This window comes from Rhineura floridana, chromosome 18 (genome assembly GCF_030035675.1).
Source record: "Rhineura floridana isolate rRhiFlo1 chromosome 18, rRhiFlo1.hap2, whole genome shotgun sequence".
In the NCBI taxonomy this organism is placed as follows: Eukaryota; Metazoa; Chordata; class Lepidosauria; order Squamata; family Rhineuridae; genus Rhineura; species Rhineura floridana.
The window spans coordinates 21173123-21310101 of NC_084497.1; the positions used below are offsets into that span (position 1 = coordinate 21173123).

At 46.1% G+C, this 136979-nt stretch overlaps 3 protein-coding genes and 1 long non-coding RNA gene across 6 annotated transcripts; 1 reads left to right on the plus strand and 3 right to left on the minus strand.

Moving 5' to 3' along the window:
* Positions 1-598: 598 nt before the first annotated feature.
* On the minus strand, positions 599-1541 carry LOC133372462 (forkhead box protein L2-like). Its single transcript, XM_061601112.1, has 2 exons — positions 1523-1541; positions 599-1382 (listed from the first exon to the last, which is right to left on the minus strand). Exon 2 carries the CDS (start codon positions 1367-1369, stop codon positions 623-625), a length of 747 nt encoding a protein of 248 aa, XP_061457096.1. The 5' UTR covers positions 1370-1382; positions 1523-1541; the 3' UTR covers positions 599-622.
* An 8858-nt stretch (positions 1542-10399) lies between these two features.
* Positions 10400-58498, minus strand: TMEM201 (transmembrane protein 201). 3 transcript variants are annotated; one of them, XM_061601727.1, is made up of 12 exons: positions 57503-57592; positions 53057-53253; positions 46432-46552; positions 42896-43090; positions 41164-41340; positions 40061-40437; positions 39171-39374; positions 24420-24643; positions 22215-22286; positions 16400-16678; positions 14477-14608; positions 10400-13703 (listed from the first exon to the last, which is right to left on the minus strand). In XM_061601727.1, the coding sequence occupies exons 2-12, from the start codon at positions 53146-53148 to the stop codon at positions 13606-13608; spliced, it is 1971 nt and encodes a 656-aa protein (XP_061457711.1). In that variant the 5' UTR covers positions 53149-53253; positions 57503-57592; the 3' UTR covers positions 10400-13605. The 3 variants fall into 3 exon arrangements, with proteins under 3 accessions (XP_061457711.1, XP_061457710.1, XP_061457708.1); XM_061601726.1 differs by lacking the exon at positions 53057-53253 and having other exon boundaries at positions 57503-58498; XM_061601724.1 differs by lacking the exons at positions 53057-53253; positions 57503-57592 and adding an exon at positions 57060-57379.
* Positions 57359-73538, plus strand: LOC133372723 (uncharacterized). Its single transcript, XR_009759532.1, has 3 exons — positions 57359-58751; positions 62706-62870; positions 72000-73538. It is a non-coding gene; the product is annotated as an uncharacterized LOC133372723 (long non-coding RNA).
* SLC25A33 (solute carrier family 25 member 33) lies at positions 62480-87039 on the minus strand. The gene is made up of 7 exons (XM_061601728.1): positions 86781-87039; positions 72437-72616; positions 71303-71380; positions 69836-69936; positions 65593-65659; positions 64406-64689; positions 62480-62865 (listed from the first exon to the last, which is right to left on the minus strand). Exons 1-7 carry the CDS (start codon positions 86831-86833, stop codon positions 62663-62665), a joined length of 966 nt encoding a protein of 321 aa, XP_061457712.1. The 5' UTR covers positions 86834-87039; the 3' UTR covers positions 62480-62662.
* Between the last annotated feature and the right edge of the window lie 49940 nt (positions 87040-136979).

Here is a 136979-nt window from a genome sequence, read left to right on the forward strand (position 1 = left end):
GTAGGGCTGTGCAAAGAGTAGATATAAAACATCAGCCACCTGCTAATTCCTGCAGATCAGGCCACGCTTTGAACCACAGCAGCAGGGATGGGTTGAAAAGTTGGCAACAGTATGCCTTTAGTAATCCCTCCCACTCTCCCTCAGAATCCAACGAATAACCTATTGGCTGGGGCAAACAGGAGGAAAAGTTGCCAGCTGACCACAGATACCTAGTCCTTTGCTTTCAACAAAAGATTCACCTGCAGAAATCATTAGGTATTTCCCCCCCCCGCTACATAGACCGAAGTTTGATCACACCACCTAAATGATGCCTGCCGGAAAAGCTGTGGTTAGAAGGCACAAGAGCAGACCTAGTATAGATACGTTGGCACCTAGGACTTGGCATAATCAAGCCACATCGCTTTCGATAGCCTGCACACCAACCCCAGCAACGTCCTTCCCCCTCCTCCCCGAACACCGAGAATAACAAGTAGCGGCTACTTTTCTCACGCAGGACTAGAACGTTGAGACACAACAAAACCGAGGTTGCCCGCGAGTCGCCACTCCGGTTTGTCTCTCTTTTCTGTTTTAAAGGCGAGGCGAGTGGAGAGCATCAAAGGTCCATCCGGACACAGGATCTTTCCTACCAATTCCAGCAGTGGAAACGGGGCAGGTCCGGCGGCGGCTGGAAAGAACCGACGGATCCTCCGGCAACGGAACTCAAAGGCTGCTGCGCCGCCCCGCCGGGAAGCAGGAATTTGGGGTAGGGTCCGTAGCCGGTGACCGGCCCCACACCTGGAGGACTGCCGTTGCTCATCGTGTAAGGGTGGGGGGGCTGCCCCACACCGGAGCCGGCCAAAAGACAGGCAGGAGGCGGCGGCGGCCTCTCACTGTAAGGATGGTAAGGGAAGAAATAAGGCGCAGGTGTCTCAGGGCAGGTGAAACAAGCTAAAGCCGGCGGGGCAGACACAAGGGAAAGATCCGGCGAGCGCCTCCGGATGAGCCTCCGTCGCCTGTAGTTGCCCCCCTCGAACATGCCCTCAAAGGCCGGATCCAGGACCCAGTCGTTGCCCCTGCGCTCGGCTCCCTGGCGGGGCACCTTGACGAAACACTCGTTGAGGCTGAGGTTGTGGCGGATGCTGTTCTGCCAGCCCTTTTGGCTCAGCTGGTAGTAAGGGAAGCGCTGGGAGATGTAGTGGTAAATGCCGCTGAGGGGCAAGCGCTGCTCGGGGCTGTCTCGGAGAGCCAGGGTGATGAGGGCGACGTAGGAGTAGGGGGGCTTTTGGAGGAGAGGGGGCGCGGCGGCCGGGTCGCCCTTGCCGTCGGCGCTCTGGTCCTTCGCTACCTCCAAGGTGGCCTTGACGGCTCCGCCGCTCTCACCTTCCTCCATGGGGCTTGTCCACCTACAGAAGAGGAGGAATAGGAGGGGTGGTGGTGGTGGATCGGGGTCTTTTACCTCAACTTTCCCGGTTGGCCTCGATCCGCCAGCCCTAGGTGGGCCCCCGCTCCTCCCCTTCCCTAGACCCCCGCGCGCCTCTCTTACCTCACCAAAGCGACCTCCGTGTGCGCAATTCTTTTTTCCAAAATTTCCCCTCAAGTTTCAGGGGGTGTGAAACAAACCAACCCCGGAGTTTCGAAAACGCTTTTGGGTGTGTTGAGGTAGTAGTGGAACAGATCTTTAAAACTTTCCCACAAAGGAATGTCAAAATGAATCGACAAAGAACTAGAATGGATTAAAAAGAAAAATCCTTTTTGGACGCAGAGTCAGGATGTTGGCGCTTTTTCCTTAAACTGACGTTAAAAAAAAAAGGATCTATTTTTAATCGTCCTGGGATTTAATGGATCCTTGTAGAGGTCCTCGCTTCTCCACAACTTCTTATCATCGGATAAATTCCTGGGAGATTTGGTTGATTTTTTCCTCTCTTCTTTTTAGCTTCCAGATTTTGGCTATGCGCAGGAAAACTTCTCCCGGCTGCGTTCCGCCAAAACTGGCACGACGACCTCGCGCGTCCAGCTCCGGACCAGCGCCTTTTATGCTCTCCCGCCGCCTCGATGACCTCCCGATGTCTGGGGTTCAAAGGAAGGTCACCAAAATATGTACCATGCTTAAAGTAATCAAATATCGCGGCCAGTCAAAACAAACAAAGCAAAGGAATGTGTACCCCTTCTCCCCCCCCTTTAGATATCAAGAACAGAACTTAGTTGGATAGAACCTAACCTTCGGGTTCAAATTAACTTCTTGTCACAGTAGACTCTTCGAAATGAATGGCCCTAAGTTACTCGTACCCATAAACCACACTTTCTGTCCCAGGGTCTCCTTCCATCCTGAGGCATGCCAAAAAAAAAAAAAAAAAGAACCAAGAGGGCCCTAGAGCACATGCAGAGTGCTTTTTCTTCCTCTACTTTTTAACCAGCTCCCATTTACTGGGCATTCATGAAACATGCAAAATGCCACAAACCGGCTGCACAGCGTATGCAGACTTTGGTCCCTTTGTTATTACTGCTGTGGAAGGATTTACAAGGAGAGTTCCTGGGAGTTTGAGTCTGACGGGCCTCACTTAGCTTCAGCTATGCTGCATGGAAAGCCTCATAATAAAGTAATTATTTCAGCTTGCCTAAAAATGAAACTTAAGAATGCAGTCAAGAGGTAGAGAAAAAGGTAAGTTGCGAAAGATTTCGCAACATAGGAAGCCTGCTCTTTAAAGATGCTTGGTTAAAATGAGGACATCAGATCATGCTTGTGATAGGTATTTTTCCTTGTTGGCACATGGGTAGGCAGGAACTAAAATGTGATGAGGGACTGCTCTGAAGGTGTATGATTTTACCATGTATGGAAATTAATGTATGCTTTTGACTATGACATATGTGTGATGTGTAATCCCTTTATAAAGCTCTGCTTGGCATATTTTGGGCAGAGAAAGTTCTTGATAACCTCTCTCCCAATGATCATTGGTCTATGTCTCTCTCAATAAACTCTGTCCTTTGGAGCACAATAAATTGACTGGAAAATTTTCCTTCCACGCTGCTGTTATAATTGTATTTGTTTACTAATTCATACAAAAAATAAAGAAGTCTCAAAGTGACTTAACAGGGTCAAATACAGCCATAAAATTAATTAAAAGCCAAATTTAACAAAAGTAAAGAAAAACAATGTACAAGACCAAGCTTTCTTAAAGTGCTCCTCAAATTTCCTAAACACCAGATAGGGCAACGGTGGGGAGCTTGTGGTCCACCAGATCTTGCTGGACTACAGCTCCCATAATTCCCGACTATTGGCTGAGCCAGCTGGCAGTGGGAGTGCAACATCCAGAGGGCTACCGCTGACCTAACTTGGTAGGGAGCAGGGATCTCCACCCTGCAAACTCCACCAAAGCATTCTGCAGAAAGATAGCTTTAATATTGCAATGTACTTATCCATTTGGAGTCCATTAACACGTGGGCAAGCTGCATAGTACCAAGGAGCCCAGTTGCCCCCCAGCTGGCAGTTGCGGACAAGGAAGGGGGTTGGACTTGATGGCCTTATAGGCCCCTTCCAACTCTACTATTCTATGATTCTATGAAGGGGCTGGCTTGTGCAGCTGCGGCAAGCTGAGCAGGCCCTGGCCAGCTGGGGAGGACTAGCCTCAGAGGGAGGCAATGGCAAACCCCCTCTGAATACTGCTTACCGTTAAAACCCTATTCATAAGGTCGCCGTAAGTCGGGATCAACTTGAAGGCAGCCCATTTCCAACACTGATAGACAAAGCCCTAAACTTTGGGAAGGACAGTAGGTCAGTGGCAGAGCATTGGCTTTGCATGCATAAGGCCCCAGGTTCTATCTCCAGGTGGGACTGGGAGACCATTATCTGAAGCCCCTGGAGAGCTGCTGCCAGTCAGGGCTGACGGTATTACGCTAGGTAGACCCACCTTGGTATAAAGCAACTTCCTGTGTTCCTGTCTGAAGGAACGCCTCCTCTCACATCAGCCCGCCTGGATGTTAAGATCAGCAGGGAAAGCGTTGTCAACCAGTGTGGTTCTAGGGGTAGCATGAGAAGGCCTTCTCGGTGGTGGCTTCATTTGTGTAATGATCTCCCCTTTGCCATCAGTGGCCTTTGACATGAGATGTGTATTTTCCAGACCCACCCTATTTTGTGATTTTGTTGTTTTTCATCGTTCTTCATGGTGTATTTTTAAATTGTTGTAACCCGCCTTGGGACCTTTGGGTGAAAGGCAGGTAATAAATGTTAATAATAGAGTCAGATATTTTTCTTTGTTTTTACACCAGACCTTTGTTTGAGTAGATTAACTTCCCTCTGGCTACAAGCCTGTGCACTGCTGTTCAGCTCCTTTATCATTGTTGCTTTATGGTTTATTATTATTTTAATGTAACCTGTATTTTGTTTTTCTCTCTGTGTGTGCGTGATAGTTTTCTAACCTGTCTTGGGACCATTTAGCGGGCTGTAAGTCATAAATAAATAAATAAAAATCAAGGCTGAAATCTTTACCTAGAAGCCCCACTGAATTCAGTGGGATTTCCAGTTTGTGAGTAGACTTGCATAGGGTTGCACTGTAAGGCTCCTTTCTGGCCTTAAACTATTTAAAGCAGGGACGGGGACCCTCAGCCTTACAGATATGGTTGGACCCCAACTTCCATCATTCCCAGCCAGCATGGCCAATAGAGATCACCAGGAATTGCTCTCTCTGCCTCCCTAAATAATGTGGTACTGCAGAAGGGAGCTCTGAGAACCTCTGCTTTTAAATTTGGGTATTACAAATGACAACAGAAACAACCATCCCAAGTTTCTAGCCCTTATGGTTTCCACATTATGACTTATATCTGAGCAAATGCCCACTGAATCTCCAATCAGAAGGCTGTACAAGTCCCTCGCCCCCAATGCCGAGCAAAGTTAGGAGGTTTAAAAAGTTATAGGCTAAATTATGCAAAACAAACAACGCATGATGCACACTTAAGCTGAATAATGTACATTGGTCACACTACAGCTTTATTGTTGGCAAAGGATCTGGAGAGGTTGTATACAAAGCCTGGAGAGGTTGCACACAAAAGCCTCTCTCCAACCATCGGCAAGATTTGGTTACTAGCAAAGTGGTGTTAAGTAAGAGGGTAATTAGAGCCACGGAGAGGTGGGAGGAAGCTCTACTACAGGTTTGCCCATCCTGAGTATGGGGTTAAGGAGAGCTGAACAGAACAGTTTTCTCCTAGGCACATTTCTGGAGGAGCTTTACAAAGATAGGAATGCTGTGAGCTGTTGCTGAGATTGTACCCCCCCGAATAGGGAAGCTGTAGCCCTCCAGGGGTTGATTAACAGACTGATTTTATTTATATGCTGCCTTTCCACAGGCTGCTGTGTCCAAAGCGTCTTACAACAAACATTCAAAACATCAAAATACAAAATCACTGGGGTTGGGGAGAGAAATAGGACAAACAACAATTTAACAAACAAAATAAATTCCTTATTACAAAATATATCTTTATTTACAGTCAACAGATACATGAAATTCTAAGAAAAGGCAGCATACCCAGATTGTAAAAATACATCTCAATGAGTCTGATTATTGATTTTAATCATAAGTGGTCTGGTCAGAATAGCCAGGTTCAGACATTTCGCCACTGGTTCGGTGATTAACTTATCTGAGCCCTCAAGTAAAATAGTCAAAAGGGAGTCAGAGGAGAGGGCTGGGTATCTGGTCTTTTCTAGCCCCTTGGTAATAACTACATGTAGAATAGACTCAAATTCTGTCATAATTACAGGGGCAGCATCTGATATCAAATGGCTTTTTTTGTTTGTTATCTGCCATCAAAAAGTTTGGATGGGAAGAGACATTAAACTGGGTCAAAGAAAATGCCCTCCTATGTTTGGGAATAAATAACCATCTTAGGTAGGGCATCACAACTTTTGAAGAAAGACCTAACAGACCCAGTGACTGGGGGGAACAAGGACTCTACGTAGCTGCATTGAGCTCTTGGTTCTCAATACGTAAAATTTTTTTCTAGAGTTAAATACTCAAGTACAAAGTTTAAGAAAAGCAAACAGACACTAGAGCGCCAGGTGCTGATCTTGCTGATCACCGGGGAGCCTCAGCAGCCTGACAGTTCAGGGGACTTCTCTCACGAGGCTGACTCACAGCTGGCTCCCTTCTCCTCTCCTCCAAAGGATACCAACAGCTGGACTGTTGCTGGACTCCAACTCCCATCATCATCCCTGACCGCTGGCTGGGGCTGATGGGAGTTGGGGTCCAGCAACATCAGGAGGGCCATAGCTTCCCTGTCCGTTTTAATCAATAAAAGCCAGAGATGCTGCAGGGAACCTCCTTTCTGAACGGTGCTCCCAGGGGCCTTTAAATCCAAGGATGTGGAACTGGTGGCACTCCAGATGTTGCTGAACTCCATTTCCCATCATCCCTGACCAGCCATGCTGGTTGGGGCTGATGGGAGTTGAAGCCCAGGCACAGGTTGCTCCATCCACTCTAGCAGTTCTGTGCACTTGCTTTTCTATGAATAATAGTTAATGCTGCTGTCCTGGATTTTCTACAGCTTGGGGAAGCCTGAATACAAGGGCTGTAGCTCAGTACAAGGTCCTAGGTTCAATCCCCAGCTTCTCCAGGTACACCTGGGAAGGACCCCGGTCTGAAACCCTGCCAGTCAGTGTGGGCATTATTGAGCCAGATGGACCAATGGTCTGGCCTGACATAAGACCTTTTCCTATGTTTCTATGCTCTGTTCATGCACAGTGTCCCAATTCATCTCCAGTTAAAAAGATATCTCAGATCACAGGTGAAGACTTTGGTGCCTAAGACCCTGGAAAGCTGCTGCCAGTCCGAGCAGACAGTACTGGCCTAGAGGGACAGCCTGACCTAAGGTAGGTTCCTGTGTTCCAACTCCTCAGATTCCCTTTTACCCTTTCAACCACTTAAGAAAAAACCTACGCAATGGGAGAGGCGAGTGCAACAACAATAAAATGACATCAGCTTACCTGCCAAGGATGATCAAAAGAGCTTGGGCAATCGAACCCCCAACACACCTTACGAAACAAGGAAGAAATTCTCACTAGTGGCAGCCAGCAAGACAAAGTAGGCTTGACACAACCAGACCACCCAAGAAGCAGAAGAACTTGTACACTTGCGCAAATGGAGGTTGAAGCTGGATCCTGCAAAGCTTGCTTGCTTTCGTCACCCCGACAGATACCCAGTAAGACCAATGTGCTGCTTGGCAGAAGGATTACGTCTATACCAAGAACAGAGCTGGAAGTGGTAAACCTGTGCCTGGACTATACCATTTCAGGCTGCAGGTGGGGGTCCCATAACTGAATGCCCCTCTATTAAAAAAAAAAGGCACCCCCCCCAACACAGAAAAAATATAGCATGTCAGGAAGAAGGCTCCTTGCTCAGAGGTTAGTATTCTATGGTCTGGTTTGATATAATGCTAAACCATGGTTTAGTGTTAACAAGTGAATCCAGCCCACAGCTTAATTGTGGTTTATTAACTATGGTTAAAGATCGCTCATTAACCACAGTTTGTAAGTTGGTTTATAAACCTTTGTTAATAATAACCAAAGCTTAGCATTATGTGTGAACCAAGACCTCTTCCTTAACAGTGGTTAAGGAGATATCATGGCCCAAAAATTGCAGAGCGAGGAGTGAAGAGTTCCAAAAAATTTAAGCCTTGACTGCTCTCATTGGGGCTTTTAATTATTCTGACATAAGAAAAGCCAGCTAGATCAGGCCAGTGGCCCATCCAGTCCAGAAGCCTGTTCTCACAGTGGCCAACCAGATGCCGCTATAGGAAGCCAGCAAACAGGACCTGAGTGCAAGAGCACTCTCCCCTCCTGCAATTTCCAGCAACTGGTATTTGGAAGCATGCTGCCTCCAGCTAAGGAGGCAGAGCATAGCCATCGTGGCTAGTAGCCACTGAGAGCCCTATTCTCTGTTCTGTGACATAACACAGCTAGGTTTAAGTGATAGTCTGCTAGACATCTCAGCTGTAAATATGGTTAAAGTTAACGGCGGTTTAGCTTTATGTGAAGAGAGGGTTGTTGTGTGGACAAAATGGCAACCATAAGCTACTTGAAAGAGGGGACAAAAAGTCTATCCCTCTGCCTACACATCTAAGCTAGGAAATGTACGTGAACTGTCGCTTTGATCTGTGCATAAACATTTGTCAAGGAAGCCCCCAGCTGCTGCCATCTTGGTGGCACAGTCTGGACACAGTTTAACACCCCCAAGTAGGCCTTGAAAAGCTCCTTGCACGTAGAAAACAAGGTTCACATAACTTTCCTAGCTTAAACATGTAGACAGCTGCTCCTTGACATGCTATTTATCTATGGGCAAGGATTTTTTTTAATGTGCAAGCAACCTTTCATGTGAACTGCCCTTAAAGTTTGAAGTTATATAGCTTCTAGGTCCAAGCACTAGGCTAGAATAAAGAAAAGGGTCTCCGTAAAGTAACTTACTGATCTTTGTAGCTCGTTCCTCGCTCACTACCATCCTTCCTTTTGCTTACCTCAAACCTGCAAGGCAGTGCATCAGGCGTTAGTCTTGGACAAGAGAGGCCTGGTTTCAAATCCCCCCCTTATTCTAACCTGCCTCACAGGGGTTCTTGTGAGCCCAAAATGTCAGCCATGAGACACTTGAAGGGATAGAATAACGTTCCCCTGCAAAGAACTCAAATGTGAAATTGCTGATCTGCTAACTAAAATATGTAACTTGTCCCTCGGGTCCTCCTCCATGCCTGAGGACTGGAAAGTGGCAAATGTAACGCCAATATTCAAAAAGGGATCCAGAGGGGATCCCGGAAATTACAGGCCAGTTAGCTTAACTTCTGTCCCTGGAAAACTGGTAGAAAGTATGATTAAAGCTAGATTAACTAAGCACATAGAAGAACAAGCCTTGCTGAAGCAGAGCCAGCATGGCTTCTGCAAGGGAAAGTCCTGTCTCAGTAACCTATTAGAATTCTTTGAGAGTGTCAACAAGCATATAGATAGAGGTGATCCAGTGGACATAGTGTACTTAGACTTTCACAAAGCGTTTGACAAGGTACCTCACCAAAGACTTCTGAGGAAGCTTAGCAGTCATGGAATAAGAGGAGAGGTCCTCTTGTGGATAAGGAATTGGTTAAGAAGCAGAAAGCAGAGAGTAGGAATAAATGGACAGTTCTCCCAATGGAGGGCTGTAGAAAGTGGAGTCCCTCAAGGATCGGTATTGGGACCTGTACTTTTCAACTTGTTCATTAATGACCTAGAATTAGGAGTGAGCAGTGAAGTGGCCAAGTTTGCTGATGACACTAAATTGTTCAGGGTTGTTAAAACAAAAAGGGATTGCGAAGAGCTCCAAAAAGACCTCTCCAAACTGAGTGAATGGGCGGAAAAATGGCAAATGCAATTCAATATAAACAAGTGTAAAATTATGCATATTGGAGCAAACAATCTGAATTTCACATATACGCTCATGGGGTCTGAACTGGCGGTGACCGACCAGGAGAGAGACCTCGGGGTTGTAGTGGACAGCACGATGAAAATGTCGACCCAGTGTGCGGCAGCTGTGAAAAAGGCAAATTCCATGCTAGCGATAATTAGGAAAGGTATTGAAAATAAAACAGCCGATATCATCATGCTGTTGTATAAATCTATGGTGCGGCCACATTTGGAATACTGTGTACATTTCTGGTCGCCTCATCTCAAAAAAGATATTATAGAGTTGGAAAAGGTTCAGAAGAGGGCAACCAGAATGATCAAGGGGATGGAGCGACTCCCTTAGGAGGAAAGGTTGCAGCATTTGGGGCTTTTTAGTTTAGAGAAAAGACGGGTCAGAGGAGACATGATAGAAGTGTATAAAATTATGCATGGCATTGAGAAAGTGGATAGAGAAAAGTTCTTCTCCCTCTCTCATAATACTAGAACTCGTGGGCATTCAAAGAAGCTGAATGTTGGAAGATTCAGGACAGACAAAAGGAAGTACTTCTTTACTCAGCGCATAGTTAAACTATGGAATTTGCTCCCACAAGATGCAGTAATGGCCACCAGCTTGGACGGCTTTAAAAGAAGATTAGACAAATTCATGGAGGACAGGGCTATCAATGGCTACTAGCCGTGATGGCTGTGCTCTGCCACCCTAGTCAGAAAACCAGTTGCCAGAAGCCTCAGGAGGGGAGAGTGTTCTTGCACTCGGGTCCTGCTTGTGGGCTTCCCCCAGGCACCTGGTTGGCCACTGTGAGAACAGGATGCTGGACTAGATGGGCCACTGGCCTGATCCAGCAGGCTCTTCTTATGTTCTTACATGTGCAAGCTAGGAAAAGCAGGGGGAAGCCCGCTTTGATCTGTGCTATTTGCAAGCTGATCAGGGGTTAAATGGGTTTGAAACTGGATGGATTTTGTGGTTTTTTTGCACAACTGCTTCTCCCCAGTTAAGAAGGCGATGGAACAAGACACTCAAGATTAAATTTTGCTTTTATTCTTATTTTTATAATGAAAAATAATCTCTCAAACACCTCCTGGAGGATAGAGAGGAAGAAAAGGAAAAAAAAACACCTTTGCATCCAAACCCCCAAACTAAAAACACAAATTTCTAACCAAACTGTACAGGGTTACTCCCCTCTCCCCACCCCCAGCCCAAAAGCCCACAGTCGTAAGTACAAAATGTACAACTTTTCTCAGTGAAGGGAAAAAAACAAACCCAGGACTCTGCCATTTTTCTTCTGTCATAGGCTCCCACCCACCAAATCCCCACCCAACCCCCCAAAATTCAAGCCTGTCAGGAACACAGTGTATTTCATAATAAGAGTTAACTCCTGAAGGCAGTTGCTTGTACATTCGCCAGGGAACTAGTCCTCATGAGGCTCTTGACAACTGCTCCTAGGATGTGTTCTATTGTATAGACCCATCACCACGTGCCTGTAACCACCTCAGAATAGTGTTAATGGCCAATCCCCTCACCCTTGGGCCATCTATACTGAATACCATACATGCGTTTTAGAATGTATTCTTGGCCATGGAAAAGGATTATTCTCCCCCCTTTGCTCCCATGGAAAACTGGCCGTTTATGCACAGATTTTCAGTTTACTAACCATGTTTCGAAACTCAGGTGGCTTTGCTGTATTCAAGTGAGGAAATCAGCCCTCATAGCAGATACAATGAAGGGTTTAAGGCGGGGGTTGCCCCCAACAGGGAAAAAAAAATTGGCATCATCAAGTATTTCTTCCACACCCCAGTATTTCTTTTGTTAAGAGTGAGAAAAAAAACCAGGAATAGAAAGACATGAAGCACTTCATCAACCGCATTAAGGCGGAAATTAATTAAGCGTGGCACTTTCAAGACACCTTTGCCACATTTTATGTGGGTGCACTGTGACTTAAAGGGAAAGAATGAAAGGAATTTAAAAGACTGGGGCCGTGTACTTAGTGCAGCCTTCCCTGATATTTTGGACTACAACTCCCATCAGCCTCAGCTTGCATGGCCAGTGGTCAGAGATTATGGGAGTTGTAGTCCAAAACATCTGGAAGGCACCAGGTTTGGGGAAGGTTGTCCTAGTGGATGTAAGTGACGGGCTAGCGGGGGGGGGGAGGGAGAGAGGATTTTTGAGCTATGTTGAAGCACACCATGATTAAGACATGTTAGAATTCTGTCACTGCACTTCTCTACCTGAGCAGACAAAATGGCAGGTCGTTAATGGTTCTGAGAACACATGACGGTTGCCTAGCAACCACAGCAGGCTAGCTGGCCAATCTCAGGATAGCAAACACGTTAAAAAGATGGCCGCCCTCTCATCATCTCAATCTGAAGAACTTCCTTCCCCTGCTGCGTGGCTGGCTTAGGCTTGAGGCCTTGTGGGCATAGTGCGGGCCTACATGGCTCTCTCTTGTCACTATTGGCAAGGAAGGAGAAAGACTTAAGTCTAAAATCATCAGCCGTAATTTCACTCACAGCACCTAACCAGGCCCAGCACAGAAAGTACACCTCGGGCCTGAAACACTTTATTTGAATCCCTCCCCCCCCCCCCAAAAAAAATATTTAGGTGGGTTATTGAGGAAGAAAAAAAATAGTGAACTGTTTAGCAATGGGCACTCTCCTCTGCAACAGCGGAGTTTAACTTTTGGAGACAGCCTGAGAAAGGAAGAGCAATTTCTTGGCAGAAATTAAGACTCAAGTTTCTCTCAAAGTTAACTGGTGATGCTGGATGCCCCCCCCCAATGCATGGTTTCAAGCCACTCTCAGGTAGAACTGGACACCTGTTAATATTGAGATACTTTGGAATTACTTTTTAGGAGAGCTGTAATTTTTTTGGACATAGCACCTATGATCTGGTTCTCAGAAACAGACTGAAGGTGGTAGTGTACATGAATGAGCTCAATTAATTTTCATTAAAAAAAAACTGCACATAGAAAACTAAAGTGTCAGCAAGGAAGTGCCTTCTCCCTGATGTGCTAGCTTTCTATGTGCAGGGATTTATTTATTAGTGCCCCATAAGTACAGTCATGTAAGCCCTTCCACCTACAGTCTGTATTGATACAGTCTAAATATAGGTTGGTTGCTTTAGCAAGCACCATTTATTTTTTTTAGCTTTGCAACACATGGCAGGATTTCTTTAGCTGACCTAGTTCAGATTTTGGCTAGCTAAGATGAGTTTTGCACTAAGATATTCCCATGCCACAGATGTTCCAGATGCAGAGAGACCTCTGAAGCAGTATACAATAACCAGTTTCTGCACAGTGAAGCCACTGACCCCCCGCCCCCCAGTTCAACATTTCTAGTACAGCATATTGAGAGCAAATTTCTCAAAAATAATTTAAAAAAAAAGTACCCGGATCAAGCCAACACACTGGCTATCAAGAGCCACAGTGCATCTCAGTGACATCAGAATGTCTTGTTACAGTAGTAGTGGTGCCTCTTGGCGAAGCAAAAATGGAACTGCGATACTGGATGATGATGATTTTTCTAAAAAGAGATCACAATCCATCAATCCACAAAACATCGCAAAGAGGTGCAACAGATATTATGCCAGCACTGAAAAGTGGAGCCCGCTGGTAAGTGGAAATCCAGGGTGAAAGGGAACACCACGGAGCAACCAAGTTAATGTGGCCACCCTTCCTCTCTCTCACTTGAGAGAGGGACACTGGGAGAAAGTTTCGTTAGGGCAAACGAGGCTGGCAAAGCAACAAAACACAGTGGAACTACCGGAAACAAAGGCCGCATGTCTGCCGGTCCTTTTGTGAACAAGAATTCAGCAACGTTAACACTTTGTCATCAGTAAGGGGAGGACAAGAGCTGGTGGCCACGGGCACCTCATCAAACCAGTCCCCTGCAAAAACGGCAGTCAATATTTTGAGTTCTCCCCAATAAACCAGTTCTGTACAGAGAAAGGGGCAAAGTAGTTGGAGAAATCCGACGTTGACTGAAATATCCAGATCGTCGCCCACAACTGGTCACGGACATTCCCTTTTAGAAAAAAGTGTTTTGCTTACAAGATGGTAAGCAAGAGGTTGGAGGCCTCTTACAGGACACAGTGGCAGCCGGTTGAAAGGGAAGAAATGGTAACTAAAAAGCCTGTGTCAGACAAGACAGAGTTGAAGTTGGTTGGGTCCCCTTCATGCCAGGATCACGCCAACACTCTCGAGAAAGTCCCAAAGGGGCAGCATGGCTCAGCGCAAATTTTGGTAGAGGTAGGCCGACGTGAAGATGGCGTTGACAGTCAGGCTAATGGCAAGGAGGCCTCGGATTGTGGAGTTACCAAAACGGCCTTTATGGACAACCAAGAAAGAAAGAAAGAATAAGAGACAGAAGAGGGGGAAAGGTAAGAATATAGAATGAGCAGCATGAACCAGTTTGCGTTCCCCAGCCTGGTGCCCTCCAGATGTTTTGGACTACAACTCCCATCAGCACTGAATAGCACAGCTGCCTTATTGTGACTCAGACCATTGGTCCATCTAGCTCAATACTATCTACACTGACTGGCAGCGGCTGTCCAGGGTTTCAGACAGACTGAACATTCCCAGCCCTACCTGGAGATGCTGGGTATTGAACCTTGGACCTTCTGCAGGCAAGGCAGATGCTCTACCACTGAGCTATGGCCCAAACCTTAAGACAGAAGCTGCTTTTTATATTGAGTCAGACAATTCAGTGCATCTAAGCTCAGTATAATCTATAATCAATTATTATTAAATTTCATTTATGAATTGTTTCTTATGAAGTATCTCAAAGCGATTTTGCAATACAATGAAAACATGATAAAACAATTGCACTGTCTGTGGGTTTGTGTGTATATATATATATATATATAAAACTGAAAACCATTACATACAGAAAAACAATTTTGCACAACACTGACTTGCAGTAGCTCTCTGTACTTTTAAAATGGGAGTCTTTCCCAGCCCTACCTCAAAACGCTGGGATTGAACCTGTTGGCTTTCCACTTGCAAAGCAGGTGCTCGACGACTGAGTGACGGCCACTCCACAACATCCTCACAAGCACCCTCACACTATGCCTGCGCATGTGGGCGGACACGCACTCACCCCTCCATCCCGTTGGCTCCTCCCCTTTTGTCGTGGTGTCCACCACACAGCTCGAGGAGTGTGAAGAGTTGTCTACTTTCTTGACGGAGCCAGCACTGCAGATGCTTCCTGCTTCGGCAACAGCTCTCATATCTTAATGGGCATAAGGGCAAAAGAGACAAAGGTTTGCACAAAACATGCTTTTTCCAGCACCTAGGCCTTTTGCTATGCTTTCTTTTTAAAAAATTATCTGCCTGCCTTATCAAAACCACCTCCCAGGAGGAAATATCATAGAATAGTAGAGTTGGAAGGGGCCTATAAGGCCATCGAGTCCAACCCCCTGCTCAATGCAGGAATCCAAATCAAAGCATTCCTGACAGATGGCTGTCCAGCTGCCTCTTGAATGCCTCAAGTGTCGGAGAGCCCACTACCTCTCTAGGTAATTGATTCCATTGTTGTATGGCTCTAACAGTTAGGAAGTTTTTCCTGGCTTCCTGCAACTTGAGCCCATTATTCCATGTCATGCACTCTGGGACAATCGAGAAGAGATCCCGGCCCTCCTCTATGTGACAACCTTTCATGTACTTGAAGAGTGCTATCATATCTCCCCTCAGTCTTCTCTTCGGGCCAAACATGCCCAGTTCTTTCATTCTCTCCTCATAAGAAGAGCCTGCTGGATCAGGCCCAAGGGGTCACTCTAGTCCAGCATCCTCTTCTCACAGTGGACAACCCAAAGCCCCAGCGGGAAACCCACAAGCAGGAACTGAGCACAAGAGCAACTCTCTTCATTTGCAATTCCCAGTAACCGGCATTCAAAGGTATACTGCCTCCAACAATGGAGGTACAACATAGACCTATCCTCCAAGCAAGGGGGAAGGGGAAGAACTGTGGCTCTCCAGACTCTGCTGGACTCCAGCTCCCCATCGGTCCCAGCCAGTGTGGCCAACAGTCATGAACGATGGCAGCTGTCCTCCAGCAACATCTGGAGGGCTACTTCTGCTGTTGCCTTTCTCCTATGGGATGGGGAAAGGTGCAGGGGTGTGGATCTTGGCCCTCCTTTCCCTGTCTGCTGATACCAAGACAGTTTTACACATGACCTGCATAGGAACATAATATTTGTTGCTTGAACTGTGTGGCACAATGTGGTTGAGATCAAGGGCGACTAACCCACAGCCCTCCAAATGTTGTTGGCACTCCCATCATCCCTGACCATTGGCCATGCTGGCTAGGGCTCATGGGAGTTAGACTCCAACAACATCTGGAGGGTCACAGATGTTCCCCATCCCGGCGCTACAGCACACAAGCCGGGACCATCAGAGGCAGGTAAAAAAAGGGTTGTGGCTAGCAATATTTGAATCCAGGCCTAGGAGCAGTTTTTTCAGACACATGTTCTTGGGTCACAGGAAGCTGCCTTCTACTGAGTCAGACCCCTTGGGCCCTCCGTTGTTGTTGGACTACAACTCCCATCATCCTTGGCCACTGGCTAAATTGGCTTGGATTGGTGGGAGTTGTAGTCGAAGGACCCACGTTAAAGAACAGTGATCTACACCGACTGGCAGCAGCTTTCCAGAGTTTCAGATGGGGAGTCTTTGGCAGCCCTACCTAGAGATGCCGGGGATTGAATCTGGGACCTTCTGCATGCAAGGCAGGTGCTCTGCCCCTGAGCTACAACCCTTCCCAAAGGCCTTCAACTGGAAGCCGATGTGTGACAGGCCCATGGCTGAGATAGAAGGCCAATTTCCTCAAATGTATAATCAGTCCCAGCCAGTCCAGAAGCTTCACGCTGCCAGCCAACATTGCACACTTTTGATCCTATCCATGCCTGATGGGATCACTCAGGTCTACAATACAGACACAGTCCCTGGAGCCTCCACTCGGATAAAACCAAAGCTTGGAACAGGAGATTCAAGCCCCGCCACCACCACCACCCCAACAGGAACGTACCATGCAGCCCCCGCTCACTGAGGTTCCTTTTCGAGAAGGCAGGCAGGTCCGAGGCAAAAATGTTGTTTTCCGAGTGGGCGAGATCTTCACCCTGCTGGGCCTTGCTCTGGGCCGAGAAGAGCATCAGCCGCTGGCCTTTCAGGTTGAGCCGTGCGGGGCTGATCAGGGGCCGGCGGTAACGCAGGGAGCCAGAACTGGATGCCACTGAGCCGGCCACAGATGGTGCCGTTGATGGCACAGGGGAGGAGACGCAGCTCCCTGAGAGGAGGGAGAAATATTCTGGGGGGAAATGGAGGCAGGCAACGGGGAAAGAGAGGAAGAGCAATTCAGTGCTTTCAAAAAGTCAGGAAATGGGATTTTGTTTATCATGGGTTGGATCCAGTGGCAGTCCCACTCAGAGTAGATCCACTTAAATTAACATACATGATCAATTTAGTTGAATGCAACTCCTAGAAATTACGTCCTACTCAGAGAAGGCCCAGTGAAATTTATGGACCCGAGTTAGCCATGGCTAGAGATGTGAAGGCCCAGAGAAAAACTGGAAAAATTCAGAAAAAAACATTTTTTCCTGCTTTTTCCCAAAGCTGTTTTTGGGGTTTTTCTGAAAAATTGGGAAAAAAATGAAGAAAAACTGGATTATGGAATGTTTTATTTTAGCATGATGAATAAAATGTTTCATTGAATCTTGTTCTCCCCTCCACCCCCGTTTTTTCTCAGTTCTTTTAATGGGAATGGATGCTTTGTGTCTGCTTGACACTGTGGAGGACTAGCGGAGACATAATTTTTGTTGTTGTTAATGTTGATGGTTTCTTCTGTCTTTCTTTTTAATTGTTTTTCGCCTGCTCCTCATAAGCTGGCAAAACGAAAGAGGTTCCTTACAGTTCAGGATCTTGTACACCTATTTGTTATCAAAAGAGAGCTTCGGCTACGGGGCGGTATATAAGTACAATAAATAAATAAAAAGTCAACATTTAAAAAAGTAAATTCAATCTGTAATAATTGTTTGAATAAAATGTACTTCTAATATACCAAATGTGATAATTTTATGCCAAATCAACTTGTACATAATTACATTTTATGTTCCTGAAGTAACAAAGTGACTTTCAATCGGTAAAAAGTGCTAATATTGCATTTTTTCAATTTTTCTGAAAATTTCCATTTTTTTCTGGAAAAAAATTGAAAAAAAACCCAGGTTTTTTCCATGGCTTCAACATTTCCGGAAATTTTACATCTCTAGCCACGGCCATTAACTTCAATGGGCCTGTTCTGAGTAGGACTGCCATTGGATAAAACCCAATATTTTTAAAAATTACACATATATAAAAAATAATTCTAGATAGCCGCTCGTTAATAATTACTCCCTGAGCAGTTACAACGAAAGTATTAAGAATAAAATAATCTATAATAATTTAAAATCAAGGTATAAAAGACAGCAGAAAGCAATTATTTGCAAGAGAGCGGAAAACAACTTATAAACTATTTTAGTAACATAAGCCTTTAATAACAGAGAGGATTCCCTTAAGTCTGAACCTTGTATAATATTGAGTATCTAAATGTTATGGTTAATATTATAAAACCACCGTATCTTTTCATTTTGTTATAAAAACTCTAACACCTCTTTCCCAACATTCTGGTATTGGGGTTGCCTCCAACTAAATCCTACTAAGAGAAGACCCAGTGAAATTGATAAACCTATGTTAGTCAAGTGCATTCATTTCAATGGGTCTACTCATAGTGAGACTAACACTGGATACAACCATTAGATTTTCTGGTTCCAATACCCAATGAATTTACACAGATATTCCAATATTTTTTTGTTGAGTAGGGGGTTACATGTCCTGCTAAAATAAGAAATCTTACGCATTCATATTAATATTCCTAGTGATGGGAGTTGTGATTTATTCACAGTCTTTGCTGCTTTCCTTCCTTCCAAGGCACTCAGAGGGATCCAAACCTGTGATGTCTTATCAAAACCAGTATTTGCCAAAATGGTGCCCTCCAGATATTTTGGACCATGTGGCAATTTTTCATGTATCACATTAGCATCCTGCTCTTCCTCTGAGATCTCAGTAGCTGGTGTTTTACAGAGCGAAAATATAATGCGTAAGAAATAAAAGCGGCAATAAAAATGCGAAGCAAAAATCATACGGCATCTAGGCAGAGCACATTGCCGCAACGGCTACAAAAGGCAGGAAAATAATTAAGCGGCCCGCCAAGACCTTCTGCAATTTCCCAGTGATCCACGGGGGAAAACAGTTTGGGAACCCCTGGTCTACACACTGACTGGTTGCGGCTCTCCAGGGTTTCAGGCAGGAGCCCCTCCCAGCTCCGCCTGGAGACCCCAGAGATTGAACCAGGGACATTCTGCATACAAAGCAGATACTCTGCAATTAAGCCAGGGTCTTTCCCTATGGAACTCTTCACACTTAAACTGCAACGCTCAGAATCTTGGGGGTGCACATGTGAGCTAAAAGTGAGCTAGCAAAAGAGATACAGAGCCAGTGCAGGTTTGCAGTGCAGATCTGTGCTTTGGGCCCTTTGGCAGTTAGATACAAAGCAATATTCCTGGGGAGTAGTCTTAGTGCAGAGGTCACGGGCATCCAGACAGTGTCAGACGTGCCACAGACAGGTCACAAGTGCAAGCAAGCAATTATGGCCTGCCTTTCTTGGAAATATTGATACAGTTCAGGATTATTGTATCTTTCTTTTGTACCATCTGTTCAAAAGGTATCAATATTACCACTCTAGAAATTCCTTCAAAGCACTCAAAACTTTCCCCCCACCTTTCTCAACTTGGCATTGTTATATTTGCATCTTTGCACCTCTGCAAGCTGCATTTATGTTTTTTAAAGAAGTATTTAATGATTTAATGTTACATTTTTATTTACATTGCGCACCACTTTTTTTTAATGTTAAGTGGTTTAGGCTGACTTGGAGATTGCCAACGGCAAGTAATTAAAAGAGTGTTTGACTCTCACAGAATCCAGGCAAATACTTCCCCCACTCTCCAACCTTTTCAGATGCACTTTCCTCTTTTTGCATTTACTTTTCTTTTAAAAAAAAATGCAAAACATAATCTTTACTAAAGAAATAAAATATTTCATCTATACTGTATCCAACTTTACAATATCATGCATCCATACAGACAAGGTCAATTTATTTATTTATTTATTATACTTGTATACCACCCCATAGCCGAAGCTCTCTGGGCAGTTTACAGTAACTAAAAACAAATACAATTTGTTTAAAAAACTATTTAAAACACAATTTAAAAATTTAAAACAATATAAAACACATGCTAAAATGCCTGGGAGAAGAGGAAAGTCTTGACCTGGCACCGAAAAGATAACAGTGTTGGCGCCAGGCACACCTCGTCAAAGAAATCTTTCCATAATTTGGGGGCCACCACTGAGAAGGCCCTCTCCCTTGTTGCCATTCTCCAAGCTTCCCTTGGAGTAGGCACCCAGAGGAGGGACTTCGATCTTGAACGTAGTGTACGGGTGGGTTCGTATCAGGAGAGGCGTTCCATCAGGTATTGTGGGTCCCAAGCCGTGTAAGGCTCTATAGATCAAAACCAGCACCTTGAATCGAGCTCGGAAACATACAGGCAGCCAGTGCAAGTGGGCCAGAATTGGTTTTATATGTTCGGATCATCTGGTCCCTGTTACCAATCTGGCCGCTGCATTTTGCACAAGCTGCAGTTTCCGAACCGTCTTCAAAGGCAGCCCCACGTAGAGTGCATTGCAGTAATCTAATTTAGAGGTTACCTGAGCATGGACAACTGAAGCCAGGTTATCCCTGTCCAGATAGGGACGTAGTTGGGCCACCAACCAAAGTTGGTAGAAGGCACTCCGTGCCACTGAGGCTACCTGAGCCTCAAGTGACAGAGATTATTCTAGGAGAACCCCCAAGCTACGAACCTGCTCCTTCAGGGGGAGTGCAACCCCATCCAGGACAGGTTGGACATCCACCATCCGGTCAGAAGAACCACCCTCTAGCAGCATCTCAGTCTTGTCTGGATTGAGCCTCAGTTTATTGGCCCTCATCCAGTCCATTGTCGCAGCCAGGCACCGGTTCAGCATATTGACAGCCTCACCTGAAGAAGATGAAAAGGAGAAATAGAGCTGCGTGTCATCGGCATACTGATGGCAACGCACTCCAAAGCTCCGGATGACTGCACCCAACGGTTTCATGTAGATGTTGAACAGCATGGGGGACAGAACTGACCCCTGCTGAACTCCATACAGGAGAGTCCAGGGTGCCGAGCAATGTTCCCCAAGCACCACCTTCTGGAGGCGACCTGCCAAGTAGGAGTGGAACCACCGCAATGCAGTACCTCCCACTCCCAACTCAGCCAGTCTCCCCAGAAGGATACCATGGCACCTAATAAGTTACATTATGCTCTTTAAACCATACATTGTCTTGGAATTTTACATGCCAATAATTAGCAAACACCATTTTCCAATGCATTTGTTTGGTGAGCATCCTTCAATATATTTTTTTATAAATATGTAAATTTGGTCGGCAATCTAATTTTTTTAATTCCTTTTTTCTTTTTCAACAGGCAGGATTTAAGAAATTATGTAAAGCATGTACAATACTAAATATACAAAACATACAAAATGTAAACTTTACAAAAGTATAAGAGTAAAAAAAATTAAAAGACAAAAGAACAATAAATAAACCGTGAACTATAATATAAAGAAAGTTTGTACTTATGCTTAATTATTAGATGAACCAAACTTCTTCTATATTCCCCTCTCTCTTACACACAGACACACACACACGGCTCATAATACTCCCAGTATGAAATGTGGTAGTGTGCTGTTCTTGAACTTTGTCAATTCTGATGCCCTGATGCCATCAATGGCCAGCCAGATTCCCCTGGGAAGCCAGTCCCTCGTTTCCAAGGTAAGATGCGTTTGAATATGGATGTCTGCCTTTGGCTATCATGGGCTAGAGCAATCTGTACTGACACTGTATTCCACAGCCGTTTCTGAAGCAACATGATATGTTGGGACCCAGCGAAAGGTCTGGGAACTCCCGAAGCTGCGGCATTAATTAAAACAGGTGAAAGAGATCGAATTGATCAGCCACCCAACAGGATGTGAAAGTGTAACAAATCCCTTTTTACGTATTTGTCCAAATAGATACCGATCCCAAAGAGTACTCTAGGCAATTCACACACACAAAAACAAGTAATCACAATGCAAATTCACAAATACATCCTAGCAACACAAACAGGAAACAAATGCACACACACATACGTGTACATACAATTTTGTAAAATAAAATAAAAGTAAATAAAAGTGCAGTCCCCCCCAAAAAATAGCTGTTTAAAGCAGAGGTAGCCAATATGGTGCCATCCAAATATTGGAATGATGGGAGTTGCAGTCCTACAAGATAGAATGACCAAACAAACAGGGATTATGGGAGTGCAGTCCCACTGCATCTGAATTGCACCATGTTGAGCACCCCTGGTTTATAAAGAGTCAAGCTATACATTTTCACAGTCACATGATACAGTCTTCTCTGAATCGCACCAGTACCGCGGGAAGGGATGTCTGTGGACTGCATTTTTGAATGTCACTCCATCTTTATTCAAAACAAAAGAAACACACAGAAAAAGAGAGAGCAAGCAAGGAAAGCATACACTCCCTGCATTATAAAACTAGCACATCAAGGGAAAAGCTATGTTAGGACATTTGTCTCACTGATGTTGATGAAGAAATGACTTGCTCGATTGCTCCCCCCCGCAAGGTCATTTTTGAACCTCCCTGTGGTCAGAAGTACTCGAATGTTTGCGCTCTCTCACCTGGTGTAGGAGACTCCTTGCAATGAGAGGTCTGGGACAGGGGACGGCTTCCGCTGAACAGATAACCAGAATCTCAAAATAATAAAATAAAATAAAATTAGATAAACCTTCAACAATGACAACTATGTAAGAGAGTGCTAAGCAAAAGATACATCACCAAATAATACATTTCTAAGAAGTCATGGTGCTTCAGGCTGTCTTGTGAATTATATCGTCCACTAAAAAAACCCAAAAACTTTATCTTGATCTCAGGAACACTGTTATATCCTTTCAAGTCAATTATGACTTATGGCGACCTTAGAAATCAGCGACCTCCAATAGCATCTGTCATGAACCACCCTGTTCAGATCTTGTAAGTTCAGGTCTGTGGCTTCCTTTATGGAATCGATCCATCTTGTTTGGCCTTCCTCTTTTTCTACTCCCTTCTGTTTTTCCCAGCATTATTGTCTTTTCTAGTGAATCAGGTCTTCTCATGATGTGTCCAAAGTATGATGACCTCAGTTTCATCATTTTAGCTTCTAGTGATAGTTCTGGTTTAATTTGTTCTAACACCCAATTATTTGTCTTTTTCACAGTCCATGGTATGCTCAAAGCTCTCCTCCAAAACCACATTTCAAAGGAATTGATTTTTCTCTTATCTGCTTTTTTCACTGTCCAACTTTCACATCCATACATAGAGATCGGGAATACCATGGTCTGAATGATCCTGACTTTGGTGTTCAGTTATACATCTTTGCATTTGAGGACCTTTACTAGTTCTCTCATAGCTGCCCTCCCCAGTCCTAACCTTCTTCTAATTTCTTGACTATTGTCTCCATTTTGGTTAATGAATGTGCCAAGGTATTGATAATCCTTCACAAGTTCAGTGTGTTATACAGAGCCAGTTCAATGGTCTACCTTGCTCAGTATTGTCGGTACTGATTGGCAGCAGTTCTCTGGGATTTCACACTGGGTCCTTCCCAGCCTTACCTTGGGATGCTGGGGAATGGCTTTCTGCATGCAAATTGGACCCCGCTTCCCCCACTTTCACCTTTACAAATATAAGAGCCGTCCGTGACAGACAGGATCAAGAGCCCATCTAAATCTAGAATCCCATTTCCTACATGGCCAGAAAGCCCAAAATCAGGGTATGAAGGCAAATCATCATCTCCTTGCTGTTCTGTCTCCCTATTTTCTGGTACTGAGGTAGATTGCATCTGAAAATGAAGGTTCCATTTAGCTGTCCTAACTTTCCACAGAGTTTTCACCCCTCCATGAATTTGGGTGCTTCCAGATGGGGGCTTTATATTGCAAATGGGGAACTGGCAACCCTTGTTTTCTTTTTAAAAAAAACCCTGTCTTATTTTCTCCAAGGAGGCCTACCTCACAGGGCAGTAGTGAATAAAAAATTTTTTTGAGAGAATATAGATTGTGAGAATATAGATGGTGCCAAACTGGGAGTTAAGAGAGTTCAATACAACAGCCACAAAAAGGAACCCATTAAGTCACCAGTTCTGAAAAGTTTGGCTCATCTCCTGTTTCGTAGCCTCTGACATTCCCTGTTCAGCCTCTACTTATCAATCCCCTTAAGGAGGGTGCAATACAGAGTCCATGAGGGTGGATGGCATGGGGAGAACCAGATCCAAAGACTCAGAAGGCCACATTTGGGGCCTATGGTTCCTCGCCCCTGCCTTTCTCAACTCAGTGAATTTTTTTTTACCAGATGTGCATGTCATGTTTTGTCGCACCAAGCATTAAAACGACATCTTTTGCCACACTTCTGCATCTGGAACTTGGGCAGGGATATACAGATATAGCTGCCTTAACAGGTGTCAACATGACCCCCTTAGTAGGTTATCACTTGGCAAGCGGTCCCTTTCAGCCATCCTTCTTATGCACAATCTGCTGACTAACCCCACTTCACATTAATCAGCACAGTGACACCAGCCGATAGCTAAACGGAACCTCCATGTTCAGAGGCAGTATACCTCTAAAGAGCAGTCGCTGGGTGGAGACAGCAGCGGCAGAGACGGGCTGATGTTCCCGGGGCCTGCTTGCGCCATCTAGGGCTGATGGGACTTGTAGTCCAAAAGGTCTGGAGGGCGTCAGGTTGGGGGATTCTGTTCACCACACGTGGCAAACAGAGAACGAATCAGCAGCCTCTTCTAAGCGAAGCCCCGTCGCAAATGTTTTGACGGCGGCTATCGCCATCGTCAGCGGTCTTACCGGTTCTGGCCAGAGAAGGAATGGTGCCCAACGAGAGAGCCCGGTTTAGCCGTCCAGGGAGAGAGGAGGAAGAGGTTCGGCGAGGGGAGCGGAAGAACGTCTGGCTGGTCAGCTGGAGCATGCTGGGAGGGGTCGGAATGAAGACGGATGGAGAGACAGGGGGCAACGGGAAGCCAATCTCAGCACTGTACGGGAACACAGAGAAAGAATCCCCAGAGAGGTACCTGTAGACGAGAGACCCAAGACGGTTCATAAGAATGTGAGAAGAGCCTGGCTGTTGGATCAGGCCAGTGGCCCACCTAGTCCAGCATCCTGTTCTCACAGTGGCCAACCAGATGCCTCAATGGGAAACCCACAAGCAGGACCTGACCACAAGAGCACTCTCCCCTCCTGAGGTTTCCAACCACTGATATTCAGAAGCATCCTTACTCTGACAGTGAAGGTAGAACATAGTTATCAGGGTTGATAGCCTTTTCCTGCATGAATTTGTCTGATCGTCTTTTAAAGCCATCCAAGTTGGTGGTCATCACTGCTTCTTGTGGGAGGGAATTCCATAGTTTACCTATGCCCTGTGTGAGGAAGTCCTTTCTTTTGCCTGTCCCGAATCTTCCAAGATTGAGCTTCATTGGATATCCATGAGTTCTAGTCTACATCTAAGTTAATTCACTTGGGGGCAAAATTCTCCAATGTAGGCTCTGCCCCCTCCAAACCATTTTCATGGAGCAGTTTAGCACACCGGAGGGGTATCACAAAATGGAATTCCATCACCATTTCAGTGTATAATTAGCCTTGTGGTTCCCAAACTTTTTTCCCCCCATGGCCCACTTGAAAATTGCTGATGGCCTTGGCAGACCGCTTAACCATTTTTGTGCCTGTTGTAGCGATTTTACTGCACTGTGCTAGATGCTGTATGATTTTGAATCGTACTTTTATTCCTTCTGTATTGTTTCAGTTTGAATACCTTAGAATTCACAATTCAAATTACAGTACAATGCAGTCGGAAGAAATAAAAGCAGGAATGAAAATGTAATTAAAAATCAATATGAATATTTAACATGATGGGTGTGCTGTCTCCTCTCTTCAACCACAAACAAGCCATGGACCACCTTGGGAACCCCAGAGACAGCATTTTAAAGAACTTGGATTGTATTTAATGAAGGTATACTCAGCGTAGACTCACTAAAATTGATGAACCCAAGTTAATTGCATACATTAACCTCAGTGGATGTACTCTGAGTGGGAGCAGCACTGGCAACAACCCCTACACTGGAGACTCCATGATATGGACCCTAATTACAATGAAAGCTCATTATAACGCAGGGCTCAGGAGACAAAGGATGCACCCGCTTTATAGGAGTTCTATATTATAATAGAAAGTTGTTTAATGTATACAGAATGAGAGGCAGTGTGGTGTAGTGGTTAGAGTGTTGGACTACAACCTGGGAGACCATGAATCCCCACACAGCCATGAAGCTCACTGGGTGACCTCGGGCCAGTGACTGCCTCTCAGCCTCAGAGGAAGGCAATGGTAAACCCCCTCTGAATACCACTTACCATGAAAACCCTATTCATAAGTCGGGATCGACTTGAAGGCAGTCCATTTGAAAGATTTTGTATACAGAATTTTAGTTGGGATATCGTTATACCGGCAGTGTATCTGAATCTGCGCTACAGTGAGCAGCGTTATAACAAGCTTTCACTGCACTGTAGTTCTTTAAAGCAATTAAAGCCAGAAGGGCAGCTCAGGCAGAGACATAGCTGGGAGCCTCCTTTCTGTGTGGTGCTTCCACTTCAAGGCGGCTTTAGTCCAAGGATGGGGAAACTGTGGCCCCTCCATATGTTGCCAGACTACAACTCCCATCATTCTCCTCACCATTGGCTGGGGCGAGCTGGCAGTCCAACTGGAGGGGTGCAGTTTACCCCTCCCCCGCTTTAGAGGGTTTTCAAAAAGTCATTAGAGAACTCGCATAAAAGATAACGACAACCCTGGAAGGTAGGTTGGCAATGTATCCATTTACAGATGGTGAACTGATTAATGGCTTGCCCAAGATCACCTCTTTAATTCTAACTGGAGATCTCCCGGTTCGCAGCTCAGGCCTTTAGCTGCATCAGATCATATACACTTACAAAAATGGTTGTTAAAGATCCCAATGCTGGTATTGAGGAATTCTCTTTAAACAAGCAAACGAAAAACCAAACCCTAGGGATATTTACCTGAGCCAGATAAATGGAGGTTGCACCATGAACACTCTGTGCCCCCGTTAAGACCCGTCCCCCGTTCACTGTAAGATCTGGTAACAGCCGGAGATTAGGAAAATAAGAAGTCTAAAAGTCAGCGCTGTCCACCCACCAAAAACGCCTATACAAAAGCTGCCAGGTTCTACTCTAGAAGACTCAAAAACATCCATCCCACATTTTTTAAAAGAGAAGAATGCATTGCACGTTTTCTCCAGTACAAACTGGGATTTATTAGATGCCTTAACAAAGAATTTGTTAACGATAAAATGATTAAAATGCACACAAACACACACACAAGCTTCTAGTTCTCATTGAGCATTTTGCTTTTTATCCCTTATTTATTTCAGCAGGTCCATACCCCTGCCCTTCAATTATAACCATAATATTCAGGGCAGCAATGAACCTTTTGGAAAGCGGGGGCAATTTCATCAGTGATTCACATGCAGCTGACGGTTGGGGAGGGAGAAGCACACCTTGGTCCAATAGCACCAAACGCTCTCTTTCAGCAAGTGGTTTCAATGCAAACCACTTGGTGCTGCAGTTCCCAGGAGCCTGACAACCAGCTGGCTGTCCTGTCAATCGCCTGGTATCACATGATTGACAGGTGGGTTGCTCTGCCCACCTGTCGAAGCTGGTCCACATGGGTGGGGCCAGATCCACAAGGCCAGAAAAGGGGGTCTTCCTTCTACAGCCTCTGCGTCCTCCTACTTGCACCCTGATCAGAAGAGGTGAAATAACTGGAAAAACAGGTATTGCAATCCAGCGCTGGAGACAAAAAAAGGTGTACGCTGGCTGCTCCTTACAGGACATCAGATTGGAAGGGACAACCTTCGCTACTGGTTTCAAGAGGAGACGTAGGATTAAGAGCAGCTGAGGCAGACTAGCTAGACTGGCTGAAGCAGAGACAGAGAGAAGGGGGAGCAGGGAAGGAAGAGTTGCACCAGGTAGGGGTGAAATTCACTAAAACCACACCAAGGAGGCGTTCTGGCATGCGTGCCCATCGCCTGTTAACATCTTGGCAGCCAATGCAAAGATCCCATTCCCAATTTCTACACAGGGCAGTCTACAAAAGCGCCCTGCTGCCTCTCTGTAAGGCTGTAGCTCAGTGTTAAATGCACATTTTTTGCATGCAAAGAGTCTGAAATTCAGTCCCTGGCAAACATGTCTTGGTAAAGACTCCTGCCTGAAACGCTGGAGAGCTGCTGCCAGCCTGTGTGTCAACAATACTGAGCTACATGGCCCAATGGTCTGACATGTCATAAGGCAGCTTCCTATGTCTGAAGCGAAGGGGCCTAGCTCAGTGGTAGGGCACCTACTTTGCATGCAGAAGGTCCCAGCTTCAACCCCGGCATCTCCTGCCTGAAAACCCTGGGATACCGCTGCCAATCCGTGTCGACAATATTCAGCTAGATAGTCTGTGTAAGGAACTTCCCTATTTATTTATTTATTTACTTATGTTCCTAGACCCACGCAGCCACAGGAAACAAGCTATGTAATTTGGAAAGGGTCAATGCAGATACTGAAAATGTCACCTACCTTTTCCTCGGTGGTCTCAAATCATTCATCCAGCCAAATCCCCTGAAATAATTACACCCAACTCCTGTCACTGTGCCCAAAATCCTCATGGATCTTGCTGCTTATCCTAGATTCCACCCCCCCAACCCCAAATTAAACCAAATGGCAGGGACAAGTCACAGTGACTTGACTGTATCCATCAAGCGCAGCTAAACATGACAACCCACACCCCTTTCCATGTGCAGAGGCCGGCTTTTATCCTCCAAAGCTGTTTAAAAAAAAAGTCAGCTTTAAATACCGCTACAAATATTGCAGACAATTCCAGCCATCCCTGTGCGCCGTAACATCAGCAGCTTTAGCTTGGTAGATCAACAACAGTTAAAATCTGCAGGAGTAAAGCTTCAAAAAAGCACAGGGTGAAAATTAAGGGTGTGCTTAAAAGCCAAGCAGACCTATTTTGGTTCTGAAGTGTTGTATTAGGGCCATACCTCAGTGGTAGAGCCATCTCCTTTGCATGCAGAAGGCCCCAAGTTCAATCGCCGCCATCTCCGGGTAGCGCTGAGAATGTCCCATCTGAAATCCCAGAGAGCTGCTGCCAGTCAGTGTAGACAATACTGAGCTAGACTGACCAATGGTCTGACACGGTATAAGGCAGCTTCCCTATGTTCCCATTATTTAATTACACATTATATCCAACCTCTCTCTGAAAAGCTGAGACAGTTTGCAGTGGCAGATGACAGGTGCAATAGCAAACAGACCATGCATGGGGTTGGACTGGATGGCCTTATAGGCCCCTTCCAGCTCTACAATTCTGTGATTCTATGATTCATCAGCACCTGCGCTGACATGGAGATGACAGGGCCCAACAGGGTTGATGCTGGTCACGGCACCATTCCTTTCTCTAATAATAATAATTTATAGTCCAGGGGAAACTGACGTGGTGACCTCTAGATATTGCATGACTCCTCAACTCCCATCATTCCTGACCATTGGCCATTCTGCCTGGAGATGATGGGAGCATGAAGTCCAAATCACCTGGTCAGCATCAATTGGCTACCCCTGTTATAATCAAAGGGTGATGTACATGGTTACAGATGGCTCATTTCATTTTAAACATCTATTATCCTTTCCTGGCACAAAACAATGCTTATTCCCCAGTCAGCGTCTTTTAGCATCAGGTCAGTAGAAGCAAATTCTGCTTTGTTCCTGTAGTCACGATGGTGCAATGGATTTAAGCAAGTTTAAAATGCAACACTGCACATGCTCAGGAGCATTTCTTTTTGTTGGGATCAGAGCACCAACATGTCACAAATTAACTGAACCAGTGGGGGGCAATAGACAGAAAGGCAATCTAGTCTTCCCCCTGCTAATTCTTCCTCCAAAGCGTTGGTTCCTTTCACAGATTTTGCTCCTCCCCTTTCTCCCTTCACTTCCTGTCTTTGTTCTCAATTAGGGATGGCTCCCTGAGTGCAGGCCACATGGCTGCTTACTCTTTGCAGTAACAAACCTTACGTTATTTTATTCTTTCAACTACCAGTCTTATTTCTGCACTCTGCCAAAACTATATATGCCAAAACTCAAACACCTTCTTCAATTAGGATTAGCAAAACATTTTTACTGTAATGTTATCAAGACGAACGTAGAAACAGTTCTCAAGCATGGAGTGACAGCAGGGGACGAAAAATGTTGTGCGTTTCACAAATGAAGTAGCACATGATTGTTTAAAGCCCCCCCCCCAATACGATCATTAAGTCCGGGGTCTAAAATTACCTAACTGGTTCATAGATCAACTAAAATTATACCCCAGTGCAATAATAACAGGAAGAACAGAATGTTTTAAGACGGCCTTTCCGGCTGAAGAAATTATCTGTAGTGTATGTTTGCAAGCTCTATTGCACTTCCTTGATTTTTACCTTTTAAAAAAAGCATTAAATAAGGTTTTGGCAATATTGAAAGTATTCTTAAGTTATTGAAATGATTCACTGGTTACAAGGCAAAGCGATGATGACAATTGGGCATTTTTATTTGCTCTTCAGCTGAAAAAGATCCCAAAACGACACAAAAGGAAAAGGGACCCAGAGGGAAGAGGAAAGGCAGCAAGCCGGGGCACTAATTATTAGTTATAGAAAGAGAGACACAGAGACATAGCAGCAGTTAAAAACCTGCTAAAACCTATTCATATTTCCCAAAGCTGAAAGAGGATAATGAACAAAAGGTCTCGGATGTAAAAAACTTTGGTCCTCCAGAGAAAAAGATTTTTGGCTAGAACTTCTGCTGCTTGTTGAAGCCTAAACCAGCAAAGCTTCACTCAGCAATGAGGCTCATGTGGCCGAGTCGCATTCTCTTAGCCTAACCCTATCTCAGAGGGTTGTTGGGAGGACCAAATGGGGATGAGTGGGGGGGGAGAACCATTTATACGGTCTTGAGCTCTTGGGAGGAAATGCAGAATATAAATGTGGTGAACACTAAACCAGGAAGTAAATCTCACCAGAATGGCTTCATGTCAAAAGAAGGTATGCCAAGGAGGACTTAAGTAACTTCATTAAACCTGAAATTAACATTTTTAAAAACACCACTCAAACGGAAATGATCTTTTTTTAAAAAAAGAAATATTAAGGGATGTTTTTGCAAATGGAAAGCACGTGACTTCATGTAAGCAGTTGCAGATGGGATGCATCTCTGCAAATAAACAAGGACACTGAGTAAGATTAACAAGCGCAATCAAATGCCCATTTACCTGGGAGTAAGTCAAAGTAAACTTGATGGGATTGGCTTCCTAGTAAACCTACATCGAGAATTGGGCTGCCACGTTTGTGCTTCGTCGACATCAGTACTAATGCAGATGGTGGCAGTCCAATCTTATTAGGGCCTTAGATAAAATCTGCCTCTTGCATTTTTAACTAACGCTATATAATTGCAAGGAGATTGTCCCCCCCCCTTTCCCTAAGGGCCATTTGCAAGACTCTTACGACTGCCAACGGGAGGCTTTGCATTCCAATTCCGGCATCACCGATAGGCCAGTCATCCAGGTTCATCTGCATGCCTCATCGCCATTGGCTGAGGAAATCCTGCCAGTTACATGCTTTGTAACACAGAAAGCAGCCCGCAGACTTTTGCAGCTGGACACACAAGGTAAACTTTTATGGCAAGAAGAAAAGAATTTTTCCCCCTTCAGAAAGAACACAGAAACTGGCAACCCTTACGGACTCGAGGTGTGGAAAACGAAGCGTGGTATAGCCATCACTTTTTGGACGTGGCAGATGTTGGGATTGCACAGGAGACAGTATGGAATCATGTACGAAGCATATATAAGCACAAAATGTAAATGTACTGCCTTCAAGTCGATTCCGACTTACGGCGACCCTCTGAATAGCGTTTTCATGAGGCTGAGAGGCAGTGACTGGCCCAAGGTCACCCAGTGAGCTTCATGGCTACGTGGGGATTCGAACCCTGGTCTCCCAGGTCATAGTCCAACACCTTAACCAATACACCACACTGAGTCTCTATATATAAGCATACAGACCTTTACTTTGGGCCCTGATAGATTTGCAAAAAAACATATGCCAGCATCAAGATTCTGTAGGCCCTTGAATCCCAAATACATACTGCATGTTTCTGAAGGGGGCAAATGTGAAGCGCTTGTAAGCAATGGTACCAATCTCTACTTGAATGGCCACCATAGCCAGCCACAAATATTAGGCTGGAGAGAGAGAATGCGAGTTTTGGTTGGAAGGACCGGGAGCCAATCTTGCACACACACCACCACACACTTTTGCAAGATTTAGACCTTGCAAACTCTGCAAGGCCAGCTTCTTTTTCCCAGGCTTCACCCTGAGTCACAGCAGAACAGTCTTTGCCAACCCGGCACCCTCCAGACGTTTTGGATTCTAACTCCCGCGCGGTGGTGGCATCCAAAATATCAGGAGGGCACCAGGTAGGCAAAAGGCTTGCAACAGCAGCACAGCCCTCCTTTTGTTGAACATGCTGTGTGTAGGCGGCTTCGGATGCCATGCTTGTGGCAGAGCAGGTGGCATGCCAACATTTAAAAACATGGAAAGCGTGGCCATTAGGTTAGCCCTTGCCTGGCATCTATAAGCTTGGGAAGAGGCGCTTGATAAGGGAAGCTCAAGGTGGGTGAAATGAGAGGCAAGGAATGCCCAAAGCACATTTTGAAGTGACCCGAGAGAGGGCGTCACGCAGCGGCAGAGGACATGCTTTCGTGCGCAGAAGGTCCCAGAACTCATCGCCAGGAAAATGGATCTCTCAGGGAGCAGGTGATGGAGGGAGGTCTCTGCCAAAGATACCAGTCAGCTATCGTCAGACTAAACAGACAGCATTGGGCTAGCAGGGCCAATAGTTGGACAGAATGAAGAACCCCACCTCCCCCTTAGCGCACAAAGCCATTTCGGCTAAACCACATCTACCTGTGGTCTTATAGGTTGTCAGGCGTGTCCAGTAGAAGGACCTGACTCAGCTGAGAAAAGGGTTCCCAGGCACCTCTGATCGGCAGCATTGGCAAAGGATTTCACAAGACCTTGCAGGACACACATTTGCCTACAAGGTTCAATTTCAAACTGCAGGCAAAAAAAAGAGAGGGGTCACCTGACGGCATTGTGACATCAACTGACGGACAGGTGGGCGGCCCAGCTGTCAGATCCAGTTCCCCATCCCTGATATAAAAGCGGGCTCTTAATTTTCATCTTGGTATTTTTATTTATTGGGCCCATGGCTCAGTGGTACAGCACCAGCTTTGCCTCCAGAAGGACTCAACTACGATCCTTGGCTCAGATGCATAAGTTGCCACTTGATGGTTATTGATTGATTACACAAATAAACATGGTTTACATGACCATCTCCCATCTACAGCTAAATCCTTTTGGTTTTCTTAAAGTAAAAGGATATTTCCTTTTTTTTTCTTTCATAATTTTTCTTTTGCTAACCAACTCACAAATATTGAATTGTAATTTTATACAGTGTATTTATAGTTACCTTATTCTTTATCTCAATGTATTGAGTCAATAATGCTTGTTATTCTTTTACATATCTATTTATCCTCAGTGATCCCAGGCTAGGGTTGTTGTTTCTGTTTAATGTTTGTTCGGTTTCTCTTTTTGTTCTGTTTATTATATTTCAATAAAATTATTAATAAACAAAAAGTATGATCCCTGGTGTCTTCAGCTAAAAAGGATGCGGGATGGCAGGACGAAAAGAGGCCCCTTTGCACAAGACCGTGGAAGATCAGCTGCCGAGCTGAGTAGGGTGTACTGGGGCAGATGGACCTGTGGTCAACCTCTTGCACCCCAAAAAATATATTGCCACCTCCAAGCGATTGCTTGGGTTGCCTGCACCACTGGACTGGCGCTGAGCTTTTTGGATTGAGGGAGGAAGGTTATTTCTGGGCACAAACAATGTAGAGTACCTATATTATTTAAGGAGCAAATTAAAGCACATTGCTTAAAGATAAAAAATAAAAAGCCAAATCATTTGTATTGCAGATGCTAAATTTTTGTCTGAAAGAACATAGAAAAAAAATGAGGTTTTGACAGCCTTTGAGAGATTGCAGGAGCTCTCAGGCTTCTAGTTCATAGGGATCCTTTTAGAATCCCGAGAGCTTCAGGACAAGCTACTAGCCCTCATGGCGCGGAGAGGTTCAAGATTTTATTTTGGCGACGATTTCCCAGTTGGTGCTCAAAGCAAGTTGCCCGACCTGCAACAGCATTTGCCAGCAAAACTTGGAAAAGACTCTTAAAAAGCATACTTCCTCTGGAACGCAGAAGGGCACAGATGGCAAAGGTTGGAACAGTGAAAGTAAACAAACAAGCAAACAGAAGGCTGTAGAGTCAAAAACGCTTTCTGAAAAGAGGTACGGCTAAGGAGCCCTTTATTTTCAAAACGTGGCAGCTTTAGTGTTTACAACAATGATAAGAGTGTTACTTGACAATCAGGCAAAGTTACGCTACATAAAATACGAGATTTTTTTTTTTAAAAAAAGCTTAATGGTGATAATAAATAAAGATACATCGAGTTGCTCAGGGGACAGTGTACAGTGCTGAAGTATCTGCTAGGTGTTCACAAATCTTAACTGGTCTGGGGAAAGGGATGAAAAAAACTCACCCCTCCCCTACAATGCCTGATCAAGGTCTGGAAACTCTAGACAGCTTGTGAGTTTATCTCCTCCCCTACCCCAAAACACACACACACACACACACACCTACCTCTGTGGAAGTACAGGTTATGCATGTGTGTATTGCATGCAGAAACACACTGCTCCCCTGCCTCAGAGTCATGGCCAACTCACATCTCCAACGGGTGCCACGCCACGCCACGCCCCTCCATTCCTCCCTTTGCGCAAGCCACCAGTCAGCTAGGAAGCCTCCAAGTCAGGCGTGGGGAGCCTTCGGCCCTGGAGGTTTTCTTGGGACCATGACTCCCATCACCCCTGACCATTGAGCATGCTGGCTGGGGACCGATGGGAGCTATAGTTCGGCGGCATCTGGAGGGCCAAAGGTTCCCCACAACTGATCTAAATCCATCTGGATGGGATCGCTACGCATCTCTGAAACAAGCCAAGAAGTTTCATTTATTTAACAAAATTTGTGTGGTGCTTGACTGCAATAAAAGCTCTACGTGGTCTACAAAAGTAATAATACATTAAAATTATCAAGGAAGTAATAGTTATTGATATGATACAAAACCCAGCTTCAAGCCATGGCTTAAGTATGCTGGCTTATCCTGAAGCAACCACAGTTTCCTGGTTGGGAAGGGGCAAAAACCCCCAGGAAACTGTGGCTTCCTGGTTCAGTTTGTGGCTCTGTGGCAAAAAGGGATAAGTGCATGGGCAAAAAGCTTATGCATATCTCGGCTTAATAAGCTAAGATATGGATTGTCTGAACGCTGCCACTGTCTCACTGAGGGCCATCGCACTGGAGGCCTCCAACCCTTCCCAGCAGTGGCCAGGAAAGTGGAACCTCCCAGGGCGACAGCTCAGACCCACATGGCCAGCATACATCAAGGAAGGGGTATTTTTTCCAGCTGCTTTCCTGCAACAACCCTCCAAGGAAGAGTGTGAAGCATCCTAGCTGACTTGATCCACCCCATAACGCTCATTTTACTTTTCCACTATAGCTTAGCTGATACTGGAGCTCCTCAGCTGAGGTTAAGTTGCAGCAGGTACAGCAGCAAAAACGGAATGCACTAGACCTCCCTGCCTGATCACAGAGTTTGTGGCTAGCGTGCCCTTTCCCACCTCAGGCCGCCTCACCCAAGCAAACGATTGTGGGATACCCCTCACAGGCTAGGAAGCTTAACTTTGGATTAGTGCGACTCAGAAAGGATAAAACCATGGTTTGCAATTGGCTGGCAAATCTGAACCTGTCGTTTGGGAAAGGACCATAGCTCAGTCGGTACAGCATCTGCTTTGCGTGCAGAAAGTCGAAGGTTCAACTCCTGGCATCTCCAGGTAGGGCTAGCAGAGACCCCTTGACTGAAACTCTGGAGAGCTGCTGCCCATCAGTGTAGACAATGTTGAACTAGATGGACCAGCGGTCCGACTCTATATAAGGCAACTTCCTATGTAATTACTGAAAGAAACCCATACACACTCGGGATCCCCATTCCGTTACAGATCCTAGCAAATTTCATAGTGCACAGAATGATCTTCTCTCTCACATACGCACACGCGCATGCATGCACTTCAAAACTGGACACTGTTCCATCGAAGGCAGGTTTAATTGTGAGTTTTCACACTGAAGCAAGGGGAGCGAGGCGGCAAGGGCTATATAGTTTTCCTTGCTGTATGTAGCGCGCACAGCAGGAAAAATGGTTGATGCGACCACCTCGTTCCACCACCTACCTTCAATTTTTGTGACGACAAACAAAACTAAAAAGGGAACTTTTAAAAAAAAAGTCTATTTGCTTCAGTTAAATACACGGTGGATATAATAATACTAGAGAATAAATAATCCCGGTTATGCTACATGCGTGCGCATTGGCTAATGAGACTAGATTCAATTGCCAGCCTTCATGCCGTGGCAAATTTTTCGTTTTGTTTTTGCAAGGCAAACTACTTAAAAATAAAAGTTAAAGTGGTTTCCCCCCCCCCCCAAAAAAGCAAGGGAAAGCACTCAAACCAGTCTGTTGAGCCACATGCACACACAAAGAAATCTTTCTTTTCGGGGGGGGGGGGAACATGACTGGAAAGTGGGGAGAGAGAGAGGATGATGTGTTAAAGAGTAAAATGTAACAGCAACACTCACACGAAAAAAGGATAAAGGAACATGCAAAGGTTCAATCAAGAGCAGCAAGGATAAAACTGATCAAAGCTGGGGGAGACCAGTTCACTCCAAATTCTTCACTTTTTCCAAAACAAGCTGCATTTATTTAGTAATTTTATTCATTATATCCTGCCAAGAAGAGACCAGGACTGCCAATATTCTGGTTTCTCTCCATGACTTGATGACCTTATGCTACATTTGTGGTGCTCCGGGAGATGGGAGTGGAGGCAGGGCTAGGGGAGGGGGGAGAGAGATATAAGAGTGTGTGTAAAGCAGCCTGGCTCCTTCTCATGCACCTCCCGCAAAATGCAGGATGAGGGCTGCTGCCCAAGAAGCACCCAACTGTGTCAGTTTGCCCAGGCTGGGAAAACTACAGCTCTGATGAGAGATGCTCAGTGGCACTTGGTGCTCACTGGAATCGGTAGGGTGGAAGGCTTCTTGTATTTCTCATATATATCATATTTCATAAAATTCAAACTGTAATGTAACAACACGCAATCCAAGAAATAACTGAAATACACAGACCTGCCGTGGACCACTTCAATAAAGCTCTGGTCCCCAGATCCCTGGTCTAATCCTTTCTTTAAAAAAAAAAAAAGAATATGCTTTCCTTCCAGTTCAGCTGATCATGCGTGTGCTGTGTTCACACTTCTAAGATTTTATTTCGATGGGGTCCCAGAGAAAAGGTATGGGGGGTGCCCAGTGCTGAAGCCATACAATGTGAGGCTTATCAGTCTCTTGGATTGGGGGAGGCATTGGGAGCACCTCCAATTGTGAGCACCACATGAAGTACATATGCATGGATTCTTGCACTGAAAAGGGGGTTGGACTTGATGGCCCCTTCGAACTCTACTATTCTATGATACTATTTAAAGGAAGATTTTGTTTTAAAAGATACATACACTACACACTAGCTACCAAGGCCAAGCACAGCTCCAGCAGAGGCTGGGAGTCAGACTAGCAGAGCTTCCAGTGAACAGCAAAGACCAACCTGGGCAGCTCATGGTTTTTTTGAACTGAATATTTCCCCTTGAAAAAAAACAACCAGCGATCACAGACAGGAAACTAGATATTTTGGCTGACTCGGCCTATAGTAGGTTACCATCCTTGCACCATTTTACCTACAAAAATCAGCATCAGAGTGCGGCAGTGATGTCACCGCCTTTGGTGATGTCAAGAGCCACAGGCATAGTGATTCGAGTTGGTTCCCTAGACGGCCGTGTTTTTTTTAAAGTTTTTTCCAAGCATTTGCCAATGCCTGCAGGAAGCCAGATTTGCTCATGGTGGCTGCATAAGACCAGTCAGGAGGGGAACTGACAAACAGGAATTTCAATTTGCATCCCAACTTTGTGCAAATTGACGGGTACCAAAGGTGCAAAACTGGCGTCAACAGAAGTCTGACCAGGCAGCAGCGTGCCACGTACTGGCTCCCTGTGCCTTAGCAGATGCTTTCTCTGTTCCAAGACTAAGCAAAAGTCCCGTGCAGAAGATTAGACTCTTCCTTTGTATAAAGCTGTGTGTTCTAGTTCCGGTGCTCCTCCCATGAAGATTGAGAGAAAGGCAAAAGCAAGCACACAGAATGCAAAAATTAGTACAATGCAGTTTAGATTAAAATTAAGAGGACCGTTTGATTTTTGTCGTTGATTAAGCTACACACATCAGATTATTCCCTTTGCATTGGAAATTAAAAAGATACAGTCAGCAGCATGCTGTTAACAGAGGGCAGGCAATTAAGAGAACGGAAGGCGGGGCAGAAGCATCCTGTTTACATCCACCCCTCTCCGCTGTTTACTCTGTAGTGCTGTTATAAAAATGTGATGGTAATTACGCACGTCAGTGTAAAAATTAGAAACTCCAAAACACACACATACAAAACCACACACCCCAACAAAGGCAGAGCTAACGCCCACAGCATGTCTCCACTATACAGTTAAACCAGTTTTGATCCAGTTGTAACAATTATGGCTCCCAACCAAGGAATCCTGGGAAGCATGGTCCTGTTTTATGGGCTAAGGATTGGGAACTACGAATTCTCAACATTCGGGGGGGGGGCAGAATAGAAGAAAAAAAATCATGTTGCGGACAGTTCTTGGGGTTTTTCCAATGGAAGGCAAAACAACGAAACCAGTTCTGAACTGGTTTAGTCTGCAGCACCAACGGGGAAGATTGCAGCACCAACGGGTTGTGGGAGCTGACTGGCTAACCACACACAGGCCTAGCACAAAAAAAAAACCCCAAAAGAAAACATAAAATGGAGAGAGGAAAAGAGTGGAATGAGCTTCCCCACCACCACTTAATCTCTTGACTCCAGGGCGGGGGGGGGCGGGGGGAGAGGCAGGACGGTCAGATGACGTGCTATGGAGCAATTCACAAAGAGCGGAGCAATTCACAGAGTATGATTTGTTTTGGAAGATGTGGCTTTGGGGTTTGGAAGGAAGACGAGGGAAAACCTGCCGCAACCAGGGAGGTCCGCAATTGTGCTACAGGAAGCTGGTCAGAGGGAGAAAGAATTATCTTCACAGTTTTGTAAACACATAAGAAGGGGGAGAGGAAGCGTGTGCGTGTGTTGGGAGGAAAAGCATCCTAAAACAAAATTACAAAGGGGTGGTGGGGAGAGCAGAAGGAAGAGGAAAAAGAAGCACCAGCAGCAGTAAATCTGAAGGCTTGGATTTTGCAGAGGATGTGCGTCCCCACCCCACCCCAGAGTCACTGTTCTGGCTCTGACCTTCGGGGCCGGGGTCTCCGCTGGCCTGTCGGCTTCCGGGTGGCCACAGCCGCCGCAAAGCCCACCAGGCAGCACAGCGAGGTAGTGCCGAACTTGGCGGTGTCTAGCCAGCTGGGGGTGTCCGCCTGCAGGTAGCTCTCGGCTAAGTGGAAGCTCATCACCAGGAGCCACAGGGTGGAGGCAAAGGCGTCGATTCGGCGAAGCCTGGGGTGAGAGGTACAAAAGAAACGTTAAGAATGTTTCCCTGGATCTGAAATTGAGCGATTCAGCAAAAAACGAGTATTTCAAGCAAGTTGGTCTCCAAAATATTTGCACAAGGCACCGTCCGATAAAGGCAGATGTTGGAGGTGTAATGCCGAGAATGCCTTGTTGAATCATACAATCTGGGCTTGCCCGTGACATATTCTTTCTGTCCGTACTAATTTTCCACTGCCAACATCCATTATATTTGCAGACGTCCAATCAGAAATTACATTTCTGCAGTAGGAGTCAAACCAGCGGCCCATTTAGCTTAATAGTGTCTACACAGGCTGGCAGCAGTTCTTGGGGATTTCAGGCAAGGAGTCTCTCTCCCAGCACTGGGGATTGAACTGGAGACCTTTTGCATGCAAAAGGCATGTGGTGTACCCATGAACTATGGCCCTTCCCTTAAGGCAAAGGAACACAGGAAACCGCCTTACACGTATTCTCTACGCTGATTGGCAGTGGCTCGCCAGAATTTCAGAGAAGGAGTCTTTCCCAGCCCTACCTGGAGATACCATTGGAAAGTGAACCTGGGACCTTCTGCATGCAAGGCAGATGCTCAGCCACTGAGCTACACCTCTACCCACCTCCGTTTAAAAGCTAACAAGGAACCCCCCCCAAAAGAACTCCCCAAGAAATACCCGTACCTAATCCGTCCCGCCAACAGCATGGCTAAGCAGCACGTCAGCAGCCCAAGGACCACCATGGCCATCTGGTGGCTCTTCCCGTAGGACCAAGCGCCTCTCAGTGCTTCCACTACTTGCTCCGGCAGCAACCGGATCACCTCCTGCCAGCCAAGGACCTCCAGTAGTGTGCCATTGCCCGGTGGCGCTGCCGGCATCTTCGGGCCACTGCCGTTCCTCCCGGGACCGGGTGGGGTTGTAAGCTCAGGGGAGAACGGGTTGCCCGTCCCATACAAGGCTATTGCCAGGAGGACGGCGCAGCTGAGGAAGGCCAGGAACCGGAGGGCGATCACTTGGATCGGCGTGGTGGTGGTGGTGGATGAAGCCGCCGCATAAAAACTCTGCAGAAGAAGAGGAGAACCTTCAGAATTGCAAGCTGACGGAGCAGGGCCTGGATGTCTTTGCAACTGCAAGGGAAGGGAGCACAGTTTTGTGCGTGTGGGATCCAGCCGGTTCTCGAGAACGTCTGAGGCAAACCCCTCACTTCCATTCTAGGTAGACACCTGGAGTAAATTGACCTTGGTTTCATGTCATGCTAACCCGCGGTGTAGTGGGTACTGCATAACTATAAACCGTGGTGTAGTGCAAAGTTTGGCAACCTGCAGCCGTAGGCCTAATTTCATGCAGCCCTAAGCCCAGTTGTCTTGCAGGTGGCAAAGAGAGCGTGAGAGAGTGCACACACGCGCGAGGGGGGGCTGCTGGACTGGCATCAAGGGCAGGATAACAACATCCAAATAAACACACAATTAAGATCCCTCCATCTCTGTTCCTGCCCTCTGCTAGGATCGCTACTTGAGTGCCCTATTATAGCGTAGAAGGGCGGGATAGAAATATTTTAAATAATAAATAAACAAATAATAAAATACTTGCTATTCCGGCACCCCGCCAAAGCATGATGCCCTACCCACAGCTGCCACTTCCTGCCCACGCGCTATGCCCCCCCATGAGCAGCTGCCACTTCCTGCCCAAACGTTATGCCTTAGCCCCCCCACCCCAAGTGCACCACCATCACTTCCAGGAAGGAAACGGGCGGCCGGCTGGAACGGGGCCACGCACAGACACCCCACCTGCATGTAGGACTTGTCCGTCTTCCGGTGGCTGAAGTGGTGCCGCAGCAGGAGGGCGCGGAGCTGCCGGTTCTGGTACTTGATGTAGTATTCCACTGCGGCCTGACAGGGGCGGCACAGCTTGTAGGTCTGCTCCAGGTGGTGCTTGTAGACCTCAATCTCCTCGTCGTATTTACCCTGCCCGAAAGAGGGAGTGGAAGCTTCACTGGGAGAGCAGACGCTTTGCACGCTGCAACGATGGAGCACCAGCTCACACTCTTGCATCAGCATCACCTCTGTTCCCACCTTGTTAAGAGGCAAAGCACATGCCAGGCGAAAACTTCCCTGCCAATCTTTCTTTCTTTTTTTTTAAGAAAAAAAAAATACATTCAGGCCATTTAAAACTCTTGGCTCAGTTTCATCTGCTAGTTTTGTTTTATTAACAGAGGAAGCAACCTTCTGCCAAGGGCCGTAAGCTCAGCGGCAGACTGTCTGCTTTGCGTGCAGACGGTCCCGGGTTCAACCCCCAACGGCATCTCCAGGTAGGGCAGGGAATGTCTCCTGCCTGAAACCTTGGAGAGCTGCTGCTAGTCAGTGCAGACAGTACTAAGCTAGATGGACCGATGGTCTGACTCAGCATAAGGCTGCTTCATTGTCCGGGGAAGGGCTGCTCTGTGAGAAGAATAAGGGTCTCCTAACAATGCTCAGCACCCTTCACATACCACCCGTCCTAGGATTCTTTGGGGGATGCCAGGGCAGTTTAAAGTGGAATAAATGCATGGTGAGAGTGTGCGGTCACAGCTTGATTTTGACCCAGGAAGTTAGCCATTTGCCCTGACGCTAAGAGGAAAACGAAAAGGGTCTCATTGCTTTTTAGACCTTAACCCAGCTTTTACCTCCAAAGCGACGCCCTCTAGATGTTTTGGACTACCACTCCCGTCAGCCCCCGCCAGCAGAGCCGTGAGATGCTGGCGCTGATGGGAAGCATGGCTACGCTGGCCAGGGCTGGTGGGAGTTGTGGCCAAAAACGTCTAGAGGGCATCCCCTGGGGAAAGGCAGGCTTAAAAGCATTCACTGACAAAACCGGGTTTTGTCCAAGGAGTTACTCTCAGCGCACGTGCATCTCCATGGGAAGGGCATTCCAAAAACAAGGCATCACCACAAAAAAGGCTCTCTTCCCTTGTCAAAGAAAGCACTCAGAAAGGGCCCCCCGTAGAAGATCTTAAACACGAGCAGGCTGTGGGGAAAACAAGGGCTCTCTGAGGTATCTGGGTCCCAAGCTGTTCGGAGAAGGGGATGGGGAACTTTTTTCAGCCCAGGGGCCACACTCCTTCACTGGCAGCCTTCCAGGGGGCATATCCCAGTAGTGGGCATGGCCAGAGGAGACTCTTAGCTTACAGCAGGCTACGTTCCAGCCACACAAAGTCAGTCAAAGGCTTTTATATATATATTTTATATATACATATATATACATACACACACACACCCTCCATCTCCCATCCAGCAAGCAAATGGCATTATCACAGTTCATGGACACGCTCCAGCCACACAAAGGCACTCGAGGAGGGCATGGAGCTGGGCCAGTCGTGGAGTGTAGCCTAGGAAGAGTTCCAAGGGCCGGACAGAGACGCCTGAAGGGCCACATTTAACTTCCAGACTGCCCAAGCTTCCCTGCCCGCAGTTTAGGGCTTAAAAAAACAAAAAACAACTGGAAGCCCCAGCTCCGCTCCCCCACCCTGAAACCAGCTCCTACCTCGTTCCTGGGGGTGAAGGACGCCAGCTGCTTGATCTTCAGGGTCTGGTGGTTGTTGCACTTCTTACAGAGAAGGACCTGGCTGCTCACCCACTGCTGGGGCTTGGTGGGGTCGTAGAAGGCACTGGCCCCAGAGACCACGTGGTTCAGATGCTCCATGTACTGAGCTGGGATCGGCTTGTTGTAATCTCCATTCTGTAAAGAGGGATCAGAAGAGAAGGCATTTGTTACTCTTGCCCACTTCCCCGCTAGCCCACAGCACCTTGGCCTGCACAAGGGTAAAGGATACAGTTCATTTGTGCTGGGAGTAAAGGACCAACCCACATTACAAGTGACCTGAAGCGGGGGGGGGGGGCATAGAAAGGCAATCTATTCTTCCCTCTGCCGATTCGTCCTCTAAAGAGTTCGTTGCTTTTGCAGGCTTTGCTCCTCCCCTTCCTCCCTGTTTTTGTTCTCGGTTAGTAATGGCTTCCTGAGTGGAAGCCGCATGGCTGCTTCAGCATGTACGACTTTGCCTCTTTGTCATAATAAGCCTTACATTTCTTTTTTATACTCGATACATCCTTCACATCCTCTATACATCCTGAGATACTACTGGGAGGAAGGGCGGGATATAAATCTAATAAATAAATAAATTTCTTTATTCTTTCAACTACCAGTCTTAACAGACCAGTTATTTCTGCACTCTGCTCCAATTCACACCCCCCCCAACACCTCTAAACCTACTCTCACGCTCAGATCCAACACCCTCTTTCCAGACGCCTGGGAGTGGTCACCTGTCATAACTGCCTGCCACACCTGTACAGGTAGGTATCTGCCCAGGGAAAAATCACCCCACCTGAAGTCTCTTCCCCTGTGGTCCCAGAAATGAATCTTTTATAAAGGCCTGAAGACAGAAGAACAATCCAGTGACTCAAGGGAACCCACGATTCAATACGCAGTTTAAAACTGCTTATTAACACACACACTTTATGAGCACAGCTCACCAGCAGCAAAGTAAGATGCGCACACACGCACCCACACTAACTGCCTGACTGTTATTAGTTAGACTTAGTCACTTGGTTCACAAGGTCTCCAAGCCACTGGCAGCATATTTAAAAGCATAAGCAAGTGCATCCACCTTGAAAAATGAAATGGACTGCCTTCAAGTTGACTTACAGCATCTTTATTCATCCAGGGCCTTAATTTGGAGGTATCTTCTGCTCCTTGCTTTAGTGGGATTAGATCTGCTCTTTTGCACATTTCAGGCTGGGGATTTTTTACTCTCGTTTTTCAACTACTTTCTTACATTTGTTTCTCTAAGTCATTTTGACAGACTTCTGTGAAAAAAGCGCCTAATCATCATCATCATCAGTATGAACACATTCACACAAACACACACACAATTCATCACACACACAGGAAAAAAACCTTTTAAAAACACACAAAGGAGAAATCTTTGGCAGCAAATCATCATCACCATCGTCCGTCAAAAGCCTGGGGAGTAAGCTACGTTTTGACCTGGTGCTAAAAGGATGGCCTCCCTTTAAAAATGGTTTATTAATACACACACCAACGAACCATTGCTCAGCAGTAGTGACACAACAAACAAGAATTCATTCCCTCTGTTGAACTGTCTCATCCAGTGCTTAAAAAAGGCAAGAAAATATTGCACCTGTCTTGGGAGCAGTATACTAGTCCTTACTGATAAATTACGCCTTATTAATAAGTACGGATTCATAAGCAAAATGAAAAAAAAATCAATAAAGGTGGCATTTCTACTCTTAGGCATGTATCCAACATTACTAGGAGGAGGGCTGCAGCTCTGTGGTAGAGCACCTGCTTTGCATGCAGAATGTTCCAGGTTCAATCCCCAGCATCTCCACTTTGGAGTCACTGCCAGTCAGTGTAAACAGTACTGAGCTACACAGACCAATGGTCTGACTCAGTCTAAGACAGCTTGTTACGCTCCTAGGCATATTCAGAGTAGACCTACTGAAATTAATGGACATGACTAACTAGGGTCATTTGAAATGTGGTGCTGGAGGAGAGCTTTGCACATACCATGGACTGCGAAAAAGACAAATAATTGGTTGTTTGAACAAATTAAACCAGAACTGTCAATAGAAGCTAAAATGGTGAAACTGAGGTTATCATACTTTGGACACATCATGAGAAGACATGCTTCACTAGAAAAGACAATAATGCTGGGAAAAACAGCAGGGAGTAGAAAAAGAGGAAGGCCAAACAAGAGATGGATTGAATCCATAAAGGAAGCCACAGACCTGAACTTACAAGATCTGAACAGGGTGGTTCATGACAGATGCTCTTGGAGGTTGCTGATTCATAGGGTCACCATAAATCGTAATCGACTTTAAGGCACATGACAACAACAACAACAACTAGGGTACGTCAATGCCAATGAGTCTACTCTGAGGAAGTTCAGCCAGATACAGCCCTTGTGCCTTAAATGACCGTGCTTGACCACTTTTTCCATGGATGTGGGCTTTCGGGAAAACTTTGAACCGGAAAGTTTTTCCAGTGTCCTAGAATGAGATCCAATTTCCCATATTTCTTTTAGTTGGACTCAACAAACAACGCTAAACATTTTGAAACGGACCTTTGCTTGCCTAGTAACGCATTTTGCAATTGGCATCCACTCGTTGCTACTAAAGAACGCGCAAAACAGAAATGTTTTCCGTGGAAAAACAAAGCACTGGAAAAATTTCCAGGAAAATTTCCTGCCTCTTATCACTGACTTTTATCCTTACTTCACAACGAAACGTGAAATCCTTGTCCGGATGCAACAATGCTGCGGGACACCAGAAAACATCCCAGGAGCACAAACGACACATCCTTGCCCATCTAGAGATGCCCTTGGAGACTATCTGGTTCAGCCCAAGTCATGCCGTATCTTCCTTAAACAGTTAAGGTCCACCCCAATAGCTTTGCACCTAACTTAACCTCAACACAATCTTTCATATAGGCCTAACTGGAACACTCGGGGTTGCTTAAGTTTACTCTGCAACAGGCAAGCTGTGAATGGATCAGCATTCCCCAGGAAAAGCTTGGCGACATCCACACTCTTGATGACCTGGAAGAGGGTTTGGAGTGCAAAGCGCACAGGGGTGGAGCCCCTAGTTGCAATATAAGAAAATGCAGCGTAAGAACCGAAAAAAGCAATAAGAATGCTATTAAAAACCGCACAGCATCTTACCATTGCTGCAACTGGAAGAAAAATAATTAAGTGTCCACCAAGACCATCAGCAGCTTCCAAGTGGTCTGTGAGGAAAAAAGGCTACGAGCCACTGATCTCAATTCTCCTGAGCAGTTTGGCTTGGTTATATTCTATTCATCCCTTGGCTGTGCTCCCATCAAAGCAGACCCATTGAAATCAATGGCCGTGACAACACAGGTCCATTAATGTCAATGGGTGCACTCTGGGCAAGCCTCAGTTGGATGCAACTCGCGTTGCTTTGGGAGAAGCGCTGGCCCTCGGCTGCCGTTTTGAAGCGTCTTGGCCCTCAGGTTTTACGAAAAGCGGCCTCAAAACATACCTCTTGGAAGCCGTTGTACTGCTCACAGTTGGGGCAATCCCAACAGTTCCGATTCCCGTACGGCACCACGGTGTCCTGATTGCAGAACCAACAATTCACAGTCGTGTGCGTGGGCTTCTTCCTGTGGGGAGGGGGCAAAACAAAGGCACACGGTCAAAAATCTATACTTCATGATGGGCCCTGAAAGGTTAGCCAAGAGGTATTATTGGAGTTCAAAGACATGCTCCAGCTGGACAAACCACACAAGAAGGGTGTGACGCAAAACTGGTGAGGCTTAAAGTTCCCCATTCATGTCTTATATGGGTTTCTAAGCCCACATTTCTGCACCATACATTCAAAGCACACATACCATTTTAACAATCACAGCTCTCCCCAAAAGAATCCTGGGAATTGTAGTTTGTTATGGGTGCTGAGAACTGTTAGAGGAGACCCCCCCTCTTCTCTTCACAGACCTACAATTCCCAGAGTTCCCTGGGAAGAAGGATTGTTGAACCACTCTGGGAACTGTAGCTCTGCGAGGGGGAATAGGCGTCTCCTAACAATTCTCAGCACCCTTAAACTACAGTTCCCAGGATTCTTTAGAGGGAAGCCATGACTGTTTAAGGTGGCATAACACTGCTTTAAATGTATAATGCAGATGTAGCTTATACTGGAGATTCAGGGATGCAGGAGGGTGAAAAGCCAGAGATATGGAACCCAGGGGGGCTTGGGGCCCATGGCTGGATTTTCCAATAATATTTTTCGGAAAGGGAAGAACTGACTGCCCCAGGCCAGAGCTAACAGGATAGCTGTAATAAACAATAAATGCGCAGAGCAACAAGGCCAGTTGTTCATCAGCTGCTGTCTTAAGTTATGACAAGTTGGGGGCATTATTTGAAAATGGGGGGGGCAGTGCAAGTGAAGAGATAAAAAGAGCTTCCATTGAAAAGGACTCCCTGTCATGCACTGGAATGAACACTTGTCCAACAGATGAGAAGCTGCTGGGGGCTTTTATTGTAAAAAAAATAATTTAAGAACAGTTGAAGGACATGCTTTTGGAAATCATAGAATAGTAGAGTTGGAAGGGGCCTACAAGGCCATCAAGTCCAACCCCCTACTCAATGCAGGAATCCAAATCAAAGCATTCCCAACAGATGGCTGCCCAGCTGCCTCTTGAAGGCCTCCAGTGCACCTAATGCACCTAAGAACATAAAAATAGCCCTGAAGCTAGATGAGGCCAGTGGCTCATCTAGTCCAGCATCCTATTCTTGCAGCAGCCAGGGAGATGCCCATAAGCAGGACCTGAGCGCAACAGCAGTCTCCCCATTTGCGAGTCCCAGCAACTGGTATTCAGAGACATACTGCCTCCAACAGTGGAGGGAGAACATAGCCATTGTGGCTAGTAGCCACTGAAAGCCTTATCCTCTCTGAATTGGTCTAATCCGCTTTTAAAGCCATCCACGAGATATTTACACAGGGATTCCCTGGATCTTTCGATCAGAGTTTCCTGTTTTAACTGCAATGTTGTTTTAACGGGATTGTTTTATTGTGTATTTTCACTATGGAGTATTTATATTTTAATGGGATTTGGAGACACTGCATTTTAAGTATAGGTTTATATTTTAACATTTGGGTCACGCGCTTTACTTGTAAACCACTTAAAAGCCTATTTAGCCATAAAGCAGTATATAACAATACTAATAATAATGATTAAAATTTTAGAAAAGGAAAAACAGACAAAAGGAAATATGCCAATCGAGATACTTCATAGACCTGAGGGGAATACCATACTATACCTTTTTAGACACACAGGTTACCTAAGATTTTTTTTTCGGAAGGGGCAAGGGTTGTTAAAATATTTTTCTTGTACTTTTGGTATGCAGTGATCTGTTAATATACTTGTAATTATGAAAAACTGGTAAATAAATTTATTTAATAATATAATGGGTGGCTTCCAACTCAGCCCTTCTCAGAGTAAACCCACTGAAATTAATGGACCTCAGTTAGTCATGTGCATTAGCTTCAATGGGTCTACTCTGCGCAAGACTGGCACTGAATACAAGCTGCTCTGGGGTCCTACTGGGAGAAAGGGTGGGATATATATAAAAATACATAAACAAACCCAACAACAAGAACTACGTTCATTTATTATATGGCAATGGCAGAAGTGGCAACTTGCCTCATGCGAACAAGCCATCCCAGTTCAACCAGCAAGGAGAGAGGGATAGAGAACACTACCTGTTTATTTATTTATTTATTTATTTAGTTGCATTTCTAAACCGCCCTATAGCTAGCAGCTCCCAGGGCGGTGTATAACATGATAAAACCACAATATTTAAAATATAGCAAGTGTGTATTGCACAGACAATATAAAACATTATATAAACAAAGTAAAAGAAAACTAGAAATAAAATAAATAAGATTAAAAGCATAAAATACATTAAAATGCCTGGGTGAAGAGGTGGGTTTTTACCTGGCGCCGGAAAGATGACAGGGAAGGCGCCAGGCGTATCTCATCTGGGAGGGCATTCCATAATTCGGGGGCCACCACCGAAAAGGCCCTAGATCTTGTTACTGTTCTCCGGGCCTCTATATGGGTTGGGACCCGGAGAAGGGCCTTAGACATCGAGCGGAGTGAACGGGTAGGAATATAGCGAGAGAGGCGTTCCATCAGATATTGCGGTCCAGTGCCGTTAAGGGCTTTATAGGTAAGGACCAACACTTTGAATCTGGCCCGGAAACATATTGGAAGCCAGTGCAGTTGGGCCAGAATAGGTGTTATGTGGTCGAATTTCCTCGTCCCAGTAAGAACTCTGGCCGCAGCATTCTGCACTAGCTGAAGTTTCCGAATCGTTTTCAAAGGTAACCCTACGTAGAGAGCATTGAACCTCTGCCTGCCATACTGCTCTTAAAAAGAGCATGCAAGGATAAGGAAGATGGCCCATTGACTGTCAAATACCTGGCATGAGATGAAAACTACCTGACTCCCCTTCTGAGGAGGAGGGGAGCATGCCTTGTGTTTGGGTGTAACAGCCAAGCCATGTCCCCCCCCCCCCAAAAAAAAATCTTGATGGGTAATGCAAAAGCCAGTTGGTTCTTGCATGAGCAAAGCTGACCTCTCTACAGGTATTTCCCCATACAAAATGAGCCTTCCAACCCCACCCAAGACAGCTGCCAGTTTCCACATGATATGCACAAGGGCTCTTTTGAACTACAGCTGTCGGGAGCATCACAGAGGACAAAGGCCCAGCTGATGCGAACCAGGGGCCAGAGGGGTGCCTTGGAACATCCATCTGTTGCATGCTCCAGCCGAGTGCAGCTTCTGCCTGGCTTCACTGTCTTGCTTGGGCACTGCAAACCCTCTTTCTTGGAATTTAACTGACAGGTGGGTGCGAAGCAAAATGTTAAGGACGGAGATTAAGGAAGCCAAGGGGAAAGATTTGTACCTTCCTTCAGACACGCTCCCCGGATGCTAACTGGGGCAGCCACCCACTTAAAGGAAACCTAAAGCTCATTACTCAACCCAGCATAATCTCATACAGGAGAAAAGGACAAAGCATGCTTTCTTAAATTACAAGGACACACACATTTGTGGCAGCATGCATCGTTTTACAGGAGGCATTCCTCCTTCTCAGACACAGAATGCCTCTAAGGTTATGTTCAATGCCATTTTAACTTTCTAAAAATCTGCTGATCAATTTATCAGGGCACCTTTTAGAGTCAGTAAGAATAACCAACTTTTATTTATCTTAAAAAAAAAAATTTAAGGGCTAAATGTTGCAGTCCTTCGATCAATGATCACAGGTTAGCTGTGCAATTCGTTTTTATGTTTTGTAAACTGCTTAGAAGCCATTTGGGCATTAAGCAGTATATAAATACCTGAAATATCATCTCACGATCTGAGTCAATCAGTGCACTCTGCAGGTGAGGGCCTCCTGCAGATACCATCTCATCAGGAGATCCATTCCGTATAACAAAGGAATCAGACCTTTAGTGTGGTGGCACCTACCCGCTGGAATTCCCTCCCCTTAAATATCAGACAGGCACCATCTCTGTTATCTTTTTGGCATCTGCTGAAGACCTTCCTCTTTCAACAAGCCTTTTAAGTAGAGACCTTGATCCCAGTCTGCATCTGCATTGGAACTGCTATTTTTAAGAAGTTTCAAAAGCTTTTTAAAATATGTTTTGTTTTTAAGATGTTTTTAGTATCTTATCGCCTGTCTGCTGCCCTGGGCTCCTGGAAGGAAGGGCAGGATATAAAAGTAACAATAATTAATAAATAATATCATCTTGACCCAGTCTTGCCCAAAATTCCTAATCCACCAAAATTTCCACTAGGCCACTTGCACACAAAACTTTCTAGCGCAGGTAGGTAATGCTGAAAAGTCATGACATGATGTCACGAACCTCTCAACATCAGCCTAGTTCTCATGAAAAGCAAACGAGTTCATCAATTCGAAAATCTATACTGCAGGCGGGAGCATTCAAATGGGTAAATCCTTCTGCAAGCTATTCCCTGCGTGCAGAAGACTAGTCTGTCAGGAAAAAGGTCTTTAGCCGAGCCCTCCCCGACATGCTAGTTTAATGCAGGGAATGTCTTTGTACTGAAGAACATTCAGCCGGGTAACCCCTCAGCTTTCATGGGGGATGAGCCTATCAATGGCAACACAAGGGATCTATGTATGGAGTTTCCATGTTCACAGGCAGTATGCTTCTGAATGCCAGCTGGTAGGTAACAGAGGCAGGAGAGGGTTGTGGGCTTCATGCCCTGCCTGTGGGCTTCCCAGAGGCATCTCGGATGCTGGACCAGGATTTTTCCTACATTCGCCAAAAAGCAGAATTCCATCAATAAAATGGCGCCTGCCGCTCGTTGTAAAAGCAGAACAAGTGCCGTATGAGTGGGGCCTTACTCTAATTGAAAACCGCCGTATTAGTGGGCCGCCAAAATGCGGGGCCCTACTGTATTAGGCTTTTTACTCACTTGTTACCTGAAAGGTCTCCAAGCGACTTACAACACATTAAAAACGCAAATATAAATACCATAAAACCACAGAACAAACAATAGGGGCAACTAGTCATATATGGTATGCTTTTACCTCGACCGTCAGAGACACTATGCCTTTATAAATACCAGTTGCTAGGAATCGCAAGTGGGGACAGCGCCTGCTGGTGCACCCAGGTCCTGCTCTCGAGCTAGCCATATTCACATGCGCCAGATGCTCTTCGCCTCCAACTCCCATCAGCCCTAGCCAGCACAACCAATGGTCAGGGCTGATGGAGGTGGCGTCCATCAAGTATATGGAGTGCACCCATTTGACTACCCATGGCCTCTAGATGCTGCTAGCCTTCCTGAACTTCACATGAAAGATGCCTCAGAGGCAGGTTTTTCCAGCTCACCAAACAGGATACAGCAATAATTATACCTGAGTAGGCGTTTCAACCCTGGATCAACCCCAACACTCTTTATTTGCCGCACTGGCCCCAAACCTCCAGATGGTTCGTGCCTTCTGCTTCCTCAAATTAAGAGCAAACAGCTTTGATAAAAGGATCACGCCTTCCCTTCAGACAAACTGAGGGAGGTGGGGAGATTTCCCCTCACCTCTTTCCTTTCTAAGAAGCGATGAATCTCCTCCCTGCAACCATATCTGTGATCCTGCTCTGTCTGGGGCCACAGGTTGTAGGACTCCCAAGAGATCCTTGGTTCCCTCTCAAGCCGCAGACACAATTAAAACAGAAACCACACAGTTTTTCATCAAGAAAAGGCAGAAGGGGCGAGGGGCACCCGGCCAGCAAGATAGAATTCATAAAGAGAGAATGCTTTTTCCAGGTGTGAGAAACAGGAGGAACACACAGGGCTGTGGAGACGGAGTCGTGGAGTCAGGAGCAATTTTGGGTGGAGTGGGAGTCAGCAGAAATGTACCAACTCCGACTTCCAAATAAATTTTGATTGACAAGAAGCAATTTTGGGTGGAGCCGGACAGTAGAAAAATAGAGGAGTCGGAGGTTTGGCATACCGACTCCACAGCCCTGGGAACACAATTCCAGGTTTATTTATTTATTCTTAGGAGGAAGGGAGCGTGCATTTCAGGTATCAAAGCTTTGGGGCATACCGCCATATAGCAAGATGGCAGCCACAAGCTTGCCAAAAAAAACAAAACAGTGCACATTTTAAAACGTTCCCTTTCCAGAATTATGGTCATGCGTTGTCAGGTCACGACCTTTGGGGATGTCAGTGCTGCTGTAGAGTGTCCCCCCAAAAACAAAATGCATTCCTCACATTCCACCAAGACACATGATCAGATGGAACCAGCTGGGCCTATTACTCTGCTTGCAGTTTATGAACTGGGCAGAGGAAAACAAATCCACCATGTGCTTTTATTTCTAAAAAAAAAAATTGTATTTTTTTCGCCTGTCTTACCCAACCTTTCTCCCTCATCAAACAACAGAAACGTTAAGGCACACCTTGGGCATTTATGTCTAACTATAGCCAGTGTGGTGTAGCGGGGTTAGAGTGTCGTACTACGACCTGGGAGACCAGGGTTTAAATCCCCACACAGCCATGAAGCTCACTGGGTGACCTTGGGCCAGTCACTGCCTCTCAGCCTCAGAGGGAGGCAATGGTGAACCCCCTCTGAATACCGCTTACCATGAAAACCCTGTTCGTAGGGTCGCCATAAGTCGGGAGTGACTTGACAGCAGTCCGTTCCATTCATTCATTCCAGAAACAGAAGCAGCCATGCTTTGCTGGAAGTTTTTTAAATTCCTGCTGAACCCTCCAAGAGGCAGCGTTGGTGGCTATGAGGCAGACAACTCAATTCAATATTTGTTTACAAATGTGAAGGACTGGAAGAAAAAAATGGAAAAATTCAGGGAGAAAGAACAGTTTCCCCCTATTTTTGTTTACCAAGATTTTTTTTTTAAAAAAAGTGCCTCCCTCTCCCAATTTTTCTAGTTTTTTTCTGAACCTTCACATCTCTATTCTGTCTTATGCAAAAAACTAGACCCACTAAGTTCAGCAGAACTTGACTTCTAGGTAAGTATTGCATACCTGAGTGAATAAACTCTGCTGAACTCAACGGACCTCCCTTTTGAGTAGACAAGGGGAGAACCTCATTCAAACCTTGTCTGTGCCGCAAAATGGTTTGAAATTATATATGTATATTCCTGGGTTTTTTAAAAATGTAAACCGCTTCAAGATCTGTTCGATAGTAAGCAGTCTATCAATGACATACATCAATAAATAAAACTGGCCAAGCTTGTGTAAGGTTATGACTTTCCCCCTTAACTCACAGCAGGGAGATATTAACCACCATTCTGCCTTACAGGGTTGTCATAAAGATAATAATGGATCATGTACGTCAGTGGTAGGGAACCTCAAAACTGAGGGCCAAGTGCAGCCCTCCAGTTGTCCTGACCTGGCCCTTGAAAATCTCCCGGGCCACATCCCCTGACTGGCTCTTCTTTGCACCCCAAATCTTTTTCCATGGCTAGAATGCATCCTTGAATGTTGATCATGCCTCGTTTGCCTAGATGGAGGGTAGAGAGGTAGGCCTGTAGGTAGGTCTGTAGGTAGGTAGGTGTCTGTAGAATCCAGCCTACTGTACAAAGCCATCACTGACATGTGGATTCCCTGCCCATGAAGCACCTTGAATGCTTAACAGCACTATGCAAAACCAGCATGATAAATTAATTATTATTTTATTACTTCTTGATTTCCTCCCTCCATCTCCCATGGGAAGCGATGACAGTTAAAATAGGATAGACCCAATACAAGTTTGTAACATTAAAAAAACTGAGCCAAAATGTTCTCAAGGGGAACTTTATCCCATCAGAAACACGCGACAGCAAAGAAAGGTTTCAGAAACTTGCTTCTGCATACAGAGAAATGAAACTTTTTTTAAAAAAGTTTGCTTGAGAATGCTTTTCCCTCAAAGGAATGTGCTACTTCCAAATGAAAACTAGAAACCACGCTGCCATCTTACCACCCAAAACAATTTACCTTCAGGGTGCGAAAGAGTTACCTGCCTTCAGAAGGATCCTGCCTATCTCCTGTGCTGCTGGCTTTGGGGTGCCTGCTAACTGGAAAAAGGCAAGCCCAGAACAGAAACTCATACAGCGATACAACCATCCAGCATCCTGCTCTCACAGTGGCCAACCACATGCCAACGGGAGGCCTGAAAGCAGGACCCAAGTGCCACAAAAATTCTCCCCTCCTGCAGCTTCCAGCAAACTAGTTTTCAGAAGCATACCACCTCCCCAACACAAGTCTAAAACCGGTGGGGCAGAACCCCAAGGGAAGTTGCCCTCCCAACCTGAGCTGGGTCGCACCAGTGGCACTGTTAAAATTTAGGGGGGTGGAGAGCTGACAACTCTGCAGCTTAAAGCGGCTTTCGAAAAAGGCAACAGCTACCAATCTACATTGGACACTTTCTTATATCACATCACGCTATCTGGTTGGGTAGGATTCCACCTTTTCATTCTTGCTGATGGATGAACACTACAGGGCTTCCCATTTGGGGCATCTGGCTGGCCACGGACAGAACACAGAATCATAGAATAACAGAGTTGGCAGGGGCCTATAAGGCCATCAAGTCCAACCTAATAAGAAAAAAAGAGGGGAAACCCCAGAATGTCAAAAAAGGGAATGTCAAGTCCAACCCCCTGCTCAATGCAGAAATCCAAAGCATTCCTGACAGATGGCTGTCCAGCTGCCTCTTGAATGCCTCCAGTGTCAGACAGCCCACTACCTCTCTAGGTAATTGGTTCCATTGTCATGCGGCTCTGACAGTTAGGAGGTTTTTCCTGATGTCCAGTCAAAATCTGGCTTCCTGCAACTTGAACCCATTATTCCTGTCCTGCACTGTGGGATGATTGAGAAGAGATCCCAGCCCTCCTCTGTGTGACAACCTTTCATGTATTTGAAGAGTGCTATCATATCTCCCCCCAACCTCCTCTTCTCCAGGCTAAACATGCCCAGTTTTCAGTCTCTCCTCACAGGGCTTTGTTTCCAGTCCCCTAATCATCCTTGTTGCCCTCCTCTGAACCTGTTCCAGTTTGTCTGCATCCTTCTTGAAGTGTGGAGACCAGAACTGGAAGCAGTACATGCCGGACTAGCAACCACAGGCCTCATCCAGCAACCAGGGTGCTCTTATGCCTGTTATTCTTTGTGCTTTTTCAATCATACGTTACAGATTTATATTCTAGGCCAGGGGTTCCCAAACAGCGGTCCACAGGCCCCTGGTTCATTCAGGTGGACCCGCGTGTGAATCTGCGGCTGAAGGTGGGAGATGGCGCAACCACCATATTAAGTATTCATATTGATTTGTAATTGTATTTTTTAAGCTTCTTTTAATTTCTTATGTTGTGTTTTACTGTGTGAGGATCCTACAGAATTTAAATTGTAACATGATTTACAATATATAGGCAGTAAAGAAAGCAATAAAGTGGTCTGCTAAGACCCTTGGCAATTTTCAAGCGGTCTGTGTGTATGTGGGGAAATTGGGGTACCACTTGTCTAGGCGTATGGCTTTTCAAAGGTATTGATCCATTGCATTTTATGAATACTGCAAGGCACATATGGTGATCCCTGACAGAAAGGAGGCTATAATTTCACTAAATAAATATTGATTTATTTTTCTCTCTTTAAAATATAGAGCACCCTGGAAATACTTACTGAAGTATTATGACCCGCTCAGCTGTGAAACTCACTGGACCACCTTAAGCCAGTCACTGTCTCTCAGCCTAGCCTGCCTCACATGATTGTTGCAAAGGTAAAATAAGGAGGGGGCAACCACACCAGCCACCTTGAGCTCCTTGCAGGAAAAGTGAGATATAATACAGTAACAAATCATCCTGAGATCTATGGGTGGATCCAGATCTACTTTCTGCTCACCCCTGAGTTAAGCGGCTGTTTTCCCCAAATGAGGGATAGAAGAAGGTGGCTGAGAGAATGCACTATTTAAGGTCATATTTTGGGCGTGATGGTCAAGATGTCCTGACTCACATTCTCAGATACAAAACTGCCCCTTTACATGCATATCTATTCACAAAACCAGTTCAAATCCACTGGGAAATGTAGGCCCACGAAATATATAGAGGACCAGTAAGGCAGCCTAAAACCCTGGACAGTTTCTACTCAGTGAAAACATTAAGCTAGATGACCCAGTGGCCTAACTCGGTATAAGGCAGCTTCCTATTTAAACCAGCCCTTTTATTGAGAACCATGTGGTCTAGAATCTTACCTCAGGCCCTTTGCTCCCGTAAAACCCAAACTGCAATACGATAAAATGTAGTATAAGCAATAAAAGAAGCAATTAACAATCAAGCTGAGTATTTTAAAACAGGTATGCCACAGGCCCCTTGAAGAAAGCTTGTGGGCCACTGGTGGTCCGCGGACCCCGCCCACAGGATTCAAACTGTAACGCAAAACACAAGACGTAAGAAAGAAAAGTATCTTTACTCCACTGTTCAGCCGAAAAAGCTCACAGAGCGGCTTGCTGCCTGTCTTGGGGAAAAACACAAAACCAGACAGTTTCTGTCTGCAGGCTTCCGATAAAAGCAGCAATTAAACCGATTTTAAAATCAACATGAACATTGAATGCAGCGGACCACGGCTGAGATATGGTCCGACTCGGCACACGCCAACCCACCTCCACAGCACTCTGCCGCGTTTTAATAAAGATCCCGATAATCCTCTTCCTGCAAGGGATTCCTGACTAGGGCAGAGGGCGGGCCTTCCCCCCAACAATCTCCATACACCACAAATATTCTTTTCCTCAAAATAGGACACAAAAGAAGGGGGTGTGGGGAAGCACCACACATACACACCCCCGCGGAAAAGATCCAGACAACTCAAAGGGGAGGGTTCAAAAACGCCCTTCGTGCTCGTCCCCCGTCCAAAGGCGGCGACGCCCCCGCCCAGTTTGGCTTGCCTGGGCCTCTGGATCCTAGACATGCCCGCCTCGTGGAGGAAGCTCCAATGATCCGCGTGGTGGGGCTTTTAAAAAAAGAAACTAGCCTTAGTGTTTTATTATTATTAGAGCTGAAACACGCGACGTCGGCGGAATCTACACAAAGCAATTGCACGCCTTACCTCCGGGCGATTTTGTACAGCAGGACTCCCCCGGCGGCGGCGGCGCACACCGTCACCCCCAGGCCCCCAGCCAGGCCGGCGGTAGGGCAGCCGGCCAGCAGCGCGCCGACTCCCTGCATGGCCGCTAGTTCTGCAGGAGGAAAAGGTGGCGAGGAGGAGGAGGGAACGGAATCGCAACGGCCGCTGCTCAGGCTTTCTCGTGCAAAAGGCGGGCGGCCGTGGAAAAAGAGAAGCGAGGCTGGCTGGCTGAGGAGAAGCGAGTCTGCTCCGCGTGCGAGGTCGGGTGGAAGGGCAAGGGCCGGCGCCAAGCGAAAGCGTTCCCGCCTTTGAGGACGCGCTCTTAGACCGCTCGGCTGCCGTCTTCGGAACCCCGCGAGCCCTTTCGAACGTTCGAGTAACAAACAGCCCTTTGAGAACGCGGAGTGTCCAATCAGCCGCTCGCACCTCTCCCGTCAGCTGCTCCGAACGTTCCGGCCGCCTGCATTGAAGCAGAAAGAGCCGCCTGGAGATCAGAGCGAGACGCGACGCGTGGAGGAAGGTTTTGCAGCAGGAGGAGCGGCGGGTAATTAGAGCGGCTCCTTTTTTCCCCTCCCTGTCTCTTCTCCTTGTTCCTCCTCCCTCTTTCTAAAGCGGCGTGACCTTCCTCTCCGGCTGCTGCTCCTCCTCTTCCAGGAGGCGCCGATCCGCCCCTTTTCCTCCTGCGCCGCCCGTCGCCGGCCCGCAGCGCGGGTAAGCCCGACCCCAGACCTTGGGAAGGGAAGAGAAGAAAGCCGAGGCTGCGGTCCTTCTGCTAGCTTTCCCGGGAGGGGAGCCCGCCAGACCCAGCATGGCGCTTACTTCCGAGTAAGACCCGCCCGCAAGGCTGCCGGATGGGCGTGGCGTTGCCCCTTTGGAAACCTAACGGGAGTTCCCGTCTTCGGATCGGACTGCAGCGCGCGCGCGGGAGCCGTTCCCACGACCACCTCGTCCTGTCCCGATTGACGAGCCGTCCCCGTCCCGGCGACTTATAGAGAGGGATTCGTGGGTGGGAAAGGTGGGCGGCGGTGGGGGCGTTCGTGGCGGCGAGGGAAGAGCAGCCGCGTGAAAGGCCACGGTCGTGCCAGACGGCGTGTGTGCGTGTACGGATCAGCCCTCGGGCGGAAGCAGTCAGGCACGAGAAGCCGTCCTTGAGAAGGGACTCACGGATGGAGCCGTTGAAAAGCAGACGTCGTGCCGGATATTTTAGACTGGCCAGCCTGCACCCTTTAAGGTTTGTCACGCTGCGCTGCCCAGACGTTTGGGGCGCTTTTGATAAAGAAGGCCGTAGCGCAGACAGGACGAGCCGCTCGGTTTTGGACGCCACTGGGAGTGAACAGATAAACGAGAAATTGCGACCCCCTTTATTATTCCACCATAGGGTGAGCAGTAGTTAAAGGGGCAGAGATCAGGACCCGGCTTTATGGGGGGGCGCAAAGTTCCCAATTCCACGGGCATTATTATTATTAGAATGTATTACCCACTCGTCACCCAAAGGTCCCAGGGTGGGTTACAACACTTTTAAAACATAATTGAAAACAACCTAAACAACATCACAGAAAATAGAGCGGGTCCTAAAAATACCTGAAAAAGAGGAAGGCTAAAGAAGAGATGGCTTGATTCTATACAGGAAGGTACAGACCTGCTTACAAGATCTAGGGTCGTTTATAACAGATGCTATTGGAGGTCCCTGATTCATAGAGTCGCCATAAGTCAAAATCGACTTGAAGGCGCATAACAACTAAAAGTTTATATCTCGGGTGGCGAAGGCCAGGGTAAAGAGGTGCATCTTCAGCATTCGCTGACAGTTGTACGATGAAGTTGCCAGACGCACCTCGGTACAGTATTAATACACCTTGTTATGCTTTCGTCGGGCCTTGAAAACCTGGCTGTTTAACCAGGCTTGGGAAGGGGGTTAGGGTGGCAGAGGGTAGTTCCGTGGGGGTTTATTCCGTTTTTAAATTTTATACTGTTTGCTTTTTGAATTGTTTTTACATGGGTTGTATTGTATTTTGTTGTACCTCGCCCAGAGTGGCAGATTAACCTCTGCCAGATGGGCGCCTAACAAATCTAATAAATAAATAAACATATTTGTGGGTGTATACCCACTATATATGTATAAGCACATGCCCACCCATGGTTGTATCCCATGGTAGTCGTACTCAGAGTAGACCCATTGAAATGGATGGACATGACTAACTTAGGCCTATTCATTTCAATGGATGTTCTCTGAGGACTTAATTGGATGCAACCATATATAGAGCCACTGAAATTAATAGGCCTAACTTGTCCATGTCCATTCACTGTAGTGGGTCTACTCTAAGAAGGATTAGCATGGGATGCATCCCACAGATTATTACTATTATTTATAGCCCACGCTTCACCAGTTGGTCCCAGGGTGGGTGACAAAATCTAAAACACAATATTAAAAAGAATTAAAACACATTTCAAAATTCATAATTTCATATTATATATATATATATATATATACACACACACACACACAGATCATATAAGGATATAATCTCACACATTATATTTAAAGCACATCCAAGGGACATTTAAAGCACATGGCTTTTCCCCAAAGAATCAAGCAAGGGAATGGTAGTTTGTTAAGGGTTGCTGGGAATTGTACCTCTGTTAAAGGGAAACCACGGTCCCTAGGAACAAGTCATGTTCCTTTGGGACAAGTCATGCGCTTTAAAAGTATGGTGTGGATCTGCCATTAAGTTTGCCTTGCCTAAAAATTAAGGCTCGGACTGGACATGATGGCGGGGGGGGGGGATAAATAAATAAATGGGCTTCAAGGTTTGTGTTATCAAGTTATAGTTAACATTTTACAGCCTGGGTCCAAGATACGCCTTCTGGCGCATTTCTGCACACACACACAAAAATGAGCAGCAGTCCAGAAGGCTTTGTCCCTGCTACAATGGGATAGGGAAGGTGTGGACCTGCAGATGCTGCTGCACACCCAATCTTTCAATTGGGAGATGTGCCCCAGACGATGACTGGTCTAAGCCCTGTGCTTCACTGCTGGCTGGGGCTGATGGGAGCTGTAGGTCAAACAGCGAGAGGGCATCAGGTTGAAGGAAGGCTGCTCTGAGTAACGGAATATTATTATTATTATTATTATTTGATTTATATCCCACCCTTCCTCCCAGCAGGAGACCAGGGCAGCAAACAAAAGCACCAAAAACATTAAAACATCATAAAAACAAACTTTAAAACATTAAAACAAAACATCTTCAAAAAGTTACTTTAAAAAAGCTTTCAAAACATTTGAGATTAAAAACATTTTTTAAAAGGTTTAAGAACATCTTAAAAAGCAATTCCAACACAGACGCAGACTGGGATAGGTCTCAACTTAAAAGTCTTGTTGAAAGAGGAAAGTCTTCAGTAGGCGCCGAAAAGATAACAGATGGCGCCTGTCTAATATTTAAGGGAGGGAATTCCACAGGGTAGGTGCCGCCACACTAAAGGTCCGTTTCCTATATTGTGCAGAACGAACCTCCTGATAAGATGGTATCTGCAGGAGGCCCTCACCTGCAGAGCGCAGTGATTGACTGGGTATATAAGGGTAAGACGGTCTTTCAGGTATCCTGGTCCCAAGCTGTATAGGGCTTTGTACACCAAGACTAGAACCTTGAACTTGGCCCGGTAGCAAATGGGCAGCCATTGCAATTCATTCAGCAGTGGAGTGACATGTTGTCGATACCCTGCCCCAGTGAGCAATCTAGCCAATGCATTTTGCACACACGGCAATCTTCTGGGTATTGTTGGATTACAACTCCCATCATCCCTGGCCATTGGCTGTGCTTTGGCTGATTGGAATTGTGCAGCAACTTCTGGAGGGCCAAATGGGAGTATATCACATCTGGTGAGCCACAGATTCCCCATCCCTTTTTAAAACAAAAAACACCCTTTTTGAGAACAAGAATTGAAGGACATTTTCTATTTTCATTTGAGGTTACAACACAGCTTGTGCCTTGGCTCTGAGATGTTTGGGAAATCCTGCTACAAACCCTCTGGGCAGGGTCTGTGCACTAAAAGGTTCTGTATAGCACCTAGAATGCAGTTTCTGAACATTAAATGAGGCATTAAGTTTTAGGAATGGGGGATACCATATATGCTGGAGACACCTGGGTTAATCAGTGTGTTATGCTAAAGGTACGCACACTGGATGCAGGGTTAGCACCTGGGAATGCTGGATTCAACAATGTGCATAAGGTTACACACATTTTCTATATATTTTGCTTTATTTTTCCTAGTTATCATGGCATATAGTACTGGGGTGTATTCCTTCATTGCTAATCTTCCAGGGGTTGACATGGCAGCTGTGGGCAGGGGCAAATGTGGTATAGTGATTAGAGTGCTGCACTGGGATCTGGGAGACCAGGGTTCAAATGCTGGATGACCTTGAGCCAGTCACAGCCTCTCAGCCTAGCCTACCTCACAGGGTTGTTGTGAGGGTAAAATGGAGAGGGAGGAGAAACATATATGCCACTCTGAGCTGCTTGTTCCATTTCTATCCCTGCTTAAAGCTTTCTTTAGGAATCGTCAGGGCTAGAAACTTGGAAAGTTGCTACTGTTGTTTAAAAAAGCAAACACAAGATTCTCACTGTGTCAAATCATGCCAGGCACCAGTTTCTCTGTTTGTGCAATCCCAGAAAAGCTCTCCCAGTAAGCAACTGCCTCTTCTCTTGAGAGATTTAACAAATACTATCTTCCAAAATGTGCTACATCTGTTCATTGACTTTGCGCTTCATCTTGTGCGGAAGAGAAAGGAAATTACGTGTGACCCAAGATATGTATGTAAATTAAATAGTGTGATTTTAATTTAGTTTGTCGATTTTAATTTCCGAACCTCGTCTCTTTTAAGTTAAAAAAGGTAATAATTAAACTATTAACATTAAACATCAACACCTTTCATAAATCATTAACCTAGAAGAAAAAACAAAAGAGCAGAAAATAAAACCTTTAAAAAAAGAGCACATGTCAAGCAAAATGTTCCATCATTTCCCAGCTCTCTTTCCAGTCCTGTGTCATTGTTTGAAATGGCTCTTCATGAAAAAACTGGCCTGTGGAATTACCAGGTTTTTTCCTTTTTGTCTTAAGTGTGTTTTTTTTAATTCAAGTCTTGGTCTGCTACTTAAACTGGTCTTCTAACAGGTACACTATTAACTCATAGGTGGACAAGACGATCGCCGTGTTTGGGATCTGCCTCATGAGCTGGGCAAAGAGTCCTCGGTAAAAGGCCAGGTAGCCTTCCTCCTGAAATACCAGCCGGGCTGTCTGAACAAATGTCTTGTACTTGGTGCCTTCCTCCCGAAGCCTTGTCCGTACAACCTCTGGGGTAAGGAAAGAGAGAGGTTAATCTTTGGTAGCATGCATAACCTAAAACATCCAAATAGTAGCTTTTAGGAAGTTCCAGACACCACACTTTAAGAAGGATGCAGACAAACTGGAACAGGTTCAGAGGAGGGCAATGAGGATGATCAGGGGCCTGGAAACAGCCCTATCAGGAGAGATTGAAAGAACTGGGCATGTTTAGCCCTGAGTAATGAAGACTGAGGGGAAATATGATAGCACTCTTCAAGGACTTGAAAGGTTGCCACACAGAGGAGAGCCAGGATCTCTTCTCGATTGTCCCAGAGTGCAGGACGGGGAATAATGGGCTCAAGTCGCAGGAAGCCAGATTTCAGTTGAACATCAGGGAAAATTTCCTGTTCGAGCAGTAAGACAATGGAACCAATGACCTAGGGAGGTGGTGGGCTCTCCATCACGGGACGCCTTCAAGAGGCAGCTGGACAGCCACCCGTTGGGTATGCTTTAAGTTGGATTCCTGCATTGAGCAGGGGGTTGGACTCATGGTCTTATAGGCCCCTTCCAACTCTACAAATGTATGATTCTAGGTCACAAAACCAGAACTCAGCTGCTCAGGGCAAACATGTCAGTGTTAGAACATAGACCCAACTGTGCAGCTTCCATGGCAACATTAGAAAGGGAGAGGGAACCCAACTTCAGAGATGAGAAATTAGATGTGGGAAGAACAAACCTAATGTCTTCCGAAATCAGTAGAATAACATGATTCCCATTTAAGTGTTTAAGGAGAGTCTGCTACAATTATGTTTTTGCCCCTTCCCAGAAATTGGTTTGCCAAGTACACTGCACCCCATTTATCAATCAAGGATGGCTGCTTAGTGCTCCTGACCGAGCAAGTTAAAAATAAATAAAAATACTGAATCGTTTTGTACCTAATTGTTTCCCCCGTTTCAACATTGGGAGAGATGCATTTCAGTCTGACAGTGATCCCCTTTAACATACCCCTTTGCATTTAGGGTTGTCTCCAATGTTAGCCCTACTTAGAGTAGACCCATTAAAATCAATGAGAATGACTAACTTGGGCCCATTAATTTCAGTGGGTCTACTCTAGGATACAACCCAACATCTGTAAATTTTCTGGTAAGAATCAATCAGTATAGACTATAGGAGATTAGAGGGAGCAATTTTTTTTGGAGCAATTTCTTGTAGCAGGAAACTTGAGCCGGAGCTGTGTAGATTCCACAATCGGGGAAAAATCCAGCACTCATGATAAGCTTTCTTCTTACAGGCATTACAAAACAAACCATATTTACATAATTTTGGCGTTGCTAGAGAGGGGGCAAGGCCAAACACCCTTAACCTTATGCAGCCACCTCTCTAGCTCCCAAGACACCAGCAGGCATCACCCACCCACTTTTCAAATTTATCCCACAACAATATGGGCTAGAAACTTGATTTTTTAAAAAAATAAGCAGGAGATTCTCAGGAAGATGAACTAAAGCACGTCTCAGCCTAGGCCAGTGCCTGGTTGGAAGACCAGCCCAGCAAAGGGAGAGGCTCACGTACCATGTGGATAAGCGATGCAGGACGCGCAGCCCTTAGAAATGGCAGCGGCAATCATCAGTCCAAAGAAGTTTGTGGAGTTCCGCTCCGTCCCGCCTGCGGGAGAAGGGGCCAACCGGAGGTCGCTCATGTGCTTCTTCAGGCTTTCGTAGATCGCAAAGCAGATAACGGTCTCAGAGATGCCAGCGTAGGAGGCGGTCAGGCCTCTGTAGAAGCCACGAACCCCTTCCATCCGGTAAACATACTGGGCGCACTGTAAAGTGTTCATTTGCTTCGAACCTCTGACTCTAGAAGGCAAAAATACAGGAGAGCAGGGATCAACACCCGATTCGAGTCAGCATATGTGACCTCAGTGGTCTGTATCCATTTAAGTCCTACTCAGAGTAGACCCACTGAAATTAATGGACCCAAGTTAGCCACACCTATTCAGTTCTATGGGTCTCTTCTGAGTAAAACTAGCATTAGATACAACCCAGAATCTATCACCCTAGCCACCCCAAAACAGAAATGGTATTCAGTTTATTCCAAAATTTTTAGGTGCTTGTGGCAGAAAATCCAAACAGCAGCAGCTTCATCCATCCAGAAAGCTGGTAAAATGCCAGTTAAGAAAGGTCTGAATGCTCCTCCATATATAAATTCTGACACAGAAGAGCATTAGGAACATTGAACCTCGATTTCTCCCTGACTTGCTAGATTTCTGTGCACAGAGAGGAGCAAAGTTAAAGCTGTCTCTAAACTCCTGGTCAGGTGTGGGGAACCTCAGGTCTGGGGTCCGAATGTGCCCCCCTGGCCTCTGGGTCGGACCCCCAGCACTCTTCCCTGGCCACACCCTTTGCTGGCCTTCACACCCAGAGTGTTTTTGCCTGACTAGAAACATGTCCCTGAACTCAGATGATGCCTCTTCCTTGTCTGGATGGAGGACGCAGAAGGGTGTCTGAGTGTGTGCAGAAACAAACCTGCTGTACAGAGGCAACATTTGTATTCATCACTCCGCCCAGTTTCGCCTCTGACACTGCCCGCCTCTGGCATGTGGCCCCCGGAAGGTTGCCCTGAAGGGAATGCGGCCCTCAGGGTGGGGTGGGGGTTAAAAAGGTTCCACAGCGCTGATGCACCTACTCCTGAATCCCAGAATATCCTGCGCAAAGACATCTTTGTTCGCCGCGGTGCTGTTTCGCCAGGCCCTGCCTTACCTCCTTTCCAGCTGCATCCTGGTTTTTACCATCCATATGGGGTTCATCAGTGAATTCGTGATAAACGCTGCAAAACATCAGGGAGGGAAGAGGTGGCCAAAAAAAGGAAACAGGTCAGCTGGTTTTGCGTACAGAAGGTCCCAGGTTCAACCTCAGCTAAAAACAGAACAGGTGACAGGCAAAGCTCTCTCTCTCAGCCCAAGAACTGCTGCCGGACAGAGTAGATGGTATTGGAACAAATCAGGGATAGGGAGCCGGTGGCCCTCCAGATGTTGCTGGACTGCAACTCCCATCAGCCCCAGCCAGCAGGTCCAATGGTCAGGGACAGTGGGAGCTCAGCACTATCTGCAGGGCCGCCAGTTCCCCATCCCTTGGCTAAAGGCTCCTGGGGGTTGGAAACACCATCCAGAAAGGAGGCTCCCTGCTGTGTCTCTGCACGAGTGGCTGCTCTGGCTTTTATTAATGCTGATTAAAACAGCAATGAGAAGCCTGTGCCCTCCAGGTATTGTTGGACTTCAGCTCCTGACAGCACAGCCAATGGTTCGGGATGATGGCAAGGTGGAGTCCAGGAACATCTGGAGGGCACCACGTTGGCTACCCCAGGAATAGATGAATCAATGGTACAACCATGTGTGCGTGTGTTAAACTTTCTTTGTTCCTCAGTGGATTTCTTTGCACAAACAAAATTGTCATCAATAAATAAAGAGAAAATGAATATGTTCATCATTCTAGTTAAGAAATTGTAACCAGCAGAAGTTTGCATATGGGTAAAAAGGAAAAATAATAATTGTTTTTAAGATACATGCATCCCCCTTGCAGGAGGTGCCACCTTATTTTACTTTAAAAGTTTTATAAATGGCTTAATCAAAGAGCTCTGAGTGACGCACGTAACAAAATTGTAGATCAAAGTAGGCATCTTAGAAGTAGTATCTTTAGTGTGCTCGCAAGGGATCCCCTCTTAACGCAGCTCAGCAATAGAGCATCTTGCTTTGCATCCAGAAGGTTCTGTGTTCAATTTCCAGCATAGGGTAAGGTAGGGCTGAGAATGCCTGCCTGAAATCCTGGAGAGCTGCTGCCAGTTAGTGTGGGCAATACTGAGCTAGATGGAACTGCGGTCTGACTCGGGACAGGGCAGTTTCCTATGTTTATAAGACAAAAAACCTGCAGAGCCAGGTACCAAATCCTTGTATTAAAAATAAGCGAATGTTCTTTCTCTCATCTCTGATGCCCAATTAATTGCTTGAAAGGATTTTTCTTAAAATTAGTTATGCCTAGGACCAGTTATTCAACTAAATGTCACAATCTGTGTGTGTCCACATGCATTAAAGCCCAAGTCTAAACACAAATATAAATCCTTCGTCCTTCATTTAAAAAAGCCTATTATCCTTTTTTCTTCAAGTTTCAGGTCCGTTCAGTGCAAAATTCAGAGAAAATCAGTCTCTGGGTGAATGCACATGTACCACCCAGGAGAGAACTCTAGATGGCACTGCTGAGTCATCCACTGACTGCTGGAAGGCGATCACAGGGGTGATTTGGGGGCATAGTGAAAAGGGCGCGGGGGGGGGGAGGCACAAGGGACAGCTAACAGGAGTTGCCTGTATGAAGCTTCCTTCTTTTGTGTCTACTTACTGCCACATACTAAACCTGGGACTTTCTGCACTGCAATGGGGAGGGCTTTACCGCTGCGTTAGGAACATAGCAAGGTGCCTTGTACAAAGTCAGACCATCTAACTAGCTCAGAATCTCCCATACTGACTGGCAGCAACTCTCTGGGGTTTCAGGCAGGGGACACTCCCAGCCCCATCTGGAGATGCTGGGGATTGAACCTGGGACCTTCTGCTTGCAAGGCAGACGCTCTACCGCTTTGCTATGGTCCTGGCTCATGTGTATCATGGCTCAGCATAAAACCTCCAAACCCAGATTCCAGCAGCTGCCTTTGCATTAAAAGAATGGCCACATTCATGCTCCGAGTTTTAATTTTATAATGTTTAATTTAATTTGGCAATTCTATCAGCTGGAACTGTTTTTACAGGTTCCTACACAAATTGCAATGGCTGATGCAAATAAATAACTACCACAGCTGCCTTTGCAAGCTAACTAATTTTTTTTTATTATGGTCCAGAGGAAACCAAATCACCACCCCGTGGTTTCATGAGTCAGACCACTGGCCCATCTAGCTCCGTACTGTCTGCACTGACTGGCAACAGTTTTCCAGGATTTCAGACAAAAATCTTTGCTAAGTTCTATTTGGAGTTGCCAGGGATTGAACCCGGAACCTTCTGCATGCAAAGCAGATGCTCTGCCTTTGAGCCGTGGCCCTTTGGCTGTCATGCAAAGGCAGCTCTAACAGGTATGTAGAGACTCGCATCAGCTACTGCAATTTGCATCCCCAGTAGGAACATATAAAAAAACTAAACAGGTAAAACTGCCAAATTAAATTAAGGGGCATGCATACCCGCATCCCTTGTTGTTGTTGTTATATGCCTTCAAGTCAATTATGACTTATGGCAACCCTGTGAATCAGCGACCTCCAATAGGATTTGTTATAAACCACCCTGTTCAGATCTTGTAAGTTCAGGTTTGTAGCTTCCTTTATGGAATCAATCCATCTCTTGTTTGGCCTTCCTCTCTTTCTACTCCCTTCTGTTTTTCCCAGCTTTATTGTCTTTTCTAGCGAGTCATGTCTTCTCATTATGTGTCCAAAGTATGATAACCTCAGTTTCCTCATTTTAGCTTCTAATTATAGTTCTGGTTTAATTTGTTCTAACACCCAATTATTTGTCTTTTTCATGGTCCATGATATCTGCAAAACTCTCTTCCAACACCACATTTTAAATGAATGGATTTCTCTCATACACTTTTTTCACTGTCCAACTTTCACATCCACACATAGAAATCGGGAATACCATGGTCTGAATGATCCTGACTTTAGTGTCCAGTGATACATCTTTGCACTTGAGGACCTTTTCTAGTTCTCTCATAGCTGCCCTCCCCAGTCTTAGCCTTCTTCTAATTTCTTGACTATTGTCTCCATTTTGGTTAATGACTGTGGTATTGATAATCCTTGACAAGTTCAGCATCCTCATTGTCAACAAAGTTTTCTGCAAAAGGCATGATGTCCCCAAGTTACGTAAGCGGCTCATGTAGCCATTGTTTATCAGAAGCTCCTGTCTGGCTTGAGCTGGACAGCAGCTTGTGTAACAGGAGAGCTGATAGAAAACACAGCTGCTCTGTGCCTAGGGAAAGGCCGCTTTTTGATTCAGTTCCAAAAAACAAACACGCACAGATGAGCTGGCCTCAGAAGGCACCTCCCTTATTTGGAAGAGAGCAGGAAGTTGAGCAGTCCTGTACACCTTGTTCCCAACCGCTCACCTTTGCGCTCTCGGGCCCCCACCTGCACTATACATTTAAAGCAGCATCACATCACTTTAACCAATCATAGTTTCCCCCCCAAAGAATCCTGGGAACTGCCATTGGTTAAGTGGTTCAACAATCAATCCCTCTTCCTGGGGAACTCTGGGAACAGTAGCTCTGTGAGGGAAATAGGGAGTCTCTCAGAATTATAAAGTCATAGAATCGTAGAGTTGGAAGGGGCCTACAAGGGGCCATCGAGTCCAACCCCCTACTCAATGCAGGAATCTAGCTTAAAGCATCCCTGACAGGTGGCTGTCCAGCTGCCTCTTGAATGCCGCTAGTGATAGAGAGCCCATCGCCCTCCCTAGGTCATTGGTTCCACTGTCGTGCCACTCTTTAACAGTTAGGAAGTTTTTCCTGAAGGTTCAGCCAATAACTCCTCCTAACAACTCTGAGCACCCTTAACCATCTACAGTTCTTAGGATGCTTTGGGGGTAGCCATGCCTGTTTAAAGTGGTATGATACTGCTTTAAGTGATATAGTGCAGATGCAGGCCTGTGTTCTCACAAGATGGAAGCCAGTTGCTGGGAACCACAAGTGGGGAGGAGCTGGTTTTTTGCTTGATAAGGTTTATCTTTTAACATGCATATTTAGCAAAATGGGGAAGGGCTGTAAGCTCAGTGGTAGAGCATCTGTCTTGCATGCAGAAGGTCCCTGGTTCAACCCCCGGCAGCATCTCCAGGTAGGGCAGGGTAAGGCTCCCTGTCTCTGCAACCCTGTGCAGAGCTGCTGCCAGTCAGTGTAGACAACACTGAGCTTGATGGACCAGTGGTTCTGACTCGGGGCAGTGGGGGGAAGAAACCCATCACGTTGAGTTGCGGTTACAAACCTGCAGAGCCCGCTGAGCAGACATGGACGATGTTGCTGTTAGGCACAAAGATGTTATTGAACTGCTCCTTGGCCTTTGAGTAGCATGCGAAGTAGACCGCCCTGCACGAGAGACGAGAGGGGGAAAGTTCTGAGTTCTAATCACGAATTAATGGGTAAATTCAGGTTGGCTGAGCGGGCGTCCTTGCCAAGCAACGACTGACCCCTTACTTTTTAAACCCATTAAAAACCAAAGCAAAAAACCATGTACGTCACATCTGTTTAATGAAAAAAAACATTGGCAAACAAAAGTAGGTAAGCTGAAACATCAGAACGATCATTTTATTCAAATACTTTCCACTTGCTCCATGGTCTCGCGCTGCTTTCCCCAACCTGGTGCCCTGTCTCCAGATGCTTGGGTCTACAATTCCTATCAGATATGCTGGCTGAGGCTGATGGGAATTGTAGTCCAAAAAAACTGGGGAGTATTAGGTTGGGGAATGCCAAAAGCCCAATAGGCTTCAATGGGGACAGATTTAGAAAAACAAAGCGAGTCAGCTGTAGCTTTCAGAGACTTTGCACCGTGTGGGTTGGGGAAAAGAATTTGCAGCAACAGGTAGAAATGTTCAGGGCTGGCTGGATCCTGTGGACAGCTTGCACTGTTGTGCTTTTTTCCTTTATCAGTCTTGTTAACAGGCCGAAAAGCGTACACACTCTGCACATTTTGCGGTTTCCAGCAAATGATATCACACACAAATCATGGAAAATAAGCTAGAGTTTTATGCATTTGATTTATACCCCCCTTTTTCTCCAGGGAGCTCAAGGTGACCGACATGGTTCCTCTTCCCCCTCCCCTTTTTCTTCGCAACTACCCTGTGAGATGCAATAGGCAGAGATATGCAATGAACGGATGCCAGACTTAGGGCTTGAGAAAGGAAGGAGGAGAAGATATGCCTTTGATTTCTGCAGAGGAATAGCTTCCCTTCCTTTGTTCCGGCCCCAAGAGAGAGAGAAAGCCCTTTGCAAATCATTCCAGCTTTAGAACAAGGATGCTATTCTCATCTGAAAGCCTTAAAAAAAAAAAGGAACTTTCAGTTAAGATCTCAGCAGTGTTGTCAAGGAGAAAAAGAGTGGGGGAGGCAGGTTGGCCAGGACTAAACCATCAGCCTTTGCAATGAAAAGGGAGAAGTTTGCATTTCCAATTAAATCACTACCCCAGATTAGAGAATAAAGAAGCATGCAAGCTTACCCAACGAGTTTAGAGACAACTAAGGCCCTGCCAATGTGTTTTTTAAAAAAGGAGAAAAATGCCACACATTCTGGGATGCCATTTTTAAGACGTGCCAGAAGCCCTTGCAAAACGTGCGCCCTATCACGCGGATTATCGCCTGTTTGGGGAGCTACGCAAGACATTAGAACAGCTTCCCTGAGATAGTTAAAGACGTTTGAAAGGTGTGTTTTTTTTAAAATGACTTTTCAAACTTCGTACCTCGATGGTGCAACTCCAACCAGGTTTGGTCCCAGCCCGCGGAACAGCGACCGTGGCCCCTCCTTTTCCAAAATGGATCTATGTTGGGGTGGGGGATGGAAAGCGAGACGATTAACTGAAACAGATCCGGACAGCATGGTTTAAGAGTGTCTTGAGAACAGAGAGCAAAGTGGGTTGGCGTAGCAATGCAGCAACGCGGGATGTGGTGCAGCCAGCCCATGCCGGCAGGAGACGTCGTCTGGAAGGGTGGCTCCTGCTCCACAATCCATTCAACCATCGTGCTCCATGACCCAATACTAACGCGGATGCCCAGCCTGGCCACCCGCTGGCACTAGGCCTGTATGCGAGCGTGCAGTAACAAAGCTAGGAATGATTTTCCCCAAAATGTCTGGGATATTCACATATCCATTTTGAATGTGTGAATTCTCTCCTCTGGGAGTTTCCAGGCAAAAAGTCCAAGACAAAGGCTAGAGCAGAAGTGAGAAATCTTTGCACCCCCCCCATCCCCCCAGATGTTGCTGAACTACAATCCCATAACCCCTGACTATGCTGGCTGGAGGCTGATGGGAGCTGTAGTTCAGCAACATTTTGAGGGCCAAAGGTTTCCCCCACTCCTGGCCTAGTCCCCCGAGGGCGTTATACTTGTTGGAAGTGGGGCAAGAGCAACTCCTGTTTTGTCCTTTTGTTTATGTTCCAGAAGGGAGATAGAGTTCGGGTCCTCCAGATGGCTAGGCTTGACTACCTTGACCTGTGATGCTCGGACTGACTTCCTTCCATCGCAGACTGATATGCTTAGGGAAGCTTATCTGCCCCATCTCCTTCGGCCCTTCCCTTCTTCTCTTCTTCAACTGTCTGAGAGAGAGGAGACATATTTGTCTCTGCTCTCTCCCTCCTGAGCCACGAGGGCAACTCCCAAACCTGGGCGTTGCGCCTCCAACTTAGTTAGAACTAGGTATACCTTTCTAATCTACTACGTATTCTATAAATTAAATAGCTTTTCTTATGTTACCAAGTCTTAAGTCTCAGTGATCTCAATGCCTGCTATTTAGGTAAATGCACACACTGGCACACACGCATCTCAGACCGTTGACGATCTCGGCTCATATCTATACAAATTTACATAACAATACTCACTTCAGAAGCCGGATGAGGCCCGGAGAGACGGACGTCTGCCGGACGACCCCTTCACCACTGATTGTGCCCAGATGGACTTGAGGGTAGTAGAGTGTGCGGAAGGACAGTTTCGAAGACTGGAGCCTCGTCTTGATGACTTCTAAGGGGCACGTGAAGATGGCACCAACCGTCCCGCCACAGCTGAGAAGACAAATGTACAAGAGGGGTCAAGGTCAAAAGAAAGGGAAAGAGATCTGAACCCCAACATACCGACCGCGAGTTAGAGGCAAACCTGTTTCGACACTCCAGGTTGTGGCTTAACCAGCGTGGCAAAGTGGTTAGTGTTGGACTGTGACATGGAGAGGCAGGGTTTGAATCCCAACGCAGCCATGAAGCTCAGTGGGCATGGCCTTGGGCAGTCACTGCCTCTCAGCCTAACCTACCTCACAGGGTTGTTGTGGGGATACAATGGAGAGGGAGGAGAAACATGAATGCCACCTTGAGCTCCTTGGAGGAAAGGTGGAACATAAATGCAATAATAAATAAAAAAAATATTGTTGTTGTTGCTGCTACTATTATTAAATTTATATCCTGCCCGTCCTCCCAAACGGAACCCAGGGTGGCAAAAAACAGGGACAAAACACTAATAAAAAACTTTAAAAAAATCTTAGTAACAATTACGATGCAGACTGGGATATGGTCTCTACTTAAAAGGCTTTTTGAAAGAGAAAGGAATTTTTATTGCCATCATTTTACAATATATAGAAGGGAGAAAAGGAATACACATACAGCACTTACATACAGGTACTGTTGCAGTGCTAATAAGGCCAAGTCATATACATGGGGTAATTAATTTAAAGAATTTTCACCCTACTCTTCAGCCATTAAAGGTTCCCGCAGTGGCTTAGATAAGATCTATTTAAAAGAAGAAGAAGACCGCCCCTTCCTACTGGCTTATGCTCTAAAAGACATGACAGAAGAGGAAACAGAAGGGAAGAGGGAAGAGAAAAAGCAAGCAAGCTCAGGTTCCACCGGTTTATCACAATGTTCGTAATAGCAAACACAATTCTACATTCTGTTGTATTACACCAGTAAATGACAAATAAACTCCATTTCTTGATAAGTGGCTTCTTGTCATACTTCCCTTACTCTAGTTATATTCGTCTATTTTATCATTTGAACCACTTCCCACACCGTTAAAATCCAGGCCAATGCAGACAGAGTATTCCTCCCACCTCAAAATTATAGACGATTGCCACCTAGGCAGCTGTTACACACTGTTCTCTGCCGCTGCCGCTACCTCCCTCCCACGTCCAAGTCAGGAGGAGGGCTGTTACAAACTCGCCCCATCCCAGCGCCGGGGTGTCTGTTAAGGATGGAAGGGGGGGGGATTCTGCCCAGCACTCTTCAACTCTAAAGTCAAGACAGAGTGCTTTGTCTCCAGATTTCAGCGCTGATCACCACAGCGCCGAGACTGGGAGATGAAGCAGCAGAAGCTGGCAGGCCACTTCTTGAGAGTTGCCAGGCCATATCTGGTCTGTGGGCTACCCATCCCTGAGCTAAACAAATGCCTCCAGGAAACCCACCAACAGGTGTGTGAAGCCAGTATTCCTTCTGTTCAAGAAGGTGCTGCACAGATTTGGGGGTGGGGAAGGGAATGAAGGCTACTGCAGTTGCTATCTGTGCAACACATTCAGGTTTTAAAAACCAGACAGCCTGCACCTTTTGTTTTTGTTTTTGTTTTGCACACCAAGGGCACGATCTGAGGAACTGGCACTTTCAACATGTGCCACATCACATCAGTGCTAGTTCTACTCAGAGCAGACCTGCTGAAGTTAACAAACATGACTAACTTAGGCACATCAATTTCAATGGGTCTACTCTGAGGAGGACAACCCAGTGTTCGCTCTGCATTTGTAAGAAGTTGATGTTTCTGTGTGGCAGCAACTACACTTTGGAATTCCCTGCCCTTTGATATTAGGCAGCTGCCTTCGCTGTACTGTTAGACGCCTGCTAAAAACTTTTTTGTTTAGGCAAGTCTACCCAGATACACTACAAGATCTGAACAGGATGGTTTATAGCAAGCTCTTGGAGGTTGCCGATTCATAGGGTCGCCGAGTCAAAATCGACTTGAAGGCATATAACAACAACAACATCCAGATACAGAAAAGCAGACATGTACATTAATATGCACTTTTATTTTACAATGTATTTTTTTTATTTACATTTTGTCACAAAAAAATAGGCCAACTTATTTTTAATTTCTGACTGATCAATAATTTTACGGTATTTTATGAAAACTGGTTTTATGATGAAAACAGTATACAAATTCTGTTCAATAAGATAATAATGTGCTGCCAGAATCCTTAGACATGCAAAAGAGGCTTCTTAACCAATTCCAGGATACACTCTGCCAAAAAAAAAAAAAAAAAGGTTCCCTGAACTTTTGAAAACCTAGGTTAAAAAATACAACAGTACGCCTTTCTTTCCCATGCTTTTTCAAACAAGAGCTGCTTTATTCACAGCCTTGACACAGAAAATAAGAAACTGCTGTTTCTAAACTTTAAACCTTTAAAAGATAGGAGCAAGAATTAGTTACACTCTATATAGCTTCACTCAAAGGACAGCCACTTGCATTAGGAAGCTGCCTTATATACAAAGTCAGACCACTGGCCCGCTCAGCTCAGCGCTGTCTTCATCAGTGGTCCCCAACCTTTATGAGTGTGGGAACCCCTTTGTAAGCTCAAAAAAGTTTGTGGCCTCAACATTTTTGGTTGTAATTTTAGTCTCTCTCAACTGAAAAATACATAATGAAGAACTAAAAAATGTCACTTTTTATTCATCACAACAACCCCCTCCACACACACCCAGGGACTCCCCACCCCAGGAACTCCCAAACACAAACACCCCCAGGGGCTCCCAAAACACACACAGGATCATGAGCTGCATTAGAAACTCCCTCATGTGCTGATTTGCAGAGAGGTGTTGCTTTCTTTTCTTAATGCAAGGGTCTAACCAAATTGGCATTCCCCCCCACACACGCACACATAGTCTGAAGATGTTCAGTCCTGTCTCCCAAAACCAGTGAGCCGCAGTGTTGGACCAGGACCCAGGTTCAAATCCTCACTTAGCCATGAATGCCACTGGGTGACCATGGACCGGTCAGTCTTTCAGCCTGGCCTGCCTCACAGGGTTGGTGTGAGGATAAAATGGAAAGGAGAACCATGTGCACCACCTTGAGCTCCTTGGAGGACAAATGGGATATCAATGCAATAAATAAATACATAAATCTGAACTGCAATGCCTGGACACCTGCCTCAGCCAACCTGCTGAGCTTTCTCTCTTTTAAAATAATTATCAAGAAGCAGCAACATGGTGGTGATGGAGATGGCAGATTATAAAGACAACAGGGTGGATAGGTTGAGGAGGGGGTTCGCGTGTTTAGGCCTTGGGATCAGAGCTTGGAAAAGTTACTTTTTTTGAACTACAACTCCCATCAGCCCCAGCCAGCATGGCCGCTGGATTGGGCTGATGGCAGTTGTAGTTCAAAAAAGGAACTTTTCCAAGCTCTGCTCGGGATGATAATCAGAACTGACGACTTGGCTTGGGTGTGCTTGGGGAATGAGAGAAGAGCAGGAGACAGATCGGCATGCGCACATAAACACACCTGCACCTCTTGCAAGCACCTGCAGGCATGCATTTGGGCACATGGGGGGGGACGCCCTCAACTGGCGCAGCATCCTGGAGAGACAGAGATGGGGGGTGCTGTGTAGTAGGAAAGGGGTGGAATGCTGGGAGATGGGGGCGAGCTTTGCCAGTCTGGCCGGAGGCGAGATCTGGGCAGCCTCGCGAATACAAATCATTTTGAAAAGGAGGCAGCAGCGAGGCTGCCAGAAAAGAAAGGGGGAAGCAGTCTTTCCTCACAGCCTCGCTTCTTTTTGCTTCAGCAAAAGCCCTCCCCTCTCGTTCCAAGCAGGGGGGGGTGTTGCCAGCAGTGGGGAGGAGATGGGAGTCAGTGGCAGTGAGCCCCCCTTTTCTTCCTGGTAGCTCCACTGTCAGCCTCCTTCAGCATCTGCCACGTGTTTTGTAGGCACAGGCCTGTCCTCGGCGCACCTGAAAGACGCTCTGATGTTTCAACAAAAGTCTTCCCCTCTCATTCTGAGCAAGGGGGTGGGCCTCATCCCCAGTGGCAGGGGGAGGAGGAGGCAGCATCCACAGAGTGAAGACTGCTTTACAAACATTAATAAATCACGTCTTTGCTGTTCACGAACCCCCCCCCCCGGATTACTTCCCAACCCCACTGGGGGTTGCGGCCCCGAGGCTGGGAACCGCTGGTCTACACCACAAGTGGAGAACCTTTGGCCCTCCAAATGGTGCTGGACTATAGCTCCCTGACCATTGGCCATGCTAGCTCTTGGAAGTTGGAGTCCAGCATCTGGAGGAATCCCTCTGTTAGACCATCACTTGCCTTTACTGCCTCGCCTTACCTCCATCACAGCTCTTGTCTTCTAATGCAGGGACAGATAACCAGACGTTGCTGGACTTCAGTTCTTACTGTCCCTGGCCACTGGCCACGCTAGCTGCTGGGAGTTGGAGTCAGATCACATCTGGAGGACCACACAGGTTTCCAATCCCTGCTTTAAGCCCTCACCCCTGTGGCTCTGCACAGAACTGACCCACTGGCCCATAGACAACGACACCTAGCCGCCACCAAAGTGCTGGTGTCAGAAATTGCCCCACATGAAAAAGAGTGGGTTCCCAGGCATCTGAGACAGAAGCTATGCCATGGTTTCAGCTTAGAGTCAATCTACTCTCTGCACTCTGGATCAGGAGTTCCCAAATTGTAGCCCGCAAGCTTCATTCAGGTCATCTGTGGATTTGTGGCTGCAGACAGGCATGTACATCGCATGAAATATTCATACTGATTTTTTAATTGTGCCGCTGTTGCTGCTTTAAGTTCTCACTTCATTGTTGTCACAGCTGGAATTCTATGGCATTCAAATTGTAATGCAATATATATGAGAAATAAAAGAAGCGACAAATACGCAATTTAAAAGTGCGCAGCATCTAGGACGGCAATTGCTACAACAAGCAGAAAAGAATCATTAAGTGGTCCCTGGGGCAAAAAGTTGGGAATAACTGCTCTGGACAAAGGCAGGTGTCCTGACCAGGAGAGGAACGGAACATTTTTTGAGGTACAAAAGGAACCTCCATGTTTCCAGGAGCTTCAGCACATTTTTGCACAGATCTAGTGACTTGATCTAGCGACTTCCAAAAAACAGAGAGGGAACACAGCCTTGTTTTTACAGCCAACTAAAACGGCCATCCTGTGGAGACTGGGCCAAATTATTCTGGGCGTTGCAGACGGTTTGAGAAAGCTTCAAATTTCAAAGGGCTTGACGACCCCAGTCTGGGAGAGCCTTCCTCACCCTGAGTTGTTTTTGCAGTATAGCTCCCATCAGCCCCAGCCAAAACTTGCTGTTTGAACTTGCCATCCAATTTCAGAGGGTAAAAGGCAGGGGAGAGCTATTAATTTAGGAAGAAGAGCTTATTAGGAGAAGTGGGCTTCCATTTTGTCCCGGCCATTTTAACCCTTTGACTCTCACCTCAGCCCTGCAAATGGCTTAAGGTTGAGGGAAGGAACTCTCCTCCAGATGTTGGCCAATGGTCAACGGCGATGGGAGTCGGAGGGGAACATCTGTTCGGCTGCAGATTCCCCATCCCCAGCTTATGGATTCAGATGGGCCACATTTGGCATCTGGCCGGGGGGGGGGTAATCAGAGCAGAGTCCACGGACTGACCGACACAGAGCGGCCTCTGAAGACCAGCTGTTATCTGTGCTCTGTGTACAGAACCAGGAATCTGACATTGGCTTTTAAGCTCTGCAAATACAGCAGCAGTGCACGGCAATTGAGTTACATTCTGCACGCATAGCCCCCTCCTTGTGGTACACAAGTCCCGCGCCATTCACGTGTCCGCAGAAGCCAAAAGGGCATCAGGGTGAAGAGATGAGACGATTCTGCAACCAACCTAGATTTGTTCCAAGACGCTCAAGATTGCAACCAATAGCTTTGGGGCACAACATACCTCCCAAATGCCAACCAAAGTCCATCCCCAGTCTGTGCCTCCACACCCCACAGATCCACTACTGCAGGCAACTGGCAACTGCGATACCACTACACACAGCTTGTGTGCTCCAAAGTATATCTGTGCAGCCAAGAGGACTAGAGCCTTGGTTACGAGGCAGCAAAATCAAGTTCTTGGAATACCAAGATGGAAAATTAAACCCTACAGGTGTGAGAAAAGTGGGCTGATCTTCCTGCATTTCTAGTAAATCCAGTGATCACCGAATGCCAGCACCAGGCAGTACTATCTGAGGTACAGGTAGATGTCACCTGCTGCTGTAATAGAAACCTCCATATTTGTGACATCTTACAAACTGTTGGGTGGCCACAGAAGCATCCTCAAAACAGGTCACATACGGATGGTTTATAAAATTGGCTCCTGCTCTTTGACAGCGACGCCGTCATTGTTCCAGTTATACATTTTTCAAAAGGCACAAAGACACTTTTGTGGCGAAGCTGTTCCTCGGCTGGCTTTTTATAGAGCCTTCTTAGCACCTAAGCGTGTCACCAAAGGAGGCCAGGAGGGGTCATGTGAAAATCAGGCGTAAAAGCCGAGAGGGAAGGACAGGATGCGGCGAGAGCTGCTGGCTTGCAGGAAGAGGATCCTAGGAACATAGGAAACTACCTTGCACACGAGTCGGACTACAGGTCCATCCAGAACAGCACTGTCTGCACTGACCGGCAGAGGCTCTCCAAGGTTTCAAGCACAGGGTCTCTCCCAGCACTGCCTGGAGATGCCATTGGGGATTGAACCCGGAGCCTCCGGCATGCAAGGCAGATGCTCCGCCACTGGGCTACGGCCCCTTGCTGTGGGTTTCAAGGTGCCCTGCTCTCATTCCCTGCTTGTCCCTCAGCTGCCTTTTATCGTACACAAAGGTGCCAGTTAGCCAGTGAACATAAGAAGAGCGCTGAAGCTGGATCCGGCCAAAGGCCCATCTAGTCCAGCATCCTGCTCTCACAGACACCAGCCGCGTATCTCCGGGAAATCCTGCAAGCAGGACCTGAACACAACGGCATTCTCCCCGCTTGGGATTCCAAGCCACTTCTCAAAGGGACACTGAGTCCGACAGTCAAGGCAGCGATTGTGGCTAGCGGCCTTCAATAGCCTTCCTGCCTTCCTTATTAGATTTATAAACTGCCCTTTCGCCCAGTAGGAGCCCAGCCTGACACTCCTCCATGAATTTGCCTTATCCTCTATTAAAGCTACCCAAGGCGGTGGCCATCGCTAGATCCCGTAGGAGAAGTGCTTTGACTGCGCGCTGCGCAAACAATAGCTAGCCAGATGACTCCCCAAAAACAAGCGTCCCCCTGTTGATTTGCCCCAGCATCTGAAAGATATACTGCCCCTGTAAATGGAAGTTCCATTGGGCTAAATCAGATGCCGTCAAACTGCCCCACCCTCCACGAACTGGTCGCTTCTCATCTTAAAATGATTTCAAAAGCTGGCATTCCAAAACTCCCTCAGTGTTGGCTGACGGGCGATGGCTTATTCATACACACAGATGGCATATAAGGGCTTTATTCTATGAATAAGGCACAAGGTTACCAAGAGCATCCATATGCTCCTCCAGTAACACCCCCCCCCGTTAAGTGCGAGGAATGTTTTGATTGCACGCGTACCCTCACGCCCATCCACACACCCACCCCCCACCAGCAACATCACATGTTTTGCAAACGCTCCAACTTCTAACAGAGACTTGGCAAGCATCCTCAGAGCACCAGCTGCTTCCCTCTTCTGCTTTGCTTGAACTCTTTTTAACCTTCTCCGCCGAGACTGCCCCCCTCTCCTAGTTTATCGATAGGGAGCGCTATGGAGGGACGGCCCCGTAGCTCAATGGAAAGGGCATGAGCTTTGCCTGCGGAAGGTCCTGGGTTACGTTCCTGGCATCTCCAAGCAAAGGTGATAAAAAAAGCCATAGAGTTCAGGGGCAGCTGGCCCCAGTATGTCAGGGAAAGGCTGTAACTTAGTGGTCCAGCGTCTGCTTTGCACGCAGAAGGTCCCAATCCCGGCATCAGCAGGTAGGGCTAGGAGAGAACCCACTGGAAATCTACCCAGCACCGTTTCTGGCTCTAGCCACTGTTAGCATTCTGTCTGTCTGTCTGTCTGTCTGTCTGTCTGTCTGTCTGTCTGTCTGTCTGTCTGTCTGTCTGTCTGTCTGTCTGTCTGTCTGTCTGTCTGTCTGTCTGTCTGTCTGTCTGTCTGTCTGTCTGTCTGTCTGTCTCACACACACACACACACACACACACACACCCATATAGACAGATTGCACCTAAGGAAATGCGTCCCTCAGCAGAAAAAAAGAAGGTTGCTGATGCTGACCCCCACTTCACATGTGCAATAAAACAATAAAGAGTCAAATAAAATTAGAACTCTTCACTCCTTGGGTTGATGAATGTTTGCGCTGTGCCAAGAGAGGCCAAGCCTGGCGCCTTCGGGGCTCCTCCTCCTCCTTTCCTGCAAGCACACCTTGCAACAAAAGCCAGACTTTTTCATGCTGCCCCGTTTATTGATTGTTGCCAGACTTTTTTTTTTTTAAAGTGAAGAAAAGCAGGCAGCAGGGGCTTCCTCCAAGCACCTAGTTCGATGCCATGATGCTGCTGATGCCAGGAATTAAACAAAAACAATGGCTGGCATCCAACGTTAGCTGCACTCAGAGGCGACCCACTGAAAATTAATGGACAGGACCATTAATTCCAGTGGGTTTGCTCTGGGAAGAACCTAGCTGGATACAAGCCAATGCAATCTGTTTTGTGCAAATAATGCACCTGCAACTCATGCATTCCGGGAGGGGACAGGTGCGCCAGTGGCTAGCAGCCATGCCAGTGAATGGATCCCCCAGACTGAGAGGCAGTCTACCTTTAAACGTGAGAGCCACATTCCCTTCTGAACATCCTTTTCAGGGACCACATGCTAGCAGAGGGCAGGGCCTGAAGCCAAAGTGGGTGCAGCAATGAATGCCAGTTTTCCTTTGGTTACAGTAGGTTAGTTTCTACATATACACTCAAAGCACCCCTCTCTCTCCTCTATTCAGGCAAGGAAGAAACATCAGCATCGTTCAAGGACACGTTCTTTGCTTTTAAGCTGTTTTTAAAGATGTTTGAAAAGGTCTTCTCAAGTTGTTTTATTTTTAAAATGTTTTTAAGATGCTTTAAGGTGTTTTTAGTGTTTTGTCCTTTGTTTGCCACCCTGGGCTCCTCCTTCTGGGAGGGAAGGCGGGATAGAAGTTTTTTTTAATAATAATAATAATAATAATAATAATTCATTCCAGCAAGGCAAAAACAAAATCCAGGAGGGCCAAAGAAGGGTGTGATGAAGGGAGGATCCCGAGGGCCACATTTGACCCCCAGGCCCGAGGCTCCACACCCCTGAGCTTAGGTCTGACCCAACAGGTCTCATCAGGGGTGGAGTACAGAATAGTAGTCCCACCATTAACAGTCTTTCCCTTTATGGAACTTTGCCCAAGGATAATTCTTGTCTTCTTAAGCCAATGAGGAGCCCTTTTACTTGGAACTGCAGTTATCGACTGTACTTGCAGAACTAGAAAATCCCATGGGCCTGGTTGCCTATGTACCTTTAAAAAAAAAATTGGATGGCACCTAAGGATCAACCATTTCTTTTTTATTACCCCAACGGCCAGCTACCCATGACTGAGCAAAGAAGAAAATACCTTCGGGAGGGAACCTGCTTTCCAAGCCCTTATTTACAGTACTTAGAGACCATCATTCAATAGAAAAAGCGTCTGAATTTGAAAATGCAAAGTCCACACCAAATAGGAATATATAAAATCAAAGTGCAGACAGACAATGAGAATTTCCAAATGCTGATGAAACTGAACTGTCTTCTCCCATGAATATAATGTGGCCAGGAAAGAAAATATGCAGACTTCCTAGGAGAGAGTGTTCCACAACTCTGGAGCCACCACAAAAAGGCCCTGCACTGGAGCAATGATCACTATGCGTCCCCCAGAAGGACGGAACCTGGACCTTAATGCTTTGGCAATATAAGAAAAGGTGTCCCTTGTGATGTTTGGGATCAAGACTGTTTTTTTTAAAAAAAAATAAAAAGTGAATTCAACCTAGAACCAACTGGTAACCAATGACAAACAGCTGCCATTGGTTTCATACCAACCTATACCCTTCAACAGATAAGCAATGGCATTATGGATGTAGCTAAACAGTCTTCAAGGGCAGCCCCGTGTAGAACAAGTTACAGTAGCCTAATCTGAAAGCTGTTAATGACAGTCCGTAAGTGGGATTGTCTCGGTGCAAGACTTGGAATACTATCAACTTAGGGATGCAACACAGCTGGCTTGACAAGACAGGCTGCGTATTTGCTACTCAAGTCAAAACATATTTCTATATCTTACTTACCTAGCCAACATTTAATAAGAAAAGCTCCAAATACATTTATAATATGTAGTGCACGCTCTCTGCTGAACAAGCACTACAATCTTCTGGAGGCTGAAAGAACTGAAGACCCTTGAATGGTAACTGTTCCTGCTGTACCCATTTTACAGATAGGACACCAAAGCAGAACACAAACAGATGATCACAAACGGCTTGTTCAGCTCTCGTTTATTTAAGGAGGCGGCTTGCAAAGGAGAGCTTTAAGGGGGACTACGCCATACGTCTACCAATATTAAAATTGTGCTCAGAATGACAGAGATTTCACAAAGCAAGCATTTCAAAGACTAACAACAGACCGTGAGGCAAACAAAGGAAGCTGCCTTATGTTGAGTCAGACCATTGGTCCATCTATTTCAGTACTGTCTACACGGATTGGCAGTGGCTTTCCAGGGTTTCAGGCAGGGGACATTTCCAGCCCTACCTGGAGATGCTGAGGACTGACCGTGAGACCTTCTGCATGCAAAGCAGGTGTTCTGCCACTGAGCTACGGCCCTTTCCCTAACTAACCTCACTCCCCAACTGCTTCCCACCACCACACAGAAAAAAACCATTATGCTATATGAGAAATACTACCAAGTGCCATAAGGACAGAGCTGTATGCTGGGAAACGAATACTGGCTTCTATATGTGTATCACAGAGAGAGAGAGAGAGAGAGAGATTGCAAAACAGCAAATGGGTTTGGGGGCCTACATGTGTTAACAACCGCGGCCCCCAAAATGAAGGATTTCCACATGGAGGCCCGAGTCTCCGGATAGTGTGACGGAGAAAGTGCTTTAATATTGGTGTTTCTGCCTTGCAGGGACAGCATTATGTAATAGAGGAAAGAAAGGAAAGAAGCCCTTCAGCTAATTAAGTTCTTTCATCCTGGATTCCAGCACGCGGAGAGAAACTAAGCCAGAAGTCATTATTCAGATAAGATTTGGGAGAGAGGTAGCAAGTGCTTTACCAAAAAAATGCTATACGAAGAGAATTGCCTCTTGTATTTTAAATGTGCAGCCCTGAACGCTTTCCAAGGCGTGAGGCTCAATGAACTCAATGCACTTCCTTGTAGGTAATATTTGTATTTGTAGGATTGTGCAAAAATCAAACAGCCTCTGGCAAAGAGCCTTCGTCTCTGTGATTCACTGCAACCAAATCAAAATCCACAGGTTGTATCCAATGCGAGTCCTACTCAGAGTAGATCCACTGAAATTAATAAACTCAAGTTGATCACATCCATTAACTTCCACAGGTCTGCTCTGAGTAGCGGTAGGTAAAACCTTAAGCTTTTAAAAGACGCAACCCAGATCCACCCCCAAAATATGGACAAGGGCTGTGGCATCGAAGAGGTCATCCTACACATACTGACTTGGGAGAAAGCCCCAATTAATGGCATGCAACTTCCTTCTGACAAAACACAGACTGAGTTTACTTCCCAAGTGGAAGGGACCTAAGATCTGACACCTAGAGTCATTCTATCACCATGGATGGAAACATTCTCACAAGGTGCCACACAAGTTATCTAGCCTGCACTGTTGCTTAAAAACAACAACAACACAAAGCTACTTCAGTCCTACTCGAGCCAGGCATGATGCAACACTTGGAAGATATGTCCTGAACACCTCTCTCTCTGCCTCTGCCCAAGAACCGGTGTACAGCGGAGAAGGCACCAGCGTGAGACTCACAGCCAAGAAGCAACAGTTTGGCACGCAGGATTTTCTCAAACAGAAGAATTAAGTAGTAAAAGGAAAGCCAAGAGCAGCCGGCTGGAGTGTGTGGGAGAATTCTCTGTACTTTTCAAAATCACAAATAGAAGAATCATGAAGCACCCTTGGAGGGAGGCAAAGGAACAGAGTGCGTTTTGGCAGTCCCGAATCTCTATTTATAAAGAAGCAAAGATAGGAAGCCCACATCCCCAGAGAGGGGGCAAGAGGCCTTTTTGAATGGAACAAGGCGCTTAAAAACATAACAACAACACACACACGTTCAAAAATCTCTTGAGATTCCTCCCTAAAATAAAATCAAACCACATCTGTTAGTTATATATTAGAACCAAGCAGGCAAAAATATGTGTTTCCCCCAACCTTCCAACACATGCAGCAGATCTGCCTAAATTGGGAAATACAAAACTAGGGAGTGTTACTCTGAATCAGTTTATGTGGGCCTCAAAGACACAACTTTTCTGCACAGACCTACTCCACCCCCTCACTCCCCCAAAATTCTGAATACATCAATGCCACTCAGAACCTTCCATCTCTCTTTAAAGCAGCTTTTGCCAATTTGGTATCCTCCAGACATTTTGGACTGCAACTCCCATCAGCCCCAGCTGATGGGTAATAATATGGGGGTAATAATACTGGCCTACCTTATAGGGCTGCCATAGCCATATTATTAATTTGATTACATTTATAGTTTGCCTTTCCTTCAAGGAGCTCAAGGCAATATACATTATTATCTCTCTCACACACAGAAATGCACATTTTATCCTCACCACAAGCCTGTGAGGTAAGGCAGGCTGAGAGAGGCCAACTGGCCCAAGGGCACAGGATGAAGGTTCATGACCAAATGAGGATCTGAACCCAGATCTCCCAGGTAATGGAAACCTGTAGCCCTACAGAGTTGGAAGGGGCCTGTAAGGCCATCAAGTCCAACCCCCTGCTCAATGCAGGAATCTAATTTAAAGCATCCCCAACAGGTAGCTGTTCAGCTACCTCTTGAAGGCCTCCAGTGTTGGAGAGCCTACCACCTCCTAGGTTGTTGGACTCCAACTCCCAATGCCCCTTACTAAAGGCCCTGCTGATAAGAGTTTGAGTCCAACAACCACTCAAGGGCCTCAAGTTCCCCACCTCTGCTCTAACCACTATGCCACATATGTACAAACACACTCTGACATCCCAAAGCACTGTATTAAAAGTGTGAGTTATTACTGGCAGTGTATTCCATGAATTCGTGATAAACCATGTATGGAGCACACGTGCGTCTGTGTGTGTCCTGAGACAGTAGAGAACATAAACAATGCCTGCTGGGCCCGACTGAAGAGTTCTTTTATTCCAGCATTTTGCTGTCGAGAAAGCATGCACCTCTGGATGCTCACAAGCACGTGTTCCCAGCATCTGGCATTCAGAGGTATACCGCTCCTGCACATGGAGGACCCCATTTAGCAATCTAAGGAGAGAACAAAGCAGGACGAAAGAGAGGCAATGAAGGGAGGAAAAGAAAAGAGGTCAAGAAGAGGAGGGATGGAAGGAGGGTGGAGGATGGACGGAAGAGGAGAATGAGGAAAGGGCTGAACGGAGAAAGCAAAATGAGCAGAGAAAAAGGGAGCTGCCAAGGGATGAACGGAGAAGGCAAAAGGATAAAATAATAAACGGGAGGAAAGAGGAACGATGAGAGCCAGTGTGGTGTAGTGGTTAGAGTGCTGGACTACGACCTGGGAGACCAGGGTTCGAATCCCCACACAGCCACGAAGCTCACTGGGTGACCATGGGCCAGTCACTGCCTCTCAGCCTCAGAGGAAGATGATGGTAAACCACCTCTGAATACCGCTTACCATGAAAACCCTATTCAGAGGGTCGCCATAAGTTGGGATCGACTTGAAGGCAGTCCATTTCCATTTTTCAAGAGCAAGGATAAAGGGAATGGATGAGACAGGAAGGGAAAGGATGGAGAGAAGGAGGAAGAGATGAATGGAGAGGAGGAGGGGAACGATGAATGGAGAGAGAGAGGAGAAGATAAGGGGGTGGATGAATGGGCGGAATAAATAATTGGGGGGGAAAGAATGAATGGAGAGAGATTGAAGGATAAATACAGAGAGATAAATAAAAACGGAGAACAGCGTGGGGCGGGGACTCACCCTCCAGCGAAGAGATGGAGCAGCGTACTCTTCTCCTGCGCGGCCCCGGCCATGCCTGCCTCCCCACCGGGCTGGCCCTCTCCGAGCGACCCGGTCGCCACTCCGGCTCCCTAGAATGGCTAGTCAAAACTGCGCCTGCGCCCTCCTAGCCAGCCAGGTCACGCGACGCCGGCGGCAGGCTCCACGTGCGAAACGGTCCAACCACGAGGGCGCTTGGCCGGCTGTGAAGATGAAAGCGGACAGGAGAGGAGGAAGGTGGGCGAAGCCCGGGCTCTGACGTCACTCCGTTTCGAAGGCAGCGATAGGCTCCCCGCGACGCAGCGAGAGGGGGCGCGGCGGCGGCTGGCGCAATAGATTCTAGCCGCTGATGACTTAAGAAAGGAAGGCGAGGCGGGTTGTCTGGGAAGGGGCGGAGGTAGCGCGCGCGCTTCTTTGTAATTTTTTTATGAATGGGTTAAGGGGGGCGCAGGGGTCTGGCGCATTCTGAGAGATGTGGGCGGGGCTTTGCAAGAGGCTGAAGGCTGCGATCCTAGGGATACTTAGAAGCCTGCCCAAGTTAGTCACATCCATTAACTTCAATGGGTCTACTCAGAATAAGGTCAATGTTGGATGCAACCCAACGAGTCTTGAGATATGAAAGGCATTTCTAAATGTTGCAAGACTTTTTGCCGCATAGGGTCAGGTTCTTCCACCACAAGGAAGGCTGCAGTCCCTAGGTGCATTTGCTTAGGAGTAAGAAACCCATGGATTCTGTGGGGCTTACATCAGAATAAGACACAATACATTTAAAGCATATTTGAAGCTAATCCCCCACCCGCAAAAGATCATGGGAACTGTAGTTTATGCCTCACAGAGCTACAGTTTTCAGCACCCATATCAAATTACAGCTCCCAGGATTCTTTGGGGAGGGAATGTGCTTAAAATGCATAGTGAGAACGCAACCTAACTGTCCTTTTGGAGTCAGGTACCTTACAAGCCTTCCAGAGAGTAGCGACTCTGTTAGCCTGTTGCAATAAAACAATCAATCAACCAAAAATGCATAAATTGGCATACGAGGGGGGAAAACCTCTTCTGAAGAACACAGCTTTCTTTGGCTTTAGATCAGGAGTAGGGAACGTGTAGCCCTCCAGATGTTGCTGGACTACAATTCCCATCATGTCCCTGACTGTTGGCCATGCTGGTTTGGGCTGATGGAAGTTCAACAACAGGTTGAAGGCCAAAGATTCCCAGTCCCTGCTATAGATGATGGTGGATGTGTCCCAACAAGCTCCATTTTAGAAAAAGTATTTCCCCTTCTCTCCCATATAGGAAGGAATGCCTCTTTTAACTGATAAACAGTTATAGTTACACTATTTTTTTAATCCGACACTTCATTTCTTTTAGTAAATCACAGAAAATCATAAACCACGGGGGGGGGTGTTATGTGCTTAATTTAAGATATGCAGATGATACCATACTACTAGCAGAAACCAGTATTGATTTGAAATGAATGCTGTTAAAAGTTAAAGAGAAAAGCACAAAAGCAGGACTACAGCTGAACGACAAAAAGACTAAAGTAATGACAATTGAAGATTTATGTAACTTTAAAGTTGACAATGAGGACACTGGTCAAGGATTATCAATTCCTTGGAACCAAAATGGGTACAATAGTCAAGAAATCAGAAGAAGGCTAGGACTGGGGAGGGCCGCTATGAGAGAACTAGAAAACGTCCTCAAATGCAAAGATGTATCACTGAACACCAAAATCAGGATCATTCAGACCATGGTATTCCCAATCTCTATGTACCGATGTGAAAGTTGGACAGTGAAAAAAGCGGATAAGAGAAAAATCAACTCCTTTGAAATGTGGTGTCGGAGGAGAGCTTTGCAGGTTCCGTAGACAGCAAAAAAGACAAAGCAAATCACGGAAGGGTGACATCTACTGGTAGACCACTGGATGATATGCTGTAGTAGATCACACAGACTTCTGACTCTCAAATGTTTTAAGAGCTGCGGTAACAAAAAGGCAGAGCTTGGAAAAGTTACTTTTTTTGAACTACAATTCCCATCAACCCAATCCAGTGGCCATGCTGGCTGGGGCTGATGGGAGTTGTAGTTCAAAAAAGTAACATTTCCAAGCTCTGCAAAAAGGCTATTTCTCTCTCTCTCATACAATACGAATAAGGCAGTTAAGATTCCCTGACAGATAGCAACCCAGACATAGATTTGTACCTGTGTACGCTGGTCTCCCGAGCGTGTGGCTCATGGGGTGCTCCATGTTAGAGGTTTTGGTAGATATATATTGCAGTGGAGTGCAGCAATAACTGGCTTGTTAAGACTGGTAATTGAAAGAATAAAGAAATTGAAGGTTTATTACTACAAAGAGATAAAGTCATACTTGCTGAAGCAGCCATGTGGCCTGGACTCAGGGAGCCATTATTAACTAACTGAGAACAAAGACAGGAAGAGAAGGGAGGAGCAAAGCCTGTGAAACCAACAACCACTTTAGAGGAGGAATCAGCAGAGGGAAAAATACATTGCCTTTCTGTCTATTGCCCTCCACTGGTTCAGGTTGCTTGTTACATGTGTTGGTGCTTTACTCCTAACACTACACTCCATGAGCAACTATACTGCACGGGGCTCTGCCCCTCCCAGACCCTGCTTTGTCCCTGGCTCCAAGGGTCAGACCTAGGAGTTCTAGTAAAAACACAGGAGATCCCACAAGCCTGAAGCCTACCCGCACCTGAAGCAACCAGTCTATCAACTAAATCAGGATGGAAAACCTCAGGCCCAGGGGCCAAATATGGCCCTCCAAGCCTCTCTATCTGGCCCTTGGAACTCTCACCAGGCCACACTGCTCGCTGGCCCTGCGTCACACCCTGAGTGTTTTTACGTGGCTGGAAGGTCTTCTCAAACTCTGATCATGCCTCTTCTTTGTCTGGACGGAGGCTACAGAGAAGTGTGAGTGTGTGTAGAAACGAGTCTACTGTGCCAAGTTAAAATTTCCATTTGTTGCCCTGCCCACTTTTGTTTCTGGCTCCGCCCACCACTAGCATGTGGCCCCTGGAAGATAGGCCAGAAGGGAATGCAGCCCTTGGGCTGAAAAAGTGTTCCCCGTAGGGTTGCCAGGTTCAGGGCCTGAGACTGATCCTGTATCTTTAGGGGAAGAGAAAGTCAGCCAAGTGCAGGTGTTCTTGCAACACTGTAATGGGAAAAACTACAAGGTGGAATTCCCCCTTCCCCCTGCACAACTTTTAAAGATACAGAAGACCTCTTGGAGGCCGGGCCTGGCACCTGCACTTGGCTGACTTTCTCTTCTCCTAAAGATACAGGATCAGTCTCAGGCCCTGAACCTGGCAACCCTAGTTCCCCACCCTGGGCTGAATGTAGCCCTATTTTTTTTGTTTAATCATTGTTGCTGTGTGCTGTTGCTCCTTCGAAACCTCCCTCTCTCGCCCATTTGTGTCTTTCCAGAAAATGACAAGCATGAACTTTGGGTTGCATGACAGCTGAGCCCGGAGAGCGGCATTTTGCAGCGAGATCTGTTTTACAAGTGGCTGAGCAAACATGCCCCCCTCCTCTCGCGGGCACCTTGCAGAAGAGGCAGCTGTCAGTCATGGGACACCCACGCTGCGCCCGGGGATAATTTTGGAAAGGGTTTACATTTGAAAGGCGAGAGGGCCAAGGGAGATGGGCTGGGGCTTCAGAATCTAGGAGTGTTGCACGCCACTGTAGCAAACAAGTCACGTCATAACCAACCTTAGTCACCAGCAGGATGAGAACGGGGAAGGGGCAACTCAGTGGTAGAGCGCCTCCTTTGCATGCAGAAGGTGGCAGGTTTAATCCCTGATGGCATCTCCAGGTAGGGCTGGGAGAGTCCATCTGAAACCCTGGAAAGCTGCTGCCAGCCAGTGTGGACAATACTGAGCTAGATGGACCACAAGGGTCTGACTCAGAATAAGGCAGCTTCCTCTGCTCATGTACATGCCTGGCCAGTTCCACAGTCCCAATAATGAGAGAGAGAGAGAGAGAGAGAGAGAGAGAGAGAGAGAGAGAGAGAGAGAGAGGTGGTCATTTGGGAGACTCTTGTCCCTGAGTGGTCAGCAGGAAGACCCTTCAGCTTTGGCCCTGAGGCCCACCCGTAGTAGCTGCACCAGCGTGAGAAAGAAGATGGACAGCTGCCGCAAGGCAGTAGTCAATGATCCCTAAGTGGATCAATACACCAGCCTCATCTAAGTTTGGAGATGCCAGTGGTTTTTCTAAACAGGGTTCTGGCTGCTGCCGTTTCCTGATCAACCGATTTTCTAGCCCATCATCTCGTGGCTTTTGGTTACGATTGCAAACGGCTGGATGTCTCATTTTCAATATTCCTTCTCTTCCGTTTCAAGGCTTGCAGGGCAACTTTGAGAGGAAAGCCGGAGGGATGCGGAAAAGTAAATAAAACCAAGCAAATCAAGAAAGTCAAGGGGCATGCAGGGTTTTTTCCTCACCCAGTCAGGCAAGAAAGCTATGCACATAATGGCTGTTGTTGCTGGGGGTCAGATTCAGTCAGCAACACAGTCTCCGTCGCCTCCCTCTCCTGGGCTTGGAAGGGCACTTTGTTCTTCTTTTAGTGGGTAATTTCTATTTATTTCCTCACCACCAACGCTGCATAGGAAGGTGGGAAGCTGCCTTTTCTGAGCCAGACCTTTTAGCTCAGTACTGTCTACTCTGACTGGCAGCGGCTCTTTTGGGTTTCAGGAGGGAGCTTTTCCCAGCCCCAGCTGGAGATACCAGGAAATGAATCTGAGGCCCTCTTGCATGCAAAGTAGGTGCTCTACCACTGAGCTAAAGCCCTTCCCCTGAAAATAACGTAAGACCCCCCAGTCCTCATGGCTCTGAATCAAGATGTAATAACACAGGAATCTGCATTATACTGAGTCAGAACCCTGGTCCATCTAGTTCAGTATCATCTACACTGACCTGCAGCATCTTCTCCAGGGTTTCAGACAGGGGTCGCTCCCAGCCCTACCGGGAGATGCCACTGGGGATTGAACCCAGGACCTTCTGCATGCAAAGCAGGTGCTCTGCCACTGAGCTATGACCCTTCCCCGAATAAGGCAGCCCATTTTTCCCCTGCAGGGAACACACTGACACAGCAGACAGCTGCAGAGAGCAGGATTGAACCCACTACTGAGAGCTGGCAAGGGAAGAATTCAGGCCTGCTGGGTGCTATTTTGCCCACTCTGCGGATCACGTTTGACAGGTGGGTGGAACTGCCTACCTTTCAGTCACCTGATGTCCTTGCGATGCCATATGATTGACAGGTGGGCAGCCCCAACCACTTGTCAAAGCTGGCCTGTGGGATGGGAGTGGGGAAGACAAAGACCTGGCCTGTTGTACCCAAAGTTCCCCGTCAGAGTTTTTGGTAGAAAAATATTTCAGTCAAGTGCAGAAATAACTGGTCAGTTAAGACTGGTAGCTGAAACAATAAAGAAACTTAAGATATAACGTCATACATGCTGAAGTAGCCATGCAGCTTTCACTTAGGGAGCCATTACTAACTAACTGAGAATAAAGACAGGAAGAGAAGGGAGAAAGGGAAGGACCAAAGCCTGCAAAAGCAACAAAAACTTAAGAGGAGGAATCAGCAAAGGGAATAATAGATTGCATTTCTGTCTGTTCCCTACCACCACCCCACTGGCTCAGGTAACATTTATTTATTTATTTATTTTATTTATATACCGCCCTAAGCTCGAAGGCTCTCTGGGCAGTGTACAAAAAGATAAAAAAACAAGCAATGTATAAATACAATAAATCAAGAAAACAAAACAAACAAACAATAAAAGAACCAAACAACATCCAAAATACAAATAATGATGAAAATGCTATTAACACACACTTTAAAACATGTAACAAGCTTCTGCGGAGGGTGGCCCAGGAATTGTTTAATAGTGAAAGAAACATACCTGCAGGAACATGGTTAATTTTGAAGTTCAGAAGCTTTCGGCCTGCTAGTAAAGGATACCATGCTTAAAACAAAGAGCTGACCCGATCCCCTTTAAGCAGTCATAGAATCATAGAATAGTATGGTTGGAAGGGGCCTACAAGGCCATCAAGTCTAGCCCCATATTGATATGTGGTCAACAGTAAGCAGAGGCTGGGGGAGGGGATGTCAGAGAGAGAGAGAGAGAGAGAGAGAGAGAGACTGGTTGTTTCATGCATGTTCAGAATTGACCTATTGCTCCCTGGAAGTCCATCAGAGCGTACACTTGATAAGAGTGTCTGCTGTCTTTGTTTGCAGACATAGTGGTCCAAGCATCATATGATTTATATCGTTTTCGAGGGCCTCACTGGAGGTAAACTATGTTCAGATGATTACAAAAAAACCCTTTCACCTTTATCTCAGTTGCAACATCTTCCCCAACCCCTAGAATTTAAAATGGTCCCTTGCATTCCACACTCAAAGCAACACATGAATGGCATTTTCAGCACTGTGAAATTGCCAACTAGCAATTTTTAGAAATGCCTCTGGGCGAGTGGGTGGATCCGGAAGTGTCTCAGTGGGTGGAGACATAGGCAGGGTTTGTTATGTTTAGGGGGAGCCTGTTAACCTTTGGCAAGTCAGGGAGATAGAACCAGTTGGTTTAGGTCAGGGTTGAGGAACCTTCCAGGTGTCACTGGACTACAACTCCCATCATCCCTCACCATTGGCCATGCTGGCTGCTGACTCCCTATCCCTGATCTAGAAATATAATCCATACTTTGTGATGTCATTGTGCTCCCTAACTTTCCTCCACCCTTGTAAGAATGAAATGGAGTGAGGGGAATTCAGAATGCAATGACATCACAGCATGCATTTTGCAACTGTATAGATTGTTGCATGAAATTGCGATACTATATGTTGTAAAACACTGTGAGTGGTGTTTTTATACTGTAACAGTGGGATGTAAATATTTTAATAAGATCAGGTTGTTGGGTCAATACAGAAGTAAAAAAAAAACAATTAACACCCACCCAAGCACAAAATACCTGGAAACAATATAGCAAAAACTGAACCAAAGGCAAAAAATACCAAAAAGGACTGTGAATTGAGAGCTGTCAACTCCAAATGTGAGACTTGATTTGTGCAATCACATGGTATAGTTATACTCCAGTGACCGTCCTTGGATTGCCACAGTTGCAAACAAAAAGCTCAGAATTCCACTACAGAGCTTGAGAATCCCCATTTAAAAACAAAGTTTCCAGCCCTTATGACTGAAAAAGATTGCTTGAAAGCAGATGGGCAACGCCTGCTAAAATTTCAGAAGCCAGAGAGATTGCTAAATGAGAATCCCCAAGGTTTTTTGGGGGTAGGGAAAACCTTTCAGACAGACAGAGAGACAGGTAGATAGGGGCAGCTCTTTAAATCTCCTTCCTTTCACCTACAGGCCTCCCACATCAGCTCAGGATGGGGACATCCTATCAGGGGCAAATGCCAAGCCCTAAGCGACCAACACACACATGTTGCCAAAGGATTATTTATAGCCTCCACGAAGCTCTGGGGACAGAACTGGTCTGTGCAGCCCACAGGCCTGCCAAATAACCTTTTAACAAGTTGGAAAAGGGAAATTGGATCCGCTACAGCTCAGTCTGAGAAGGTGACTTGGGGGAGGAGGCCAAGTGAGGGAGTGTATGGTGGCCAGCCGTACAAATATGGTAAATAATTAAAAGACAAGGCAACGGAGAAAACCTGGTGGGGAATGGAATACCAGTAGGATAACCCTGCATGCTTACACGTAAATTTACAATAATCAATTAGGAACATCATTTATACTGATACAGACCCTTGGTCCACCTAGCTCAGTACTGTCTACACTGACTGGCAGCAGCTCTCTCAGGTTTCAGGCAGCCCTACCTGGAGATGCTGAGGACTGAACCAGGGACCTTCTGACTGCAAAGCAGAGAGGGTCTATTATTGAGTCCATCTAGCTCAGTATTGACTAACTACTCTGGCTGGTGGGGGCTGTTCAAGGTCTTTCCCAGCTGCGCTTCCTGAAACCCTTTTAACTAGAGCTGCCAGGGATTGGACTTGGGCCCCTGCACATGCACAGCATGTCCTCTGCCCTGCCCTGCCTCTCTTGACCTGTTCAGAGGCAACCAAGGCTAAACACACAAATCAGATGCATTTGAGCATTCATTCATTCATCTTAGGCTGCTCCCCCCCCCACACACACACGTTTCCAGCACTCAGCCATTGTGACAGACAGGTCATGGACAGAGCACCGTCAGTATACCTGTGGCTTTGCCACTGACACAAACAGGAGGTCCCTGCCCCAAGTCTTACAATAAAAAAAAATCAACACAGATCATAGTGGGAGGGGGAGGGAAAAGAGGCAGGAGTCATTCGTCATCATTGGCGATCACTCGTGGCCGAGTGAGATTGTCTTCCAGGGTAAGGTCTTTAACGGTGGGTCCGTAAGTGACTGTGGAGGCCAATTCTGGATCCACACAGCCTCAACATAGGTTTCCAGATGGAAGATGGTCAAGATGAGGATTTGCTTGACGTGCCTTCCAATTATGTACCCATTTTAAATATTCACACACACATATTTCAGTTGTAGTCAACTGAATCCTCAGAGAAGACCCATTGAAATTAATGGACTTAAGTTTGTAATGTCCATTAACTTTTATGTGTTTACTCTGAGAAGGGCTGGCATCCCTAAATATGTTTACTTGTAGGTGAATTCCATCAAATTCACTGTCACATACTTCGTAGGAAGTATGCATAGTGCTGAGTTCACAACTAATTTTACATCCTTCTGCTCGCAGATATAGATAAATTCTTAACAAGAATATGCAGAAATATTTAATGCAACATTGTACAATGATGCACAGTCGAATTTAATATTATATGAATTCTAAAAATGTTATTCCAAATACTGTTTTAATATATTTCTATTAAATTAATTATATACATGACATGATTAATTATTGGTGTTAATTATTGTTAATAACAGTAACATGCCTAAAGTGGCTAGGGAGTTGTTTGTTGAAATTTCCATCCCGCCCTTCCTCCCAAAAGGAGTCCAGGGCAGCAAACAAAGAACAAAAGGCTAAAAACATCTTAAAACATCTCAAAAACAAACATCTTTAAAAAAATATTTTTAAAACATTTAAAAAAGCAGTTCCAAAACAGATGCAGACTGGGATAAGGCTTCTCAGTCATTCCGTCTACAACCATTACCAAATAAAACAGGCCCTGCCCACCAACTTACTCTCTGGGCCAATAAACTGAGTCTGAATCCTAGCAAGATGGAGGCGCTGTGGGTTGGTGGTTCCCAAGTTTGGATAATTGATCAGTTGCTTCTTTGGATGGGGTCGTACTCCCTCTGAAAGAGCAGGTTTGTAGTCTGGGGATGATCCTGGATTCATTTTTGTCGCTAGAGGCCCAGGTAACCTCAGTGGCTAGGAGGCCTTTTACCAGATTCAGCTGGTAAGACAGCTGCGGCAGTTTCTGGATCGGGATAGCCTGACCACTGTTATCCATGCACTGGTAACCTCCAGGCTGGATTATTGTAATGGGCTCTATGTGGGGCTACCCTTGAGGTTGGTCCGGAAGATGCAGCTAGTGCAAAATACAACGGCGTAACTGCTCACAGGGGCAGGGTATTGCCAACATGTTATCCGGCTGCTGAAAGACTTGCATTGCCCCCCCATTAGCTACCAGGCTAAGTTCAAGGTGCTGGTTTTAGTCTACAAAGCCCTATACCGCTTAGGACCAGGATACCTGAAAGATCATCTTGCCCCTTATATACCAAGTCGATCACTGTACTCTGCAGGTGAGGACCTCCTGCAGATACCATCTTATCAGGAGGTCTGTTCCGCACAACATAGGAAGCAGACCGTTAGTGTTGTGGCACCAACCCTTTGGAATCCCCCCGCTTAAATATTAGACAGGCGCCATCACTATTATGTTTTCGGTGTCTACTGAAGACCTTCCTCTTTCAACAAGCCTTTTAAGTAGAGACCTTATCGCAGTCTGAGCTGGAATTGCTTTTTAAGATGTTTTTAATGTTTTTTAAATATGTTTTTAAGATGTTTTGTTTTATTATGTATTTAAAGATGCTTTGTTTTAATACATTTTAAAGTATTTTGTTTTAAAGTGCTTTGGGGGGGAGGTTTGTTTGCTACCCTGGGCTCCTTCTGGGAGGAAGGACAAAATATAAATTTAATAAAATAAATAAATAAATAAAATAAAATAAGTTTTAAAAAATTATCCTCTGCCTTGTGGGGAACCTGTGACCCTCCAGATGTTGCTGAACTACAACTCCCACCATCATCCCTGGCCGCTGGCCAGGGTCACTAGGAGTTGTAGTTCAGCAACCCCTGGAGGGCCAAAGGTTCCCCACTCCTGCCCCAGGAGCTTACAAATCAAAACCTCGACTGAGAGTGAGAAGCAGCAGTTACAAGGAGCCACCAAAACGCCCAGGGCCATACGGCCTGTAAGCTTTTTCCCCGGGAGCAATCCGACAGCCAGAATGACCTCCTCAACCCACAGGAGGCCTGTCTCCAATCTGGCTTTGCATTCACGATGGCCTGGATGGGAGAATCATCTGGACATGGTCTGGCACACAGTAACCAGGCAACGCAGTTCCTCCTGGGTAGGCAAGCAGCCAGCAGGCCAAAGAGGAATGAGGACAAATGGACAATGACCCATCTCAGGCTGCTGGAGGCAGGGGCGGAGGGGCAGAACAGGGGCCAGGGAAGGCAGCAGCAGTTCTCAGAAGTTCAGACTCAAGTCTCCAGGAAGCCAGATTGTGTCCAGTCGTACTTGTATTCAAATGCACCCGGTTTCATATGTCCTAGAGGAACAGAGAAAGGCGCCTTACTCCAATCCAAACCATTGGTCTATCTAGCTCAGTATTGCCTACACTGACTGGCAGCAGCTCTCTACCTGGACATGCCATCAAGGATTGAACCTGGGACCTTCTGCATGCAAAGCAGCTGCTCTGCCACTGCGTCGGGGCCCTTCCCTTAAGACATAGGGCACTGCCTTATATTGAGTCAGACCGTTGGTCTGTCTAGCTCTTGGTCTATCTAGCTCAGCACTGTCCACACTGACTGGCAGCAGCTCTCTAGGAAGTCTTTCGCAGCCTTTGTGGACTGACCCTGGGACCTTCTGTTTTCTGCTTGCAAAGCAGGAGCTCTGTCACTGAGCTGCGGTCCTTCCCAACCGTATGCACCTTGACTACATTTGCAGAGTTTGGGGAAAGGAAGAGGCTTCATTTTATGACTATACTGTATTAAATATAAGAAATCTAAAAGATAATGGGTTGAATCAAGGAAAGCCCACTGAAATGAAAGGACCCATGTTAGTCATGTCCATTGCAATGGGTCTATACTGAGTAGGAGCAACGTGGAAATACAACCTTATATATATATATATATACAAACAAGCACAGACATTGCTGCTGGGCCACACTCTGGTCCCTACCAGTTGGCAACAGTGCTGTGGAGGTGGCTTGGCAGTGGTGCTGGGCAGAGCTCTGGGTTCCTGCACCTGAACTCACCAGCACCATTGTAATTATGCCTAACCACCAACACCCAACACCCCCAACATAAATATGTGCAGGCCTGGAGCTCTGCAGCTGTCCCCCACTATCTGCGACTATGAGCAAGCACAAGGGGTGCCAGAGGCAGAAAGAGGTGTTGTGGTGGCAGCAGTATGGGACGGCAGCGGTATGGGACGGCAGCGGTATGGGACGGCAGCGGTATGGGACGGGTATGGGACGGCAGCGGTATGGGACGGGTATGGGACGGCAGCGGTATGGGACGGGTATGGGACGGCAGCGGTATGGGACGGCAGCGGTATGGGACGGCAGCGGTATGGGACGGCAGCGGTGGGCCCTGATGAGGGCCCCCCAGCCCTTGCCTGATTATGACAGATGCTGGTGCCAGGCCTCATTACATTGGGCTATCACATTTTTGCTACAAACAGAATGATGAAATTTTGGGTGCATGCAGTTGGAAAAGACAAGAAATAATAAAGGGGAGGCAGTCACATATTACCATCTCCCCCCCCCAAAAGAGGACAAAACGATGATACCAATTTGCGTAAAATTTGCATATGATAATTTCTATGCATAGGTGCAAATTTGGGGGGATTATATAATTTAAATAGACATACATCTCATCACAGGGGGGAAGACACCAGGTGACCAGTATAGGAATGAGAGAGAAATTCAATTTTGTTTTGCATTTTAATGAGTGACTAACTCCCTAATTAGCACTTCTCAAACTATTACGCAACCTGAAACGCAGCTGTCCTTTGGAATTTGCACTGCAACCATTGTGTACAAAAATTCATTTATTAGGGAAAAGGGTGCATAAATGCATATATTAATGACAATGAAAATGCATTACATGAGGGGAAATTGCTTGCAAAAAATTGTCTTATTAGTCACAACTGCATACAAATAATGTGGTTATGAGGGGAAATTCATGCTAAAATGTGGATGAATTTTCACAAGGATTTTTTTTTAAATGCCACCCTGGGCTCCTACTGGAAGAAAGGGCGGGATATAAATAGAATAAATATATACATAATTTTTAAAAATCAGAAATCATTGTGGAAACGCAGAGAATTGAAACTAAGATTGGGAGGGAAATGAGATATTGGGAGAAAGTCAGATCAACAGATTGGCCCATCCCGGTGACCTGCGTGTCTGCTCAGTCCGCTGACCAGGTGCTGCTAACTGTTGACGGGCCACTCTCAGGCTCCTGTATGCCTGTTTCAATGGTTCCTTACCTTTCAACCGGAGTTGGACTGGACAGCCCTTCAAAGAGAGGACTGTCCTCTAACAGGCCTTCTTCCGAACAGAGGGATCCGGACACCTAGCCGGCTTAGAAGCAACAACAGAAACAGCCCAGGGCTTCCTTGCGACCAATGATCAAACAGACATAAGAACGTAAGAAGAGCCCCACTAGCTCAGTCCAAAGGCCCATCTAGTCCAGCATCCCTTTCCCTGCACAGTGGCCAATCTGGGAAGCTGACAGTAGGTCACAATGGCAAGAGCCATTCTCCCACTTCGTTGTGGTACTGAGAGGCATACTGGGTTATATCCAGAGTAGACCCAGTGAACTTAATGGACCTCAGTTAGTCGTGTCCGTTAATTTCAGTGGGTCTACTCTACGTAGGGCGAGCATTGGCTACACCCCCCACGGTCTCTGAACCTGGTGGCATTTTGTCCATTGTGTGACAAATCTGGTTGGCCCGCCGTGAGAACAGGATGCTGGACGAGATAGGCCTTTGGACTGATCCAGCTGCAGGTCGTATGCCGTATGAACAGCCTTGATGGATCAGACCAGAGGCCCATCTAGGTTAGCATCCCATTTCCCTCAGTGGCCAATCAGAAGGCTCAGAGACGCTGCAGGCAGGACATGAAAGGAACAGCCCTGCCAGTTACTCCAAAGGTCGTAAGAAGAGCCTTGTTGGATCAGGCCAAAGGCCTATGTAGCCAAGTGTCTTGTTTCTTACACTAGCCAGCCAGATGCCTGCGGGAAGCCTACAGGCAGGACTAAAATCCTCTCCCGCTGTAGTTCCCCAGGACCAGCTATACTGGGAATCGCAAGTACCAATGACCTAAGGAGGTGGTGGGCTCTTCATTACGGGAGGCCTTCAAGAGGCAGCTGGACAGCCACCCGTCAGGTATGCTTTAAGTTAGATTCCTGCATTGAGCGGGGGGTTGGACTTGATGGCCTTACAGGCCCCAACTCAACTCTATTCTATGATTCTGTGATAAGTAGGGAGAGTGCTCTCATGCTCAAGTCCTGCTTACGGGCTTCCCTTTGGGGCATCTGGTTGGCTACTGTGAGAACTGGAGGCTGGACCCAGCCGCCAGGCTCTTCTGATGTTCTTACATTTCGTCTTAGAAATGTCCCCTATCTAGTGAGTAGCGACAAGTACATTTATAGGCAACTCCTATGCAGCAGCTCATCTCTTAAAATGGGCCACATGGCACACAGTTGAACGATGGAATTCACTCCTCCAAGATGAAGTGATGGCCACCCACTTACACGGCTTTCAAAGGGGATCGGAGAAATTCATGAAGGATAAGGTTATCAATGGCTACTAGCCACAATAGCTATATCCCCCCTCTGCTGTTTGGGAGCAGTTTGCCTCCAAATACCTGTTACTAGGAATCACAAGTGGGGAAAAGTGCTGTTGTTTTACGGTGTTAATAAATTTATCAAAATCCTTAAGTCTACCTTCAGTGCCTGTCCAAATCATAAAGATGTCATCTAGGTATCTCTTGTACACCAAGATCTCGCTTCTTTTTTTTTTTTTTTTCCAATAATTTTTATTCAGATTTTCATAAAACATACAAGACAAAATCATAAAACATTCAAAAACAAAAAACAAAATCAAAAATAGTTAAACAAAAAGAAAAAAAGAAAAAAAAAACAAAAATAAAAAATAAAGAGTAAAATATTGACTTCCCATTTGTCAAAGATCAAATCAGTTATAAGTCTATAATATATAACAATCCTGTCTCTTAAGTCATATTATAAAATCACTTTCCTCCAGTAGTTATCTTACTTAATCATCAAATCTCATAAACATTACTTTATTCTTTCCACAAAAAGTCAAAGAGAGGTTTCAATTCTTTAAGAAATATATCTATCAATTTTTTTTTCCAGATAAGCATATCGATTAATCCATCTCATTACTAATTATGATAATCTTGTTGTCATAACCATAGTCAAAATAAACATTTCAATTAATCCATCACATCAGAATCTGTTAGGTTCAATAATTTCAGTAGCCATTGTTCTATTATCCCTATTAGTTCCATTTTCCATCTTCCATCTTCAGTAGTCTTGTTAAGTCCAGTAATTTCAGTATCCAATCTTCCATTATCAGTATTCCATAATAATCTTGCTGTCAAAGCCATAGTCATATAGTAAGAGTCTGATGGGAATTACCTCTATCCCAAATATTTTCTTGCCATCCATTCTGAATAGGTTGCTGAAATACTGCTGTAAAATCATATCTCTGTTCTTTTTTTCAAAATACACTGGGTCATCTCTTGAAAGTTTTTCCATTGTCACATGGCTGCAGTTAATTCCATAGATTTTCTCTATATTGGGCTCCATCACATCATTCCAGTCCAGAAGATTATCCATGCCATTGATAACTTTATCTCTAGAATCTTCATTAATTTCTTCAGAGATAACATTGAGTTCCAAACAATAGATTTTATTTCTAAAGTCCATAGACTCCAAATCTTGTTCCTGTTCCACGTTTGTTCCAATCTCCGGGATCTCCTCTCTCACAGGGACCCCTGTTCCAGTCTCCAGGGTCTCCTCTCTCACAGGGACCCCTGTTCCAGTCTCCAGGGTCTCCTCTCTCACAAGGACCCCTATGTCTTTAATCTCCTGTGTCTCCAAACAATAAATTTTATTTCTAAAGTCCATAGACTCCAAATCTTTTTCCTGTTCCACGTTTGTTCCAATCTCCGGGGTCTCCTCTCTCACAGGGACCCCTTCCAGGGTCACCTCTCTCACAGGGACCCCTATATCTTTAATCTCCTGCTTCATTTTACTCAATTCAATTTTCAGCTCCTTACAACCCTGTCGCAGGTTTTGTTTCGTTATCTCAATCTCATCCATTATTTTCTGAAACATAGTTATTTCCAGCTTCTCAGCCACTTTCTTAATTGCCATTTTAAAAGAAAAATATAGGAAAACCACTTCTTATTTCAGCAACAATTGGGTTAATACTCCAAACTTGGTGACATCACAGTATAAACAGAGCAGACAGCCTTATCTCTCCATGCTAAAGTAAACAAAATGCAGTTCCCAGGATCGAAACAATTAATGGCGGTCGTCAGAAAACAGATTCGTCAAAATAAAATAAACCAAAAAGAGAGTAGTCTCAGACAATATAATATTCTTCAAAATAAAAATCTGGAATAGAAATCCCTCTTCTGTGTATATCTTTAGAATGCAAATCCAGGACAGCTTTTTGCAACAAAAACAGAGATAAGCTATTAATTAGTGAGTAGCAGAGAGAAGTTATGGCTCCCCAGTGAGATGTCAAAAACCGATCAATCTGGCAAATCTCTTTTAAACAGCAACAATTTAAGTCAAGTAAAAGAAAAATATAGAAAGAAGGGTGCTTGCCTGTTAGTGCGTTCTCTCTTAGAAGATAAGATGAACGTTCGCTTTTCCAGATAGAGCTTGTTGTTAAAAATCCGTCCCACCTTCGTCGGCTGGACCTCGTCCCATAAATTAATGAGATCTGGTCGTCCCAACAAAAATAGGCTTTGAGGTTAATCTCTTCGTTTCTCCCTACCCGGGAGAAGTTTAATCAGTCAAAAAAAGAAAAAATCTGACTGATATATCTGAATAAGCTTCTTTTGAGGCAGGAGCCCGTCTCAAAAGCAGGCACAGGCTAAGTCACCCTTCCCGGAAGTCCCTAGTCACCCTTCCCGGAAGTCCAAGATCTCGCTTCTAAAAGGGTTACGATCATGCAAAATGTATCTTTTTTCAGATTTGTTCATAAATATATTAGCCAATTCCGGAGCAAAACAACACCCCATAGCTGTGCCAGAAATCTGCCAAAACATCTTGTTCTGAAACTGAAACTTTCTTTCCCAAAACTAATTCTGCAAGTGTACTTAAAAAATTAGTGGGAGGAAGCAGAATTTCCCATCGACCTAAAGTCTCAGTAATAACACTGATATCCTCCTCTGGAGATATATTGGTATACGATGCTGTCACATCCATAGTCACCACCCAAACGTTTGTGGGTTATAGTACTATATTGTTGATAGAATTCAAAAAGTCTCCTGTGTCTTTCAAATATCCTTCTATTTTACCAAGAAACAGTTTAAGAAAGGAATCTATATACACAGCTAATGATTCCAATACAGAGCTACAACCTGACACGTAAGTCTTCCTAGTGTTGGATAGGTGCTTTTGTGCCTCTTAGGAAGCAGGTGGAATTGGGGAATTCTGTCATCTGTAACTAAAAGAAAATCATAAGTGGATTTGGAAATGTACTGTTGAATTCAAGCCTCATTTATTATCTCATCAATAAGATGTATAATGTTCTTCTTAATAAAACAAGTAGGTTGTAACGCATGGTGCATAATGCTTCGCATTGTCCAACTGTCTAAAAGCTTCTTTAATATAATCTGTCCTATCCCAGATGACCAAGTGAGGAGGTGTTATGTTTAGGTCCTACCTGTGGGCTCCCCAGAGACATTCGGCTGGCCACTGCAAGAACAGGATATTGGACTAGATGGGCCTTTGGCCTGATTCAGCTATAGGGCTCTTTTGAGCTTCTTATCAGGACTAGTAACCATGGATTTTCTCCAGCAATTTGTCTAACCCCCCCCCCCTTTTAAAGCCATTTAAGTGGGTGGCCATTCCTTGATTGCCGCATTTTATTTGTTTGTTTGTTTAATATCCTGCTCTTCCTCCCAGAAGGAGCCCATCTTGTGGAAGTGAGTTCCATAAGTGAACATTCACTGGGCATAATAACCGTAGCACTCCTACCAATCAAGTCACATATGCAAAATAATTGGGCGGGGTGGGCAGTGGGGGGGGGCGCAGTAGTGTAGTGGCAAATTCAGAAGTGCAGGGTCCTTTTATGAGAGTGGAAAAACAAAAAAATCAAGGTCTAAGTAGACATAATAAGATTAAAAAAATACAAAAATAAATAGTAGAAAATATAAAGAAGGCTGGTAGTCGACAGAATGCGCAAAGAAGCCCAATTTCAAATGCACAGGTACTTTAGTCACAGAGTGTGCTATAAAATGCTGACTAAAAAAACCAAACTATACACATACCACACAATGTATCAGTAAAATGCAGAGATGTACAATTACAATCGTAATCGACTTGAAGGCACATAAAAACAAAAAGAACCCAGGATGGCAAACAAGTGATAAAACAAAAAAAATCTTAAAAACAAAACATCTTAAAAACATCCTCTAGCAGCCTCTCCTTCCCTCCCCCGACTGTCACGCCAGAGGCATCTGCAGAACCCGCTGTCTTGCCCCAAGGAGAATGAGAAGAAGCATTAACAGTTTCTTCTTCAACAAAAAAAGCCGTCTTTGCCATTTTATCACAACTTAAAAAAAAAAAATTGTTGTAATAATCTTATGTAAACTGCTTTGTGAGGTCTGCCTGAAAAGCGGTATATAAAAGCCTTAAATACATACATACAATTGAACAATTCCAATGCAGATGCGGACTGGCATAAAGTACTTAAAAGACTCGTTGGAAGTGAGGAAGATGCAACAGAAATGAGCTTGTTAATACTCACAGCTGCCACCAGGGGGCAGCCAAAGACCACAGTCAACAGCTCCAATTCCCATCGCTGTGGTCCACAACACATTTTGGGGCCAGGGTGGGGCTTGGTGGTCAAGGGGGCAGGACTTTGGGAAACTTGGCCTGCTGTTCTGCCCTTGCACGCACACCCATCTGTGGGGCTGATGCATTCTTTCCTTTGCAGCATGGTGTGATGTGAAGACACTCTGTTCAGGAATGTGCTGCTCTGCGTGAAATATTTCACAAATGGGGAGGGAATGGGGGGGTGTCAAAGGCCAACCAGGCTGGAGTACACCCTTCTGGAGCAGTGGGATTGTTGAGCTGGTCCAGATCGGAAGGGGTGGATTTTGAAATCCAGCTTAACAACATCATTGCCAGTGCTTTACAGATGGAAAACAGGGCTAATGAAGGACCTGCAGCAAATTATTCTCAATCACACAGAGCCCAAAAATCAATGCCTTAGTCTCATTCCTCCACCGCCTGTATATGATGTTCCAGCCTGGCGTTAGCATGCAGCACCTCTTTGCTGGGACTAGCACGTCTGCTTCTGCAAAAAACATTTTTTTAAAAATGCACCGCACCCGCCAAGGATGCAGATTTGCAAACAATTGGCAGGTGCTAATGTATATGTATAGATGCAGCTTTGGACACAATTGCTATAATTTCAATAGAAATACAACACCTCTCAGCATAGTGGGGAGGACTGTCAGTATTTTCTGGCGGGGCTTCAAGCACATACCAGAAATTTAGGTTTGCACAATAAAAGTGGGTTAAAGTGGCGCAAAAGATGCGCTTTTTTTTAAAGTGACTTTTTGCGGTTAGGAGAGTGCGCTGCAAACGGTGGAATGAATGAATGCTTAACGGGAAGATGTATAAATGCTGCGCACGGAAATCAGGACCAACGCACATTGTTGTATAACTTCCTCGCCAACAAGCACATCAGAAGGAACGCTCCATAAAGGCCAGGCATCGTCCGTACGGAAGGGCCGTAGACCTGTGGCAGGGCATTTGCTTTGTGTGCAGAAGGTCTCGGTTTTGTTTGTCTGCTTGTTATTAAACTTCTATCCCGCCCTTCCTCCCAGGAGGAGCCCAGGGCGGCAGGATCAATAGTCAGCATCTCCCGGTAGGGTTAGGAATGTCCTAGAAGAGCCGCTGCCAGTCAGTGCAGACAGTACTGGTCTAGATGGGTCGGATGCAGCATACGGCCGCTTTGTGCAAGTAAATCAGGATGAAAGCTCAATAAACAGGTCATGGGGGAGGCATGGTTTGGGACAAGGTTGAAAGGCCCACTCCTGGATAGGCTGAAGGAGAAGGTGGCAGGTACTCTTAAGTCCCACCTGTCCTTTGAAGAAAAAGCGTGGGGGTGGGTGGAATGCAGGGTGGTGGAGAGAAGCCGCATGTCTTCAGCCCAGGCCATTGAGGCTGGAAGGGCAACAGTGGGCCTTTCCTCCCCACACCCTCCCTTTCAGTGCAAAGTTATCCCACCATTTATTCGAGAAAGGGAGTGTTTGGCTGTTCCCCTGGCAACGCCAAAAAACACACCTTGTCTCTTGGGCCTCATGACAGTTTTGCAGGGCTGCTGGGATGCGGCAGGGAAACCCTGAGCATGAAGGAATTGGGCTCTGTCAGCTTGACGCTAACTCTCTCTCTCTCTCCCTCCCGCACTGGCCCCCCTTGATATCTGAGGAGGAGCGGGGGGGGGATTTTAACTCGTTGCCTGCCAAAATGAGGCTTTGGTTTTGTATCAGGCTGGGGGTGAGGCATTACGGGATTTGAACTGGCAGCTCTGCACAGCAAAGCCACAGAGCTCCCTATTCAAAAACTGTGGACTGAGTAGTATTGAGCGCGGCTTTTCCCAAGTCAGTACCCTCTGGGTGTTTGGGGCTACGGCTCGCATCAGATCCAGCCAGCACTGGAGCCGGTGGGAGTTTTAGCATGAACCGACTGGGGAGAGGATGCCGTCTCAGCCTTTGCTTCAGGCAGCAAACTATGTTGAGCCAGCCCAGTCCAAAGGGCTGCCACAGAGAAGCTGGCAGAGACATGGCCCCTGTTGCTACAGAGGGTAGGACTACAACAAAAGGGGTGGACGTTTGCACCGACACAGATTTCAGCTAAACATTCAGAAGAGAAACTTCCCAAGGATACTGTCTGGTTGACAGTGGAACAGGCTGCCTCAGGACGTGGTTGGCTCTCTATCACTGAGGGTATTTAAAGCAGAAACTGGGCAGCCAACTGTCAGGGGTGCCGTAGTGGCAAATTCCTGGGGTTGACTGGATGACCTTCAAGGTCCCCTCCCACCATAAAGCTCTCTGATTGAACCAGGTTTCTTACCCCCCTTTAATTTTGGGTTTTTCCGCCTTTTTTTCCTTTCCTTTTTTTGGAGGAAAGGGATAGGGTTGCACATGGGACAGATTCCAAATTTCATTAGAACCTCTGAAGTCAACATGCCATTTTGTAAATAGGGGAGGTCATCACCACCAACGGCCTTCCAACACCTCTTTTTATCAACTGGACTCCCTTTGCAAGGATTTCCAAAACTGCGAAGCGCAAGCCTCCTATGGGGGAAAACCAAGAGGGGGGTTGGCATCTGATGATGACTAATATTTCAGAGTCCAAGGCAATGTCAACAGGAGATATGGAGTAAGAACAGATTGCTTGATGTGTATGTGTGTGTGGGGGGGGTTGTTTAAAAGTCTGGCTTTGAACAACTGGGGCAAAGGTAGATTCTTTAAAAACTTCTTGCTTGTTTGCCTTGGCTTTCAGAGGCCAGAGGAATACGCACAAGACTCACCTATAAGTGCACAAGCCGTGTCGCACTCACACTGCAAGTCAGGGTGCTGCACTGGACTGGAAGACCAGGGTAAAAATCCCCACACAGCCATGAAGCTCGCTGGGTGGCCTTTGGCCAGTCACTCATCAGGAGGAAAATATGATACGGTTCACACTTAAAAAGGCAGCCATCCTTCTAAACCCACACTTATTCAAATTTTGCGATGTAATTCTCCAAACAATGTTTACAACAACAACAGCAATAAAGTGAGGTCTGCCTGGTGCCTTCATCGTTATCTTTTCAGCACCAGGTAAAGGCATATCTTTTTTCCCAGGCATTTGATAGATTGAGATGATGTTTTGTTTTTAATATGCTGCCAAACCTTCCTGTGACTGTGTGAAGATGCTATTGCCATTGTCTCGTGATTTATTGTTATGCTTTTATAGTCTCTTTTATTAGTTTTGTTTTAACATTGTGTAAGTCACTTGGGGACATTTGGATATCAATTAATAAATCTAATAATACTATTATTATTATTATTAATTGCATTTATATTATTATTTATTTAATTTTTATTTATATCCCACCTTTCCTCCAAGAGCTCAAGGTGGAGTATGTGGTTCTCCTCCTCCTCCATTTTATCCTCACATCAACCCTGTGAGGTAGGTTAGGCTGAGACTGTGACTGGCCCAAGGTCACCTGGTGAGCTTCATGGCTGAGTGGGGATTTGAACCCTGGTCTCCCAGCCAGGCCCCAGTCCAACACTCTATAACACATTGGCCTTCTCTGTATCTGCAAATTAGGGGGAAGTGTGCATGAAAATGAGCATATCTGTGAAAATAACATGCAGAAATGCAGTTGACTGGGGAAAATTGCTTGCAAAAATCTGTCTGTATTAGTCAAAACTGCTGAATAGGAGAAATGCACATTCAAATGGATGACGAATTTTCATGAAGATTTTTGTAAAACGCAGATCGCTGCAGAAATGTGGAGAGCTTAATTTAAGGTTGGAGAAAAGAAGGAATGAAAACAGAAACAGACAGATCCGTTCCTTCCTAGTCACAGAGACCACAAACCCAAACCACACTGGCATAACATGGAGGAGCAAATGCACGGGCTCCCAGAGTGGAGATGGTGTCGGCTTTGCTCCCTGCACCCCTAGCCATTTTGCTGCTGCACTGAGCCATGGCTTGGCTTAGTGTGCCATCTGATCCCAAACACTCTCAAAACAAACTAGGAGTTGTACCTAAGGTTTATTGCTCTACGTCTGAAAATAATGAAGCAAAGGTTAGCTACATCTATCCATTGACAGGGTTCCTGCTTCATGCTAGCTGTCAAAATCTTTGCGAAATGGTTTGCAATTTTGAATTAAAAATGATAAGGCTGTATTTCAACTGGCTGAGAGCCTTTTGTTAAAACTCTGCATTGAACCTATGCAGTCAGATGTCTCACCATCAGTGAGTTTAATACACTTACTCACAGGAAACTATGCACAGAATTGCAGTCATACTGATATACTGGGTTTTATGGGCATGGCTATGGAACTATAGTTGGAGGCGTGGTTGATGGCGGCTGTCATGATGAGCTCCTGAACTGCAGAATTGACCACTATTATATTATTACGATTAAATTTATATTCCGCCCTTCATCCTGAAGGAGTCCAAGGTAGCAAACAAAACAATTTAACAACAAAAACACATTCTAAAAACAAGTTTTGTTGTTATATGCCTTCAAGCTGATTACGACTTATGGCGACCCTATGAATCAGCGACCTCCAAGAGCATCTGTCGTTAACCACCCTATTCAGATCTTGTAGGTTCAGGTCTGTGGCTTCCTTTATGGAATCAATCCATCTCTTGTCTGGCCTTCCTCTTTTTCTACTCCCTTCTGTTTCCCCCAGCATTATTGTCTTTTCTAGTGAATCAGGTCTTTTCATGATGTGTCCAAAGTATGTTTCATCATTTTAGCTTCTAATTATAGTTCTGGTTTAATTTGTTCTAACACCCAATTATTTGTCTTTTTCGCAGTCCATGGTATGCGCAAAGGTCTCCTCCAATACCACATTTCGAATGAGTTGATTTTTCTCTTATCCGCTTTTTTCACTGTCCAACTTTCACATTCATACATAGAGATCAGGAATACCATGGTCTGAATGATCCTGACTTTAGTGTTCAGTGATACATCTTTGCATTTGAGGACTTTTCTAGTTCTCTCATAGCTGCCCTCCCCACTCCTAGCCTTCTTCCAATTTCTTGACTATTGTCTTCATTTTGGTTAATGACTGTGCCAAGGATAATCCTTGAAAGTTCAATGTCCTCGTTGTCAACTTTAAAGTTACATAAATTTTCTGTTGTCATTACTTTAGTCTTCTTGATATTCAGCTGTAGTCCTGCTTTTGTGCTTTCCTCTTTAACTTTCATCAACATTCATATCATTACTGGTTTCTGCTAGTAGTATGGTATTGTCTGCATATCTTAAATTACTGATATGTCTCCCTCCAATTTTCACACCTCCTTCATCTTGGTATAAACCTGCTTTCTGTATGATATCTTTTGCATACAGATTAAATAAATAGGGTTGATAAAATACACCCCTGTCTCACACCCTTTCTGATGGGGAACCAATCAGTTTCTCCATATTCTGTCCTTACAATAGCCTCTTGTCCAGAGTATAGGTTGCGCATCAGGACAATCAGATGCTGTGGCACTCCCATTCATTTTAAAGCATTCCATAGTTTTTCATGATCTACACAGTCAAAGGCTTTGCTGTAATCTATAAAGCACAGCGTGATTTTCTTCTGAAATTCCTTGGTCCGTTCCATTATCTAACGTATGTTTGCGATATGATCTCTGGTGCCCCTTCCCTTTCTAAATCCAGCTTGGACATCTGGCATTTCTTGCTCCACATATGGTAAGAGGCTTTGTTGTAGAATCTTGAGCATTACTTGACTTGCATGGGATATTAAGGCAATAGTTCAATAATTACTGCATTCCTTGGGATCCCCTTTCTTTGGAATTGGGATATATATTGAACGCTTCCATTCTGTGGGCCATTGTTTAGTTTTCCATATTTCTTGACAGATTTTTGTCAAAATTTGGACAGATTCAGTCTCAGTAGCTTATAGCAACTCTACTAGTATGCCATCTGTTCTTGGTGATTTGTTTCTTCCAAGTATTTTAAGAGCAGCGTTTACCTTATATTCTCAAGTTTCTGGTTCTTCATCATACTGTTCCTCCATGAATGAATTTGTTATCCTTGCATCTCTTTTATAGAGTTCTTCAGTGTATTGCTTCCATCTTCATTTTATCTCGGTCAGTCAGTGTGTTCCCCTGTTGATTATTCAACATCCCTAGTCTTGGTTTAAATTTCCCTTTAATTTCTCTAATCTTTTGGAATACGGCTCTTGTTCTTCCCTTTTTGTTCTACCCTTTAAAAACAATTTAAAACATTCTAAAAACAGCTGCAAGATAAAAACATTCTAAAAAACAGCTGCAGATAAAAACATGCCTTCTACTAGTATTGGCACCTTGAATTGGGCTCAGAAACTGGCTGGCAGCCAGTAAATCTCTTTCAGAACTGGTGAGACTATATTTCTGTTGCCATTATTACTTTGATTTCTTACTGGCAGTTCACCTTAAGGTCCCGGGGAGGGGAGTGTTACAGTAATTAAAAATATAATATTAAAACCAATTTAAACCAAGCAAAGGAACAGGGTGAGTTCTGAAGGGTGGGCATACACACCATATGTTTAAAGCACATGACTTCCCCCAAAGAATCCTGGGAACTGTAATTTGTTAAGGGTGCTAAGTACTGTAGCCCTGTGATGGGTAAAGGCCAGGGTAAAGAGGTGTGTCTTCAGCAAGCGAGGGAAATGACATCATGAAGGTTCCAGACACACCTCTGTGGGAAGGGAATCCCATGGGTTAGGGGCTACCACCGAGAAGTCTTCCCAAGTGGACAGTCTTACCTACCTTTTGTCCTAGGGATTTCCTGTCCACCTTCAAAGGCAGCTCCACATATAATGCCCTGCAGTAACCCAGCTGGGAGCTCACTAGACAGCTTGGACATCCTAACTGCTAGCTAGACTATCTCTATCCGCATATTTTCTGCACTAAGGCATCCTCTGTCTTTGTCATAACAGCACTTTCTGAACAACAGCAGCCTTCTTTCACCCCGCCCCCCCAGCTCCCTGAGATTAACTCTGGATTCCCTGGGGACTCAGCAGACTCGGAGCAAGACCCTTTAAGTTCACCACCCCAAGGTTAAAAAAAGCTCTTTTTTCTGAATGCTGGGTATTCACCTCCCACATCACTCACTCACACACACACACCAAGGTTATAAATACACCGAATGTGTCTAGACTGCATCTAAACTTGGCCTGGGTTGCACCTTTTGACACTAGGAAGCTTAAAAGGGGAGCCTTTATGGATGCATATATGAGAGAGAGAGAGAGAGAGAGAGAGGCCTATTCCCTGTTCCATCTGCATGTGCCTCTCCCTTTTTCCTTGAGACACAGACAGACACTGGCATCCTTTGCTAAGGGGACTCTGGAGATCCTCTGCCTCCTGCAAGACTACTGGGCACCTTGCCCAGGAGGAAATACCTCACCCCAAATCCCTTCCTGTTGAGTGCTCAATGCTCCATTGAACAAAAGAGGCTGTGCACTGTCCCGTCATACATGCTGACTGGCTCATCGCCTCCAGTTTTGCTGTGTCGAGGTCTCCTTGTCTGTACAGTCCAGGGCGAACTTTCTTCGGAGATGCACAATGCCTTTGCATAGGAACATAGGAGGCTGACTAACATGGGCATTTCTCCTTTGTCTCCTTCTCCAGCATGGGAGATCAAAGACCAAACATGGGCCTTTGAGCCTCCTACTTAGTTGGAATTCGGAACTCTTTTCTATCAAGTATGTATTTCCTGTATGGGCTGGTATAGCACAGTGGAGAGGAGAGCCTGGCTGGGAGTCCAGATTCTGTGAGTTCAAATCCTTGCTCCTGTCTCCTGGGTGTCACGGGCCAGCTAAAGATCACCCCACAGTGAGTGGCTCAGGGGCTACGTGTCCTGCCACCTGTGCAGCCGTGGGCAAGCTGCATAGTCCCAAGGAGCCCAGTTGCCCCCCAGCTGGCAGTTGTGGACAAGGAAGGGCTGGCAAGCTGAGCAGGCCCTAGCCAGCTGGGGAGGACCAGCCTCAGAGGGAGGCAAAGGTAAACCTCCTCTGAATACCGCTCACCATGAAATCCCCATTCGTAGGGTTGCCATAATTCAGGATTGACTTGAAGGCAGTCCATTTCCATTTCATGTATTCCATGTAATAAGCTAGCTTCCTTATTTTCTTAAGACTTGAGCCTCAGTGTGGTTATTTCCAGGGGAAAGGTGTGCTACTACAAGGTAAGCTTCACATGCCCATTCGCAGCTCAGCCTATGTGCTGTTAGCTGCTCTGCCAATCATGATTTGCTTGCAGAAGGGCCCCCCGGATTCAATTCCAGATAACAGGTGGTGTGGAAGGCTGAGGCTCCCAGCAGCCTTTCCTAGCCTGTGGGTCCCCAGATGTTGCTGGACTACAGTTCCCATAATTCCTCCTGACCATTGGCTATGCTGGCTGGGGCTGATGGGAGTTGTAGTCCAACAGCATTTGGGGACCCAAAGGGTGGGAAAGGTTGTGAGAGTGACTCCCATAGGCCCCAGCCAGCACGGCCATGGTTCAAACAACCACCCAGAAGCCAACAAGTTAGGGAAGGCTGGAGCAGATCCGAAAAAAAGACACCTCTGCACACACCTGGGAGTCCAGAGAGCTGGTGCTGGGAAGAGGAAATAACGCTGACTTGGACGGGCCAATGGTACGATGCAGCGTACACCTGCTTCCTATGCTCAGTGTCAATGTGCACTACTGCCCTCTGTTGGAAGCTGCCAGAATGACAAGCCATAGCCTCCAGTCCATGACTGATGGTAGGGACGGGCGAAATCTGTCAATTTCAGTTTCTTACCCTTTCTCATTTCCCCCCAACTTAAATTCAGCTCTCCACAACCCTGCAGCAATTTGCAATTTTTTAAAAGAAAAGTATGACAACTCTTCAGCGTTTTAGTGTCAATTGCTTCCAATAAACACTTTTTAACACATATATGACAAGTATGCACATTTCTGCCAGCAATTTCCCCTGATATAATGCACTTTTGTATGTTATTTTCATTTGTATAAACATTTCCATATTAACTGTATCTTCCGGCAATGTCCACAGACACAGTCTTAGCAATGGCGGGGCAAATGCACACACACACCTGAGAACAATTGGGAATCGAAGCAAATGACATTTGGATTTGGGGTTTCAGGGCTACTCTTGCTATGCTGTTCTGCCCACAGAAAGTTGGCTTGATGGCAGTTAGAATCCACCCAGGAGAAAGGGGCATCATGGGGACATAGGTAGCTGCCTTATACAGAGTCAGACCATTGGCCTATCTAGCTCATTATTGTCTGCACTGACTGGCAGTGGCTCTGCAGGGTTCCAGACTAGGTACATTCCCAGCCCTACCTGGAGATGCTCCTGGGGATTGAAGCAGGGACCTTCGGCATGCAAAGCAGATGCTCAGTCACTGAGCTACGGCCCTTTCCCCCAAAATGTGTACATAGCTCTCTGCAGATGCCAGCGGTCTTCTGGCTGTTGATGAATGGCTCCGCTAGCATCTTCCTTCCAGTGTTACCAGCTCTGACAGACGGTTTATGAAAAGGATTGAGACAAAATAATGAAGCATATGTCCACTAGAAGCTAAAATAATGAAGCTGAGGTTATCATACTTTGGACACATCATGAGAAGACCCGATTCACTAGAAAAGACAATCATGCTGGGGAAAACAGAAGGGAGTAGAAAAAGAGGAAGGCCAAACAAGAGATGGACCGATTCCATCAAGGAAGCCACAGAGCTGAACTTACAAGATCTGAACAGGGTGGTTCATGACCATGACAGATGCTCTTGGAGGTCACTGATTCATAGGGTCGCCATAAGTCATAATCAACTTGAAGGCACATAACAACAACAACAATGTCCATTAGTGGCTATTAGGCGCCCCAATTGCTCAGTGGAGCCTCTATGTGCAATAGCAGTCGAGCCCCAAAAACCTGATGCTGGAGGCCAGGGGGAATTCCCCAGTGGATTTTTGCCCCATGGGGCAGACCTGTCTGTCCCACTTTGCTGCTCTTAATAGCAGCCCAAATCTGCTGCCTCACTTTGCCTCATCTTGCTTTGACATCTTGCTAGACATCAGGCAGGGGATGTAATGGGTTATGTCCAACATTAGTCATACTCAGGATAGATCCGCTGAAATTAATAGACATGACTAAGTTAGGTCTATTAATTGCAGTGGGTCTACTCTGAGTTGATGCAATGCACCGTGTACAGCACTCAGTGCTGCTAACACTCCACAAATATACAACTCTGGAGAGGCAGCAGAAACATAGGAAGTTGCCTGACACAGAGTCAGCTAAGTATTGTATACTCAGCATTGACTGGCAGCACCTATCCAGGGTTCTGGCAGGGCTCTCTCCCAGCTCTGTCTGGAAATGCTGACAGGGATTTAACCTGGGACCTTCTGCATGCAAAGCAGATGCTGTACCACAGAAAAGGGCCCTTTCTTTAAAAAATAAAGCCAGATTCTAGTCCTCACAGTTCTGAATTTGATTTTAAACATAGGAAGCTGCTTGATTCTGAGTCAGACCCACCAGACTAGTGGCACTCTGGGGTTTTGAGATGGGGGACATTCCCAGCTCTACCTGGAGACGCTGGACATTGAACCTGAGACCTGCATGCAAAGTAAGATGCTCTAACCACTGTTATGGCCCTCAAATTAATGGGTTTGGGACAAGACAGAAGACACTGAAACATTCCCAGGCACCCTCTTGACTTTAAAAAAAAACTCCTTTCTTCACACAAATGTAGGTATTTATTAGCGAGAGAAGAAGCCGTCAGTTCCAGACACAAGAAGCGTTATTTAGTCTAGAGACTCTCAAAGGAAGTATCCGTTTGCACGTGAAAAATCTCTGGAATGTCTCTCTTCCTCCTCGCCTATGCCTTCGACGCACAAGCATCGCTCTCTAACCAGCCCTTCTTTGCACCCCAGATTGGGCTGGTGTCTCCTCTGCCGTTCCTCGCACTTGACCCCGGTGTGTGCGTGCATGTGAGAAAAGGCGAGAGAGAAAGATAACACGCAAGAGTGGTGGACAAGGACAGATCATGCCTTTGCCCCTGTGAACATCTTCTAAGGATGGGAGGGGGGAGAAAATCGATTCAGTTCGCATTTAAAGGTGGACCTACCTAATTCACCGTCTCAGAAACAATGAGCGAAGCAGAACACAGCCATCCTGAGCCCCTTTGAATTTCGCAGTGCAGGTCTCCAGCCTAGCCCTGTGTACAAACATGCATTCCGTTAGGGTAAAGTGGGCATATAAGAAAATGAAAATAACATGGGGGGGAAGCACTCTCAGTAGCGCTAGCGTGAGATACAACCCAAAGATGCTCCTTTAATATCAGGACAACCCACAATCTTGATTGAGTCCAAAATGAATGGAATCAAATGTTCCATTTGTTAGAACCTAAAATGGTTTTGGGTTTTTTAAAAAATACAAGATTCTACTATTGTGGCATAGAGTGGCTATGTTAGGAGGCAGACATACGAAGCAAGGTGCGTGTGTGTGTTTCCCCCCCTTTGCTGGCTTGTACAGGGTTAAGGAACGGAGACTGAAGAGGATGGGAAAAGCTGAACCAGCCAAACTCCAGGTGCTGATTATTCAAGAGTTTCCATCCAGACAGTTGGCTCCGGTCTATCCTTTATTTCCCCTGTGACTCGGGCATTCAAGTTCACAAGCTTTTATCCGGAAACCCTGAGTAATGGACACCTGTTCAGATGTTTAATGGCAGCCGTTGCCAACCTGGTTCCCTCTGGAGGTTTAGGACTACAACTCCCATCAGCCCCAGCCAGCTCCAGGTGGGGCAAAGACTGGTCTCTTGCCTCCCTGACATCAGTGCCAGCTGAGCAGGTCCATAGGATGCGACTTGGTAGTATTAGGAAATCTGATGTTCAGGGTTCACTTCTGAATCAACAGGCTTATCAACTAAAATTCGAGCTCAATTGTGGGAAACATCTGGTCTGGCCTGCAGGCATAATTAGAGTTCCCAGGCCTCCTCACTCGGCCAGCTGACCATTGGGGGTTTTTTGGACAGCACTATGCAAAAGACCCCAGTCACCTGATGCCATTGTGGCATCAGGTGATGGACAGGTAGGTGACCCCACCCTAAGGATGGGTGAATTTGTCGATTTCCATTTCTCTTGGCTTCTCCTTTTCCCAGTTTTAAGTTCAGTTCCCCAGATTTACACATCGGTTTGCCATAATTTTAAAAAAGACCATGAAAATTCATCAGCATTTTTGTGCAAATTTCTCTTGACTTACACATTTGCATGCAATTTTGCCCAAACACACATATTTGCAAAGCATATTTCTCCCCAATACTTATATTTCCCTAAATACAATGCAGTTCTGTATGTTATTTTCATTAATACATGCATTATGTACACTTCACAACAGGATGAATTTTGAAATATGCCTGTGTTTTGGCTGCCATATCGTTTTGGAAAGCTGAAATAGGTAGATTTGCCTTTAAATGTAAACTGAATTTAATTTCTCCCCCATTCCTACCCCACTCTGCAGGGAGGATCCAATTCTCTCCCCCCTCCTCACTTTATCTGACTCAACAGCAAAAGTGTTGTAAGATTCTTAAAAAAGTCAGGCCCATGATACAAATTTGCATAAAATGTACATGTAATTGATATATAGAGATATATGCATGGAAATTGAGGCCAACTTTCAGATATTTTTTCCTAGTGTAAGACAGCGTCCAAACTGGATAGTGAAAGGGCTAAGTGTTTTCCAAGGAGTGTAGAAGAAACACAGAATAGCCAAGAACTGGACACAGAATTCAGCTACCTAGGAGTTTCCACTTTCATTTCATTTTAAAACTGAAAACAAGTTTCTAGCCCTTATGGGTGCAGAGATGTTTGAAAGGATATGAGTCAATTGCCTGCTCAGACCTGAAAACCCAGAGATGGTGTGTGAACTAAAATTTCCAGCAGGTGGGCCCTGTGGGCTTCTGTGTCCTGCATAGTTTCTTTAATTACTGGGATCAGGGTGCAAAATAGTAACGTTTGCAGAATAACCCGTGCACTATAAAGAGGAACTGTACACATATGTTCAAATTAGCCAGAATATATGCAGGTTGCAGAGTTTGGATTGCCTGGATGCACTTGTTCTGAGGTGCAACCTTCCCAACTGATGCCTGGATACATCTCAGCAAGAATAGTGAATTAGGCAGTGCCTCTGAAAGTGTGCAGAGAGCCTTTCCCTCATCACCAAGAATCCACAGCCTTGATCAACCCCCACCTTGATAAATCACAACCTGACTAGCGAATCAGAGACCAATGCAACATTGCTCATTTTTCAAATGAAGTGCTTGCACCTCTGAGCATATGCAAATAGCATTTCCCATATCACCCAGTATCTGCGACCAGCTCCTATGAATCAGGGGATAAGGAGGAGTAGATGATCTTTCAAGGGCATCCCAGCGTGCCTCATTTTACAAAGCGGGTCCTCAAGTAGCTTGACCTGCTGAGGCCAATCCCACAGTCCCCTTTCGCCTGTTTAATGAGCATCCTGTCCAGCCAGCCTTGCTTTGAATGAACAAAGAACGGCTTCTTGGAGGACCTTCCTTTCCTGTCTGTTCCAACGACATTGACATTGACCGTAGCCTTGGTCATTACACGATTAAACAAGGGGAGAGGGATCATTTGCTGGCAAGCTATAAATAGGCCGCCAGGCGGGTGTCACTGAGGCCGCGTGCGTTACTCACGGCTGGCGTGTCAGCCAAAGTTCTCCAGCCAGGAAACAAAAGTCTCTCCCGGCTCTCCCCTCTTCCTCAGTCGTCCTCCTCCCTCAGACCTCTTTTCCTCTGCACCTTGAACCCAGAGATGCAAACATCTGCCAGGGGATGAGCTGGACCCCTTCTTCACCCATGGCGGGCTGGCCAGTTTCCATAGGAAGTGCAGGAGAAGGAGACCGGCTGGCAATTGGGGCTGAAGGGGCAATCCTGACGGGAGGAAAAGAAGATTAAGAGCCCTGCTGGGTTGCACCAAAAATGGAAATGGACTGCCCAAGTCGATCCCGACTTATGGCTACCCTACGAACAGGGTTTTCATGGTAAGCGGTTTTCAGAGGGGGGTTACCATTGCCTCCCTCTGAGGTTAGTCCTCCCCAGCTGGCCAGGGCCTGCTCAGCTTGCCACGGCTGCATAAGCCAGCCGCTTCCTTGTCCGCAACTGCCAGCTGGGGGGCAACTGGTCTCCTGGGACTATGCAGCTTGCCTATGGCTGAACAGGTGGCAGGGCACGTAAGCCCTGAGCCACTCACTGTGGGGGTGATCTTTAGCTGGCCCTTTACACCCAGGAGATGCGAGCGGGGATTTGAACTCACAGGCTGTCCTCCCCACTGTGCTATACCAGCTGTATGGGGTTGCACCAAAGGCCCATCTAATCCTAACGTTACAGGGATCTTCTACAAGAGACGAGAAGCTCTTCTACTTTTCCAATGGTTACATGCTTGTGCCCCTAGAATATAAGAACAGCCCACTAGGCCGGGCCAATGGCCCATCTAGTCCAGCATCTTGTTCACATAGTGGCCAACTAGATGTCTCTGTTGAGAAGCAGGCCCTGAGAGCAACAGCACTCTCCCCTCTCCCTGTTTCCAGCAACTGGCATTCAAAATCATACTGCCTCCAACTGTGGAAGCAGAGCACAGCCATCGTGGCTAGTAGCCATCGCTAGCCTCATCCTCCATGGATTTGTCTCATCCTCGTTTAAAGCCATCCAAGCTGGTGGCCATCACTGCCTCGTGTGGGAGCGAATTCCATAGCTTAACTATGTGCTGTGTGAAGAAGTACTTCCTTTTGTCTGTCCTGAATCTTCCAACATTCAGCTTCATTGGATGTCCCCAAGTTCTAGTGTTATGAGAGAGGGGGAAGTGATGAAACTGAGGTTCATCTCAGTTTATGTGATACTTTGGACACGTCATGAGAAGACACGATTCACTAGAAAATGAAATAATGCTGGGGAAAACAGAAAGGAGTAGAAAAAGAGGAAGGCCAGACAAGAGATGGATTGATTCCATCAAGGAAGCCACAGACCTGAACATACAAGATCTGAACAGAGTAGTTCATGACAGATGCTCTTGGAGGTTGCTCATTCATAGGGTCACCATAAGTCATAATTGTCTTGAAGGCACATAACATCCACTTTCTCCATGCCATGCATAATTTTATACATTCTGTCATATCATCTCTTATTCACCTTTTCTCTAAACTAAAAAACCCCAAATGCTTTCCTCATAGGGGAGTCGCTCCATCCCCTTGATCATTTTGGCTGTCCTTTTCTGAACCTTTTCCAACTGTGCAATATTCTCCTGGAGATGAGGCACACAGTATTTCAAATGCGGCCACCCTATAGATTTATATATATCGGCAGTTTTATTTTCAGTGTCTGTGGGGAAGGCTGCTTTAAATGGAGTGGATCTACTGACAGCTTTTAGCCAAGAGAACTCCTTTTAGAAAGAGGATACCAGATTAGATAGACTAGCATCCCTGGTGCCTTCCAAATGTTTTGGACTATAATTCCCATACTGGCAGAGGCTGATGGGCATTGAAGGCTAGTCTGTTTGGGCAAACAGGGCACTGCCCTGCCAACCTCACTCTGAGCCAGCCCCCACCTTCTTGCCTTCTGGCTTACAGCCAACCCGATGTGGGGGCCCTGCCTGTCACCTTTCTCCTCCTCCGTCTCACTGTTGCCCCTTGGAGAACTCAGGAGGGAAGAGGACAGAGAGAAAACTATAATGAGTTGGCTCTGCCTATCATTGGCTCTGGCTCCTCCTACTGTTGGACACCCTGCCTTCCACCCCACCAGTCCCAACGGGCACTAGCCACCATTGCTGCCAGGAGTTGTAGTCCAAAAAATCTAAAGGGCACCTGATCGGGGAAGGCTGTGACAGACCTTTCATTATCTGACCACAGGTCTTGTGCCTGTAGCATCATCACTCAGTCTAAGGGATGACTCGTGTAAGATGCAGATGGATAGTCATGTTGACCTTGGCATCTAGCCACCTCCTCCCGCTTCGCAGGCAAGTGCGGCTCCCAGCTCCATCTGCCTGCCCCATCCTGCTGAAACCACACACGCAAAGAAAAACCAGGGGAGCATAAACACACACACACACACACACAAGAAAACTAAGGGCAGATGTTCTTTCTTTTCCAAGCCTGCTACACAGCTGCTGCAGTTTGTGGTCGTGGTTGGTTAGTCAGTCCGTCTGTCTCAGATGCAACGTGTGAGACGCTGAGGTTGCATTTACTGGAAACTATTGCTGACTTGTGGCTGATTGACTTGACTGGTCCTTGAGTGCTTTGCCGGAGGGCCCCACAGCTCTGTAGCAGAAGGCAGCCTTTGCGTGCAATCTTACGTTCTTAAGCTCTTATGTTCAATCCCCAGCATTTCCAGGTTTGGGGTGTTTTTAAAGGATTTAGAGGTGCCTTCAGTCTTTGAGTTCAAATCCCCATTTGTGTCTCCTGGGTGTCAAGGGCTAGCTAAAGATCACCCCCACAGGGAGTGGCTCAGGGGTTACGTGCCCTGTCACCTGTGCAGCCGTGGGCAAGCTGCAGAGTCCCAAGGAGCCCAGTTTCCCCCAGCTGGCAGTTGTGGACAAGGAAGGGGCTGGCTTGTGCAGCTGTGGCAAGCTGAGCAGGCCCTGGCCAGCTGGGGAGGACTAGCCTCAGAGGGAAGCAATGGGAAACCCCCTCTGAATACTGCTTACCATGAAATCCCTATTCATAGGGTCGCCATAATTCGGGATCGACTTGAAGGCAGTCCCTTTCCATTTCAGAATGTCACTATTTTGCGGGAGAATTTCAAGTGCACCCCAGAACTGGAGGAGCGCACAGTTAAAGTGGATCACATGGGATCTTTTCCCAGCCCTACGTGGAGATGCCAGAGATTGAAACTGGGACCTTCCGCACAAAAAGCAGATGCTCTGCCCCTTAGGTACAGCCCTTCCCTTCCCATAGGAAACTGTCTTATACCAAGTCAAACCCTTGGTCCACCTAGCTCAGTGTTGTCTAACGCAGTGGCATTCCAGGGTTTCAGAAAGGGTTCTTTCCCAGTCTTACCAGGAGATGTGAGGGATTGAACCTGGGAATTTCTGCAGATGTAGCAGGCGCTTTTCCAGAGAGCTCCCCTTCCACTAGTGATGGGGGAGATACTTGGTTCAGTTTGCATTTAACGGTTAACCTACCTTTTCCACGCAATACACAAACCAAAACACAGCCACCCTTTGAAATTTGCACTGGCTCCAAATATGGAAGTAGTTCTCCAGCTGAGTAGTGTGTGCAAAAATGCACAGGATAAAGTGTGCGTAGAAATACACATGTTTGTGACAGGAACATACAGAAAAGCATTCTATTTGGTGAGGATTGCTCTGCAACAGTGCGTCTATTCAGCAAACGTGCATCGAAAAACGTGTACACAAAGAGAACTTTGCACAGGAATGCTGATGGATTTTCATGAGGACTTTTTAGAAAATTGCAAACTGATGTGGAGAACTGAACTTAAGGAGCGGGGAAATGAGAAAAAGAGACTTGCCCATTTCTACCTTCCTCCCCAGAGAACCGTTGTTATAGGACGGCTTATAAATATAAATACATATATTGGGTGTTGGAACAAATTAAACCAGAACTATCACTAGAAGCTAAAATGATGAAACTGTGGTTATCATACTTTGGACACTTAATGAGAAGACATGATTCACTAGAAAAGACCATAATGCTGGGAAAAACAGAAGGGAGTAGAAAAAGAGGAAGGCCAAACAAGAGATGGATTGATTCCATAAAGGAAGCCACAGACCTGAACTTGCAAGATCTGAACAGGGTGGTTCATGACAGATGCTCTTGGAGGTCACCGATGCATAAGGTTGCCATAAGTCGTAATTGACTTGGAGGCACATAACAACAACAAAACAGTGTGCTCAAGGCCTTACAGAGAACCAGTGTCACAGTTTAAAGAAAAGGGAAAGGTGTTCAGCACTCTGTCCAGACTCCTCCCGCTCCTAAATGCTCCTTCCTTATTCTACAGAGAGGCGGTGAGATCAGCCACCGGGGAGAGAGCCAGACTAGTAGGCTGCAATGAAATCACCGGGAGTCCGATTGCTATCAGCGCCCGTAGCAATTAACAAAGCTGCTCGCCCCTGTCCGGAAGCAATGGATCCAGAGGCGCTTGGAGGGAGTGCCAGGAAATGGACTTCCATTGGCCCCCTCTCTGCCAGCACCCAGCCTGTTCCCCACCCTGCCAATGCCAGGATTGTACAGTCTTCTCTGCAAATATGTCATATGTCTGGCAAGCGGCCCCCTGGCTGGCTAGCACGGCTTCCATTCCTGTACAGAGAGAAGGCCTGGTGGGAGAATAGAGCTATGTTAGAATAACACAGGTCAGGGCCTAGTCCCTTGCCAGAAGCCTGAGCACATGGAAGTTGCTTCGCAACCCCTAGGCACACTGGGCCTAGTCCCTTCCAAGCCATCTGTTCAGGAAAGCCAACCCAGACATGTGAAGTCGGCATGTATTTTAACCTGCAGTTTTAGCTTAGAACGCATACTTTTCACTGTTTATTTTATTCATTTTATTTATATATAAACTTTAACATTGTCTACAACGTCAGCATCCACACCATGAGGTTAAAGTCCATTACATCCACGTGCACGCGCACACATCAAAACTGCGGACAAAAATGTGTTTGTTAAAGAGAAACTTGCACTAAAATGCTGAAGTATGTTAATGGGGATTTTGCTTTAGAAGGAAATTCAGAAATTGTTGTAGAATTTCAGAATGGAAAAATGACAGACTGAAAGAAGCAAAAAACAGGCAGATTTCCCCGTCCCTAAAGGGGAGGGAGGAAACTCTCTTCCTGTTCCCCCCCCCTCCAAACTTTGCCTCTTCAGGAATGTAGGAAGTTGTTTCGTGTAGTGTCAACACCATTGGTCCAATTTAGGCCACTATTGTCTACTCCAGGGATGGGGAACGTCAAGCCCAAGGGCCAAATGTGGCCCTCCAGGCCTTTCTCTCTGGCCCTCAAGACTCTCAGCCAGGCCATACCTCTCCTCAGCCTGGCTTTGCACCCTCCTTGAGTGCCTTTGCCTGGCTGAATGGTGCCCTTGAACTCTGACCACGCCTCTTGCTTCCGGTAAGAAGGACAGAGAGGGGTGTGTGAATGTGCGTAGAAAGCCTACCGTGCATTGGTAAAATAAAACAAAGCCTGCCTTGCACAAGATCAGATACAAGTCCATCTAGCCCAGCTAAATGCAGGAGCAGCCAACTTGGTGTCCTCTAGATGTTGCTGGACTACAGCTCCCGTCATCCCTGGCCTTTGGTCATGCTGCCCGGGGCTTATGGGAGTTGTAGTCCAGCAACATCTGGAGGTGAGCAGGTTAGCTTCCCCTTGGCTAACTGTGACTGACAGCAGCTCCCCAAGCAGTGGTGTAGTGGTCCAGGGTCTCAGGGGATCTTAGACCCCTTAGCTTTTTGGGAGTAGGGTCCCTATGTCTCCAGCATGAAAGGGGAGTGTGTTAGCCACTGAGAAGAATCTACTAACGTCTTATCCTTTCCTGCTGATTGGAGCCAATCCGAATGACAGGAGGTGAGTCAGCCACTCAGAAGACTCTTCTCAGTAACGAACACACTCCGCTTTCATGCTGATTGGTACCTAGGGACGTCTGTTGTTGTTGCTGTGGGAGAAAGCATTACCTAGGAACTCATTTGCAACCCAGCAGCAAAAAAAGAGGGAGAGGCATAGCTGTGACGAACACGAAGGGACCCTGCACTTCTGAATTTGCCACTACACCCCTGCTCACCAGGGTCTCACGCAGAGAGTCACATGGCTGCTACCTGACTTTCCCCCAGCACTTTTTTGTCAACTGGAGGGCAGGGATGGAACATGGCACCTGCTTGCATGTAGCAGGGCAGGGACGGGAAACCTGTGGCTCTCCAGATGTGGCTGGACTACAACTCCCCTCATCCCTGACTGCTGGCCATGCTGGCTGGTGCTGATGGGTGTCGTAGTCCAGTAGCATCTGGAGGGCCCACAGTTTCCCATCCCTGCTGTAGTTACTGCTGCCTTGACTGGGATGGGGACATTTTAAAAACTGTTCTCTCTGGCCCCAGCCACCATTTTGTTCCTGGCTCCAGGGGGTGGATCTCAGGCTTCCAATAGAAAACAAAGTAGACCCCAGAAACCTGAGTCCCAACCAATCCTGCTAGAACACACGCCAGAATCTTTTGCCACTTTCTTGGCTCCACAGCCAGAAAACTAAGAAGCCGTTTGGTGACATCCACACACTGTACATCTAAAGAACATGGCTTCCCCCAAAGAATCCTGGCAGCTGTAGTTTACTCCTCATAGAGCTACAGTTACCAGCACCCTTAACAAATTACAGCTCCCAGAATTCTTGGGGGGGGGGGGAAGCCATGTGCTTTAAAAGTATAGTATGTTTACAGTCTTTTCCTCGCTCACTCCAGAGGCCCTTTTGCTCACGGCCTGCAAGAACCCGGAAGTCGAACCTGAGAATACTCTCTTTCTCTGGATTTCAGCTGTCTGCAGTGTGGTCCTGATTAGCTGTGGCCGGCTCTCGCTTCTTCCACAAAAGCATCTGGGCAACACCGCTGGGGCAAGCCACAGACTGCCTTGGCTGTGTGACAATGCGCCATCGGCAGAGGCGGGGGAGGGATTAACCACTAAGCCGTCTGGCTGGGCCTCCGACAGGAAGCCACCAAAGCTTGCTCTGAGATGCTTGCAGAAGAAGGACGCCATGGTCGTGACATGTGGAGGCCATTGGAGGCGGCAGCAGAGATCTGCAAAATTGGGGGAGTGAGTGGGTTGAAGGAGGGAAGGAAGAGGCTTTAAAAGCAAAGCATCTGAGAACGTGGTGACAGAAAAGAGGAGAGAGAGAAATCCCAAAATGTTTGGGGAATCTGCTCCACAAAGGCTGCTCCTCCATGAAATATATCCTCTCGCTCTCTGTCAGGGCTAAGGATGGAAGGGTCTGCCCATTTTGGTTCTCACTGTTTCCCATTTTTCCAATCTTCTCAGAGGTCCTTCTCAAAGTCTAGCATTCTGGGCAAGGTGGCCAGGCATTGCCTGTACCACCCACCGTGGTTTGCCTTTCTAGGTGCTGTGGCAAACCACAGTGGCGGCACAGACAATGCTTGGCCAGCTCTCCCAGAATACCAGACTCTGAGAAGAAGGACCGCTTTGGCCCTTTCGCAGACCCCAGGTGAGGCATGGTGGTGAAGGTGGATAGTGGTGGTGGACCCAGTGGAGAGCAAGTGGGTGGCAGCTCAGACCAGAGAGGGACCCTTCTGAGTCCTAGGGCCCTCAGGCAATGCCTGACTTGGCCGACCACTGGTGCCGGGCCTACTTGTACTACCTACTGCCCTGGGGTCCTTCTGAGAGGAAGGGTGGGATATAAATTTAATTAATAAATACAAATAAATATTAGCTGAACAACCTTTGGGAACCAGTTCTCTAGTCATAACTTTCAATATATATTTTCCAACCTGTGGAGTCTACGAAAACAGCACAAACTGTTTCGTTTCATGTGGTTACAGCTCCAATTTGTTGCCATTAGAGGGATTTTCCATGCCTGCATTCCTTTGATTTTAAGAAAGCGGGAATTCCTTACTCCCTTTCCCCTAATGCCACACATATGCACACACCCCTCTCCACTTTTAGCTCGGGTGGACCTTGGAAACCACATGAGGAGAGCATCAGAAACCAAAAAAGGCTTCCAATACTGAGGTGCAGCCTAGACCCTCTCCTGGTAGTTTAACTGAACCCCCCTACTGGAATTCTCCCCTCCCACAAGTTCAATCTCAGTAACACAAATCACAAACCTGGAGCGATTCTAGAGCCATTATGCCAGAACAAAAAAGCAGGGCCAATTCAAACTATTTTGCTCTTTCCAGACTACCCCCTCAAAAAGTGTCCTACCTTCCCAACGCCTTCTTGTATGTGGAGTGGAGAGTGGGAACACCTCCCCAAAGCTTTTCTCCGTTGCAATCCTATGTAGGAGAAAAGAGGCGTAGCTCAGGGATAGAGAGCGTCTGCTTTGCACACAAAAGGGCCTTGGTTCAATTCCTGGCATCTGAAAACATCCCCTGAATAGCAGAAACCCTGGAGAACTGCTGCCGTCAGAACACAGTAGACAGCTAGATAGACTACTGGCCTGACTTAATATATTGTAAGGCAGCTTCATATGTTCCTGTGTCTTAAGGGCCATAGCTCAGTGGTAGAACGTCTGCTTTGCATGCAGAAGGTCCTAGGTTCAATCCCCAGCGACCCCTGCCTGAAACCTTGGAAAGCCACTGCCAGTCAGTGTTGACAATACTGAGCTAGATGGACCATTGGTCTGACTGTTTAAGGCAGCGTCCTATGTCCATAAAGGGGAAGGGCTGTAGCTCAGTGGTAGAGCGTCTGCTTTGCATGCAGAAGGTCCCAGGTTCAGTCCCTGGCAGCATCTCCAGGTAGGGCTGGGAATGTCCCCTGAGAGCTGCTGCCAGTCAGTTTAGACAATACTGGGCTTTGTTGTTGTTATGTGCCTTCAAGTCGATTTTGACTTATGGCGACCCTATGAATCAGCGACCTCCAATAGCATCTGTTATAAACCACCCTGTTCAGATTTTGTAAGTTCAGGTCTGTGGCTTCCTTTATGGAATCAATCCATCTCTTGTTTGGCCTTCCTCTTTTTCTACTCCCTTCTGTTTTCCCCAGCATGATTGTCTTTTCTAGTGAATCCTGTCTTCTCATTATGTGTCCAAAGCATGATAACCTCAGTTTCATCATTGATCCAAATCAATACAAAATAGCTTCTTGTGTTCCTATGTCTAAAGGAAAGTGCCACAGCTCAGTGGCAGAGCACCTGCCTTGCCTGCAGAAAGTCCCAGGTTCAATCCCCAGCATCTCCATGTACGGCTGGGAAAGATTCCCTGCCTGAAAACCTGGAGAGTGGCTGCCAGTCTGTGTAGACAATACAGAGCTAGATAGACCAAGGATTTGACGCAGTATAAGGCAATTGCCTAAGTCCCTAAAAATGTTAAGAGGGTGCTTGCTAAACTGAAGCAGCGTCAATGTAGCCTCACATGGCAGTTTTAGGCCTACATCTGGGTGCAGAAAAATCTAGATTCTGCCCAAAGGACATTACGTCTCTTACAATACAGGACTTGGCCAAGCCTTTTGAGGAATATGAATCTGATCTCTTTCACACTTGCTTTGTGCTGTGTGTTTTGTTTTTTTAGTTTAAAAACGTGGTTGAAATACCTCTGCTTTACTGTCGACCATCCAAGAACACAGCGGCCCGCTTGTAAAACTGTCTCTCACATCAGTGTGGGTTTTTTTTTTGCGTCGCTAGGCAACATGATACACAAACAGACCATCTCACAAGGGGCACTGTAAAACCATATATCCCCCTCAGAAATTGTATCACCCAATTAGAGCAGAGCTGCGTTCGCTGAAGCAAAAGTTGAAAAAGATCCCCAAACTCTCCGCTAACGCTGAGTATAAACGTACATTGCAACAAGATTTGGGTGTGTGTGTGTGTGTGGAAAGGATGTCTAATCTAGACATGGGGACAGCGGGTGGCATCTCACACAGAACCCTCACAGGTGATTTCCCCCCCACACACACACACAAACATTTGGAGGAAAAAATCATTTCCTTATCCTGCTCAAAGGAAGCAGGTGTGAGTCCACTTTCCTTGGCTTTGCAACCAGAGAGAATAGCCAATCCCAAAGGGGAAATGTGAGGAGAAAAATCTGTTCAAAATGGTTTGGTCATCGAGCATGTTCGCCTGCCTGTTTTCGATTTCACAACCCTGCTTTTTATTATTTCGGTCCATCCTTTTGGCCCAGCCAAGGCATATTTAAGGCAAGCATGGTGTAGTGGTCAGAGTGTTGGACTACGACCTGGGAGACCAGGGTTCGAATCCTCACACAGCCATGAAGCTCACTGGGTGACCTTGGGCCAGTCACTCCCTCTCAGCCTCAGAGGAAGGCAATGGTGAGCCCCCTCTGAATACCACTTACCATGAAAACCTTGTTCATAGGGTCACTATAAGTCGGGATCGACTTGAAGGCAGTCCATTTCCATCCCAGCTTGTCCCAGGCTATTCTAAGGAGAGATGTGAAGGCCCAGAAAAAAAATTGGGAAAAAAAGGGGGGGGGGAAACCAGGCTTTTTCTGGTATTTTCTAGGCCTACACATCTCTACTAAGGCAACAGCTTTATTAAAATTGTAAAATATTCCAGGGAAATTGGATCTGTTTCCCCCACACACACACACACACACACAAGCAGGACAAGTTCAACAGGAGGGCTGGACCTGTCAACCACTTAATGTCAGAATTATATTAGATGATGCTTTTTTGCTGGCATGGTTTGAAATCCGACCATGCGGGCAAAGGCACAAACCACCAACCACCAATGATCAGCAGATTGACGAGTCTTCTGGAGTGTTTTGGAAGGAGTGCTTTGCAACCCGACACTCTTGTAGAGCACTTTGCAAGGGGCTTCGCAAGATCCTCCAACTGGACTTTTTGCAGATAGGATAGTGACGGAGAAATGCATTGAAAAATGTGGGGTGAACGAATCATTAACAGGAAAACATATAAATGCCCCACAAGCAAATCAGAATGAATGCCCATTGTTTTATAAACTCACAGCAAAGAAATGAGAATGAATACGCAATAAAGACCAGATATAAACTAACTTCCATGTAAGCTTTGTGCAAGCAAATCAGGATGGATGCTCAATAAATAGATTGTTTTGAGGGGCTGTAAGGAGCAACCAGGTGGCACAGAGGAGGGTTTGCTGAAGCAGAGGTTTCCGCATTTGAACAGGGGTGGGAAGGGATTACCCTTCCTTACACACTCCATCACCACAAATGGGCTGCTCCTGATGGTGCCTCAGGGCCAGATGGGCAAGCTCTCCCTCTGCCCTCCACCATGTGGGCTCTTCTGCCTGGCACCCCTGCCTGCCAATGCATGCTGGGCAACTGCCAGTCCAGAATTCCCAGAGTTTCCTAGCTTGCCATATGGATGGAGCAAAGACAGTCTGCTGCTAGCAACAGAGTAGCGGCTAGTCCATTAGGGTAAGTGGGGCACTGCCCCACTAAGCTCAGTCTGCCCTCAGCTAGCATGCACCTGCTTACCTCCTTACTCACAAACCGTCTAAGGGGTGAGACTAGCTCCCAGCCTTTTTCTCAGAGTTGCCTTTGTAGAACTCAGAAGTGCTGGGAATTAAGCATCAACACATGGTACAAGTGACCTGAACCAGCGGGGGGGAGGAGAACAGGCACAAAGGCAATCTATCCTCCTCTAAAGTGTTTGTTGTTTTTGCAGGCTTTGCTCCTCCCCACTCACTTGTATTTTCCTATCTTTTGTCCTCTCATTGGCTCTCGGTCTGCCAGCCATTTGCTTTGTCTCCACCTATTGTTGGCTGCTCTGCTGTCTGCCCTACCAGTCCCAACGGGCACCAGCCTCCACTGCAAGAAAAGTGTGTCAACTGTCAAGATGGTTGGTCCTTTCCCAACCCCACATAGGAGGACGAAAATGAAGGGACAGGTGGACTGGATGAGCTTAGGACTGGGGGCCAAATACACACATCAACCTCTCTATCTGGCCCTCGGAACTCTTCGCCAGGCCATACCCCTCACTGGCTTGTTTCACACCCTGAGCACTTTTGCCTAGCAGAAAAGGTGTCTCTGAACTCTGATGCCTCTTCCCTGCCAGAATAGAGGCCAGAGCTACTCAAACATCCCCACAAAGGCTGGCCGTGCCTGCGTCATCAGTACTGCCATCTTTTTCTGCAACTGATTTTGTTTCTGCCTGTTCAGTAGATACATACTCTGTGACACAGAGCCCCAGGCGCTCACCTGGCTCATTTGCCTCTAAAAAATCCACTCCAGGCAACAGCTTTAAAGCTTGTTGCTGTCTATACAAGATACAGACATTTTTTGGGGGAGGGGGCAGGTCAGACCAGTGGCCCAGACTTTATGGGCCAATTCCTAGAATCTCATCTAGTACAATGGAGCGAAAGGAGGGAAATCCTCCAAGCAGAACTAGCAGACAGACAAGGAAACTTTTTCCAGGATTCCAGAACGAGGAAGGTTAAAGGTCTGACAGGGAGTATAACGGCACAATTCCAGACTATTGTTCTGTGCTGGACTGCAGTCACTTTTCCCCTGCCAGGTGTAACCTGGATAATTCATATAGTTCATTACAATAACACACACACACACAGGGAGACACACCCCAGCCTCCTTTCCTCAGTTAACACATGCCAAAGTTATTCTTCTCCACGTCTCCAGCAAGGAGGGAAATTCTTGAAATGGCTGGGTCTGAGCTGGCTTCCCTGACTAGCCTGGACCTCATCCGGGATAAGGGAACTTGGTAAGACCCTCCCAATCCCTAGAACAGCATCCGCCAACTTGGCACCCACTAGATGTTTTGGACTACAACTCCCAGCAGCCGGTATTGAGAGGCAGAATACATCTATCGTGGCTGTTAATATCTGCACTGGCTGCTAATCTTGCCGATTTCAAGGTTCTGGTACTCACATATAGGGCCCTATAGGACCAGGTTACTCGAGAGATTGCCTTATCCCTTATATATCCTGCAGGAGAGTCTCTCTCCTTCATCAAGTCCCTACAATATCATAAGTCCGCTCTACAGCAACTCAGAGCAGGGCTTTCAGCATGGCTGCTCCTGTTCTGTGGAGCAGCATCTCTGTTGAGATCCAACAGGCGCCGGCTATCTGCACTTTCTGGAAACAATTGAAGACATTTTGATTCCGACAAGCTTTTCCAGCTGGCTGTTTTTTTATTTTCTTTTTAAGATCTGTGTTTTTTTTAATCTATCTTTAATGGGTTCTTTGTGTTGCTTTTAAAACTATTTTCATTACTTTTATTGTATGCTTGTAAATGGCCTTCAGACATATGTGAAAGGCAATTGCTAAGTTAATGAACTACTACTACTACTACTACTATTATTTTATTTATTGGTCGCCTATCTGTCCAGGTTAGTGGACACTCTAGGCGACTTACAATAACAAAAAGCTATACATGAAATACATATACAAAAACAAGCCACAGTCCTAAACAATTTAAAACCAAATTCCAATTAAAACTTCATAAAATTAATCCTCCTCAATCCCACACACAAAAAAAGCAGCACACAAGAAACAAACAAAAAACAAACAAACACCCAGGCCACCCCAGCCAGCCGGCTTATGTATCCCTCCATAGAGGGACAGGCGGTAGCAATCAGTCCCAGCTGGCTGGGTACCTGGGGCTTGGTCCTGCAGGATGCAGGTCTGCCAGGCAGAAGTCCCACAGGGAAGGGTGGTGGAGGTGGTGATCCCGCAGCACCAGCGGACTCTCCTTCCCTGGGCGGCGATGTTCTCTTCCTGCAGGCCCTGGGTCTAGTAGTAGTAGTAGTAGTAGTAACAACAACAGCTTTGTTACCAGATAAAATATCCATCTAGTCCAGGTGTGGGAAACCTGTGTGGCCCTCCAGATGCTACTGAACTACAGCTCCCATCAACCCTGGCCATTGGCCATGCCTTTGCTGGGGCTGATGGGCATTTAAGCAACATCTGGAGGGCCAAAGGTTTCCTACACCTGATGCAGTACAACATCCTGTTTCTCACAGTGGCTAAACAGAGACTTCTGGGAAGCCCACAAGCAGGGACAGGAAGACAATAGCCTCCTCCCCTTGCATGTCTCCAGCATCTGATATTCACAGGTATACTGCCATTAAACATGGAGGTTCCATTCAGCTGTCATGGCTGAAAGCCACTGAAAGGCCTCCATGAACTTGTTTAATCTTTTAAAGCCATCTGCGCCAGTGACCGAAACCACATCTTGTGGGCAGCAGATCCCTTAAAATTATCCTTTATGTGAAGATAACTTAGAAGTGATAGGATTTTGGAGCTGGGAGGGATCTTGGAGGCCATCTTTTTCCACCCCACTCCATTTTGCACCCCACCATAAACTAATAGCATGTCAAATTCCAGGGGTCTGTTTCAGAGGCTAACACCAGTTGTCTAGACAGATAAATAGCACACTGATGCAGCCATTAAAAATAATAATCATAATAAAAAACTTCCAAGAGCTTGCTTCTCACTCTTTGTTTGGGCTGGATTTGGCATGAAAACAAAAGTAGAAAAATTGTATGTTCATGCATATCTACAGGAGTGGAATGGTATGAAAATAGGCACCGGGGCAAAAGATCACCTAGATCAGGGTTGGACAGAAGGTAGGACAGGACTGATGGGCAGATCTCTAAGTGATTTGCAGTAAACCAAGCAAGGGGTTCAGGACAGTTTCACCCAGCACAGAATCCAAGAAGGCTGCCAGAGAATAGGAAGGGGCAAAGCTTTAAATTTTATTATCTATTTTATGTTGTTGTCTTAAGTTCAGCTCTCCACATTTCCACAAGAGTTTGTGATTTACTTAAAAAAAAATACTCCTCATGAAAATTCATCAGTATTTTAGTGTGAACTTCTCCAAATATACACGTTTGTATACAATTTTGTCTAACCTACATTGTTCCAAAGCAATTTCCCCTAATAGAAAACATTGTGTGTTCTCTTTTTTACAAATATATGCGTTTTATGCACACTTAAACCCATCCTGTGCATTTTTGTACACCTTGGCTGGAGAACTGGTAAAACACACGTGCACGTGCAACCTTTGAAGGATGGCTGCATTTTGGTTTGTGTGCTGTTTCAGGTTCCCCTTTAAATGTTCAGGACAGACAAAGGAGAGTACTTTTTCACACAGCGGCGCACAGTTCAGCAATGGAACTCACTACTACAAGAGGCAGTGATGGCCACCAACTTGGCTGGCATTAAAGGGGGATTCAATAAATTCATGAAGGATAAGGCTATCAATGGCTACTACCCATGACGGCTATGTTCTCCCTCCACTGGGATATACCAATTGCCAGGAATAACAAGTGGGGAGAGTTACTGTTGCACTCATGCCCTACTTGTGAGCTTCCCAGAAGAGGCATGGGGTTGCCCACTGTGAGGACAGGATGCTGGACTAGGTAGGCCTTTGGTCTGATCCAACAGTCAGGTTCTAATTATATTCTTATGAACCCTATTTGTTTCTTTCTTTGTTTTTACAGATCAACAACCCCCATCCTTAATTGGGGACTGTGATTTCCCTGTATTTTAATATCTGCAAATATGGTAAGTGTGGGTTTACTAAGTGATATATGGTAAGTGACTGAGTGAGAAGGGGGAGTACATGGGCTGGAATGCTGTATGATGATTGGCTGAGTGTTTGAGTGGCTGAAGTATAAATGAGAGGATGACAGTTGGTTCAGGGTTCTGTTTTGTGGGGGAGTTGGTGGTGGCTGGTTGTGGAGTGTGGATTGGAGTTGGTTGTGGGTTGGATTGTATTTGGCTGATATTTAGGCAATATATATATGACTGGAAACAAAAAGAGTGACACTATATGAAACCATACGCTTGTTAAATATCTTGTTATTTCCTGGTGTTATCAAATAAATACTTCTATTGGTTTACCAAAAGCCTGATCTTTGGCTGGGGATTCACAGACCAGAAGGGAGGGCAGGGTAATTACCAAGGGCAGAGAAACAGTATCAAATGGTGGCAGCGCTGAACTGAGATATTGTAACATCATCAAGTATCCAGAGCAACCCAGGATTGTATGCTTTATAGACAAAGATACAAGGGGGTTGTGGACAGCAAGGGCACCCAGACACAAAGTAACAAGCCATAGAGAGACTAAGGCAAAGTTTCTAGAAGTATTGTTTACAGGGAGTGACTGGTGGTGCTGCCTAGCAGTGGGGTCTTGTGAGATCTGTGCTAGGGTGAGCTAAAGAAAAAATAAAAACTACATTTCTCCCTGGAGGTAGCCATGGGTGGGAGTATCACAGGTGGTGCCAGTGGGAGGAACATTACAGGGACTCAGTGAATTGTTCTTAGGCCACTAATTCCAGTTGCCAATCACACAGATACGTACAAACTATTTCTAGCAAACCTCTCACGCACGTGAGTAAGGATCTTTTGCTTTGGAACTGCTTTGTGTTCTATTTTTAAATACAAACCTTTGGAACTTCTCCCAAATCAGCATGAAATTGTTGTCTTTACGATGTACATGTCTTGTTAGAAAGCTCTAGTCAAATTTCTCTCAGGGGAGATCGCTGGGTTTCGGTGCAGCTACAAGGCAGGCCGCGGCACTAGGATCAGGTCCAAGTAACTTCCTTTAAAAAAGGGGGGGAAACACAACACCCTGTTCTCAGGACATCAGATGTCAGAGTTCAGCACTCACAGTCAACAGGAGGCTCATTGGAAACAAAGGCGCAGAGGCTGGTGAGAACACAAACCCAGACAAGAACTGGTTATATAAATATCACATGGTCATCTTCTGGAGGAACAGCATCCAATCAATTTTCTCAAGGTTTGAAAAAGGATTACAGGTGGTTTTCTCATTACAAAAGAAAAAAACCCAGCCTCCAGTTTGATTTCCCAAACTTCCACGAGGGGAAGGGTGCTTTTGTGCAAACTGTAAAAAGTACTCCCCAGATGTTGCTGGACTCCAACTCCCATCAGCCCTAGCTAGCACGGCCAGTTGTCAGTGATGAGAGTCCAATGACATCTGGAAGGCACAATGTTGGTTATACCTACAATAAACGTATTGGGACTATGACAGCCTTTGCCAACCTGATGCCCTCCAAATGTTTTTGACTACAATTCCCATTTGTCGTGGTCCAGAACATCCAGAGGGCACCACATTGGCAAAGGCTGCTCCAAAAGGGTAGCTCCAAAGGGTTCTCAGAAAAGGTGGCCTTTGGAAGAGAAATCTGAAGGAGATAAGAGGCGTGGAAAGGTTGGATATAAAGGTAATAATAATAGTAATAATGATAAAGATTATGATGTATCAAGAATGGGTTCATACCGCCCTGGGCTCCTACTGGGAGGAAGGGTGGGATATAAATCTAATAAATAAAATAAATTCACCATAGTGTCCCTGAACCCACTGATCTGGCTGCACTCTTTAATATCCTTTAGCAAACTTTCCAACTCAGAAGCATACAGTCTGCCCTGTAACATTGCTCAGTAAGGGCAGGGAAGGAAAACAGGAACAGACTGCGCCAGGGCACCATGAGTTTCAAAGGAAGAGGAGAGGGGTGGTTGTTAGGGTGTGTGTGTGTGTGGTTTTTCTTCCTTTTTTGACTAAACAGTAAGCAAGCTGTAAAACACACAAGTTAGACAAAACATTTGGCAGCTGCTTCCAATAGTTATCTGTTCTGAAGGGTGGCCGAGGCACCAAGAAACTTGTAAATCAAAATGTGAGCACGGACAGGTCTGAAGCTCAATCCTGGCCAATGCGGCAATTTCTTACTCTCTTTTTTGCTAAGTTACAGCCATCACTACATTTTAAAATAAGACTAGAAGACAACACTGCATATACTCTGCCAAATTTCTGACAACTGAAAGGTTTGGTTCCCTCTGTCTCTCCCTCTACCCCGTCTCCAAATATTCCTGTACAAGCAGGGCTGCACAAATCTGTCAGTTTGTTTCTCTCACTCATTCAGTTCTCCACATTTCCACACCACTTTCCGAATTTTTTTTTTTTAAGTGTCCCCATGAGAATTCTTTAGCATTTTAGTACAAATTTCTACTGATACACACATTTTTGCATGCAATTTTGCCTAATGGACACATTTTTGCATGCAATTTTTGCCAAATAGAATGCATTTCTGTAGGCACTTTTCACTAATACATGCATTTTTATGCATACTTTATTTTAAAGTACACTTTACTTATCTATGCATTTTCGTACACATTACTTGAATGGAGAACTGCATTGCATAATTCATAAAATTGCGAATTTTGAAGGACAGTTTGTTTGCCTTCTGTTTTAGAAAGTGCAAATGAAGTAATTCACCTTTAAATGTGAGCTGAATCAGATTTCTCTCCCATCCATATGTAAAAGGTTT

Excerpts from the sequence above, each read along its gene's own strand:
- TMEM201 (XM_061601724.1), bottom strand. The coding sequence starts at position 57,364 with ATGTCTAGGATCCAGAGGCCCAGGCAAGCCAAACTGGGCGGGGGCGTC. Across the intron at positions 40,438-41,163 it reads CGGACAAGTCCTACATGCAG|AGTTTTTATGCGGCGGCTTC; the intron begins GTGGGGTGTCTG and ends CTTCTTCTGCAG. Across the intron at positions 22,287-24,419 it reads TCCTTCTCTGGCCAGAACCG|ATTCTGGTTATCTGTTCAGC; the intron begins GTAAGACCGCTG and ends TATTATTTTGAG.
- SLC25A33 (XM_061601728.1), bottom strand. The coding sequence starts at position 86,833 with ATGGCCGGGGCCGCGCAGGAGAAGAGTACGCTGCTCCATCTCTTCGCT. Across the intron at positions 69,937-71,302 it reads GTTGGAGTTGCACCATCGAG|GGCGGTCTACTTCGCATGCT; the intron begins GTACGAAGTTTG and ends TCTCTCGTGCAG. Across the intron at positions 65,660-69,835 it reads CTGCTCAGCGGGCTCTGCAG|CGTTTATCACGAATTCACTG; the intron begins GTTTGTAACCGC and ends GATGTTTTGCAG.
- LOC133372462 (XM_061601112.1), bottom strand. The coding sequence starts at position 1,369 with ATGGAGGAAGGTGAGAGCGGCGGAGCCGTCAAGGCCACCTTGGAGGTA.